General features: G+C 43.6%; 1 protein-coding gene across 1 annotated transcript; it reads right to left on the bottom strand.

The window, feature by feature from the left end:
• Positions 1-25,300: 25,300 nt before the first annotated feature.
• On the bottom strand, positions 25,301-121,722 carry fut8b (fucosyltransferase 8b (alpha (1,6) fucosyltransferase)). Its single transcript, XM_084000937.1, has 10 exons — positions 121,301-121,722; positions 68,499-69,130; positions 59,027-59,145; positions 56,525-56,687; positions 51,842-51,956; positions 45,511-45,748; positions 38,554-38,800; positions 28,847-29,023; positions 28,596-28,746; positions 25,301-27,095 (listed from the first exon to the last, which is right to left on the bottom strand). Exons 2-10 carry the CDS (start codon positions 68,699-68,701, stop codon positions 26,757-26,759), a joined length of 1,752 nt encoding a protein of 583 aa, XP_083857063.1. The 5' UTR covers positions 68,702-69,130; positions 121,301-121,722; the 3' UTR covers positions 25,301-26,756.
• Between the last annotated feature and the right edge of the window lie 22,457 nt (positions 121,723-144,179).

The raw sequence follows: 144,179 nt of genomic DNA, 5'->3' as shown, positions 1-144,179 counted from the left end.
TTATCATCCTAATAACAAGGGAGACAATTTCCTCCTATTTTACCTTTTTGTCCTCTTACCAGTTATTGTAATTCTGTCTGGACGGGCACTCATCTAAATTGCAACCTATCTTCAGGCGGCAGAAACACGCAGTACAATATAATAAATCTGAAGACCACAGATACAGACATTACCTCTGCTCCATAAAAAATGCTTTATTAAATGTGTACCAAGTCGGTCACATGCGTGCGGCTCAATTTGTCCACGGCTCACGCAATAAAAAAATCCTCCTCTCTTCACCCCAGATAATCTCGGTCATCCGTTACGGTTTTCAACAACCACATTCAGGCCCCAGAGATAAAACCACTTCAACCACTTATTACATTTTTTAAAAACCAGTTTTCAGTCAGTAAATCCAAAATTTTTGTTCCGGAGTGAACTATCTCAACTTCCACTGTATTGTATGAGCTGCCATAACATTTGGTACAGATAAGTTAATGCTCCCTCTGTGTATTCAACTGAGGCCGAGAGTGAGATGTCCTGGAACGATCAGGGGACAGACCTTTTTAATTTAAGGCACATCACATGGCCTCGCTTTAATCTTTTAGCACCCTCGGGCTAAAAATGTGTTTTTTTTTTTGTAGCCCAAAATCTATTTAGATCAAGATCTAATTTATGAGCCACCCAACGGTTTAGCCCTGTGGTGTATAATGAGCGTTGCGTCCTTATGGGACCACTAACAAGGCGAGAAGCTGTTGGTCCTGTTGTGTTTTCCGTTTCTTCTCCTGCTACTTTTGTTTTGATTGTTGCATTTTATGGTCCGCTTACTTTTGTTTACCTGCGTCTACGTGCAACGTGCATGTGTGGGTTGGGTTTTGGAACAATTAGGGATTTGGAATTCAAATCCTTTGTTGACTTTTCTCATTGTTTCTCCTGCACAGTTTCAAGAGCATTTTTCTTTTAGTCTGCTTTAGATATGCACATGTTCTTTACACACTTGAATCCAAGCTGGCTTTGATTGTAGCACTTCACTGTACAGTATGATTCTCTTTGTGTTTAAATGACCATTTTTCTTATGTGTACTGGGGAAAAAACTGTTGAAATATGATGATGGACTATTTTATTTTATGCTAAATTGTTGCAACATTGCATAAATACCGACTGTGGAGCCAACATCTGCTTTACTGAAACATTACTTTGGCTCATAAATATTGTCTTGATTTATTTCTGAGCAGAGTTTAAGACTTTATCACTGATGCTGCAGCAGATAGAGAGTACCCAGTTAAGTTCTCATTTCTCTGGGATGTGAAATAAATAATGCCATGAAAAGATGTAGCGCAAATTACAGTGGCATTTATATTATGGTGAAAAATATAATATGTTTAGAAATGTATTTAAAATTACAAGCCATGAAGCTTTGAAAACAACATCACAGACCATTACAGTGAATGAAGGCAGGAAATGTGCATCAGAACCAACCACAGACAGTGTTTCTAATGCTTCCAGTTCATGTCTGATCAGTGTGTGTGATGCTAAATTATGTGGGGAGAAGCTGATTCTGGTGACACAAGAAAAATGGGAAATAAAAAACTTAATGTGAATGTGTGAGTCTTGCCAAGCTGAATCTCATAAATCCTGGGGAAAAAATATGGTTTTACTGCAGACTACAGTCAGGAGGAAGCAGAGGGAAGAGGAAGCCCATTCACTTTAGATTATGTGCAAGAAATGAGGAAGGACGCCACTGGACGCCCCGGCTCTGCAGGTAAAATTTTCCAATAAAAAATAATCCATCAGATTGTCAGGGTATTTCCAGTATGGGCGCATGAAAGAGATATGGAAGGCGACTGCTGCGCTGGCTGTGTCACTTCACAGTTGTTCGGCGCCAGCCCTTTGTGACCGCAGAATTTGGACGGTGACTAAAGGGCACGATGAGAAATCCTGAGGCTGGATGACAGGACATCCATGTTGCCAGGGGGACAATCCTTGGACTTGACGCCGCTCGGCCGATGCTCTTTGCAAGTGTGAAAAACAGACCAGCAATTTTTATTTCAGCCAGCAGCAAGAGCCTGGCTTCCTCCCTTTCTTACCTCTTTGCCCTTTTCACAGAGGTTTTAGCGCAACAGCGGCCGAACGCTGGTAGAGCCAAGAAAAGAAACAACTACAACAACAAAAAAAACACAACGCCAACTGGGATTCCTTCTGTTTTTCCAGTCATTATCCCTCATAAATGACTGTTAGTCTGACACAATGACATGTGCATGCTATGCTTTTCTCCACTGAGTAAATGTGAAATTGATGCAACAGCATCGCCTGTCGTACGATCTGCTAATGATGAAACATTGTGAGGAATGTAAACAGAACATAAGAAGCATAATGGTACAGTTTGGGATGTCAAACAGGATTTACTGGATTTTTTTATTTATTTTTTATGTCTCCACAAGGTCAAACTAAGATTATATTGCAGGACGTGTGGAGACAATCATAGCACTCTGATCTATTTTTTTGTGGGCATGCCCAGAAGGTCAGAACCTATGGATGGAAATTCATGAGCCTATCAAGCTTGTTGTTGGTCAAGGAGACATCCCATTTACACTTAGCTGATATGTGGTGACTGACCTGCACTTGCCTAAGGGCCTCCTTGAGTGCAGTGGATATCTATATTACATGGAGTGAGAAAAAAAAAATCCTTTACGCCAAAGATTGTAAATCTATGGAGTGAAACAGACGTAAAATTGAATTTAAAGTCTAAAAAGATATATTACTCCACTTCGCTAATCCATTTTTAATTTTGCCCAATGCCACATATTGTTTTATTTGATTAAAATGTGTTTGGTTTATGCATCATGTGCATTATTTATTTATTTCTGCTCTGTACTTAAAAAAAAAACAAAAAACAATAAAATTTTGATAAGAGAACATACCTTCCCTTTAAATTAGCCGTTGGCCACTACCTGTGCTGCATTCATCCTGAATATGCACTGAATTATGCAGATATGTATATTTGACTGATATTGCTCAAAAACAGAAATAGTGAGCTTTATCAAGCACAGGTTTTGTTGCCATAGATATTCTGAAGTAATAATCAACTTTATATACAAAGAACTGTGTCTGACATTTAAAGTAATTAGCAGTCCGTGCCTGTTTGTGCGCTGACAGATTAAAGACATACCTTGGTGTCATCCTGCAGGCTCTGTCACAACAAAGCAATGTGGGGCCTTTCCAGGTTGTGTGTAATTTATGCTCGTGCATGATCGCCCCTGTGTTGTTTTATTATTTAAACTCCAAATCCATACCCCTTAGACCAAATGAAGCCAAACAAATTCACTGATGAAATATGAATGCTCATTAACCAGTTATGAATCATATGGAGCTAATGGTGTCTGGATTTTATTTTTTTTTGAAGGTAAGACCTGCACGCTGCAGTGTCCCGGCTCAGTCTCCCACCCTCGCTACTTTGTCTGCACGTCTCCAGGGATCCTCGGGAACTCATCTATCTGTAAGGAGCGAGAACAAGGTTTTTGATTTTATTTTTGGCGTGTATAAATTATTCAGAGTGCATCCCCCTACATTTATCTCCAATGGAGCCTGGCTGTTCAGTCGGTGTCGAACGCTCTCCATCTAACTCTTACTCCATCTGTCTTTCTCTTGCTTGCTCGCTCTGTCTCACACACACACACACATACACACACACACCATCCCTCCCAACAAACAAAAACACACACACACACATACACACAGTAGATAAGATCTGTCTTTACCTCATCTCAGAGGGGCCTTGGCGGACACTCTCAGGAATATTGATCATGACACCAACGTGTGACAGGGCCTTCTCTCTCTGCAGCCGCAGCACACAGCAGATAGAGCGGGCGGCGGCCAGCGAGCGCTCTGCAGGGACGGCTGGAGTGAGATTTTAGCGCCATGTTAGGAGCGCTGAGCCAGATCGGTGGGCCCACGAGGCGCAGCAGGAAGAGCCTGTACATGGAGGTAGGTACCGACACACTGAGGGGCTCTCAGGGGCTTGGATTAGTCGTGGAGACCCTGAATAGTGTCACTGCATTATTAATCCAGGCTGAAGCTTACTCTCTGTCTTGTCCTACCCCACAGGCTAGACAAACCGTTCCCGGCTCCCTCACAGTTGCAGGGAGAAACCTGTCAGTGGGTGGATACGGCTCTACCTCGCTGCACTAACTGCTGCTGAGGTGCTTTTAAGCACCGAATTTGACAGCGGACTGCCCGAGTGAAGCTCCACGGCGTCGGACAGTGGAGCGCTCGCTGTGGTTTGCACCGGGCAACTCCCAGTGTGGGAATCTGGGACTGTGAAGTGGAGCTGAGCTAAAAAAGAACAAGTATGCAAAAGAACATGCCTGCTCAGCAAAAAAAAAATCCCAGGGTGAATAAAGCCTGAACTAAATTCATCCAGTGACAATCTGAAGACACAGTCCTGTACATTAATGCTTTGCATCTCGTTATTCAAGCCAGACTCAGTATGTACCCACCGCCGTCGACAGTGGGGATACAGAATATTTATGTTGATCCGCAAAAGCCAATGTGAGGCCATCCATCCATAGCGTCTTGTTTTGAAGAAGTGTGTAACTAGCAGAAAACTGCACAGACTCATGGGAATTTTAACTCATTAGACCTGCAGGTCGGTCAGTCCTTACCAACTCATGAAATATTTATCGGATCCATAAAAACAGTGAACACCCCAACATTTCCCCGTAACAAATGTAAATGATAAACAAAACATCTAGGGTTGTTTTTTGTTGTTTTTTAAGCTTTTGGCCGTTTCACAGTACACCTCACAGCTCGAGGCAAAATATGGCAGGCAAAAAAAAAAAAAGACTACTACTTTACTTTCCATGCACATCTAAATTGGAGATAGACGTCCAAAAGTTACATTTATTGTCCTGCACTCTGTTGACTTTTTGTGTCTGTAGATTTCTGCAATATCACCAGAAGTTTACATTCAGATCCAAACATGGTCATTTCCTTTGTGCTGTAGAAGATATCGCGTCTTTCCGGCTTTCCAGTAAATATCTTTTAAGACTGTTTCCTCAAAAAAAGTTTTCTTTTTTTTTTTTGGTAACACTACATAATACAGCCCGCGACTTAGAGCGTACCTACCGCTCTCTTTCCGCATAGGTTGCCCCTTATTTCACACAAGTACTGAGTAACTGCGGCTCACTTCCCCCCTTGTTTCCCCCGTGCATTTACAGTGTAACTAGGCTGCGTCTTAGCGCGTAACTCCGGTTAACTTACATCCTGCTTTACACCAACTTCCACACAAGTACAGAGTAACTCTCGCTCACTTCCCTCACGGTTTTACAGTATAACTAGGCTGCGTCTTAGCACGTAACTCCTGTCCTACTTTACACCAAATTACACAGTAACTCTCGCTCACCCCGCCACTATTTCCCTGCATTTTACAGTATAACTAGGCTGTGTCTTAGAGCGTAACTCCCGTACAAGTACGTGCTACTTTGCCCGGACTTACAGTGTAACTCCTGGTCATTTCCCACCAATGATTTTAACCAATATTAGAAATTAAAAAGTCTACTACAATATGAGCACAATTGTTACAATCCATTTTTTTTTATTGTCAGCAGGAAAATGTCACCTCTATTCCAGAGATTTATTATTAATTAATTGTATGGTTTGGAATACTGAGAAATTGGGATAGAGCATGGAAATTGGTCAATAACAGGCTGGCTGGTAGCAAACTTACCTCTCTAAAATGCACATCTATGAAAGTCTAGTTCTGTCATCCAAGGGCAAAACACAAACTATACAGTAGCCTAATACATCCACAATAATGAATCATTCAGAGATAGAAAATGTTTTTATTATTTATTAAACAGAAAACACATGACACATCCACATCCATGATCATTCATAAACTTTAATGCAAGTAGATCTTAATTTCCCTGTAAATGAGCACTGTTATTCCCTCCTTAGTGTGCAAATACACTCTAGTTGTCCTGGAGTTACCCAGTAACTAAAGATAGCGGGCTGTATTATAAAGTATTCTTTGTTATTCCCTCCTTAGTGTGCAAATACACTGTCGTTGTCCTGCAACTACACTCTAGTTGTCCCGTAGTTACCCAGTAACTAAAGATAGCGGGCTGTATTATAAAGTATTCTTTGTTATTCCCTCCTTAGTGTGCAAATACACTCTAGTTGTCCTGCAACTACACTCTAGTTGTCCCGTAGTTACCCAGTAACTAAAGATAGCGGGCTGTATTATAAAGTATTCTTTGTTATTCCCTCCTTAGTGTGCAAATACACTGTAATTTTCATGCAACTACACTCTAGTTGTCCCGTAGTTACCCAGTAACTACAAGATAGCGGGCTGTATTATAAAGTATTCTTTGTTATTCCCTCCTTAGTGTGCAAGTACACTGTAATTGTCCTGCAACTACACTCTAGTTGTCCCGTAGTTACCCAGTAACTACAAGATAGCGGGCTGTATTATAAAGTATTCTTTGTTATTCCCTCCTTAGTGTGCAAGTACACTGTAATTGTCCTGCAACTACACTCTAGTTGTCCCGTAGTTACCCAGTAACTACAAGATAGCGGGCTGTATTATAAAGTATTCTTTGTTATTCCCTCCTTAGTGTGCAAATACACTGTAATTGTCTTGCAACTACACTCTAGTTGTCCTGGAGTTACCCAGTACCTTCTACTACAGCTGTAACTACTGTCTAAGTAGAACCAGTAAGTTAGAACACAGTTTGTTTCACAAGATAACATCATCTGAAAGTACAGTAATACAAAGACAAAACTAACTGAAGTGTCCCCGACCCTGACATCATAAAATAACAGATTTCTACTGGCTTTTGTTATTTACATTAAAGTTAAGTTTTGTTCATTCTGTTATAAACTGTTTAATTTAGTTTTGATCCATCTGTCTGGTCCTTCTAAGTCTAAAATAGTCAGTCAAGTCAGTTTCATCTGACAAAATGTACTTTCTAAGTTAGAAGAGTCAAGTTGAAAAGATCGTTGTGATACTACTATCACACCGGAGTGTGACACTCAGTAATGGAGAATGGATGGGCTCCTCCATAAAAGGTGATCTTGATCTTGATCCAGCTCCTTGGGTCAAGGCAGAGATCAGGGTCATGGGTGGCGTGCCATCTCCCTCGTCAGGCACCATTTTCATGGCATCTCAAAAACCTCACCTGTGTAGAAACATAATTATATATTGTATCATCAACTTCATCACATAAAATGCATCACTGTAAAACAAAGTGAGAAAATTAATAACTTTGAACGGTACAGTTTTTCTCATCATGGAATACTTAATCCCGGTTTTACCTTTCACATCATGAATCATTAGCCTTTTAAACCATAACTTGTGATTTTTAAGCATATTAATCAATTACAAATTATACATATTTTTTTCTTTAACTATTGAGTAATTATTTTAACCATTTAAAAATCTTAAATTTTACAAAATCAATGCTATTACCATACTGTTTCACAACTGTAGGCTGCACCAGTACATTAACTGTTAATGTTACTCTTGACTGTATTCATCATAACATTCATGACCAACAGTAATGTTAGCTAATGGAGCTAATGTGTACAGTACTAACACAAATACAACCTCAAAGCAAAACAACCGCAGCACTTACAGTTCCCGGGGTTAGCCTGGTGCAGGGGAAAACACACACTATTATCTTTAGCACAAGCTAACATTGCTAGCTGCGTTAGCATAGCTACTTATCTCACCAAGAGGTTGATAACGCGGTGAAACTGCCGTCGCACAGGTCCTCGGTTCATCCCTCTCGTCTCCCGGGGAGTTTGCTCTGTGTTTATATCAACATATCACATCGTAGACATTGCATAATTTCCCTCATTTCTCCACTTCGTCTCCTCCTGTCGTCCCTGCTGCTGTGTCAACAAGCTCCGTCCTCGCTGTGAGGTGGGACTTTCTACCTTCTCAACAGGCAACCAATGACAGGTGAGCAGCTTCTGGTCTGACCAATGACAGATGGTCAAAGGTGAGTGACTGTGATTGACACCTTATTTCATCCTATTTGATTATAACCTGTCTAACTACGCTGCTCATCATTGATCACATAAGTTGTCAATCACAGTCACTCACCTTTGACCATCTGTCATTGGTCAGACCAGGAGCTGCTCACTTGTCATTGGTTGCCTGTTGAGAAGGTAGAAAGTCCCACCTCACAGCGAGGACGGAGCTTGTTGACACAGCCGCAGGGACGACAGGAGGAGACGAAGTGGAGAAATGAGGGAAATTATGCAATGTCTACGATGTGATATGTTGATATAAACACAGAGCAAACACCCCGGGAGACGAGAGGGATGAACCCAGGACCTGTGCGACGGCAGTTTCACCGTGTTATCAACCTCTTGGTGAGTTAAGTAGCTATGCTAACGCAGCTAGCAATGTTAGCTTGTGCTAAAGATAATAGTGTGTGTTTTCCCCTGCACCAGGCTAACCCCGGGAAGTTTTGCTTTGAGGTTGTATTTGTGTTAGTACTGTACACATTAGCTCCATTAGCTAACATTACTGTTGGTCATGAATGTTATGATGAATACAGTCAAGAGTAACATTAACAGTTAATGTACTGGTGCAGCCTACAGTTGTGAAACAGTATGGTAATAGCATTGATTTTGTAAAATTTAAGATTTTTAAATGGTTAAAATAATTACTCAATAGTTAAAGAAAAAAATATGTATAATTTGTAATTGATTAATATGCTTAAAAATCACAAGTTATGGTTTAAAAGGCTAATGATTCATGATGTGAAAGGTAAAACCGGGATTAAGTATTCCATGATGAGAAAAACTGTACCGTTCAAAGTTATTAATTTTCTCACTTTGTTTTACAGTGATGCATTTTATGTGATGAAGTTGATGATACAATATATAATTATGTTTCTACACAGGTGAGGTTTTTGAGATGCCATGAAAATGGTGCCTGACGAGGGAGATGGCACGCCACCCATGACCCTGATCTCTGCTTTGGCCCAAGGAGCTGGATCAAGATCAAGATCACCTTTTATGGAGGAGCCCATCCATTCTCCATTACTGAGTGTCACACTCCGGTGTGATAGTAGTATCACAACGATCTTTTCAACTTGACTCTTCTAACTTAGAAAGTACATTTTGTCAGATGAAACTGACTTGACTGACTATTTTAGACTTAGAAGGACCAGACAGATGGATCAAAACTAAATTAAACAGTTTATAACAGAAGGAACAAAACTTAACTTTAATGTAAATAACAAAAGCCAGTAGAAATCTGTTATTTTATGATGTCAGGGTCGGGGACACTTCAGTTAGTTTTGTCTTTGTATTACTGTACTTTCAGATGATGTTATCTTGTGAAACAAACTGTGTTCTAACTTACTGGTTCTACTTAGACAGTAGTTACAGCTGTAGTAGAAGGTACTGGGTAACTCCAGGACAACTAGAGTGTAGTTGCAAGACAATTACAGTGTATTTGCACACTAAGGAGGGAATAACAAAGAATACTTTATAATACAGCCCGCTATCTTGTAGTTACTGGGTAACTACGGGACAACTAGAGTGTAGTTGCAGGACAATTACAGTGTACTTGCACACTAAGGAGGGAATAACAAAGAATACTTTATAATACAGCCCGCTATCTTTAGTTACTGGGTAACTACGGGACAACTAGAGTGTAGTTGCAGGACAACTAGAGTGTATTTGCACACTAAGGAGGGAATAACAAAGAATACTTTATAATACAGCCCGCTATCTTTAGTTACTGGGTAACTACGGGACAACTAGAGTGTAGTTGCAGGACAACTACAGTGTATTTGCACACTAAGGAGGGAATAACAAAGAATACTTTATAATACAGCCCGCTATCTTTAGTTACTGGGTAACTCCAGGACAACTAGAGTGTATTTGCACACTAAGGAGGGAATAACAGTGCTCATTTACAGGGAAATTAAGATCTACTTGCATTAAAGTTTATGAATGATCATGGATGTGGATGTGTCATGTGTTTTCTGTTTAATAAATAATAAAAACATTTTCTATCTCTGAATGATTCATTATTGTGGATGTATTAGGCTACTGTATAGTTTGTGTTTTGCCCTTGGATGACAGAACTAGACTTTCATAGATGTGCATTTTAGAGAGGTAAGTTTGCTACCAGCCAGCCTGTTATTGACCAATTTCCATGCTCTATCCCAATTTCTCAGTATTCCAAACCATACAATTAATTAATAATAAATCTCTGGAATAGAGGTGACATTTTCCTGCTGACAATAAAAAAAAATGGATTGTAACAATTGTGCTCATATTGTAGTAGACTTTTTAATTTCTAATATTGGTTAAAATCATTGGTGGGAAATGACCAGGAGTTACACTGTAAGTCCGGGCAAAGTAGCACGTACTTGTACGGGAGTTACGCTCTAAGACACAGCCTAGTTATACTGTAAAATGCAGGGAAATAGTGGCGGGGTGAGCGAGAGTTACTGTGTAATTTGGTGTAAAGTAGGACAGGAGTTACGTGCTAAGACGCAGCCTAGTACTGTAAAACCGTGAGGGAAGTGAGCGAGAGTTACTCTGTACTTGTGTGGAAGTTGGTGTAAAGCAGGATGTAAGTTAACCGGAGTTACGCGCTAAGACGCAGCCTAGTTACACTGTAAATGCACGGGGGAAACAAGGGGGGAAGTGAGCCGCAGTTACTCAGTACTTGTGTGAAATAAGGGGCAACCTATGCGGAAAGAGAGCGGTAGGTACGCTCTAAGTCGCGGGCTGTATTATGTAGTGTTACCTTTTTTTTTAACACAGTCCAACATTTGAAATCTCCACTGAAAACTTTCCAGTTTGATTCCTGTCTATATTCTGACTTTTCACTCAGCGGTTTCATCATCCATCATTCATAGTATGATTTATGCAAAAAATTTGAATCCTAAAAACATGGCAGTATTTTCTGATGTCATGGAGAGATAAAACTGATCCATCAAAAATCCTTTGGCTGTAAAAACCTTTGACTATATCAACAAAATGAAAGACGAAATTTAAGCCTGGATGTATCCAATGTTCAGATATCGGTGCCAGACATGTCTGCAAATTAATGCATATTTATATAAACATTACATTTCAGAAAACCTATGAGATGTCCGGAATGAATTGAACTGAATATATACACAACATAATAATGTCAGTCACAGTGGAGTAGTTTTTCCAACTTTGACGGCTATTTAAAGAGAAAAGAGAGGAAATAGCATGAAACTTAAGAGGCTTAAATGTCATTTCACTTGGTTAAGTGAGAAGTATGTTCCAAGAAAACTGCTCACAGTGATACATATGTGTGTTTCCATAGTAATGTTGACACTAGGGCTCATAAAAGAAGATTTTTCTCTTCTTATCCGACACCTCTTTCATTCTTTTCTGTGAGTTTTGCTCCTGAACACGTGCTCCAGGCTGAACGCACAAAAAAAACTCTCAACCGCATCAACTTGATGAATGCCGCCTGCTCATGAGTAGATTCGCCCATTAACGTAATTGACATCCGCAAACTGCTACAACCACAACTCTGTGCTACGTTCCTGGACAAGTTTCATTCATAAAAATGTCACCTCAGACTGAAAAGACTGCTGAGTTTTGAAGTGCCCGTGTCTGCAATCAGCAGATGGGTAGAATATAACAAATTTAGTGCTGTCGCTTGAGATTTTTTTAGGGGGTGGGGGGGTAAAATGAGGCAAAATGTGACTGGAGCTGTCGAGGCTGTGTCAGTGCACAGCTTGTACAGTGACAGAAATAAAGAGGTAATGGTTTGACATTAAGTAAGGTGCCCACATCATCTCGCTAAAGCAAAGCGGTTTAACTTGGATAGAAGATGGTCAAGGGGAGGAGGTGACGGAGACTTGTTCTGTCTAACAACTCTGACTCAGCTACTGGAGTGTGAAAATGTTCCTACCTGGTGCTGAATAGCGTCACTTGTCACTCCTAATGTAATTGACAAGAGAAAGAAAAAGAAAGACTCCTAATTGGCCAAGCCACCATGTACAGTACATTGCGTTTATATGGTTTACATATTGATGTAACTTTATTTTGGTAACATTAAATCGAAGTTCAATTTTCTACACGGAAAATGAGTGAAGCCAACGTGTTCTCTTAAACCTAACTTGCTCTCACGAGGCCTATTGTTCCTAGAGAGACACATCAGTATTGGATTTCTCTGTGTTGTAAGAGCCACAGTCAAAATTGCACCCAACCTCCACCGAGTCAGGGTCGATGCTAAAATTAAAAAGACAGACAACTCAGAAAACCAGAGATACCTACATGGCTATTGAGGTAAGGGAGAAAATAGGCTTTTTTTTTTAGGTAATTTGAGCAAAACAACACTTTGAAGAGTCATATGCTTTGTGCTGTTTCTCACACTTAATGCTTATGGCTTGGTCGTGTGCCCCTCCCCCCTCTGGCTGGGTGACATTAGGATTATGTCATATTGCATGGGAGCCGACAGAAATCAGCGTCTCAGTGAGTAACCTGTGATTAACCGGGGCGCTTGTTTGCTTTGGGGTATTGCGGATGCGTTACGGATGTTAAGTAAATTGGTAAACATCTGGGATGATATGAATAACCTGAATTTTCCACTAAACTTGGGAAATGAAATAACCCCTGCTGTGCGGCTGATGAACAGTGTGCTCAGGCATCCTAATAAATACTTGCTCATAATTTCACCCTGCTCTCACGCTGAGAGAGGGCGACACAGGGGCGGCTGGCGAAGGTCTCACTGATTTGAATGGGGGCACGGGAATAAAAGCCACCATGCAAGAGTTGGGTTAATTTACTGCCGGCGCTCTCGATTAAAGCAGAAGTAAGTGATATATTTGTGTTAATATAAGTCTTAAATAGTTATATATTCCGACAGCAATCACTTACATAGAGTGTTTGGTCTGAAACACGGCCGAGGAGAAAACATTTCTCGTATCCTACAGTTTTTATCCAATGAGGAGAGAGAACGGCATGCAGGGCTGTGTGTGCAGCCAAGGGACGCCGTGAATGTGGTGACGTAGGGACGAGGACTGTTATGGTGCGTTCAAGGCAACTCGTAACTCGTGTTTTTCCGACCTGTGAAGTCGTACCAGTTCGATCTGGTACGAGTTCACGGGTCGGAAGTTACGAGTGGCAGTTATAGTGACTTTCACAGGTAAAACAGGTCGGAAAAACACGAGTGGGTTGCCTGAAACGCTACAAAGTCGTAAGTTGTGACTTGAAGCTGTAATTTACGGTTTCAAAAGCCTGCCTGGAACGCAGCATTAGCCAAAACGACCGGATCGCTTACTTCTGCTTTAACAAAAACGCAAAACCGAAGCTGCAGTTAACAATAAAGTGATATCCCCTTAATGTTTAATTAATCGACGGTTTTGAACGCTTTGAACTACGAGGAAACACACGGGCTGAAAATGTGATCTGACCCTCCGTCTGTAATGTGTGTCAGAGGTGAAATTACACCACAGTGAGAGTAAAACCGAACGACGCCATGTCTCCTCTCAATATCATTCAAAAATGGAGCCAAACAGCCATCGATCTTGAAAACAGTCACCAAGGCCACTGTGAAATACGAGCCAATGCACAATCTGCAGGGCGGACGGCTGACAACTGAGAGGGATCAGACGGGCGGGGATGAAAGACAGGGAGATATATGTATATATGGAAAAAAAAAGGCAATCTGACATTATTCCAAGTCATCATAAGAAGAATATGACACTCACAAGAGCTGAACCGTGTGTTAATGTGCACCTGCATGTTCATCCTCACACATGTACACACCAAAACACACACACACACACACACACACGCTGAGAGAGCGACTGCAGCCAGCAGCCTTCTCTGCAGCCGAGATGACAGTGGCCAGGATCACAGTGAAGCAGGTAAAGAGTTGGGTCAAGGGCGAGGCCGTCATCACAGAGAAGCTGGAACTGGTGGCACTCATCTAACAGCATGTGTAATCCAAGCTTCAGACTCCATGACTATTATTATTATTTTTATCATTATTATAAAAAAAAACCTTCACCGGGCCAAGCTTCAAAAGCCAGGACTACATGCTCGTGTCTCACAGGAGAGCGCTCCTCGCAAAACTGACTTGAAGGGCTGGAGAGGCTGGAGACTGAATATTCAGCTTTCAAGCATAACAACAACAACAACAACAACAAAAACTCGCTCCTCAGGTATCAGCTCCTCAGTTATCTGCACGAATCAGAGTTACACTCTGTAAATAGCTAAAAGCAGTCTCCTTTAATCCTGCCCAGAAAGAGTAACAAAACTAAGTGATGGAGAAAACATCCTCTGTAGAATTACTGTGATGACTAACATGGATGGGAACATTAGGGCTTATTCATAATAAGGCTTATAGGTAATACCTTTCATCCAAGGCTCCTTAAACACCTGCTTCCTCTAATATTAACTGGATAATTGTGGGGTGATGTCAGAGACATGTGCCTGAATTAACATATGATTAAACTATGCATAATCAAACTGACACTGAACCTTTTTTCTTGGTATTCGGGCCAGTTAAGATTTTTTGGAGGTCTATTAAAAAAAAAAAAGGCCTGGCAGTGAATTTGTCATAGCAGGAGAAATATATGAATAAGGCCTTTTGCTGGCTGGGTGCCATCTGGCAAAAGTGGCCACTTTTCCATTGAAATGCCACACGCGCAGTCCATCATCTGGCCGGTGTTAATGGAAGACTTCTTTTCTTTCTTTCTTTCTTTTTTTTTTTTAGACCACTTCAATCCTCACACTCCATGCTGAGCAATTACAATTTAGCGTTTCTGCATTTTTCATTTCAGACAGAGACAAATGTATGGTACATACAAAGTTAGGCAGTAAGCACTGTCAGCTGTGCCTGTGATTGGTTGATTAGCCGAACCAGGGGGCGTGGCTTCAGGGACGGCGGTGCCGGCCATCAGTCGCTTAGCCCCCTAGATATTACATACTGAAATATTTCAGCAGCTTTACTGAGTGGATTACAGTGACGCTACAGACAGTTATGGATCCCAGAGGAGGGAACGTTGGTTCCCTCTGGTGCTGCTACGATGTTGACATTTTCCTTTCTGTTCGTGAAATATCTCAGAAACCATGAGATGGTTTGCTGCGACATTTAGCATAAACACTCAGAGATTCCCACAGGATCACAGGTGTAGTGGAGCACACGGAAACAACGCTCCGCCACTTCTTACTCACAAATGAGAGAATACATTTTTTAAAAATCTTTTGCATTAAAGGGATGCTTCACCCAAAATCGATAAGTCACCAATTTTCTACTCACCGTCATGCCAAGGAAGGGTTTGGAGAACTTTCAGAGTCATCAAAACGCTTTAGGAGTTCCAGGGGGGGTCCGGCTGGCAACAGATTTTCATATAATGGCGGCGGATAGAGCTCACTTTTGAATGGTCCAAAACGCACACTATGAAACATCCAAATACCTCCATACTGCTCGTCTGTACTGACCCAAGTGTCCTGAAGCCGCCACATGAAAAAGTTGTTCAGAAAAAAATTATTTGATCTCTGTTTTTAGCCTTGTTGTGCACATGCACGATATTTGCTGCGAGATGTTTGTGCGTAAACCGTTGGATGTATGATGTAAACATGGATGTTTTGGACGATTTGAAAGTGAACTCTATCCGCCGCCATTATATTAAAATCCAGCCAGACCCCCCCTGGAACTCCAAAAGCATTTAGATGACTCAGAAAGTTCTCCAAACCCTTCCTTGGCATGACGGTGAGTAGAAAATTGGTGAATTATGGATTTAAGTGAAGTGTCCCTTTAATCCTGTTGAGATTCACATTAAGCCCCTGAAGATCCAATCATCTCTACAGTGTGTGTCATGGAAGAGAGAGCCACAATGCAGATAATTTAAGTGGTCAAAGTCATATCCATATTTAAGACGTGTAGACACAAAAGAAAGCCTTCCACCTAGAAGCTGCATCTGAGCCAAGGTGCTGCAGCAGTCCTGCCAAGTGCTCAACGATTTCCTTTTAAACAACTGAAACAGAGTGATATCTAACTGCATTCAATAGACCTGTTTTTGAGTCCAATCGCTTAAAGCATGAATTTCTAGTGAGCATTTAATTCACCATATATTCACATTTTCATTTAATGAGAAACATAAATTACTTTCAAATCAAAAGCTGTGAAAAAGAAAGAGCTGCCAAAGGCCACACCCCGCTCCCCAACACTAGCTGTTTCAGTTTTAAGCTTTTCTTTGAGCTTATTAGCAAATGTTAGCATCCTAATTCATTTAAAATGGTGAACGTGGTGAACATTAAATCTGCTAAACATCAGCATTTTAAGAAGTGTAACAACTGAGCCATGTTGGCAGCGGTCCAGCCTGATGGCCGATGGATTCAAGGGTCAAACCGACTTGAACGAGGCCTTTCAACTCCTGTGATTTACTCCTCCCAGAGATGACAGCATCGTAGCTCTGCCAATGACGACATGCACTCAAGACCTGGGCTATAATAAAAGGAGGGAGATATTAACTTGTACAATATGCTTAAAAGCAGTAGGTACTTCTCCCTGGTGCTTGGTCATCAGGTTTTGAGGGGTCAGAGGCTGAAGGTGTGAGATGTAGCAGATAGAGGAGTGGGGGGGATGGGGGGGATGAACAGACAAGGGAGAACAAGCTCACTCTCATTTATTTCTTCTCTCACTTTGAGTCCTTTCGCTGCAGCTCGGGCTTTTCTTCTGTCACACAATGACACCGTAATTACAGAGCAGACACCGGAGGACGACAGCCACTGCCCACTTAGCCGCCACAGAGGGAAAATCAGCAAAACACGGGGGTCAATTATACAACCGCTGCTCCTCCACGTCTGCATCTTTACATCCAGCCTCCTCCGGATCTTTGGTGTGTTTTCCTTAAGATAACCAGATTTTTTTCCTCTTTTTCCTCCTGTGCCCTAAGAGGATGGAGGATATTTCCTCACATATGCACAACCAAGAGGGATGAAGTAATCCCCCTCTTCCTGCTGGAGGCTGCCCAATATGTTAAAGCATTAAGATTTAATCACCAGTCTATAGACATGCCAAAGCCTTCTGAGCAATCAGTGGGAATGATACCCCCGTCATTGTCGCTGCACTGCTCTGAGGTAGAAAGCCCTGAATAACACATAATGCTTTCTTTTTCTGTTGAGAAATGATAACATCTCCAGAGCTTTCATTGGTGCACCTGCTGTGATTAGTGTTTGGCACCGTGCATGAATGGTTGATGTAATGCAGCCGTAGGCGATTATTATCCCCACCACATTCATCTTACCCAGGCCATTGAATTGCAATTAGTCCAGGGGTGATGTTACACACTCGGGTCTCTCTTTGTACAACCAGGTACAGTATCTTTTTGTGTGCTGCTGCGCTCAGCTATTGTTGTCGAGTCCCACTGTGTCGCCCGGGGCTCTAAGTCAGCGTGGATAAAGTATTCAGCCAGTGTGGGTGTTGTCGACTTCCACCATGATCCTCTGAATTGCTGTGTGTATATATAAGTATGCAGGGCGTAGCGGGTGGAGGTGTGTGTGTCTCCTCAGTCTCCCGCTCCTCCTGCTCCGTCGTGAGGTACGCAGGCGGTTTTATCAAACTCTGACTGAGAAGACAGATGGCTTTGAATAGGGGAGCCTAATGTAAAAGTGTGTGGAGTATGGCGGAGGGGGAGATAAGCGGCAGCCGGCCATTTCTCTCTGGCTCTGTTGGGGTACAGGGCCTTAAATCACCTGTTATCTCCCGGAGCCTCAGCCAGACGCTAATGGTCATCACAGCGGGCTGAACCCCGCAGGCAGCAGCAGCAGGAGGGGGGTGGGGGGGTTGGGGGGGATGTGGACTCTCCTCTCCATCCCTGCTGCAGCAGACTTCACATTGGGCACACAGAGTGACAGCAGACGTTTCAACAGGGACATTAGTCTTTGTGCCGTACAGTAGCGCAGCCGGCCTATCGACATACAGCCCATTAGGTCACTGTGAAAATGTGACAACACTATCTAGGCTGCATGAAAAACTGCATTTTTTAAAAAGAAATATATACTGGTGTCTTACATTCTGGATATTTCTATTGGTCATTATGACACAACACTGACTGCAAATCTAAAAAAAAAAAAAAAAACGAATTGCAAACATGACAGCGAAGTCCACTGGGGGAGGGGGGAAAGACACATGAGACATTCAGACAAAAGTTGTGATGGAGCCAAGACTTTAACCAGATTATCCAAACCAGGCACAGCAGCGGCGGTGGCAGCTAATTACTGAGACAAATTGTTCACACGGGAAAATAAAGTTAGACACAGGGTCCCTCATTTGCTTGGTTGTAGGTTCATGTGCATGTTCACAAATCTCCTGAAAGTTTTGGGGGCCAGGTGTGATCTGAACTAAAAGTGATTGCTACAGTATTTGTTCCATCTTGGTTCCTTATTAAAAAAAAACAAAAAAACAAAACACAGACAAACCTTTCAGAAAGAGTTGTGACAGATTTTATGTGCTGTTAAATGCTGACAGGTGTTGACAACAGATTGGTTGCCTCGACGACCTGCTGTGGTTAAAAATAAGTGTTTTGTGATATTAACAATGAAATTTCAAGTTTGTATCTTTACACAAATAAATCTAGTTTTGAATCAATTTGTGTTCGTTAGAGACAAAGGATTAGTTTTTCTCAAGTATAATAAAGTAATGCAAGCCAATCTTCTTATGTTTATAAAAAATCTGCCCAAAAAAACTAAATCTTGTTATCTTCACCCTTTTCCAATCGACACCAAATACCCATCATCTATTTTTAAAAAAAAAAGTTGATCTCATGCAAATTTCAATAATGACATAAACTACCAGCTCTACTTTAAAAAGTTGAGGCAAATTTGTGCATAATTTATTTATGCAGATCAAGATTCAACAAAGTTCTACTTAGTAAGAATTACTTTTCTTCTATGTTATAAATGATTGAGCAATAAGACAAACAGCATGGTCATATTCACGCACCACGGGCAATTTTAGAGTGGCTAACATCCCACACACTGTCAACCTTGCAAGGAAGATATTTAATAGCAACATTTCAGTGTTAGACCTTCATCAGGCAAAATGAAGGTCCAGCAGTGAAACGTTGCTATCAAATATCTTCCTTGCAAGTTTGACAGTGTGCGAATGTTTTGGATTTGCTTGTCACTCTCTGATGCACCTGTCTGAAAAATAGATGTGTGAAATATTTTGTACAGGTGGCATGGTGGTGTGATGGTTAGCACATTGCCTCCCAGCATTAAGGTTCAGGGTTTGATTCTCGGGTCTTATTTCTTATTCTCAGAGTAATTCCTACCAAGTCTAACTTTGTTGAATCTGAACAACAAAATTAAGTTCATATTACTTAGATTGTCTTTTTCATATACAATAACAAATGAGTAGTTGAAACAAAGATTAATCTCACTTGATCTACATAAATGAATTATGCAAAAATTTGCCTCAACAAGTAGTAGGCTACTTGGTTTCCTTATGACCTTGTAACTAATGTTGCATTGTCTATCTACTATTGATCTAAACCACTGTATCCATTATTAAAACAGATAATTTATAGCGATAATAACAAGTAAAGGAGCATCAAACTGTATTATTTCTTTACTCCAGTGGTGAAAAGCATCTGTATCTGTGTCCTTGCTGCTCTGATTGGGGTCAGTTGGAAGTGGTTATGTCGCTTATGTAGAGCAGTCGGGTTTACGCAGAATGTGATGACAGCGGGTTGTTTGGTCGCTGTCAATCAAATCTGATCTGAGCACACCCACGCAAGTCTTTGACTGCTGAATTAATAATAATTAAGGGTGGTCACGTGGCATAATGAGACTATAAAGAAAGAAAAAAAGCTAGCTGGTCTCTCTGGTGTGTGTGACAGGTGATGTTTCATCACAGCGGCGGCTTTGACGGTGTCTCTGTATTCACCCATAGATGAGGCAGGTTCAAATAAAAGTCACACAACTGAGAGCGAAGCTGCAGCTTTCAGATTGACTTGTTGCTGCCAGGCTTTATATGATTTATGCTCTTTTATCCGTATTTATATAGTCAGCCATCTTAACGTCATATAGAGATGTGTGCTTATGCAAACACGTACAGTGGTAAAGGAGGTTTTCAGATCGGCAGCAAACTATGAAAGCTTTGATTTGACTAAAAACTACAGCGTAGAAGCACAAGTGCTGTTTTAAAAAAAATTTAAGTTTAATTATTACAAGTAAAAATTCAAAAAGTGCTTGCATAATACATGGTACAAGTGGTGTTTTATTGGTATATTCCATATTTGCATGATTTTATTGATTCATGTATGTGTTAACAACATTTTGATATTGCAGATTTGCAGACAGCCAAACCTATAGCTACAGTATGAGAACAAGACCTTTGTTCGGTAATAAACCACAATTACTCCTTAAAAAGTAACCATGTGCTATCACAATACTACATTCAGTGCAATCATTACCATGTATTAGTGTGCCTTTATTATGACATCATAGTCACAGTGCTAATAACACACTCGGGCTTCATCTTGACGGTGCCACAAAGCGCTTTGTCTGGTTTACAACAAAGGGAGCTACAGAGAGTCGAGAGACTGCAGCTCCATTATCTGTGCCACATCACTGAGCTTTCAGACCAGCTGTGTTCCTCATGAAACTGCCAACAACTCCACCGCCGGTACAGGCAACTCATGAAATTGTTGTCAGCACGTTCTGATGATATTTCAGGCAAAAATCAGCATGATATTCAATTAGGAACTTGAAGCCAGTTTTACATTTAAACAGTTGCATGTAATGCAAGTTATTCTTTTTTTTGAATAATGTCAACATGTAATAAATGTATCAGCAGTAATAATCTAGACACAATAAAAGCTGGAGAAGTTTAAAAAAAAATAATGTCTCCCTATAATATAATCAGTTTAGAAGTCCAGTAATGCATAAAATTGGCGAAAACATTATGTTCAAATTCATTGCAAAGGTCCAATGATCAAAAATAATCAGTTTGTTTTTGATCTGAGCTGCTGCAGTGCTAAATTTGCTGTGTGAAGCAAATAGGAAAAATACACATCCCTTATTCCATTCATAAAGATAAATGATGTTGTAGCAAAAAAAAAAAAAAGTTTTTGCAGAGCTACCTGTTTTTCAAATAACAATACACCGCTCCTCTGGTGTGTCAGCACTCCATTTGAAAGGCTGATTTTCTGGATTCACTACAGAGATCATATTAAAAGTACAGTACATGTGCCAAACAAAACGCCTTTGTTACTCTGAGTGATTCTGTACTTCCCTCTTTGGCTTAAACCGACTCTGCTCTGTGCCAAGAATCAGGTTTATAAACTCAGGTTTTTACTGAGTGGAGATAACAGGTGGGATTAAAAATACTGAGGTAATATAGGCCAAACTGCTGGCTGGTTTCTGAGTTGATTTAAGGTGAAGAGGAGAAAGATTGACACCCTACAATCTTCTTTGCCCTGTGAAAACCAGACAGCTTCTTGTTCAAGTTCCTCCCCTCAGCTTTGATGTGGGCCAGGTACCGTAGGGCAGGCTTCACTTGTTACCGCTGCGCCAACAGACCCACTGATTGGAGCCGGTCAGGACTACAATAATCATTTCCATTTCCTCTCCCCCTTTTTTTTTTTCATGAGTCAGTCAGAATTAATTCAGCTGCCCTTTACAAGATTAGGATTTCCACAAGGCGATGGCGTACCCACTTATCTCTGCATAATGTGAATTCCATCAGAGCTACACCGCCACATTGAAATGTTGGTGTTGGTGTGTGTTCTCAGAGCATTACAGGATATGGTCACAATTGTTCAAACCTGCCATGATAAAACAATAGTCTGATATGTGCATGGAGAGAGCTATAGCCTACTGGTCACTGTAATTGTCTACTCTCTTTACACAAGCTGAAACAACCACTTCCAAAGACAATTTCACTGAAAGAGATAAGGAACAGAATACAAAAAAGCCTACATCTTTGTAAAAACACTGAAGTCAGATGAAGTCATAAGAGCCTATGGTCTTTTTTAGCCACACAAGCATTGTCACTGAGCCCACCACTTCTATTCACACTGGAATATTTCAATTCAATTATTGAACAAATAAATGCAATTTCTACACAGGCATTCACTATGTGCAGAGGATGGATGCGCTTAATTTGTATAATCCTCTGTCATTTCGCAAAAAATTCACCTCGGGTTGTAAACTAGGCCTGTAAATACTCTGTAAAATGCAGACTCATCATATAATCGGGACGGGAGCTACAAGAACTGCTCAATGTTGACTTGAGTCAGGCCCAGACATTCATGTTATTTTCCACTGTACCCCAACAGTGACTGCGCCTCTCTCCACCAGTAGGCTACCCTTTTTGTTTTACACAGGGAGCCTCAACAGAGGGAGTAAAAAAAACAAACTGTAAGGGCTAAGCTTCTTAAAACCCACCTGTTTGCTGACGACCAGTTCAAAGCTCTTACAAAGCAGCCAAACAACACACTCATATAAAGAAATTAATGTCAAATACTAACACTAAAACTGTTGTCAGTACTGACAGGCTACACCTTGTTAGCTTTGTTAAATTCTCCACATTTCAAAGGTTCAGCTCATTTCACAGTAACCATGCATACACAAAAATAAAACAGATTCCAACAGCAAACAAGCAAGAAAACAAAATGGCAGCAATTTCCTACCTCATTCTAAACAGCTGTGACGTCCAACTGTCTAATCTCCTCGATTATTATTCCCTTGGTTCATGGGTATTCCAAGTTAAATCCATTGCAAGTTGTGCAACTTCTTCGTCTTCACTTCTTCACCATGAAAACTTTTTCTTTCTTTTTTCCCCCCAAAGTCCAGCTGCTAGTATGTTTGTTTTTGATAGTTCAACGCCTCTAAGTTTGAGGAGTCCCTAAAATGTTCTTGTTGTTGAGCTTTCACTGTGGGGGTTTGGGTGCATAGCAAACTAATATTCAAACATTTTGGCGGTGATTCCTGCGGTGGCCTCGAGGCTTCTCAACGTCTTCGCGCGCAAAGATTTTTTGGCCCCTCCCACTATAAATCAAAACATGATTGGTTAAGGGTATGACCTCCTCAGCCAATTGGTGAACCCCATGTTTTTCTCCGCCCAGAGACAAGACTAGATGGGCTCACCTGGCTCACCTGACCTGACACAGCGCCCCCACACGGCCGCCATCTTGGCTCAGTCTGCCCGCTCCCTCAGAGCAGGTGCATGTTCCACTAAAATAACCATTAGTGTTTGTTTGTTTTTTACCGATTTTCAAACGGTTTGGTTTGGTTATAAATGTCAGAAATGCAGTTATGATACTGCATACTGAACATCATATAATTTTCTATTAAAGTAAAACTATAGTAGGCTAACATTATGCAAATAGTTGAAGTTAGACAAAAATTTCACAGAGTTGAATTACTGGATGACTCGATCACCCTTCTACTGCCGCCAGAGTCAGAGCAAGTTGACTGACCCAATATGGCCGCCTGTGAGTCTGCGCGTAGTCCGATCATGGATATAATATAGATCAGACTATGGATCTAAGATTCTATAGGCCTATAATAAATCCATGAGTCTGATCCACCCCCTTGCCCCTGCACACCCTTGAAATTAGAATATGAGAAATCATTCAGTGAAATAGATTAAATGTCATATTTAAAATGGAGACCTGTTTGAGGCATAGAAGGTCTTGATGGTAAGCCATATTTTTTCCCCCTTAATTCCCACTGTAAACAGTTCCGGTAAAACAAGCTCTTAGTATTTACGTAACTGAGTCGCAATCTTGCTATCATGCTAACAAAACATGCTTTATGGGGAATTTTTTTGTTATATGTTAAATGTCAACATGGCAGCAGTGGCACTGTGTATGCTATTAATTCAAACCTCAAAGAAAAGCTGCTGTATTCTTGTTAGGCTACCATAAAGCCTTATTCCTCATGACCAGCACAGTAAAGAGGAACCAACCCTTAACTACTGTATATGTACCTATGGCCATGCTTTAAGATTTAAACCTGTCCTGTTAAACCAAGGTCTGAGAGTATTTAACCTGTTGACAGATGCTCATCTAAATGGGTGTTACCTTCCCCTATCAACACACAACTTAAATGTGGGAAACACGCCTACTAAAAGCCTATGTTCTCGATCAGAAGCGGTGGCCAATTAACAGAATAATTAACTGAACTAACGTCTCTCTTAAACGACTGTTCCAGGCCAGTGTGACAGCAACGAGTGTGTTTTAATTAAAGTGTCCTCCAGTTAGCGTGTGAGCTTATAAAGCCCACCAGGGACTCTTTTCTCAGCGAAAAGAGATGTTCAATGAACTGCTGTATGCTGCATGTGCATTGTGAATGTGATGTCAATGTGGGCTAAATTGGTTGTGGATTGTTGTCGGGCAGGGGCGGGGGGAGAGAAAAAGCAATAAAACTATTATTCTCCCTCGCACAAGCCAAAAAGCTCATCTCTGCTACCACCGCTGCAGCTTTCCATGCCCAATGAAGCATGCAGATCAGCATTGAAATTAAAGAGGTCTGTAATGAAACTCCCCGAGCCCCCTGAGTAAGAAAGTAACAAGACAGCCCTTAAATAAGACACAGAGAACGAGATCAGAAACAATTTAGACGTGCAGGAAGTAGGAAGTAGGACACTAGACAAGAACAGGAAGTCTACTGGTGCTTTAATGACGTACCTGTGATGTGGCTCCATGGGGAAAAATGTTTTGGTATTTGGGGCAGAAATGTCATGTAGCTGTCATGAGGTATATTTAAATGAAGGATGGTGATGTCTCAGTTGAAGGCACTGATCTCAGCTCTCTCAGTTTGAAATGTAAATCAAAGACAGATTTAACAGTTTTCTGCTCTGAAATGACTTGAAAATGGATTCACACTCTTGCTGAATGATTTATAAAACAAATACTGGTGCTTTTTGAAGGCTGAAGGTAGCTCTAATCACGGGATGCCAAAAACGATCAATTTTAGAGGCAGGGTCCTCCTTTTTATGGAGATATCAAAAGATGAACTTGAGGTAATTACTTTTACTCTTCAAAAATAGATGGATACCCTTCAGGAAATGAACTCTTCAAATATATATATATTAAAAAAAAACCCTTGATCCTCAGTTTGCCATGTGTGTAATGTATCTGAAGTATTTTCGGTGTGATTGAACGAGCAGGTGTCACCTGTTAAAGAGACGGAGGAGCAGATGGTGAACAGAATCAGACTGAGGAGGGGAAAAAAATGCCGTGTTTGTTTCTCAAGTTTATTCGATCTGTGGTTATCAAAGACAATGCCCGAGAACATAAGTTATGAAAAAAAGCCTTCATGATGGGGACTCTGAGTTTGATATGACATAGCATTATCATTTCTAAACATAGGCATATTTTTCCTCATTTATTTTTAAAACAGCAATGTTAAAAGTAAAAAAAAAATAAAAAAAATAAAAAAATAAAATAAAAACAAACAAACAGATGGACAGAAGAGACAGCAGAGATGCCGAGAAGGACATACATTATCAGTGGAGTGCTTCTTTTGGTGAGCCTCGGTCGGGACGGCTCCTGTGTCTTGCGTTGTGTGCGTGCACCATGAGTTCACCGTTAACTCCAAATAATCTTACCATTGTTCACTAGAGGTCACCAGCGCAGTGACTGACTGGAGATCATCATTGTTCCAAGTGCTGGAGAAGGGGGAGGAGGGGGGAGGGGGCTGAAGAGAGGGGGAGGGGGCTGAGGACAGTTCCCCACTGTCGCCACCAGTCTCCCGCTGGCCACACAAACACGAGTCAGTTGGGAGGAAAAGCCAGAAATTTCAAAATTATTAAAAGAAAGAAAGAAAAAAAAAAGGTACACACACTGCTCACCAACAACCAGGCACCAGGTCGTGACATGGCCCCTTTAGACTTAAAACAGCACACACAGGCACGCTTGATCACACACACATTCACACATCCTCACACCCACACACTGTACAGTATACAATGCACAAGCCCCATACATACAAAATTAAGACCGTTTAAAAACACTTTGATAAAAGCACAGTATGGTATTATAAAATTAATTGCACATGTAGAGACAAGATGGAGGAAGCACAGTGAGTGGAGAAGGGCAGGGGGAGAAAGAGGAGAAGGGGGGGCAGCGGTGAGCATGGCAAGAAGAGGATACAGTACATTCAGTAAACAAACAAAAAAAAAAAGACAGGAAAAAAAAGAGAAAAAGGCAAGATTAGAATCAAAACCACTGAAAATAATTAAATAAAAATCAAAACACTTTTTTCCAGTTTGTCTTTTTTTTTCTCTTTCTCAGTCATTGATTCGAAGCTCGCTCTGGGGTGTGCCAGTCTTACAGTAGTCCAAGTCTTTGTCTCAGGAGAGTGAGCTCGGTCAGTTATTTGTGTAGATTTTAATTGTTTTCTTGCGTTATTTAAAATCAATGTTCACGTCTACATCTCTACAGGCCCGACGTCAGCGCGTCAGGCGGGGGAGTAGTGGTAGGGTGCAGGTCCTCCATTGGCCTGACAAAATGCACGGGCATTTACACAAGTGCGCACACACACACACACACACGTTCGCACACACACACTTTTTCTCACGCAAAAACACACAGAGTGCATTCTTATTCCTATCACCCCTGGGTACAGGCTTTTTCTTTTCTTCTCAGCTTAGCGCACTAAGTATGTCTCTCTCTCTTCTGTACAAAAGCAGCCTCCTTCCCTGGAATCGGAGTCTGCGCATTTCTCCTCACTCCTTCTCTTCCTTTATATTTTTTTAAAACTTTTTTTTAAAATCACTTCTTTTCTTTTTTTTTTTACTTCTTTTGGGAGTTGAGCAGTTTGTCCGCCTCTGGGTACGTCGGGTACTTCACAGTCTCGATTTTCTCTTTGACCTTGTAGGAGGGGTAGAGGCCAGTGCGGCCCAGTTTGCGGTTGATGCCTTTGGAGTATCCGTCCCAGTGGTTGCCGGCCACGCCAATCACGTCGCCGGGCTCCAGGGGGATGTCCTCGCTGTTGCGCGGCTGGTGGGGGTAGATGGCGATCTGGTTGTGGGCGTTTTGACCTCCAAAGTAGTAAATATCATCGAGGGAGTAGAAGAAGGAGGAGGCGTCCGGATGCAGCGTCTGCATAATCTCGTAGGCCACACGGCAGACCTGAGACAGAGACGGAAGCGGGGGATTATTTTCAGTCTTAGATCTATAAATGTGGAGGAATCTGTCTTGATGACAATGCTGCGGAAGTATGCGAACACTCTGATAGAGGGACAAAAGGACTTCTCACTGTCAGACATATACCTTTCATTTCAGTCCTGGTTAAAGAGGGATAAAATGTGCTAAGCGACTCATTCTAGTCAGATCCTTGAAGTGCACTAATAAGCCCCGAGTGTGAATAGGAATTATGTGGCTAACACATTATTTTTAGGGCTGGCAAGAAGCCCATCCACTCTGCGTTATAACACGCTATAAAACGACACTTCAGAGGCTGCGGTGATCAGAATAATGGGTGACAAATGCCATTGTATCGCTAAAGCTGGAATAAATGGGCTGATTGTTTTCTATGGTTTGGAACATGTGACAGAAAATGGGACAATGCTGTTGTTGACAATCACATGATTGCGATTATCAGTGCGGTTCTGGTTTGTCTTGTGACAAACTGGAAACGTCAACTGATAATTGTCTCTGCTGCAGCTTCAACAGCCCATCTGAACACAAAGGCTTTGACCTGGTTTTGTTTTTCCCTGGCCCCATTGAGAATTTGTTATCAAGTACTTTTGTTTCATTAATTTCTGTTCGTTGCTCTTTTGGCCACTTTTAAAATTTAATTACGGTATGTTTCTGGTACTTTAACCAGCGCTGTGACTCTTTATTAGCATGTGAATTCTTTAGTTATGGCCAACATGACGTCTTCTGACCAACAAATACTAATCAGCCCAAATCAACATTTATGCCTGGGGGGGGATGCCTCCAGGTGTTACTGAGATGTTGCGTTCACAAGCAAACAACACAACACAACAACATGATTCCTCCGGCCACTGCCTTCGTGCTGCAGAGGCATAAAAACATTTTAAGCTTGAAGGTCAAGAAGATAAAGCCAGAAAACAAACAATTCAAGCCTAAAGTCCACTTCTTAAAAAAATTCCCAGAGCTTTTAGTCACATCTGGTGGCCTTCGACTGTTATCACCCAGGCTTTGAAGTTTGGTCATGTGACATCAGGTGGTGTCACACAGGTCGTGTGATAACAACAGAGCCGTCTCTGTGACAACTGGGTTAAATCTGATAAACACCATTACATGTCCTTGAAAGCTCTAATCAAATTGACAGTAAAGGGGCCTTGTGCTGCATTTCTTTTTATCAGTGTAACAATTTAACTCTAATTGGGATATATTTGTATTCAGCAGCAATTATAGAAGTCATATGAGAGTCTTTATGTTCTAATGAAAATCTAGTTAATTAATTTAGGCCCTCAAACAAAAACCTGTTTTTTTTTACAGTTGTTTTCTACATGTTAAAGCGAATTAATTTTTATTCCGCTTTCAGCTTTCTTGTCTCCAAGCGAGTGCATATCATAATTTCAGTCAGCTCCTCTTATTCCTTATTCCGCTTCTCCCTTCCCCTCCCTTCTTCAATCAAGCGTATTCAACACATGGACTGACCTGTGAGGAGAAGGTGCAGACCAGGAAGTCGGTCTGGGACAGGAAGTGGATGTCCAGGATGACTCCTCTCAGCGAGTTCTCGGTGTAGCGGTTGTGAAGGCCCGCGGACCACGAGATGGAGTTATCGCTGATGAACTCGTAATCTGGATACCTGGAGGGGGGGGGGGGACAACGACAGTCAAGAGTCAGCTGGAGTCACACTAGGATGAGATACCGACTCACACCGACACACTCTCCTCCGGGACACTGACTTGGTCTTAGCTTCCTGCAGCAGCGAGGGGTCGTCGGTGGCCAGGTAAACTCGTTTCTTGTCGATGTGGACACGTCGGGCCAGATGCTGGAACTGCTCCTCCACGTGCAGCATGTACTCCTCTATGGGATGGAAGGCCGCCTCCGTCCCCACTTTATCCGTCCTCCTCACATGGACTCTGCAGACACACAGACAGACAGGAGACACAGGGGCAGGGTTACAGCCTGGTATTGTATCGAACAACAACTGTAAATAAAAAGCTTTTCGTCGGGGTTTCTGCTTCTTTTATTCGTTGATGTTGTTTTTGTGCATTTGCAGGCGGATTCGCAGAGCAAGGGCTCAGGTCAGTGTAACATTGGGCTGGTGTGTTTGGATGGTTAGGGAACAACAGGTCAAGTCAAGTAGACAGCGGGTAATCAATAATCAAATAATCATTTAAGCAATTTTAAGGCATACGGAGGAAAATGGGAACATTATTTGATTTTCTTACTTTGCTCTTTCTATGTCAGTAAGTGGGATATCATTGTGCTATTGGTTGGACACAAAAAGCCATTAGACAGCCATTTCTCATAATCTACTGACATTTTATAGACCAACCGAGTCATTGACTGAGAAAATCTGTCAATTCATCCATAATGAATATCAGTCAAGCTGAGGTGCTCAGTTTTTAGAAACTTTATACCCATTAAGGAACGAACATTACACCTCCGTTAGACTAAAAAAAAATCAAAATGATGAGACAATGTCCACCTTGATGGAAAAAGAATTTATACACCAGCTGAGTTGGATTCAATAGAAAACATTGCCCCATGAAACAAAACACCTGTATCCTCAGGTAGAAGCTAAAGCATATATTTTAGGATGCCTCTAGCATTAGGAAGTGGATGAGGGAAATAAAATCTTATGTACTAACAAAACATTGTTGGTCCGCTCCACTGGTAAAAAAAAAAAAAAAAAAACACTTGTCGAACACTTGTCACCAACAGTATTTTTTCCCTTTTTCCTCTTCAGTAAATTCTGTAAAAAATAAACAGCTCTTGAACTTGTAGAGCAGGCTTGAGGAAGCTTTCCACTTATTGAACACACACACACACACACACTAAATAGAGAAAAATGTTGTAGGACAAAAGGCAAAGAGAAAAAAAAAACTGCAGCGGGAGTTTGAGAAATGTCAAACGGGGCAGAGAGATGGACAGAGAGAGAAATCACCAGCACAACTATATTTTTCTTCCGTGTCCTTGTCATCGCTTCCAGTAAGCAAGGACAAAGAGAGAGTGCTGTCAGCGGCTGGACGTATGAGGAAAAAGAGCACAGCCCTGGAAAAGAAAGCGAACAAAGGAGGAGCGAGAACGGACACATTTCCACTCCTGACACGGGCGCATCCCTCAAACTGATGGATGCTGAAACACTTATTTTATTCCACCCAGAACTATTCAATTACAAAACTTACCGAAACCACATCTGCATTGTGACTTCTGGCCTCCGGGAGAAAATGAAATTTCAAAAAGTCGAATGTTTTTTTAGCACGCTCATATACTCGCCCACCCCTCCCCGTTGCATCCAGCCGTCTACTCTTGACCCAGAAGCAGTTTCAGAGGCACTTTGGAGGAGAGTATCGGGCTCTTACTCCCTGCATTTAGGATTTCCCCCGTTGCCTCAGGGAATGAAACAGCTCCTCTAACATCCATGCTGGCTCTAACTCTTATGTGAGAGGTAGAAGAAGAGAAAGAAGGGGGGGGTGGGGGGGTGGGGAGCGGAGTCACTGAATAAACAAGTTTTACCTAATTTCTCCCACTTGGGCAGAGATCAATCAATCAGTGACTATTAAAGAGGCTCAGTAAGAGAAATAGAGCCTTTATCTAAGTGGGAATAAAACCCAAAGAATGAAGCTGAGAGCAGCAGAGTGAGCGGTGGTGGTGGTGTGGTAGTGGGGGTGTTGACGTCTTTTATTCAGCCCGGGCTCTCTGATCGGACAGAGGTCTTGACTCCAAGCTTTTCCATCCTTTGTCAGAGTCCTCCTCTCCTGCTTCTGCGCTTCTTTCATGTCTTTTTTGTTCTCCACTTCCTGTGAACCCTCTTTGTCTTGTCCCTTTCTCTCTCCATCAGAGCAGCAGCAGCAGAGGCCATGCTGAGGCATCGCTCGGCTCTCTTAGCAATTCTCCCCCTCCCCTCAGCCCCCCCTGCACCCACACCCCACTCTACCCCACCCTACCATCATACCCTACCCTAGCCCTGCACTCTCCCACACTATAGCGACACAATAATTCAATTCATTTCTCCCTGGTTCATACAGCGACTGGCAAGGCAGGGCGATCCTCGTGGTGGGCGTAAAAAGCATACATTAAAGACATCAAACACACCCACACCGGACAAAAGCAAGTGCTGATTCTAGCAGATTGTGCCAATAGCATATGCTGTACAGTGGGCTGAATAAATGATGTGCTGGATGGTGACCTCAGTGTTCTGGCTGCCTATCAGGTGCATATGCAGCAGCTCAGCCAGCAGCAACCTCCAGCCCACTGACTGGCACTCACATCTCTAGCAAACAGCTCATTGCATATTGCACCTATACACCCTGTAGAATCACTGCATCCATTTCAACATCAAAACAAGTCAGTGTTATTGTTTGGATTTCCTGATTTATGAAGATCCTTTGTACCTTCAGCCATCAGGCCTTTTTTTTTATTCTTCTGCAAATGAGTTGACAGAAAAAATTAATTTTCCTTTGGGGATTAATAAAGTAATTCCGGATGTGTTCATGGCTACAGATGGGTGACAAATGACGTCAACGCAAAGTGTCTCCATGTGTTGCACAACATCAGCCTCGCTGCTCTGAGAACAGATTGTACAGGTTGTGATGAGCTCCGTTTTTTTTTTTTTTTCCTCTAAAGGATATACAGTAACCTCGTTCTCACTCTTTTCTCAAAAAATCATTTGCTAGGACATTTTCAGCGATGATCTAAATGTTGCTAGGTTACCCCAAGTGCTTATTAGCATACAGTATTCATGACATCATCATAACATGCTTGCACAATGTAAGCCATTATCAGCTCGTCACACACATTTTTGCTGACATTTAGCTGAATTCGTAATACAGCTCTTGTCATTCACATATTTTTTTCTATTTCTGTTGATCAGACAACAGAAATAGCTAAATTTGGCCAATCAAGACGAACCGGTTGCAAGCTGCTGCCCTGCTCTGCTCAGACACTACTACAGGCAGTCGCTAGATTTGTTGCTTGGTGCTTTTTTGAAAAAAAAAGGGGGAAAAAACACAAAAGAGAGGTCTGAAAAGTCACTAAATCTAGAATCTAAACCTCTAAGTTGGCAACACTAGGTAGCAGCCAATCACACTACCGTAATTTGATTGGCTGCATACTGAAGCTGAGGGAGGAGATATTATTTTCAAGGACTTTACTTTTCCCTTTTGTTTTCCACATGTTTTGGTCCAGACATTTAATTATCCAGGTTTTCCAGGATGCGTGGGCACGTTGTTGTCATTTAGTGTTTTCATAATGCAGATGGAGAACGCCGTCACATGACACACAAAATGATCCACATCCCACTCAACAACAGTGAACCCCTCTGCCCTGTAGAGAAGCACCTGCATCTGTTATGTCCTTCCACTCATCGTATATCATGTTCCTTTCATTTGTCACTTGTCTGCACAGATTTAAAACCACGTTCATTACCTTTAAAGCAATCAGACGACAAACTCAAACTTATTCCCTCGTGGTAGTGATATCATGCACTAATCAATACTTCATAGTAACAAATGACAGTGTGTGTGAAAGGGGGGGTCACTTACGATGCTTAACAATTATCACATCTCACATTCATGTCACTGTTTGAAGTCCACAGTGTCCTTCACCAGTTTCAACCCCCTAATAGTATCAGATATAACAGGAATATTGCACTTGCTCTGATCAGGCGGTGAGAAACGCAACCCAAATGAATACTAATAAACTCCTCATCTGCCTAATGTGTAAATAAGTAGGTTTAGCAGTACAGTACAGGGTTTTCCAACTTAAAAGGTTATAAACTCAACTGTGAATGTTTCCAGCTCATTTCTGCTGCCCCAAAAATATCGGCTACTGTAATGTTACAACTAACAACACAACTTCTAACTCACAGCATTCCCAAATAACCCTCATATTTACTGATTCCATGAAACAGTGTCTGGATAGGTTTTTGTTTGTTTGTCTTTCGCGAAAGCAGACACATCTTTTTCTTGTTCACCCAAGTTTTCACCAAAATATTTTTTTTTCAATGAGTAGATATCAGTAAGTCTTAATAATGCCAATAGAAAGTGAAAAAACGTATGAGGAGGTGCTAATTAGCTGCTAATTATTAAGAACAGTGAGTAAAAAGGATTTTTTCTGCAAATTGTCAGAGTTTAATTTTATTAATTCTTTAAAAAGTTATTTTTGTTGCTGCGTTTCATCCTGAGAGCTTCTGTGCTTTTTCAAAACTGCATGCTACTGTATAAACCCTGTTCACTTCTTGGTAACGCTGCTGTATTAGACCTACATCAGCAGCAGACGAGGAAGAAGCCGCCCCACTTTCCTTTTTGTCTCCGACTGCGACTGTCTCTGCTACCATTAGGCAGCATTAACCGGTGGCAGGATGGAGTTGTGCTGATACAGTAGTTGCTTTTAGTCGGTGGCTTCGAGCCTTCCTGCTGCTCGCCGTCCTGAGGGAGCCGCAGCTAAAGAGCGGTGGGGGTCGGCTGGCGGTTGTCGGGCGCTCTGGGGACAAACCGCCTCTCTGTCCCCTTTTGGTGCTCGCTCCATCAACCCTGCATCTCCCACCGCCGCTGCCGCCGCCACTGCCTCCGCCCTCACCTCATTTTTTCTCGCACTGATGCTGTGGATCTCTTTCAATTTCATTTTTCACCCCCCCCCCACCCCACCTTCCTCTCTTTCTCCTACATACGCACACATACGCTGCCTTCCCCCACAGTGCTGATAGATGCACACACAGGCACTTTGTTAGAAAACATCAGTGCAGAGTGGAGTGGATGCATCAAGAGCTGAGGAAAGCAGAGAAAAAGAGGGGATAAAAACTTTGTTCTACCCAGCACTTCATTTCAATAACCGTTTCCCCAGTGATGTGAAGGGAGAAAAGGGTTGGATACATATGTATGTGTGTGAATGTGTTCGGTGAAACAGAAAGAGCGGTGATAGAGATGTGTGGAAAAACTATGAGAGCGAGAGAATCGTGGGTACAGATTTGCGCCTGGGGAACACGAGGGAGAGGTGAGTGTGAAATATAGAAATGTGGAAGAAAAAAATCTGGGAGCGGTACGAACAAATGAAGATAGAGGAACGATCACAAATGAGAGGATGTAAGAGGACTGGGGAGATTGAAAAAGTTGGGTTGAGTCGCACGCACAAAAAAAAAGAGAAAGAGAGAGAGAGAGAATAAAAAGGGGGAGGAGAGTCAAAGAGGGCTTCGAGAAAGAGACGACAGCTGCTTGGGTGATGAAAAGGAAGAGAGGTTTAAAAAAAAAAACCAAAGGGAGAAGAGCATCTGAGAGAAGGGACGGACAGAGAGAGCGTAACAAGAGGGAGAAAGAAGTAGAAGCAGAGAAGAGCAGGGCAAAGAAAGAGAAGAGGAAGAAGCAGAAGAAGGAGGAGGAGGAAGAGTGGTGACGATGGCTCGCAGCGAAATGTAAAGAAGAAGGTGAGAGAAAGTGATGAAGGAAGCCGGCGCGTAGACGCTGAACATGTGGATGTGAGGGCTCTGATGACAGACGCTCTTCACTAACCACCACAACATAAAACTCTCAGCGCTTGTTTTTAAACTGCTCCCAGAAATGTTAAGACGATCTCAGCAAAAGCTCCTGGAAGTCATTTGATACTTTTCCTCCCACTATGGTTGAGTGTGTGTGTGTGTGTGTGTGTGTGTGTGTGTGTGTGTGTGTGTGTGTGTGTGTGTGTGTGTGTGCATCGTGTCCTAACGTCCTCCCAGTCCACCAGACTGTACAGGCTAAAACTACTGCAGAGCCTATTTGCCTATTTGAAGACAGCCTCATTTGATCCAGGTTTGAATGCTGCTGTATGAATGGGGAAGGGGAGGGGGGGTTATTTAGGAGTCAAGAGAGGCTGTCAGACATTGGTTGATGACACAGAGAAAAGCAAACGAGTAAATAAACAGCTAAACGTGTCCAACCTGCGTCTTAGAAGCTATTATCAGAAGTGGCTGATGATATTGTGACTACATACGTTTCCACGTGAAGCGAAACCCCTCGTGGGAGACCGAGCGCCTCACGCTGATGAACACTTTCCAATTATCCTGCGCTGGACGTAAGAAGTCCCGTGTCGGTGTCAAACTGTGAGAACAGAATCTCTGGAGACGGGCGCAACACTGAGCAATCAGAATAAAAAGCTGCAGCAATATCAAAGACTGAAATAAGATCTAATAATGGCATATTTGGAGCGGGTTGGTATCATCTCATCTGCGCCGTTTATGCCAAGTTTCATGAAAAGTAATATCAAGGAGGTGTTCTCAGATATTAGGACGGCGAGGTGCGTTGCATGGAAAGTGGGTTTTTAAAGAAGAACGCTGGCATTGCTCTGTGTTTCTAGACACAGTAGCAGGGTGGCTGCAGGGGTGGAGATGGTTAGTCTCTGTACCGAAACTCACGCTGCCCAGAGGATGAAACCTATCAAGTTTTTCATTAGGAGGTTGACATTTATATCTTTGAATGAACTGACAGACACACGTGTTCTCAGCATGAACCATGAGCTGTGGACTGTTTGTCTTGTTCTTCTAGACAATATCCAAATCCATCCAAATCCATACATCCATACATCCATCCATCCATACATACATGGACACATAGGGCTGTGATCCTGGCTGACATTAGGGCAACAACCAGCAACTACAGCTGGTAAGTAACTCACCAGATAACAATGACTCATTACATTTGCTTTTGTGAACATGTGGTTGGAAAGACAAACGAGCCGAGTTTCTTTCTTTTTAAAAACATTTTTATTGCCCTTTCCATTTGACCTGGGCGGTGGGCAGAAACACTTATGCAGTAATCTGAAAGAAAACCATGAATATGGTTTTGTTCCTCGTGTTCCCACACTAGAGAATTTGTTCTACCTTCCTTGTCGATCAAACGGCGCTGCTCTCCCTCTGCCATCAACACTGTTTTTTAAATAACGACTTTCACCACACATGAGTGGCCTCTTTCGCATTTCACAGTATTAACTGTCTGGGAAAATGACAAAATAATTGTTTTTCTTCTACTATATAAGTTTTGAGATAATTTGAATTCAAAATTGAAATCATGATTGAAATTCGATGAATCGTCCTGCCCTAGCTCACGTAGAGCGAGGGAGGGGAGCACAGGGCCTACATCTAGAGCAGAGGTCTTCAACAGGGGGTCTGTGACCCCTAGAGGGTCCTTGGAAGTAAAAAAAAAAAGAAGTAATTTTTGGTTGATTAGAATTTTTTTTAATATTTTTTCGTTTCCACATTTATGTTTAAAATAAATGAAAATGTCAATTTGAACAGCTTGTGTGCATGATTATCATTCAGCTGACTGACATTGTTGATATTGGCCTTGGTATCAGTTAACAAGGTCTGTTTATAAATGGCAGAGTCACGGTCGCCCTACTCACTGTGCCTGTGCATGTTTAAAATAAAAAACATAAATATATGATCCTGTGTATTTGAATAGCTTAGTATTGAATGCACAACACCAAGGTATGTTTAAGGGTCCCTGATCCTTCTCTCCATCAGTTTGGGGGTCCATGGCCTGAAAAACGTTGAAGACCCCTGATCTAGAGACAAACGGCGCTCATGTGTTCACATTCACATCTATAGACATCTATAGTAATGTACTTGTGTACGTCTGTGGACTGTAGGAGCAACCTGGAGAGAACTGCGCTGGCACAGGCAGAACATGCAAAAAAAAAAAAAAAAAAAATCATGGGAATCGAACCCAGGAAATTCTTGCTGTGATAACCACTGCACCACAATAACAAAACAGAAAACAAACGAACCATAACCAACAACATGTCTGCCTGTCTGTCTGTCTCCATCTAAAGAACTCATCAACTTCCTCCCCTGTCTGCAGCAATCAGCGCCCAAAGCTGTTTGTCGAAAACTGAAGATAAGATAATAAATCTTTAATAAAACACGTTCTCAAATAAATAGTTTCATTAAAAATAGGCTCAGCATTTAGTTAGCTGGTAATGAAGTGAAAATATTTTCACCAATCTCAAATGGATAAAACCTTATTTCGTGGTCGAGCTGTGTGCAGCGTGATGATTCACTCAACCCCTCCTTACCCCACTCTCTCTCTCTCTCTCTCTCTCTCTCTCTCTCTCTCTCTCTCTCTCTCTCTCTCTCTCTCTCTCTCTCTCTCTCTCTCTCTCTCTCTCTCTCTCTCTCTCTCTAACACACTGACAACAGACCTGTCTGTCATAGTCGAACTGGCTTAAAACAACAACGCGCACGTGTTTATTTGCATATTGAGCGGGGGAGTGAGATCCAATCAGGAGTGATCACTCGAGACGCGTGTGGAGATGCATTCTAATGCCAGGTGTGAACCGACGTGCTCAGAGCCGTCCACTTGTGACTGAATCACAGAGGTGCATGTTAATGCCGCGGCTGAACGGGGGCCTATTTTTATTTATCTATTTATTTTTTTGATGTGGATTAATAATAGTATTTATGGCACCCGGATATGGAATTCAAAATAAACTACACTGCCCCTGTTTCCTGTAATGGAGGAATATGTCACCCAGTGTAACAGTGTGGCTCACTGATGTTTTATTTAAGAGTTTTTGAACGACAGCGTTGGTCCACGGCTCAGAGGATGGAGCTGTATCAGGCTGCAGCTACACACACGGTTATTGTTGGTCGGATAAATTCATTGTTGTTTTTGGTCTTTCAGTGGGATTTGATGACAATAAGAAAAATGTTGAGTAAAGCCACCCTTATCCTTTAATTGACAAAGACTATTGAAGATAAAAGAAAAGCTGCCAGGCCATTCATTTTTAATTATCATCATCATAAATGTCTAGTAAGCTTGTCTTTCCCTGTGTGCTTTGGATTTACTGATTTAAAAAAAAATCAGACATTGATGCCTTTAGTATGTCGTTGTGTAAGAAAGACAAATATATCAGATCCCTATTCAGTGTCTTCAGATCCTGAGTATTATAAGACTTGAAGAGGACAACCGGACAACAAACGCCTCAAAAAAAGGGAACATTAATTCAAAGGAGAGAGGTAGAATCAGCCGTGTCGTCCCAGCGCTATTAGAGAAAAAACACAGCGATGGAGTTTCTTTAAACAAGTTGATTTGCATGAATATGAGCTGTAGGAGCGTAAAGCATTTAGGAAATGAAAAGGCGGAACGGCTCCTAAGCATAAACAAAGGTAGAAAATTAACCAAACAAAATGCTCCCATCAAATTAAGTTACTTTTAATACTACTGTATTAACCTCGTATTAACCTCACCCAAAGCGTGTTTGTATTCCTCCACAGCGCTCGCGGCCATGTCTTTGTTTTCTTCTTCCTATGCTTTCTGTTTGCTTTGATTGTGAAGTACTTTAATGTAGCGAATGCTATAGAAACGAACCCATTATTACTCAAGTGTTTATAACCAAGGAAAAGGAGACGACTCAACCACACACACACACACACATTATATACACACACTGAAATGTGATAACTGCGAGTTCTCACCCAATGATGGGATGTTTGAAGCCCAGCTTGGCGGTGGTTTGCTGGATCTCCTTCTCCAGCCAGGCCTGTGGGCGAACCAGGTACTTGACAAACTGGGACACCCACCAGACGGAGGGGTCGCCGTGCAGACGGTGCAGGCGCGGGGCCAGGTCCTCGGGGATGGCCAGAGGCAGGTAGGGGGGCCGAGGGTGCAGACTGTCCACTATGGGCAACTCCACCACTTGGACGTCCTTGTCGTGGGCCTCTCCTATAGACGAGCCAGAGAAGAGCAGGTGCAGAATGAGACACGACCGTCGCTGACAAGATGTTTCAGGCTGGAACTTAATGTGATTTTATGTTCATACTCATCAATGGAGACATTATTTTGTCTCCTAATTAGTTGTTTAATCTATAAAACGGGCTCATCACAGTCTCCCAGAGCCAAAACATTTGTGCCTTCAGATTATTGTTTTGTCCAAAAGCCAAAGATTTTCTATTACAATTATGGCACAGCAGCTAATGTGGGGTTGTTGGGCATTTTCCCTTCATAAATGACCTGCATGATCAATAGGTTACCTAAATGATTGCTTCATTCTCTGTGTATCAACAAACCATTTCAGGAAAACTGGAGACAAAAACAGCAGCCGAGTGACCTGGAGGTTGAAGAAATGTTTTCTTTTACTTTTCTGGCCCCGGTTAAAAGAGACTTACTGTGGATTTAAGGATGACTTGACTTGAGCAGCCAAAGTTCAAACCCCCGTTTCAGTAAAAGCTTTATTGGGCAATTTCAGCAAAGACAACCGGCATCTTTTATTCTTTCTAGAGACATCAACAAACTCTTGGCACAGATTCACCCCCCCCTCCTCCTCCTCCTCCTCCTCCTCCTCCTCCTCCTCCTCCTCCTCCTCCTCAGGTCTTAAAGGAGGCGCAATCAGTCAAAGAACTCACACCTCAGTTTGTTTCCTGAGCAGGTGCCACCATGATGCAACTGTCAAAAATAAAAACATATTTAATGGTGATGCGGGGTGATATTTCAGTATTCCTCCCCAGCTCTGTTATATATATTCATTGCTGTTCTAAATCTAAACCCACTCCCCCTCTTCAACCCCGGAGAGTCCAGCTTTTTGTGACTGACAGCTGCTCTTTGCTTGTCCTTGCTTAAAGGCCAAGGTAAGCTCCTTTCAATCAAGGCCGTGCAGGGCCAGAGGGCGAGGCAGGGACCTCGATTGGAGAGGGGGGGGTGGGTGCTGGTCTGGTGTCGGCCCCTCCAGGCTCAGTCCTGTTTGGCAGGAGCCCCTCGGCAGCGGGTCGAGCAGGGCTGAATAACGAAGGTCACCTCTCTGGGCGGCAGAAAAGCCCCCCCCATGCCCTGCCAGACCTCCGTAACACATCAAGGCCAACCATCTGTACACACACACACACACACACACACACACATGCACGATGCACACCTGCATGTGTGAACAAAGGTGGAAAACATGCGCCTACCAAAATGCACACGGAAACACATTCACACTCTTGAGTGCGAACATACAGGTTCTTGTGAACAGCAGCGGGGGGGGGGGGGGGGGTGTGTGTGGCAGAGTGGTCCAGTAGTGGGGATCCAAAATAACAAAACAATGAAAAGAAATGTGCATTTACACACGCAAAACGCACACACACACACATACACACAAAGAACCCCAGCTAATCTCATTTTACCAGAAGGGATATGCCTGGCAGACACAACCTTCACTCCCTTTTAGTCTTAAAACCCGCAGAGGTTTTTTTTTTTTTATTCCTTTCTTTTTTTTTGTTTTGTTTTGTGTGTTTTGTGTGTTTGCATTTGTGTCTATGTGTGTATGTGTGTGCACGTGTAAACCCCTGATTTATAAAAAAAAAATAAGTTTAAGGTCCATGTTCTGTCAAGCCTAAAGTGACTTCTTTAACCACTGCAGACGGGCTCTAACACAGCTGCAGCAGCGCCCCAGCCTCCACAACACACTTCCAAATAAATGGCATAATGAGTCATTAAAAATGGCCTTTCACAGTAAGGGTACACAAAAACACATGAAAAAAACAACATGAACAGAGGCTTCAGTTTGTGTGAGTGTGCGTGCGCTGAAGCATGAACTGAATATAAATTGGAAGAAGCATTAAATATTGAACTGAAAAAATATTCCCAGGCTTGTCTTTGCTTATATAACTATATTGGCATGATTCACATAAGGGGGAACGGGCATATTCTGAGGCCTGCACTTCTTGGCACAAACGTACAGATATGCAGTATGTCTTCCTCCCACAGCTACTTAATTAGATCACAAAGCTCTTCTAAATTTCATCTCGAGCCTCTGCATACATTTCCTGGATGCATCATGACTTTTAACGCATATGGCTGCACGCTGACACTGACACTGAAAGCCTATACTGTTTTTAAACCCCTCCATGTGTACCGAGCCTAATACATTTTTCACATTAGCATTGCTATGAAACTGGAGAAGCCAAAGAGTGACACCATCCAGTGAAAAAAAGAAAAAAAAAGAAAGAAAAATACGGAGCCTCCTCCCCATTCATAATACATTTGAGACCGAGTTTATGAACTTAGAGAAATTCTGTTCCAGTCTTTAAATGGCGGAGAACATTATGTTTCTCTTGCAGCTCTCAGACTCAGTCATAAGGCAGTAATATCTCTACAGAGAACCTCAAAGGAATACACTCTCTTTGGCAAATTAGCCCTTTGATCAATGAACCATTGTTCCACAAGAAGACTGCCCCCCCCTTCACCTAATGTGTGTGTTCAGAATTCAGTCTTTTACCAGGCCAGTGAGGTGGTGCCGAGTGCTCTCATGTCATCCACTGAACATTAAGGTTGTAGTAAAAGACCAGCATGCACCAGCTGGCTCTAGTGACAGTGAGGCCGTCTTTTTGGTGAGTATCAAAAACTATCATGTGTGGAAGAAAAAAAAAAAAAAACTGGCATTCAGCATCCGCTCAGATTTTATGTGTGGTTCCTAATTAAAATGAAAATGTTGCCAATTTTGAATTAAGTGTTTGATTTTTCAGGCTTTTTTTCAAGCTTCAGTTTTGGTGCAGCCACTTTTGCTTAGAGAATATTTGCTTTTTTCCCATTTGAGAGATTGTTGGCCTTTGGGTTTTGCAGGAAAAAATATGTTTATGTTTCTCAAAGCAAAGCATCAAACAAAGTAATCTCCTGTTGCCTGGCTTATATAATATACATCTATATATGGTACTGGCACTAGTATCAAAAGATTTCATGTGTTTCATGTAGCATCTCCGGTCACAGACAAGAAACAACATTTACATTCTCAATACATAACCATTATCTAATAAGACAGATTCTATACAGATTCAGATTGGTAATCATATCCTGATTGAAAGTGAAGTTTCAGAGCCTTGTAAAGTATGCCTGACTTTGTAGAAAGTCAAGCATAATAAAATAAATATTTTGGTGTCAGAACCAACATTTGCTTATTATATCAGGACTAATATCCATCATGTCTTTCCAGCAGGAGAAAGACAAGGTGAGTAAACGTCAGATAATCATAATGAAATAAAGATTTTTTTTTGTTTTGATGTGAGTGTTTTTTTGTATCGTATCAGCATGAGCATAAAAAAAGGAAACAGTATCTAAACCTAAAAGAGACATGTCATAAGACATGAGTCTGAGACCCAATCTTATCGGTTTTCTGTTTCTATACTCTGATAAATTCATGTGTTGTTTTTTTCCTGGTAACATCCACATCGCCTGTGCCGTCATCTGGAAATTCCCACTTGCAGAGGGAAAATCAGCAGGTCTCCTAATGACTTCATCACTATCTTTGATTTTCCACTAAGGCTACATGTTTCCCTGACAGAAATACCCTGTTGCTGATGTCTATACCATGCATCCTCTTCTCTCTGTCTATAAATGTCTCACATCCTGCGGGGAAAACACTTCACACACGGTCAATTTCCCACATAAACACCTATAGACCCTCCAAAGCACTACAGTACAGTATGTACACTCCCGTGTGAAGGTAAGCACAAAGGATCGGTGGCGTAACAGCATCCTGAAGGCGCAAAGGTCAATGTGCAAAAACCCTTAATCAACTGTAGTCATCAGCATAGGGAAAAAGCACAAATGCAAATCAGTATTAACTGCAGTCAAACTCTGTAATTCTCCCGGCATGGGGAAACACTGCACTTAATTAATGAGATATTCAATGTATATCTACTTCTTAATCCAAGGCCTTAGCATCCCTTAGTGGTCCAGTGCCTTGAGGAGTGCTCTAGTCTGCACTGTTAACAAAACAGGCATGACCACAGGCGTAGCCAAGCATCCAACAGGCTTACATTAGCTCTGCCTAGCTAGTTAGCTGGTTTGGTCAAGAGCAAATAGAGCCTGTATGATTTCCAGGGCTCTATAAGAACAAGATTTGAGGTCGCGAAGAGGCCTGAGGAGGGGAGTGGTGCTCTATAGTGAGGTGGCTGCAGGCTACGAGCAGCCAGATATAGTATAATAATATGGATCTATAGGAGGCTGTTTGTAAGACACCAGAGGAAGACGTTAGATAGTGGAAAAGGACACATGAAAGGCAGGAGAATAAGGAAGGGAAGGCGGTGGGAGAACAGGAGATAAGAGGAGAGACCCCAGGAGAGCACAAGTCAAATGAAGCGATAGGAGAAAAATGAAGTGCTGAAAGGATGCGGCGATGAGAACAAGAAAGCAACGAGAAAGACGGCGATAGAGAGGAGGGGGGAGAGAGGGAGGAGAGAGGAGGGGGGGCGGGGCAGGGACAGACATCACCACTGATCTCCACTGAATTTACAAATGCTATGCTTTTCTCAGATTAACGGAGGCATACTCACTAACGCCACTGGGACCATCCATTAATCATATTAAAATCACATTTTCAATTCATTGCTCTGTGCAATCTCATTCATAAATGATGCTACTACCTTGCGTTGGTAAGGAGATCCATTTCCTCTGAGCAAGCACATCGATCTTTGGTCTGAAGTGCTCTGGTGCCAGGTATACATATGAACCCCCTCATGCTACACCATGGTGTTCATTATAAACAGCCCATGAATGGTGCTGAATTCTAATGACACACGTAAATACCAAGATGGAGAGTCTACAGTCACACTATCGACTCCATCAGGTTTTATTGGGGAGCAGCTAACATGCTAACACGCTGGTAAAAGAACAGCCATGACATTACAGTTCAACCCGAGAGGGGCAGAAAACTGTCTGGGAGCTACGTATAAATGCACCTGTAGAAGTGGAGAAATTTCAGATGAGAGGTGAAAAGTCCGACCTGCACCTCAGTGGGAATCATCCTCAGGGGATCATGAATGAATGTGTGTAAAAAAATAAATAAAAAAACAGTTGTTGAGAGAATTCAGTCGAAAGTGTTCAGCGATGTGACTGAATGATTGACTGTTGAACCCCAATTTCCATCCCTAGAGCCGTGGTACTAGTTTGACAAAAATATGAACACCATTCTAGTCCGGATCAGACTATTCCCTGCAACCAACCGCCTCCAGCGTTTTCCATCATTACACCTTTAAGTATTGAAATCCCTGAGCAGAATAATGAAGTCTCCAGGCAAAACCCTCTCCCGGAGGATACTCCAACCCAGACTCTCCAATATGGCTCTGCTGGTCGGCCAATAGGTGCAAGGCAGCTCTCAGTACGTTCCTTTCCTTGACTTTCCTTTCCTTTCCTCTCAGCTGCACCGAGGTAACCCCATTGTTCTCCTACAACGCTCGGTTCACAGATATTTCTAATAGCTACGGCTCCTCTCCCTCTGGAAAGGTGAAATTTCACATCCCACGAGCCCTGTTTTCCCAGAGGTCCATGCACCCCGGCACATGACCTTGTCAGCAGTGGGCACGCTATACAGCAACCCCAAGTTCTTTTCAAGGTAAGAATGACCAGGTCCCCGTGGGATACAGTACACACTCAGCTCCCTGCAAACTGCTGCAAACTGCATTTCAAAGCCCGGCTCAGAGGGAGGATATTCCTTTGAGGCCAACGCCGATATTTAAAACACTAAATTATATACTGATGTGGAAGTGGATTTTCAGAACGCAGCTTTTAAAGACAAAATATGAAATGTTTTGAGTCTGAGCTGCCACAACCTGGGCCTGAAACTGAGAAAATTATACAGCCCTGCTCAGTTTAGACATTTGCTTACCCAGGAAATGACCAGTCAGGATGATGATGCTCACACACTCTTCATCAACAAACACATTTCCAGCCATTCCTGTCTGCATCAGAGACTGTGAGTAGGAGCTTACTGTATGGTCAGGGGATCGTGTTGCTCAATGAAACCCAGTCACAGGCTTTCTTAGCAATTAAACCTTTGAGCACTAACCTGCTGCCGCTACATTCGCTGCCAGGAACTGCACAGTCCTGCTTAGCCAGAGAATTCACACTTTGTTTTTGCTGGAGCAGCACAAAGGAGAAAGTCTGGCCGCCCCCTATTTTTCAGCTGGGGTGGACTGAGGGGTAATTTGATTATTTAGCAACCAATCACACAGCACCGAGCCTGCACTGCAAAAACTCAAAATCTTTCCAAGAATATTTGTCTTATTTTTTGTCAAAATGTCTCATTTCTAGTCAAAACTAATCTCTTTCCACTTAAAATAAGACTCATCACCTAAAAATTTACTTATTTTTAGATCATTTTCACTTGTTTCAAACAAATTTTCACTTGAAATAAGTAGAAAAATCTGCCAGTGAAAGCAAGTTGTTTGTGCTTGTAATAAGAAAGAAAAACTTGATCCACTATCAGATTTTTCTACTTATTTCAAGTGAAAATCTGCTTGAAAGAAGTAAAAAGTGTCTAAAAACAAGCTACTTTTTATGTGATGAGTCTTATTTTAAGTAGAATGAGATTTATTCCAAATATTCCTGGTAAGAGTTTTTGCAGTGTGTGAGTGTGTAGCGCTGTGTGTAGGAGTGTGTGGAGTGTGTGGAGTGTGTGGACCTACCTGACCAGTGTCCAGTGGTGGCTCCAGAGCGGTCAGTGCAGGTGTTGCTGACGGGCAGGAAGACGGTCTCCCAGCCGCCGGGGGCGTAGCGCCAGTTGTGGGACTCCAGGATGAGCGTGCGCTGGGTGCCATAAGCGATCATGAAGCAGTATACGACATGGTGGAGCTGGCAGCCGTATCCACAGCCCTTATTGATGTTGCACACCAGCTTTCTCGCCTTACTGCAGTCTGGGGGGTTCTGGGAGGGCGAGAGGAAAAAAAAGAAATGTTTCAACTTTTTTTTTTTTTTTTATTGCTTGACCTTCGTCTTGTACCTCTCAAAGCCCTGCTCTCTGACTTGTAATAACACATGGCTGATATTGTTTTCTTTGTTACCTTTGCCTGTCTGTCTCATACTCCGATCCGCTCTAATTTTTTGTTACCCGCTCAATCTTGTTCTCTGCTGCTCTCTTTACCAGCCGGTTCCTCTATATCAGCTTCCATGACGCCCTTACAGATTCCTCTTTTACCATCTTTTAGAGGGATAAAACACGTATATTCTGTGTATATACACACTGCATTGTCTGTGCAGTCACAACCCCATATAGCTCTATCTCACTGTTGTTGTGCAGACAGTATAAAAAACACATGAATGAGCCGCTGCGTGACTCGTTTCTTAAATGCGATGAACATTGGCACTGTAGCTCCAGTCCAACCTCCATACACTATTGTGGTGCTTTCCTCTCAAAAAAACAAACAATTTACTACTGTTTGAGTATCATTTGATAAAAAAATTTAGGTAATTATTTAGGCTTAAAAAAAATAGACAATAAATCTGTTACCATTTTTTAAAGATTGAAGTCTTTAGTAGAAAGCAACGGTCTGAGGCGTTTCCCTGGGATTTGTTGACAATAATATTGCTGGCCTTATCTTTTAATACCTCCTCCTCCTCAACGTTTTTTGTTGCTCTTGCATTCTCTCATTCCTTTGCTTTCCCTTGCCCCCTTTTTTGCTTCCTGTCCATGCGCTCATTCTCATTATTTTTTTTCTTCTTCTCCCCTCACATGGTTTCCTCATCTCATAAATTAACTTCAATATCATACAAAGTCTGAGGGGATGAATACCAAATGGGAGACGCTGATGGAAGAAACAAGGATTTCTTTTTTCTGTGTCAAAAAAAAAGAAGGAAAAAAAAAAAAATAGTGGAAGCCAGCAGAGAGTGACACATGCTGTGTTGTCGATGAGTCGCCGGGCGGGTTGTGATTCGCTCGGCAGCCAGTCTGAGCGACTCCGAAACGCTCGTGCCAACCGGCTTCCTAAACAGCAATTACCGGCTGATGGGAGTGTTTTCCTCATTAGGCTGCTGCAGCTGTGGATGGTTCACAGTAATCAGGCCGCCCGGCACCCACCGGTGAACGCTGCCTATCGCACACTAGCAGGAGAGGGAGAGGGAGGAAGAGAGGGATAAGGATGGAAGTGAAGAGGGACAGAGATGAGAGGATTTTTTTTTAAAACAGAGGAGAGGAAATGAAAAAGAGAACGGGAGGCTGTGATGATGGAGGAAATGAGAGGAAAAAGGGGAGAGGAGAGGAGAGGAGAGGAGAGGAGAGGAGAGGAGAGGAGAGGAGAGGAGGGAGGGCTCCTTAAGGTGCTGAACCTGATTACCACCTATGCTGTTCAATAACATGAAGAGAGCAGAGCAGAGCAGCCGTGGAGCTGACAGAGGAAAACCTCGCAGGTATTTCCTCAGAGTTCCCGGCTGCCCTGTTTGCTCCTCGCCCCACAGGTGCAGGCTAACTTACTGTACTAATAATGCACCGCCGCACTCTGACAAGGCGAACCTGTGTATAGGGCTTGTTTTCTGTCGACAGAGCTCAGCATCTGAGCCGCTACGTCTCCATGAGATCGATGCGTGGTGGCGTGAGGCGCCAGGCGACGGAGGCCACCGCTGGATCCCCCTCCCCGCTTCCCACCCCGGCTGATAATGATGAAGCTGGAATGACTCCGAAGCGCTGAGAGACTCGGTTCAAGGATAATGATGGCAGATGCATGCACAGAGGCAGCCTCCGAGTACCGCTCTCTGTACTGTAGGTTAAGTGCCTGTTTAAATTGTGTCATTTTTTTTTTTTTGGAGTGTGAAACACACAGGTAGTTGCAGAGTGATGGGATTCTGTGGTGAGAGGGACCACATTGGTATTGTTTATTCAGGGAATATGGCTGAAAACAACTGGAATTGAAAAACGGCGCGTCAAGCTCAGGTAATTATCTGCTGTGTCGCCCGCGTTCAAAAATGCATGAGGATGATGAAAGGAAGCTGTGAGCACTCTTGATGATATTTAAAGTACAACTACATTTTGTACTCTGTGTTGCAGCTTTACAGCACATCATTAAGCTCATTTAGGTTTTTTTCTTTCATTTTCCTCATGGACATGTTTTGAGGCGAAGAAAGCCATAACGCACCCGCTGTGACACATTTTAAACTTTTAACAATCAACAGTGTGTCATTTAGAGGAGCTCTGTAGTAAACCTGAGCGCTTACATCCACAGTGACTGAACTGCCGAAGAGAAAAGTCAAATATCATCAGGAATTTCAAACAAGAGCAGGAGGAGTCTGGTTTTTTTTAATCATTTCAAGCCTCTTTTTCTGTATCTATCAGCTGCAGGCGTTTTCTTCTCATCTTCTGCGTTCTGTATCTATGTACAGTACAGTAGCTTTCATTGCTACTGACTGAGGCTTCCTTTCCTGACACAGGATTCAAACTGTGTGCCTATGCATGAGGGAAGTCACAGAGAGGGGTGTATGTATGTGATAGATGAGATGTGGACGACACAAAAGCCTTTCATTTCTATGCCTTTGTCTGTGCTGTGAACAGATACAACTGTCTTTCTCTTTCTGCAGCTAAATATGTGTTTGCTGCTCCGTGTGGTCAATACATGCACCAATTTGAAATGGATCAAATGGATTTTCAGTGTCAGTAACCACAGGTGTTGCCAAATCTACCAGGACTGAATTATCAAAGCACTCACATAGCACCTTTTGAAGCTGATGTGGTAAACCAGTTAGCAAACTGTTGCCTATTTACATATCAAACACAAATGAAGCAACATTAGTATTAATCTGGAGTTACATTTCTGGCCACTCTGTGACTCCGATTCAATTGATGAGTTTGTAAATTTGGAGCATTTTCTCCTTCGTTCGGTTTCTTTTACCTTTTGAGAAATAATCAAGTGAACCAAAACACATTGTTACAAACCACATGAGAAGATTAATTCTGCTTATTGATCAGATTGTTTGTCTTAACCACAGGAAGAAGGCTGTGGAAACTCAATCTGAGGTGAGTTCGCCTGCTTGCGGGGTCAGACCGAGTTCACAACTCACACCTAAAAAAAAAAACTGGGACCAGACTGAGACAACCTCTTCAAAAGTGTTTTTGGTACAATTGTCTTCATCCACACCTGAGTGCAATTACTGTTACACACCTGCTCAAACAGATCGTATCCTTAGTCCAATAACCACACTCTGTTTTGTTGTAAACTCTACCAGCGTCTGAAAGAAATACGTGGCTCTTTAGCCACTAATTGCTCCAGCGCAGGTTTCCAATCATTTCCTAGCCAAGGCCCCTGAACAGCATTAGCTTCTGGCCAGAGGCCCCTTCTGCAAAAAAACAAACCTATATTTTCTTATGCTCATTAACACAATTTAAACTATATAGGGCTGAAACTAACGATGATTTTCATTATCGATTAATCTGTTGATTATTTGTTTGGTCAATAAAATGTTAAAAAATGTTGAAGAATCAGTGTTTCTCAAACCACAAGATGACGTCCTCAAATGTCAAACCAGAAATATTCACATTTAAGAAGCTGAAATCAGAGAATTTGGACTTTTTTTCTTAAAAAATACATAAACTGATTGTTCGATGATCAAAATAGTTGACGATTAATTTAATAATCGATTATTGTTCGATTAATCATTGCAGCTCTAGTGCATTACGTTTAAGACCTTTCCTTGTCAGAGCTTGTTCCTTTTCGTAGCACTAGCTAGCTTCATGCAAACAAGCGAGCTATTTCAGAAGCAGAGCAGCTCGACGGCAGACGCAGATCGACAGGCCAACACTTATTTATGACATGATGAATTATGCTTTGACTGCAGGCAATAGAACGATCAGCATGGGAAATAGGTTTTCAATATGATATTAAATATATGTCATAATGAATAAATGCAAATACAATAGTGATGATTTGATCAAACTGTTGAGGACCCTCTAATGCCCACTGGTTCCCCACCCCACTTTATAAACCATTGTTCTAGCCAACTGCGTTTGTCTGCAATTTGTTTGTGTGTGTCTGTGTATGTGTGTGTGTGTTTTAAAGCTTTTAAAGCTCTTTCATTGAAACCAGCTGCCTGCTATGGCCACAAGCTACACTGAAGGGAGCGATGACAGTGAAGCTGCAGTAAAGTAGCAGCTGGGAAATCATAACAGTGATCTGAAAGTCACAAAAACAAAGCTGAAGCAGAATTGATGATAATAGTCAATTGGAATTTCTACCAGGAATAAAATAGTGATTATTGCTGCTATAAAGTAGTGAATATACTTGTTGAGTGACAAGTGGTTTCTGGGAGATGCAGTGGAAAAAGAAAACAAAACAAAACAAAAAAGTTGAAAAACACAATTTTTCTTATTAATCCCACTATAAAAAGGCTCATAGTGCAAAAATAGATGAAAGCCATGTCCAACAGAAATCCATCTGAAGGAGCAGATCAGTGCTCACGCAGTGTTGTGAGGGGACAGATGGAGCAGATGCAGAGATGGAGTTGGTTAAACCAGGAATGAAGGGAGAAGCTGGTACGGATGGCAGAGACAGCAGGACAGGAGGGAGGAGTCTGTGTGTGTGTGTGTGTGTGTGTGTGTGTGTGTGTGTGTGTGTGTGTGTGTACACATACAGACAGACTTGTGAGTGACTGTGTGTGAGTGAGATAGTGACACCACGGCACTCACACAGACACACAGGGCATTTCTTTGTGTACAAGCATGTGCATCAATCTTGTGGCTTGTGGAGTTTGTGCGTGCATGCGAGTGTGTGTGCTTGTGTAGGTGCGGGTGAATCCATCTGCGCACGACCATCTCCATGCATGTGTGTGTGTGTGTGTGTGTGTGTGATGAATTAGTGATGGCAGCTGGTGGAGCGGTGTGATCCCTCAGCGGTGGTGACAGCAGCTGTTAGTGGTGCTGTCTCCGCCCAGCCAGACTGACTGGGTCCTCTTCATCAAACACACCGGCTCATTAATGCTGCAGGGCCGCGCCGCCCCACCCCAGAGCCCCGCAGCCCTGCAGCCCCGCCAGGGCTGGAGAGGAGGAGGAGAGGCGAGGCGCTGTAGTGGGGTTGAGTGGATGTGTCCTGGGTCTCAGGTTGTGTATGTGCATGTGGTGCAGCGAGCATATGTGCATCTATCTAAAAGCCAGTAGGTGTGTGTATGTGTGTTTGTATCTTACTTTGTAGGGGTGGGAATCTTTTACTATCTCACGATTCGATTCGATTCAAAATCGATTTTCGATTCAAAACGATTTGATTCATAATGACTTCTGCTTCAGTCTATCGGTGTGCAAAGGATCCTCATGATCTACTCAGATCCCAGAATGACTTAAGTGTCTTTTTCACATTTATTGAGTTTTAAACATTTATCTATGCTTAGATGGAATTGTTGAAACTGTTGCATAAAAGCAATATCACATATTACTTAAGTAGCTAAATTAAAAGTCCCTCTTTATTAAAAAATAATGCAGTTAAACATGCTGCCTTTTAAATTCTAAGGAAATGGAGGCTGACAGCCAGCAGTTTCATTTTTTTATTTTTAAAAATTTTGGGACATTTTATATCGATTCTGAATCATATTAAATGAGAATTGCGTCTTTATGTGAATCAATTTTTTGGCACACCCCTATTACTTTGAACTGCATTTCTGCATATGTATGTGTGTCAATCTGTCATTTTGCAAGTCTGCATTTGTGTATGTGTGTTTTGGGCGCAGCATGCATGCATGTGTGTATGTGTCGCTAAAGCGCTGACAAGCAACACGGATCCTGCTTGTCAGATGCGCCTGCTGGAACCGTCTGCTATCACAGCCCTCACCTGCTCCTCAGGGGGAAACGGATACGGACAGTTATGGATGGTGCAAATGAGACTAGCGAGTGTGAAACATGTCCTCAAAAAAACGCATACTCGCATTTGTTTATGTGAGGGAAAACATTTGCATGGGTGCTGACAATGTATCTGTGGTTATGTATATATGTGCGTGAGTCAGAGATAATACAGCGCCAGTTGGCGGAGCAGCAGGTGCGTCTGTAGCTACCTGTAGGTAGGTGATTCTGTTCTGGACCAGGTCTGACAGGTCTTTAGCCTCCTTCACTCTCCACTCGCCCACTCCGTCCGCCTGGCTGAGGTAGTACAAGTCTGTCATGATGGACCTGCACGCACACACACAAACACATGCACACACACAAAAATCTTGAATTATTTATGCTCACATATGTTCACATGCAAATAAACCACCTGATCTTAAGACACTGAGTGATGCACTCTGTTGATCATATGTGTCTTGTCATGTTTGTGTAAGAACTAAACAGAACAGCGTCTTCTCCAGATGTGGCCATTAATAACTGCAGACAACGAGCGGCCGCTCACCAGTACTTTCCCCCTCGTTGCAATGTGAAAAGCGCCACGTCGCCCACACGGCCATTTATAGACACTAGGTTCTTATTCAAACAGCTGTAAAGTAATGCGTGTACATTCTCAAAAAAATGATGAATAGCCTCGCCTTGTAAAGTAAAGCACTTTGTTCCCATAGCAGCCATTCAGACGGATGCAAGTTAATGATCATCATGCAAATCAAAGGGCGACTCGGTGAGAAACCAAGGCCACAGAGACTCCTTCACCAGTGCCTGTGTTTACTGCATTGACCATGGTAGTTAAGAATTGAGTGTGTGTGTGTGTGCAAAAAAACACAAAACTAGTCACAAGACCTTTAGCCTGACATACACACACTTTACACTCACACACACAATGACATTCTAGAAATGAACACAGGCATTTTCAAAACCGTGCGTTTGGATTAAATGAAGTGAAATAAAATTCTTGAACATAAATATTTATACTGTGCGAGAACAGAAATTTGTCAACCGCCTGAGATGTTTTCGTACTGTTTAAGCAGGTTTCCATAGATACACTTGGTTCCTGGGTAACTGAAAACCAACACAACTCTTTTTTATGACATTTATTGCAACGGGTCCCAGGTACTTGTGAGTGAACTATGGACATGTGGTGCAGCGTTAGAGGGAAATTAAGATGGAAAATGTGAATCAAAAGGCGTGCATGGTGGTCCATCATTTTCCTGCAGGTCTCTTATTTTGAAAATCTCTGTATGCAAGTTAGGTTCGGATGGGTTTTCCCAGGGTCTTTTTTTTAGATCACCATTTAGACCTTTAATCTGTGGTTGTACCAGAAACATCAACACCTCAGAAAATCTGTCAACAATCCTGAATTAACAGGATTTTCGCATGAATGTGATAAAACCTGTTTTCTGTAGTTATTGAACCACCTGGATTTTGCAAAAAAAAAACAGACCAGCAGTTTCTACTGTGACAGAAGGTTTTCCCATCATAGCCAACCCATGCTCGGATATACCGACGAACTATGTTGTGACATGATCTTGACTAAGTGATCTTGCATATTTTATACATCTGGCATTACGGATCTGCAGCTCGTGTCTGTGACCCTATTTCTGTCCAGACATGAAGCCTCGTCTTCTGTTGAAACACAGACTGAATGAACTTCAGCCTCTCTGACTTCCTGCACAAACATTACCGTTCCTGCTGCGGTAAACCTATAAAGTGCGATCTGCGTACTCCAGCAGGTAGAGTGTCTTCGAGGCCAACTCCAAAGCCTACAAAAGCTTTTTGATAAGCAGCATATGCTAACAGTGCAGTGGCGTGTTAAACATTACCGAGGCTCAACATGCTCGAAGGATATTTATGGAAAAAGTGTCGTTTCTGTCACGCTGACTGATGACAACAACGTCTCTCTGGTTGTTTATCCCTTTTTTTTTTTTTTTGGATTAAGTCTGCCATCTGCAAGCCTGTGACAGCGAATCTGTGTACATGTCACACACTGCCAAATTTTGTGACCATTCCACTTACAAACATGCCCAAGAGCTCTGATATATGCAGTGAAGGGCAGATGCAAACACATCACACACACTCGCATACACACACACACACTTATGCAAGCTTAATTTATTACTCACTTCTTTGACCCAAATCAGTCACATCCTGTGTGACTTGGAGTTCTTTTGCATATATTCAGTAGTGCGTGCAAAGATACACGCACACACACGGAGCAGACAAATGCACCACGTCCCATTTCAACAGTGCAGCGTGGTGAATAGCGCCTTTCTCTACGACTAAGACAGTATCATTACTCATTGACCCATTTTGAAGCTGGAACCACAGTGAGTGTGTGATGGATGTCAAACTCTCCTCCGGCGGGGACACGAGGGAGTCATCACCGACCGTCTGTGGGAAGTAAAAGCAAACCTGGCCGGCCGCAAGACTTAACAAGAAGGGATCAACAGACAAGCGCTGAGGGATTTGGCAGCGAGACAGGGGAACACCACGCGGCCGTGACGTCCTGCATATGTATCTGGGATGTGCTGCTATGTGTGTGTGTGTGTGTGTGTTTGTGTGTGTATATAAAGTATGTGTGTGGTCCTGTGGGCTTCCCCGGTGCTTCTCATTGTCTCGGGCAGCAGACGTCAGGGCTGCAGCCGCTGGTCTTGGCAGCGGAGCACAAAGGAGGTTCAGGTTTACATTACAGCATGAATATCGCCAGGCAACAAGAGGCATTATTTGATTGGCTCAGAGCCCTGTAGTGAACTGTTCTATGACTATTATGACATAACATGAGCACTGTTTACCCAGCTTCCCTTGCACCACCCATACTACTACTACTACTACTACTACTACTACTACAGTACCTCTGGATACATTCTGTTGCCTGATCATGTACTGTAGATTAACAGTGATTATTTTTCACTATGGCTCCTCTTCTGAACCCTTTTTATTATTTCTCTGTTAGGTTTATTATTCTATTTTCAGTTGTAGGTTGGATTTTATTTTCTCAAAGCTCAGATCACACACACACATTAATCTGCAGTGCTGTGTAATACATCTTACAATACCCACAAAACAACACCCTTTGCCTATATTTATGTTCTGTTCTTGTTTCTTGGAGCAGATCAGAACAGGTGGATTAATGTAGCTGACAAAGCCTTACATCTTCTTTCCCAGTTGTTAGTTATGGTTTTGTAGAAGTTCAAATCTTTCTTTCTTTTCTTTTTTTGAAGCTTTTAATTTTGAAACTTAACCACCTGTCTTGGCATGGAAAGTGTAATTTTTCTACACTTGTTTCATTATTGACGCACTGATGTGTTTCGATACATAGGTGTGTGGGTGCAGAGTTGCAGATTTCCTACACACTTGAACTTTGAACTTTGCTTCTCGGCATATCTCAATAAACTTTCAGACTGTTTCCCGTTTCCCTGTCAATAAAACTTATCTGAAAGCTCTTCATGATGCAGACGTGCTCCATTTATATTTTACTTGGGAACATTTTTGCGGAGACAAGGAACTCACCTTCCTCTTGAGCAGAATCTTAATGAGGGAGTTGTGCATTTACTGGAGTCAAACATTTCATTGCTCTTTCCACCTCTGCCCCTATCTGCTCTGGCTCTCCCAGCCTCTGCCTGCAGCACATACAAAGAAATCTGTGGGACTCGGCATGAAAGTGAATGCATGTAGAAGTCGGAGACTGCGTGTGTGTGTCAGTGTGTATTCATGCATGTCTGTGTGCGCCGGGTGAGGAATCAGTCTTTGGAAAGCTGCTTAGGCAACAACGACTAAGACAATGGGCCATGAAAGCCACTTCACCAGGATTACAAAAACCCACTTGGCTAAGTGACAACAGGACTTTCTTCATTCAGCCATGTGGAAACCTGGCACCGGCCGGATGACACAGAGTGTGTGTCTGTGACCTTTGACCTTTTGCTTCTCAGCAAACACTACAAAGTGCTGCTTTCAAGTCCTCGACCCAGAAACAGCTTGAGTCCTAACGTTTGACATCAGCAGTGGGCAGTGCCAGTAAACAGCCGCCTGTGAATCAACACTGAATGCATTAACAAGTAGTAAAGACTAAAAATAAAAGATCCACTGCATAACTAATGATTATGTTCAATGTCAGTTAAGCTGTATTTAAATATTGTACTTTTTAGTGAAAACAAATATAATTGGATCAGTTATTAGGATAGTAAATTAAGCTAATATATATGCATGGTATAGATGGATGTATTGTATTATCTTAGGGTAATTATCTTTTTAAGTTAGCTTAACCCTATGGTCTTATAATAGATCCATGATGGTATATCAGTAGTTAGCTTAGCTTATCTTAGCATAAAGAGGGGAAACATCTGTTAAATGGCTCAGTTATATACTATGACTGTGAAACCAGGTGCTTTACACTTCACTGTTTCAGTGTTTTACATCAAACATCATTGTGTTAATTAGTCACCATATATCTCAGTTGTTTTGTCCACATCACTTTCACACTAATATCAAATTATTCCATTTATTATTTTCTGGGATGTTTTATTTTGCTGATGGTAAATATCATCAATAATTGACCTACTTCTACTGTGCACAGACCTGACTTTAAGTGTAAGGAAGACAAACACAGTGACAGACAGACACACTTGTATTAACTTTCATGCCTCAGGGGGAAATCAGTTACAAAATGACCTAATGTGCTTGACTGTGGGAGGAAAAGCTTCACAGACAACTAAGCAGGCACCACCACACAGAAAAGGCCCCACAGGCCAGGCTCTGTTTTAACTTCCTGCTGTGAGGTGACACTGGTTTTTCTACAAATACTTGTTGGAACTTAACATTTTCAACTTTTTTTTTTACTTCTTTAAACATTTGCCCACCTCTCCTGGTGTCCCAGGTCCTGCAGGAGTGTGTCGGCGTACTTCTGCCTCTCGCTGGGCTCAACGGTGGCCAATTTCTTCACCTCGCTGCGAACAAAGTACCAGAACTCCTTAACGCCGTTTTCCACCCTTCTCCGCAGCTCCTCCTGAGTGGGCCCGGGGCCTGCAAGCAACATAATGTAAAGATAATAGGGCTGTCAAACCATTAAAAAAAATTAACTTGATTAATTGCAATACTACTTTGTGATTAATTGCGATTAAAATACTAAATATACTAATATTACTTGTATTTTCTTTTAATCTTTCTTATATAATATTGAAGAATGTAATTTATGTTCCTACATTTAATCCATTAGAATCTAAGAATGCAATTAAACAGATATGGTGAAAAATAATAACACATCATGGTTGTTTGTTTTTTCACAACAGCACTTCTTTTTGATTAGTGTATTAAATAAGTGCCCATGTATCCCACTGCACACCCTAACCTTCATTAACAAATCACCATCACAGGCTTTGTTGTGAATGGAAACCACCGTCCGCCACGGGAAACACTCGCAAACATAGTTTACAACTAGTCAGACAGTCTGTTTTCCCACTCCCATCTGTGATCAAACAGTGAGTTTTTATCCAATCACGGCAGTCGGACAGGTCTTTACAGGATGCAGATGGGATGATGCTGCATTAAAGACGGAAAATACGGGACGAACCCCGTTGATTCAGAATGGGATGCGGTATTTATTTAACCTTCAATTACAGAGTGTTCCCTGTTTTTAAATGGACGGGTGGTGACACAGATACGCAGACAGGTTTCACCTCAGCCACGTAATGTGATTACTCATGCCTTAATGTTTGTAACGCGTTATTGTTTCCAGAGTGAACACGTTAACTTGGACCGCCCTAAAAGATACACAGCAAGTACGATCACGATGATGTCACCTAATCTGGAAGAACCAGGTGGGAAAGGAAAGGACACTGGGACCGTTCGAGGATTAGACGATGTGAGAAGAAGTAGGCTGATGGCACAAAGCAAGGTTTCGGTGTCGCCATAAAAACGAGGATTTCCATGCTCCGTACTTTGTCCCTGGGTGTTGCTTTGACCTCGTTAAGGAGCACTTGATCACTGTTTTTTTGTGTCTCATGGCTCTCTCATGTGCGCTCTCTCACACACTCACTAACAACAGGAAGGAACTCTACACCCAACCTGCACCAAACAATGTGGAGTAACCCACTTGGAGAGCACAGCTGCCTGCTCTGGTTTCTGTGGAGAGAAACAACAACACACACACACACACACAAAAAAAACAGAGGGAAAGGAAGGACAGCCTGGAGCAGGAGGAGAAGGAGGTGGTGGTGAAGAGGGAAAATTGCTTTTTTTTTTTTTTTTTTTTACTTTCCTATCTTGCACTCTCTTCTTTCCTCACTCCCTCCCTTTGTGTAAAAAAAAAAAAAAAAAAAGCTGGAGGGTATTTTTAGCTTTTTCTTCCCCTGCGGCAAGATGGAAAGGCTGACCCTGTGCTGCCCTCCACGCTCACATGTCCTTTTTTATTTTCTCTCTGTCTGCCTCTTTTCTCTCCTCTCTCCTCTCTCTGGCTCTTTCCCTCCTTCTCTGCCATTGGAGGCTTTCACTCTGCTTCCACTTCATTCACACGTTCCTCCGCCTCTCACCCAACAGCTTCCCCTGCCCCTCTGACCACCGCTTAAGAGTGGCAAACGCCCACGTGACCCTGCCCATCCGACGGCGCGCCTCCGTCATCATCGTGGCTGGTTTAAAGGGATAGTTCACCCAAAATTCAAATTTCACTCATTATCTACTCACCCTCATGTCGACTAAGGGCTGGGAGAAGTTTCAGAGTCCTCCGTGCCTTCTCGGAGTTACGGGGGGGTCTGCGCAGCAGTATTTGTCCATATAATGGTTGTGAACTAAAAAACATCCAAATACCTCCATACTGTCCCTCTTGTATTGAAGCCCCGACATGAGAAATTGTTCTGCCGGTCAGTGCAAATCTGACACAGGAAGAGCAGTGAACCGAGACACTGGGAGCTTCCGCTACAAACAAGCTTAAAATATAGACATATTTAATTTTTTTCGGAACAATTTCTCATGTCGGGGCTTCAATATAAGAGGGACAGTATGGAGGTATTTGGATGTTTTTTGGTGTGTCTTTTTGAACGAAGAAAAGTGAGCTCCATTCACAACCATTATATGGACAAATACTGCTGCGCGGACCCCCCCCGTAACTCCGAGAAGGCACGGAGGACTCTGAAAATTCTCCCAGCCCTCAGTCAACATGAGTAGATAATGAGTGAAATTTGAATTTTGGGTGAACTATCCCTTTAACGTTGGGCGACACTCAGGACTCCACCTGCAGGCGAAGGCCCACGAGAGCTGTTTCTGACCAAATATATTCAACCCCCGCACCTTCAAAATCAGTCCTTTCATATGTCCAACCTCGGTGCCTACTCCTTCCCCCACAACCTGTGTATTTCTTTTTTTCTTACCGTCTCCAGTGAGCTTCTGGAAGCTGTGGATCTTCTGTTTGGCTCTGGTTAGCTGGTCCTCCAGGGAGCGAAGCCTCCCTGCAGCCAGGGACCCTGCTTCTGCCTGACCCTCTGGTATCCTGAGGGAGAAAGAGACACAAGAAGAGGTTGAGATGGGTGAGCATGGGAGCGTGTCTACACTGGTAGAAGCAAGAGAGCGCGAAAATAGTCCTTCTTCCCATAAGTATTCTGCTTAAAACTGTAAAACCATGTCCCAGTAAAAGAATCATTTGGTGTGGTGCCACAAGAAATAATTACAGTATGTTCATTATCAACAATTATTCAATTAAGTAAAATTAACATCAAATCAAGTCCATTATAACTTTCCAAACCCAAGTTGACATCTTTAAAATGACTATTTTGCCTGAATAACAACAGAAAACGTATCTTTTTTTTTAAACATGTGACCAGCTGTTTGCACGTCTGACAGGCTAAACTGCTTAAGGCCAGCAAACATTCATTAGAATCGCTGCAACCAGCTGGTCCGGCACCAACTGGATCCCCTGTAAACAAAACTTGTTTTTACACACCATCTTTCCAGTCCAAACTAGACACAGGGACAAATCTCAAACTACAGCAACCCCATGATTCAGGCTTTTTTCTTGTTGATGTAGCAAAGCTATGGATGAACAAGCTTGAGAAAGACACCGTTCAAAACAGACTTTATAACTCAGACTACCTGGATGCACACCACTTGCTTGGCTGGAACATAAATAAAAGAAAAACATGGCGACTGTTACTGTGCAAGTGCTGTGAAATTCCTCTTGCACCATCGACTGAAATCAGTCTGTGGAGAAACACGACACGAGGCCCCAACTCTGCTTCACTGTTCATCAGAATGACCTTGTTTTAAAGGGGAACTACGTAAGTCTGGTCACTTTTCCGCTGTTTTGCTAACCCTCCTCCTGGGCATGTGCATTTGTTTTCAATGACGCCGGCAAGAACTCAATCAATAGAGCGGTACATAACGTTTTATATCATATACGATGGTACAACGTGTATATTTGCGTATAGGTTAATCTGTCATTAACAAGACATTACAGTTTACAGGGCGCGTTTGAGACGAGAGACAGAGACGAGAGCTGGGACACCAGGGCGGCAGGCAATGATCTTGCAAAGTTGTTTTTCAGCCAAGAGACTCTATGTGGAAGGCAGAGCGCCTCCATTCTCCCTTAAAACAAGTAAATGTAATTTATTAAACCATCACAATTACTCCAAAGCTGTTTAATTAACATAGTTAAGCAATAAACAATCCTGCATAGTTCCTCTTTACTGTAATAGCTGTTAACAAGGAGGTTGTTCATTATCTAAAACATCAACTGACGAGTCCAGTGAGCATCTTAAAGGAGCTATATGTAAGAAATGTATGGCCAGCCCAGTACTCATAAAACCACCCAATAAGACACCAGTGACTAAAGAAACATGTGAAACATTGAAATACTGATCAAACTAATCGTATTTAAACATTTTTGTGTTTTGGCCTGTTGTGCCACAAAGTCTCAATCTCTCAAAAACTGACAAAAGCAGAAACAAAACCAGCTGCGAGCTGCGTCTGAAAGATGGAGACGGCTGAAAGTGGAGGAGAATTTGAGGACAGATGCCGGGGCGGCTAATTTTCTCCTGGACTCACACCTAGCTTTTTGCACAGTAATCCGTTTTCCCAGTGCATGTTTACAGCTTTATCCGCTTCATTTCGTTGTATTTCTACTTCGTCGCGGTTCTGGAGGCTCAATAAGAGACTGTGTGAGTGAGACTCGGGGTACCATAAAAGCTGGAGCAGGGCAGAGGTGAGGGTGTGGCTATCTGGAAACCTATCTGGAGTCTGGGGGGGTGGGGGGAGACTTGCTGCAGTATTTTGAATTTGACTGCAGCAACAGTTGTAGCCACAGTCTACACTACAGTATACAGTATAGCTCCTGAAAGTCGCGTGTCACGTGACTCTCACTTGGACGTGGTTTCTAGACTTGGAAGTTGCAGAGAAAGCAGAGCACATTAAGACCTGGCATCTTTTAGTGCTCACCACTGAAAATTCTATTTCATTTGCTGAGACACCACAGTGCAGCCTCCCAGAGCCCTGTCCTGGTTTATTTATTTTGAGCTCCAGATCAAAATACTGCATCATTTTCCATGTCTCTAAAGTCCACCCTATCTACTGTACCATGCACCCTGAGCTCTGCATCCTTTTACAGAGAGAGAGACCACTGCATGTCACTGAGATGCGATTATATTGTGACTTTGACTGGAAAAAAAGCACAAAAGCAGAGAAGAAGAAAAAGAAAAGCACATTGCATTGAACTATTCAAGTGCAGCAAATACATTAACTATAATTTGTCGCTGTACTTTGACCATTTATCTGTTGCTACACCGGAAATCCCCTCTGATTATTATTCAGAGTGATCTCTAGCATTAGTGGTGTTAGAGGTGTGAAGAGCAAGCGATGAGACAAAACATATAGATCACAAGACGGCTGATGAGCTGCTCGTCAATGAGCTGCACTACAGTACAAACTCATCTTCGGGGGTTTCTGCAGCATTTTCTCGATTAAATGTGAACATGCGTGACAGATGTGTGCTCAGACGCATTGTACTCTCTTTGGCTTTGTGAATTTACAGCTGAGAAGCTTAATTGTGCATTATAGCTGAAATGATGTTTCGGCTGCTTTTCAGTCCATTTAATCTGCTAATATAAAGTAATCTGTTAAAATTGAGTGTTTTATTTTTTTGTCAATTACCGCTGAAAGATATAAATAAGCGTTTCCACACCCCTGTGTCGAACTACGGACTATGAATAACTACCGCGTGCGTGTAATGAAGATACAAATGAGCAATCTGACATGACCGGAACACAGAGTTCAAACCAGCCAAGGAGAAAGACAAAAAAAAAAGAAAAAGAAGAAGCAGCAGCAGCAGCAGCACTGCCACTGACATTAAACCATATCAGTTCCTCTACATAAAACTATTAAAAATGGAATATGTCTGAATGCACTGGGGCATTGGTGGAGTGCTGCAAAGGCCATGTTAATGAGTCATCAAGGCATGCAAACTCAATTTGCTCCCTGAGTGAGGAACATCAGTCGCTGGCAGGCATAAAGATGAGACTTTTAAAGTTGCAACAGCTCTTCTTGCTACACAGCTCCCACCCCCTCCTCCTCCCCCTCCCCCTCTTTTCACTGTTCAAGCCCCGGCCCCTGAGAAAGCCCCGGCCCCTCACTTCACTGAGCACTAACTGAGCATTGTGCTTCAAAGCTATGGAAATAAACCGAGGAAGAAAAAAAAGGAGGATATTCTAACTGCTACATTATGTAACCGTGTGATGGACAAGGATCAACCTTTCCATATGGATGTTTAGAAGCGCGTCTTAAATTCACACTTCTTTTCTTTCTGAAATGCGGCGTTCCCATTTCAGCTGCCTGACACAGATCTTTTGAAATGAGACCCAGGTGCATTTCCTTTCCTCGTATCAACTCCACTTTCTATTCTCACAGCCTGTGAGTCTGCTCAAACAATATTCGACAAGATCTCCCAGAAGCCACACCCTAACCTGCTTGTTACACCATTGTACAGGAAGTAGGACTATTTCCTCAGTGACATCATTTCCCAGGGGGCTTAAGTGCTGCTAAAACTGTTTTATAAAAGCGACACCATATCTCCTTGAACGAGGGAGAAGAAGAAGAAGAAGAAATAGGCCAGAGCGGCACAGGCTAATGAGAGGAGACGTGGTACAGAGGTTAGCTAACATGCTCCAAAGAGACACGTAAACTGCTGAGACACAGTGCTGGTGCAGGAAAAACACCAGCATCCCCGACCGAGATATGCAGATATAAAATAAATCCAAACACTCAGCGGTATCAAAACACACAGACACACACACACAAACATACACACATACACACATACGGAAGCACAGGAAGGAGGAAAAACACCATACAAATAAATACACAATTGATCCCTGACGGTATCTCTAGAGGACCTGAAGCGGAGACTAGACAAGGCAGCTGGATTCAACAGCGTCTTAATCAAACGATACAGGAGAGGTAACAGATGAGAGAAACTCCTGACTCCGGGGGAGGCGGGGCGGGGCGGGTGAGGCGGTTGGGGTTGGGGGGGGGGGGGGGGGGGGGGGAGAGATACTGCGGAGGGAAAGACAAGCTATGAAAAGCGAGAGGTGATGAGCCCCACCGGCGCCAAAGCACTGAGCTGGAAAGCAGGTGAGGTTCAGCATGCAACCCAGTTTCCTCTGAAATGCTGCCCCAGCTGTCGCTCCGCTTGGCTCCCGCCCCCCCTCCCCCCCCACTGCACCCGGTAACCATGGAGTTCACGGGGTGATCAGAGCCGGGCGGAGCAGATTGAACGGTGGGGGCCTGGGTGGCACTGCGGCGCATACATATTTCCACGGTGAGATTGAATATAACTCTGGTCGACTTCAAAAGGAAAACCTGCGCCGAGCCGAGGGAAACCATACATATGGATGCAGATGTAAAGTGTTCTGTTCTGGGAGGTGTAGATGAAAGGAGACTACATTAACGCAATTTGCCTTTATATTGAGACCCAACTTTGATTTACTGTTCCCGTGCTCTGCATGCGTACGTCGTACATGTGTGTGTGTGTGTTTGCAGTCTGTGATGCATCAAAAACACTTGACTGGCATACATACTAACTCCAGCCTTTCCTGGGAACCCACCGCGTGCTACACCAAACCACTTGACTCCAATAAGTCACGCTAATAAACAAACCACAGGAATGCGGCGGTGGGAAAAGCCAAGCAAACAATATTAACCAGTGGAAAAATCTGGAATGACCATGGAAATCATTCACCACCGGTCAGAGCTGCAAGCAGATTTCAAGTTTGAGGAGGAAATAGTCCCAGGAACAAGGTGGTGCCTGTATTTATTGTGGGAGTGCATCTGTTGTGTTTGTGTAGATATCTCTATCTACATCAAATCGATTGATCTCGTCATCTCCGTCCTCTGACTGTATCCGCTGTTACATGTCTGACACTGTAATTCCAAGTTAAACCGATTGTGAATGCTGCATTCTTTGCCATCGCGTGCTTTCCACGTCTCGGCAAGACGAGAGAGAGCCGGCTCCGCTCTGAGCCCCTGTGCTTGACAGAGATGTCCTGAACACAAGACAGCTCCCACAATGGGGCTCAGTGTGCGTGCGGCAGCAGAACCTTCCCTCGCCGGGGCCTGGGCGCCGGCCAGGTCGATGGGAGTTCAGGTCTTGGAAGCGGTGGCAGCATCTGTTTGGTTGGGATGGGGAGGAGGGGGGGGGGGGGGGGGTGGAGGGCTAACACCATTTACAGGATAAATGAGTCCACTCACTGTTTTACCTTGCACACCAGCGGACAGTGGCCTTGTTGTATCCACATTGCACGTCGGCTTCAAACATTTTGCATTTACATTTGAATGATGGGGACCCAAATGAGGAAGACATATGCAAACGCAGCATGTGTGGACGGGATTTCACGAGCACACGTAGCTGGATGCAAAGTGTAAAACACACATAACACGAAGGAGAGTAACTGACAGTCAGTGGGGCTGCACCGTTAAAAGTCTATTACCCTGGCCTCTACTCTATCTGTCCTGTGATCTGGGTCACATGGTTCTCCACATGAAAATGCTCCTTTGCATCAGGTCGGTGTTCTCTTGCAGGGGCGGCTCTGGGTCAGTTGAGTCTGCTGATTTCACTATCTCACTGATCCATGAACAGTTTGCTGCTCTGGCTTTTATACCACCTAGGTTTTTTTTTTTTAATGGTAGCGCACAAGGCCAAACATTCCCATCATGTTGGAAGTGAACTGGTGTGAAATAACATATAAAATAGATTAGTGCATTGACTCCAGCCAGTACCCCCATTCCTCCTCATCTCACTTTCCATTTCCTCCTTGCTGCTCTTTACTTTCTGCAGTCCTCATGCCATCCATTACACTCCTCCCTCCTCTCCTCTCCTCTCTCTTCTTTCCATCCCTCTGTTGGCATGGCTGGGGGGGGCGAGGGGGGAAGAGGAGGAGATCGATCAGGTCCTCATCGCTCAGCCCAGCTGTCACTCTCGCCCCTCGCTCCCTGCAATGTCACACCATCAGGCTGGCGCGTGTCATTGTCTCCGCGGCAGCCGTGGCTCCCTCGCCTGAGGTGACTGACAGCTGCAGAGAGGGGGCGGAGCCAGACAGACGGGCTGGTTGTGGGCAGCTCGACCCCGCGCTCACCTCTCATTAAAGCTGCTGGGTGAAACCGGTGGGCTGGCACGCCGCCGCCGCCTGTCACTCAAAAAAAAAACCCTCACGGATTGGCCCTGGTGGACCGAACCGCTGGAGCGCATCTGTAGGCCGACCAGGTGATAACTAATTTGAGTCCGAGTCATTGATTGATGGGTGAATTAATTTCACATGGCAATTCCAATCGGACGAATAGCGGCGTGTTCGGCGAAAAAACAGGCAAAACATGATCAGCAGTGTGTGAAGAATCTATTGAGCAGGTTGAATGACTAAATATCTTCATCTTCTCGGCGATGCTACAGAAAATTTGCAATTTGTGATCAAGAAAATCAATATCCTTCACAAACGGCAGCAGCATGACAATCGCTGTCTGTTGTAAAGCGAATGAGACATTGTAAACAAGGTGTCTTCAGGTATCTAATGAATGCAGGGCGATGCCGCACACATCCATCATGCGCTGCTGCGGAGCGATGACACTAACCAAGTTAAATCTTACTCTGAATCATAAATCAGCGTCGATGCTGCAGTTCCCGAGCAACAAGTCCATACAGAAGTCTAATAGTGTCGGTTTTATGGGTTTAAATCTCTGTAAGGCCTCTCATAAAAAATGAAAGCACTAATGCGAAGGTTAGGTGCTTTAGATAAAACCTTTATTATCTTATGTCAGTTGGGTTTTTGCAAAAAATAAAAAAAAAGCTCTTTCTGCTTCCTGTAAAACATTCAGAATCATGCTCTCAGCCCCCAAATCTGCACAACTCGTACTTTAGTGAATAGAGTCAGGCGTGCGTTGAGCTGGTCGATCAGCGAGCTAGTGAGTTGTTACATAGTCGGTCAGTCAGTGACAACCTGCAGGCTGGAGCCTGGCCGGGCGCCATGCCTCTGTCAGCAGTTTGGGAGTGAGGCAGAGGAGGAGGAAGCTGAGGAGGGAGTGGGATGAGCGGCAGGAGGAGGGAGGGGCTGGGAGCAGGAATGATGGGCAGCTCACTAACAGCCTTTTTGCGTCTATTAGGGCTCCAGTGTGAGGATGAGATGCTACAGGATGAAGCGGCGGTGGTGGTGGTGGTAGTGGTGGTGGAGTTCTCTCCTGGGCTTGTATCTGACCAACACACACACACACACACACATGCACAAAGGCAGAGGACTGAGCGGAGGACGGGCCGGCTCCTGTCTGTGTCGATAGCTCATAGAGCTTAACCCCGGCGAGCCAGTCGCCCGCCTTTTGGCTCGCTGTGGCGGATACTTAGCTGAAGCTTAGAGGGACTGGAGAAGACACAGTAGCGCCGCCCCAGTAAACAACTGTGGAGGCCTCGGTCCCAGATCAACAACCCAACTCAATAACAAGCAACAAGCGCGCAGTGTGTCGGGGACCCATCTGGACACTGGTCGACTGAAAGCCGCGCTTGTTTTTTTATGCCATGAATTCCACCTTTGTTTTTGAGCCAATTTTGAATAATTACAAACGCAAGGGGTTTAATCAGGGACCAGCTGTCTGAAGCAACGCGCGCGCGTGTGCATTTTTATGTTTGCGTGCGTGCCGACGAGGGCCCCGCATCAAAGTGAATCGGGATATCACAGGAGGAGCAGCCATGGCAACATCTGAAGCTCCAGTTCCCGGTTAATATGGCGCGCACCAGGACACGGCGCCGCATTCCCCTGCGCACGCACCCGTGTACAGACCCGGCGCTTATGTGTAAAGAGAAACACGGTCGGCGTGCGGAGATAAGAGCACGACCATCTGTCTCTCTGTTACACAGAGCTCCGACGTGTGAAAGACGCTGCGTGCTTAATGGGCTCATGCATTTGTGCTATTGTCTGCCAAAATAACAATAAAATGTGGTGAAGTACTCGACAGTCGATCCATCCATCTATCCGTCCGTCTCCAACGCTACTGAGCTCAGCTTTCCTTTGAAATGTACCTCACACTGGTCTAATCATGTGCTGATTATATTTTCACAGAAGCTAAAGAAACAATCATCTCTCTGCTGCACTTGGCCATTTTGTTCAAAGTTATTCTCTCTCTGGACTTTGCTGATACTTAAGGTAATGATGCGTTGCACCACAGCATTCTAAGTTCTTCAAAAACAAAAAGTATACTGACCAGGCAAGCGAAAGAGGAGAATTAACATTTGTTTGCTCGACTGTGTTTCATGCAGTAATGACGAAAAAAAAAAAATCAAATGCAAAGAGATGAACCTGTGTTTACAGATCCAAACTGAAAACAATATTCTTTTTTCCTTTATCTTGTCGCCGGATTTGGCAAAAAAATTATCTAAGCACCATGAGCAACTCCACAGTTTGTCCTCCAGATCATCATATTCCTACTAAGTGGATTTGTAGTTTGTAGTCTCCAAGTTGTCTCAGTTTTCACAAAGCGAGGTAAGATTTCTTATGTGAAAGCAAAAAAACTAGTATGCATGTTATTTGGATACTTTTTCAATACATTTACAAGTAAAGGGGGAACACAAAAAATGTATCTATGTCTAGTGTTTAGGTACCCTTTGTCTAGGGTACCTTTTTAGTGCCAGTTTACCTAATAAGCTTAGCAGTAACCCATTCATTTACAGGCCGCTAATTATGTGATAATGTCAAGAAATAGCCAATAAATAACAATTAATTGCGGCATAATGTCTAGAAATAGCCTAGAAATAACAGTCAATTTCATGGTGATGTCAAGCAATGACAATTGATTGTGTAGAAATGGCCCAGAAATAACAGTCAGTTGAAAAGGACTTGGTGGAGAAAAATTCTGGCCTTTCCCAAAGAATTCAAAGCATGAATTGAAAAGCATGTCTAATCTTTTGCTGTTATAAAAAAACCATGACATTACTATGAAATTGACCGTTATTTCTTGGCTATTTCTTGACATTATCACGTAATTAATGGCCTGTAAATTAAAGGGTTACCAGCTTAGCATGTACACACACTTGTACATAAGCTGTCGTCTGTGGACTGTGACAAAATATAGTTTTGTAACTAGAATGTTGACTGTTGTGTTGTTATTAGTCACTATATTGTGGGGCAAATGAAGCCTGTTCATAGAGGGTGTGAAGAAATACTGACATTCCCTAAAAACTCACTAAAACTTGAAAAAAACACATCAAAAACACTTTCATGTGTGTATCAAAAGCCTCCTGCAACAACATCTAGAAGGTTTTTAAAAGAAGTGTTTTTTTTCCATGTCTGATGGTTTTACAGAGTTTAGAAGCTCAGCCGTTACCTGAGCGATTCGGCCATGCGCCGCAGGTCTTCATTCTGCTGCTTGAGCCGCTCCAGCTTGGCCAGGATCTTGGAGAGCTCCCGGCTGGACCGCTCCGGGTGCTCGCTGTCCCTCACCAAGTGACCGCCGATGTAGAAGAGGAGCGTGCCCCAGGCCAGCAGCACCAGGGTAATCCAACGCCACGAACCCGCCCAGGGCCGCATGGTTCCACCACGCCCCCCCACACGTAAATGCCTCTCGGTGTGCCTGTCCACCCGCCGACCCGCCGGCACTGCCTGCCGGATGTGCGCGCACACGCTCTGTGCCTCGTCACCACAAGTGCCACAGTGCCGAACTTGGCATCGGCATCTTCGCAGGGATGGTAAGACGGTGAACGACGGATGATGAGGGCGACGTGTGCTCTGTTGTAGATCAGGAGTGTGTAAAGAAGAAAAAAGGCAGCGGGTGTTTCTCCAGAGATCGGCTTTAGCCTCTCCTGTGGGTGCTAAAGCATGGCTGGCGCGCTAAAACGTCTGCTGGAGTCCTGATTGGCGTCTTCTCCCCTCCGCCCAGCTCCGGGTCCACCAGTCTGTCCAACACCGTCCTGCCGTTTCCTTCCAGTCCCACGGGATTCTTTTTATTACAGTCGCATCCTGTTGAAACAAAGAAACACGCAGGGGTTAGTTCTCCTTTGCAAATACTTTCATGTGCTTGTTGGTCGAACAGAAGCGAATTAAACGCATCATCACGGGGCTGGGACGGCCAGACCGCTTGACATATATTACAAAGCACAAGACGTGGGCTCATACGGCACCGTACGGACGGCGGGGACAGACAGACAGACGGACAGACAGGGCCGCGATGCTGCTGCTGACTGGTCCCGACATTACCCTGTCTCAGCAGCAGCCTACAGGATTGATCAGCATGACACTGCAATTTGCATTTACATAGTGATGTGCAGTCCCTGAGCTATGCTGCATTGCTGTCGAGGCAGGACGGGGATGTTCCACTTTCCACGTCCTGCCTGCTTGCACATTACACACAGACACACACTCGTACTCTCTCTCTCACACACACACACACACACACACACACACACACACACACACACACACACACACACACACACACACACACACACACACACACACACACACACACACACACACACACACACACACACACACACACACACACACACACACACACAGTAGTCTCTCAGAAGCTCTTACACTTAACAGAGGCCACCACTGAAAAAAGAATATGTGCTTTCATTTCCTCAGCATCCCACACCGCATCCTTGACCACAGCCTATCATGACTCTCTTTCTCTCTCTTTAGTTAAAGCCCTGGCAGTCAGTGGATTTGTTTGGAGGCGACTAAATCCCACAAAAGTTCTCACAGAGTGTTTCCCGCCTTCCCAAATACCGGCTGCCACCGCCGCCGCCACCGCCACCATCCCCGTCCCCGACCCTCCTGTGACACAGTGCAACATTGTCAAGGTGATAGGGCGAGCAGGCAGCACGACGGAGCAGGGAGAGCGAAAAAATCCCTGGATCATCACTTCCCTTCATCCCGAGGCAGTGGAGGAGACTGATGGACGCGTGCCGGGTTTATGAAGCGACCTTCGCTGTCAACTCCCCCCCCACTTCCACCCCCCAACCCCGCAACAAAGCCCTGCCACGCAAGTGAGACTAGTCGTGTGATGAGATGAAGACTGGCAGGTGTGTGTGTGTCTATGATCTGTGAGTGTGTACCCTAGCTCACTGGAATTATGCCAAGCGTCTTAAGACTTTCTGTGTGAGTGGTGGTGTTGGTGTTGGGGTGGAAGGTGGAGGGTGGATGATGTGTTGGATGGATGGATGGATGGATGGATGGATGGATGGATGGGTAGGGGGTTGATTGACATGTTGCGGTGGCGTCTCCGGTGTTTCTGCCTGCGAGCGTTCAAGACCAGAGGAAAGTCTTCCTGCTGGGGTTCGCCATCGCCTGGCAGCACAGAAGTAGGTTAACAGTAGCTCATCATGTTTACCGTGGCAGGATGGTTGATAAGTGGGACATAAAAAGGTGCTGTGTGCTGTAAAGAAAGAAAGAAAGAAAAAAAAAAACGCAGGAGACTGTGCGTGTCTGTCGGCTGCAGACCGGTCGGCGGAGATCACCGGATACAACAATGAGGCGTAAACTTCTTCTCCCTCATTTCTTATTGAATGATGTGGGATTAGTGGAATCTGTGCAGACGTTCCTTCCCTGTCAGTGCTCCTGTTGTGACTAACCCAGGTTGACACATGGGTTGCTCCTCTTTATGCATGCAGCACGGAGGATGTGCTGAGCTGTGTTTTATTATGGAAAATAAGAGCTGCTGGAGGGTAGCACTCCACCAGCTAATGCGCGGCCGGGACTGTACTAAAAAGGGCCGGCTGCAACAACTCTTGTCACTGTGTTTGAGGAGCCATAATGAGGTTTGTGTTCAGCAGACTAAAACTGATAAATACAAAATAGTAGGATAAGGCGACGAGCGACCGCCGCCAAATCGGATATGGAGAGGGGGAAAAAAAAAAATTCTGGAGATAGCACTTCTGGCTAGTTCTGCTTATACTTCAAAGTCAACCCGGGCTTAAATATTTTACCAGGACGTTAATAGAGCATTGGGGAAATTAACGTGGACAGCTTGAAGTTAATGGTCTACCCAGGACACTGTGATATCACTCAGAGTAATAGAGATAAAAGCGAAATGTTGTTGTACACCTATATACAACGAGGACAATAAAAGCAAAGCGAAGGTCTGTTTATTTCTCAGGAACAGCACTTTAAGCAGCTGCGTAGTGTCCCCCATGGCTCCAGAGGGATTGGTACAAAGTCTGAGAAAATAACCCTCACCATATTGTCAGGTTTATCTCCAGTTAGGCAAATATTTGACAGAAAACCTGGAATTCAAAAAGGCAGAAAAATAGGCTAATAAAATATTCTGTTGAACGACGTTATGGGAATTTTTAGCACCCGGCTTGGCTCAAGAGTCAGGATCTCTCACGCTCTGCTGCTTTGATTCTAACTTTCTCTTGATTTTTTTTTCCAGGGCCACACTAGATACAAATATATAGTGCTCCCTTTAATAGCTTTACAATACAGCGTTAGCATAGCATCCTCCACAAGGTCAGAGGAAAAAAAAGATCAGCACAGTCGGATACAAAAGGCTGAGCACATTGTAAAAACACCTGTCACACTGAAGGTTAGAAATGTTCTGGTTGTTGGAGTAAGAACAGTCCTGCACCAATCAACCAATCAACCAATCAAACTACAGCAAAAGCAAACTCACTGTAACGTTTTAGTCTGGGTTAGGGATGCACATGATTAACCGTTTAAAGGGCATTTCCAGTCGTAATCAATGTTTACCTCGGATATCAGGTCACCTATCATCAGTTCATTTCATACCATTCGTACTCCCAACTGCAGCGTGTGGACGTTTATATTAATTTTTGTTCAAGAATCTACGACTCGAAATGCCCTGTTAACCAATAAAAGGAACTTTGACTGATTAATACTATCGGTTAACTTCTTTGTTTTTATTAGCTCCTTTCACACATTAGCTCCTTATTTCACAGCAAAAAGTTACACAGGAGGACTTAACAGTATGTGTCAGTTATGCAGCGCAGTCCCCATGAGGGAAGGTCAGATAATAAATGTAGCCCACACAGACATAGATGTGCATCATCTGTAACAATGGCGCTACTAAAAAAAAAGAAAAAAGAAAGAAAGAAAGAAAAAAAAGGATCGCCCCCGCAAGTGTTTTAATCTTAGCGGTTAACAGTTAATAATCGCTAACGAGCGTCTGTTATCGGTCATAAAAATAATTCAAAATGTGCATCCAGTCTGGGTTGTAAAACAGTGCAAGCTAATCTGCTCACATGACCGGGAGCACCGGGAGTCGACGGAGGTCAGGTAACACAACCTGGGATCACCCACTTCCAATTGAACAATCATTATCACAGAGACGTCCTCCTCCACCCTCGGAGCGCACAACCCCTGACGGATTATCGGTTAATTCTGTTTGAAAATGAAGGTCGCCTTTACCGACTGCACACAATGGCGATTATGAAACCCAGTCAATGGCTCCGGAAAATGAGTGGAAAAAAAGGTTTCACTGCTCATTTTCTAACATGCCTTTCAGCTCGGCCTTGGATGTGATGGAGTGGCAAAGGAGCGGAGAAACCCTCACGGTCCCTTCATTCAGCGGCTTCACACCGCTTGTGTTTCACAAAGTTAAAGAATGGAGACGCCTGTTTAGCCGCGTGTCAGTAGAAAGTGGTCTGATTAACGAGAAAATGATACTCTGCTATAATTTATTCCACTGATGGAGATCTGACAGTGTAATATTCCAGCAGAGATATGGCCCAGTGTGAGCCCGGCGCTCAGGATGTCTGCATTTCCTCTAACCCCACACATCTGCCCTCCAGTTGTCATGAATAGAGGGCTACATAAATAATGGAAATTATAATAACGTCAGTTAAATAAAAAAATAAAGGTTCCCCACTGTGGCACAATCATTTCTTAGTTGGACTGTGTGACAGATGTGCTGACAGTGGGGTTTTAGAGACGTTAGTCATATAGCGCCTCTTTTTTTAATTTTTAATTCTACTTTCTTCCACGAAGCCCCTCCTCCGTTACCCTGCAAGAATAGTGGTAATATGATTGCGAGGACAAAATTAAATATGTACCTGCTTGGTTTTGAATGTGCAGAGCTCTGGACTGAACAAGTGGACCCGCTCTGTTCACGATGGGAGCACTTGTCTTCACCACCTACACACTCCACTCCCCTAATCTTCCTCTCAACCTTGCGTTTCTAACACCATCATTCATCGTCAGTGCCCTTCACCTTGCTGTCACGGCAACCGAGCAGGCTCGGGCCGGTAAAGGCTGGAGCGGGTTTGTATGTGAAAGAAAAAAAAAAAAAAAAAACCACAGGGGCGAACTGTCGCCGCCGTCACACAATGCCCCGGCGCTGCGGCAGCGACTGAGGAGCCTGAGGGGTCAAGCAGAGATGACCTGTTTTCAGTCCTGCTGGTGAGCCTTCAGCGTGACTCAGGCCGCGGCAGAGGTCATCTATCAACGGGCTCCAGGTCTCCAGGCGGCGAGCGCTGCGATGAGGGCCGCCACTGAATTATGCATGGAGCTTGGCTAAGGACGGCTCCTATTACACCTACACCACCACTTCTGCCCGAGGACAACCGGGAGGAGGCCCCCGGGGGCCGCATGCAGCACAGTGTGGTTCATGTTATGGCATGTAGTGTGGCAGCAGAGAGATGATGCGTGTGTGTGGAAACCAGGTAGGAGGAGATCAGGGCGCTAATGCATAGCTGTGTTGGAAAAAATGCCGATGGGGGAAAAAAAATACATCTCTATTTGTCTTGCAGAAACATCTATTTGACATATAACAAATGTGACCTACAACTGGATGGCAGGTGTGTTTGAATTTTCCACAGACCTATTCCTTTAAGGGATAGTTCAACATTTTGGCAAATTGGCCCCATTGCCATAATTCCAATAGTCAAAGCAGTAGGTTTGTTACCTTTAATTGTCGGTGCAAGCTATTTTTTAGAACAGCGGAGCAGAGCCGCGAGCTGCTCAGAGCTACGCTACGGAGGCTCATGGGATTTCTTGGTTTTCCTCACCTAACTCATCAAATACACAATCCAACGACTCCAAAACGCTCTCGTGGACAAGTTGTGACCTGCACATTCACCACGCTATGAGATAATGACGGAACGTTACGAGACAGAGTTGTTTTAGAGGTAAATTCATGCAAAACCGCCGATGCATGTCACGTCGGGGGCAGTTTTTTTGGCAAGAAGCGTACCGGCCTTCTGAAATAAAACTTTGTGTCACGTAAGATTAAATCATCATCTCACTTCCCTTCACTGATCGACTATCAGTTGCTGTGGCTCTACGCTGCGGCAACAGCGGGTTTCCTCTTTCACACTGGTGGACGACATATAAAATAGTTCTGCTCAGCCATGACTTGTGGAAAACTGTAAAACACATAAAAAAATGATTTAATATTTATTTATTTGGTAAGTGACCATGGTATAAGTGGGAAATGAATTATTAATGGACGATGCAGAGACTTGAATGATGCAAAGGAGGTTATCCCAGACTGGTCTTCCTTTTGCATATTCCATTTGACTCAGTCTGTTTGTGAGCTGTATAAATACGCAACATCTGTTTGGTGACACTTCCTGCTCTGCTCACTCTCATCGGCCATTGCGGTTATTTCCGTCAGCAGCGGCCCGATCGGAGGCAGAGCTCACGGTTCGAGATGCAGAGTGGAGTGCAGGCTCCGACTGGACTGAGAGCAGTAAAATAATCGCACTGACACAACACACTTGAGGATTATTTGGACAAATAATCTTTTGTGACAAGCTTAAAACTGAGCCATGTCTACCCCCCGATCACTGGGGAGGACAAATCAGACCCAAAATCGGGCCTAAAAACCGTGTGGTGTGTTGCCAGCATAAATCAGCTTATGAGAACAATGCAGGAAGCAGCTTGCAGGTGTCTGAACCACAGAAAGGCAACAAGAGAAACATCAACTCCGACTCTGGCAGCAATTTTTAACCATTATTTATCCGAGGGATGTTTTCTGCTGAGCGAGCCGTTCTGCAGAAACAGCCTTCTTTCTTTGTAGCCATAAAGCTGCACTAATTTCACCCCGATGGTTGCATAGTGCAGCCAGAGTTTCCTGTAAATGGTCACTGAGCTGCTCTTCTGGTTATTTTCTCAGCTGGCCTGGAGGTTGCATCCAGCGACCTCTCAGCCCTTTGGCCTCGTTCCCAGGAGAGAGAGAGAGATCACACCACAGTGTCAGGGACACGGGGTTGACGCATTTCAAATAAAAAGTATCACAAACACAAACAAAAGACACTGTTGTGCATCCAAGAAACACAATGACAGGGTGCGACACTTGTAACTTGTACCTGTGGTATCTGACCTTTATTTATTCCAACAAAAAAAGCAGCAGCGATGGACGAGAGAAAGCGACACAAACCTGAAATTTTGCCCACCTCTGTTCCCAGCCATTTGCGATTAAATGAAAAAAAAAGTTAACATTAAATTTTCAGCGTGACTCTGTGATTCTTTTTTTTCTTCGTCTCATCAATATGAATATCAGCAAACATCTGACTCACTCAGCAGCAGCAGAGTGCACCCACCACCAGCGCTCCCTTTTTGCTTCTCGCTTGGCTCAGAGCCGAGATGCAGAGACTCCCTCTGCTTCTTTTTTTTTGGTGGTGGTGGTGAGAGAGGGGGGGGGAGATGCACACCTCCAGCGTTTTCAATGCATGTGTGTTTCCCTGTCTGGGTGTGTGAGGGGTGCACACGGACACACACACATGGAGACAGACAGACAGACAGACAGACAGACAGACAGAAACCTACAGCCTGACACACATACAGGAGAGTGGTGAATATTTCATGAGCTGCTGTTTACTTCACAACAATTCTAAGCTGAATGTGCAGGAATCCATTAACTTAGGCTAAATGGCAGAGAGAAAGCCTGGCGTGGGGACAAGCGTGGGGGAAAGAGAAGAAAACAGATGGCGAGCCGGGAGAGTAAAGGGCATGACGCACAAAGTTAACTGCGATGGGGTTTTAATACGTACACATAGAAAAGGCCCGTGGCTAACACCTAGTGCACCGAGGTCGTGTCGTCAGAATTGTTTATGGGAATTTGGGGCGGTTCACATCCTGAGGGAGAGTTTAGCTTTTACAATTAGGGAGAAATGCAACCGAGGAGCTTTTAAAAACGGATTCTGACATTGTGTTGAGTCTGTACAGGTGTCTGTTTTTGTGTAAAGCAAATAAGCAGAACTGAAATGAAATAAAGAATTATCCATACAGCGAGGGATCCTTTGAAACAGGCGTTTAGTCCTTTATAAAAGCAGATTATACAGCGGAGGTTAAATGGATAAATACTGTGAAATGTGTGGGGAAAAATGACTGGTTTCCTCTTAAATCTAGTCTGATGTTTAATTGGGGTGGTGAGGGTTATACTGGGTGAATTAGGACTCGTGTCTTTTTTTTTTTTTTTTTTTTTTTTTTTTTTTTTTTTTTTTTTTTTTTTTTTGCAGCTGCATCATTTATTTATCATTAACATCATTTATGAGCCTTTTCTTTTTTTTTTTTTATTTCTTTTTTTTTTTTATTGATGTTTATGACAGACAGATACAAACAAATACTTGTTACCTTATTGCAGTTACATGGATAAGATACACATCTTGTATGCATTTATCAGTATCTATCTGCCCAGTCTTTTTTTTTTTCTCTTACAAACAACAACAAAAATAGCAAAAAAAATAAATGCAGTCCAGCAATAATGTACAGAACAGGCCAGACCTACAACACAAAACATAGATCCACAAAACAAAACAAAACACCCTAGGAAGTCTACATATTATACCAATCCTGTACCTGCGGACTCGTGTCTTTTTTAAGGTTCTGGCTGCAGTCCTGCACTGGGAGGAGTTCAGGGGAGTTAGAAAAAACAACCTTAATTTATACTAAAACCATCAATTTGCATAATGAAAATCCAATAAGAGTATTTCAGCGGGTTTTCTGTTCTGTTGCATTAATAAATAATGCGAACAAACATTTTGTCATTAAGATATATTTGACTGGGAGATATTTTACAGCTGAGGAAGAAGTAAACACTAAGAGGGAATATAAATGTTAAATAACAAATTAAGTAATAGCACACATTGTATATTGAGAAAAAGGTCAATCATGCATAATAGAAATGGGTCAAATGGGCTGTTTGCTGCTTTGCAATTTGTTCTTGTGTCTGCAAACATGCACCTCGAGTAGGAAACTACTCCCTGGCCACAGAGCGGGGGGGGAGGGGGGGGGGGGGGGCTCAGATGTCATTGGATTTGTTAAAGTGATTAATTGCGGGAAATTTCACACCACCAAAATACAATATCAACCACGGCAGGTTTTGGCTTATTAGCTTATCTTGTTACCGAATCTCCAGAGAGAGGAGCTCACGTCAAATTGCAGCTTTGTTATCTCAGTTTACATGATCCATATTTTTTACAAACGGTGTTTTTATCTAATCACCACGACAAACACTAAGTTGGCAAACAACCTGGGAACTCTGTGGCCACGGGATACAAATGTACCGCACAAAAGGCAGTAGGCAGGGAGTCAATAGGGCACTGAGCAACTTTCTACCCAGGAGCCACTTAACATGTCGATTCAGCTGTGCAGATAAAGCAAATCAAAGCGGCCGAAGTAACAATCTGACTCTAACAGAGTGCGATTTGGACACAGAGTGTGAGAATCTAATGTTTGTTAGCTCTTTTTAAAGGCACGCTTGGGTAACATTTTATAACAAGCACACACTGTTAAGCATTAAATACTGAATTCATCATTTATAACACATGAATACTCATTAGTATGTAGTTTATAAAGGTAGTTAAAAACATTTTATTCATAGGGTTAGGGTTAAGCACTAACTGTAATTATAAACTATATATTAATGAGTATTCATGGGTTATAAATGGAGAATTCAGTATTTGTTAATGCTTAACTAATGCTTAATAGTGCGTATTTATTATAAAGTGTTACCTGCGCTTGAATCTCATCAAACGTCTGAGCAGGTTCCCCGTCACACATACACATACACACACTTTAGCGGGCCCCACCTCATCGCAACTTTGGGATTAAGTCTCGCAGAAGTGGCTAAAGGTCTCAGAGAAGTTTGCAGCCGCGCAACCGCTGAGCCCGCTGTAGCTTGGCATTCAGTATCAGAGCTAAGCACACAGCCTCTCCTTCAAGGTTATCTCTGTGGAGAATTCGCTGACAGCAGGATACACGCGCAAGCGCATTTCACACGTGCACGCGCACTCACATGGTGACACAAAGATAGGTACCCATACCCACACACACACACACACACACACACACAAACACAACAGCACACAACTCTCTGGCTCTGGGTGCAGTTTGTTTGTGCCGGTGGTTTATGCAAACAAGTTTTTAATTGGGATGGAGGGACATGTGATTAGCAGTAAAAAAAAAAAAAAAAAAAGAAGGACCAATCGTTCTTGTGTTTTATGACTTTTTATGTTCGCATAAAAAACCACGGACCTGGGCGGAGGCCCCCACCTGCCAACCCAATCTGTCTCCTGACGAGTGAAGGTGGATCTCAGTGCTCAGACGCGGTCAAGGACGGGGATGTAAATTTGCCGTGTCAGTGAGGGTGATGAACTGGTTTTGCATCAGTGTGCGTGCTTGTGTGCGTATGTGTGTGTGAAAGAGGGAATAAGGGAAAAGAGCAGTAGTCAATGCCACTCAAGCAGCAGCATGTATCATGCCTGGAGCAGAGGACATTAAGTGTCAGTGTCTGTGTGGGTGTGTGTATGTGTGTGTGTGAGTTTGACTGAGGGTTTGTTTGGGGATGGGAGGGTTGCAGGAACTAAGCATCATTACAAAGTAACTGATCATTTACTTTATGCACAGCAGTGTGGAGCAACACAATCCTCCGAGACAGGCCGACCGTGCACCGCTGCGACGAGCCCTGACCGTCATTATTTGTGAGAAACAGAAAAGGGGAAGCTCAAGGTCTGTGTTATCCATCTACCTTCAGCTCTATTGCTGCTGCTCACATCCGCACACACACAGACACACACATACACATACTTCCTGTCTGCTCCGGTTTCTGTTCCTCGTAATGAGTCCCAATGACGGCTGACCTTTCACGGCCTGGGGTGCCAGGGACAAGCTCGAGAGGTGGAGGTAGGGGCAGCGGAGCAGGAGAAAGAGGGGTAGGTGGGTGGGTGGGTGGGTGAGGGGGGGCTGTCGTGACCCCATACAGAGGGTGCCAACCTCCATTCAGTCACTTTTAAAGAGGCCTAACGAGTGACTGAATACGCGGCAGAAAGGGAAAGGGAATAATAGGAGAGCATCAGCAGTTGGGGAGGGAGGAGGAGGAATAAAGAGGACAGGGAGAGGGAACGGCTACTGTTACACGCCGCTAAATTGTGTGATTTTTATCATCTGAATATGCGGTGACGCATAATGTGATACGCCTGGATCCACTGAATATGGATTTTGTTCAGATTACAATCAGACCTTTGAAACGAGACTTGGAAGTGGTCAGGCTCACATTGTGATTACAGTTCTATGTAATTTGGCTGCAGTCCACAATGAGCACTAGATGAGGCGGGGGGGGAAAAAGGTGGCTGAAAGTGTAACACACACACACATACACACACACACATGCATAAATATATATAAACAAATTATATTTTCAGGTTTCAGGTTGAATGTGGATGCACAGCTGTGTTTCACTTTGTGATACGGTGTCAAAAAATCACACCAAAATGGACTCAAAGTGGAGGTCTGGCAGGAAAGCAAAGGGGAGGGGAGGGTCAGAAATGGCAGCACAGTGAGAGCAGACAGAGAAGGAATGTGTCTGAGGCTGAAGCCAGTGTTTAGGGGACACCAGCCGCAGAGGACGACAGCGAGAAAAATTGTCCTGAGCTCCTATCGCAATCTCCCAATAAAAGCGGAGATTGACGAGAACAGGGGGCTCGGCGGTCTCTTGTGCAATAAGTCCACGTTTCCAACACAATAAGCAGCGCAGCCTCTTCCCCAGAATAAAAAAAAAAAAAAAAAGAAAGAAAAAAAAAAAAATCCACCTCACTCATCTTCTGCGACAGAATTTACCGTCAGTGGTTAACTCCTATTATAACCTGGCTCAGGGCAAGAGTGGCCCTCTCCCCTGGCTGAGGCTTGAATGATAAAGTCATGTCTGTGGAGGGAGAGAAAAGATGGAGAGGAGGAGGAGGAGGATGAGGAGGAGGCGATGGAAGACTGAGAACAAGGACGAGGAAAAAGTAAACAGCGCTAGAAAGCCTGGACAGCAAGAACACCCTGAGAAAAATAGTCATAGAGAACGACAAAGGCGGCGAAGGGGGGGATAATAATAAAAATAAAAAAAGTAGTGTGCTAGGGAAAAGTGGGAGCCAGGGAGGTGGTAATCGGAAGAAAGATGGCGGCTGCAGACACGAAGACAGAGGGGGGAGAACGAAGAGCGTTCCTCCCCCCCAAGGGGCTGGAGTCCTGACTAATACAGAGAAGGAGTTTCTATAAACAGCAGTAACACACACCGCTCCCACCCATCCATCGCTCTCTGCTACATTACCTCCCTCCTCTTGTCTGCAACCCCCGGCTCCTTTTGCTCTGTGACCTTAAATCCCCCACACTGCCAAAAAAAAAGACGTCAGCAGTAACAAGTGACAAATTTATTTATCCTCCGTTCGGCCTGATTTTTTTTTTTTTGGTCCTGCGACGATGCAGAAGAAGAAGCTTCCAGAGGAGGAGGAGGAGGAGGAGGAGGAAGGGGAACGACAGCTGCAGGAGGAGGCTGTTTGCAAGATAACTTCTTCCGTCTTGACGTAAAGCAGCTTTCCATAGATTTAGGAACGTCAGCCGGTTTTGAAGAACGCGCCACACACACAAACCAAACTCCATCGTTGTGTTGATGTGTTGTCAGACTAAACATTCAGTTGACCTGGTTCTCCCTGGTCGGGATCACGCCACCCTCCGAGTCAGAACTCCCCGTCCCCTCAGCTATGATCTTTCCTTTCTTCTCCATGTGTCCACTCTCCACCTCTGACCTTCTACCTTCCTCCAGGTGCTCCAGTCCCCCCCCCCACCAACCCTATACACTCCAGAGACCCGCAGCATGTGAGACGAAATGAAACCTCGAAAAAAAACTGCCCCCACAGCCGCATGCATCGGTCCGTCTGGATTGGCCCTGTGATGGACTGGCGGCTTGCATGAATAAATGTTCGAGCGGACTAGGAAATTAATAATTGACTAGTTGAGATGGGTGTGTGTTTTTTTTTTTTTTTGTGCCACACTCCCGCCTGGCTGCATCCGTGCCACTTGTCCTCTTCTCAACTCTCTCAAAAAGCTCCGCTCCCCCCCACTACACTACCGCTTTCACTCCGGCCCGCTGACTTCCTCTTAACTCCATTTGCTCTTCCACATCTTTGCCGATTTTTTTGTTCGAGCTTTGACATTTAAACCCAAAACCCACCGGGGACCCCGGCTGGATCAGACCTGGGTAAGCTCATGTTGAATTTTCCCCATTTAATTGCTTTGCTTTAGATCATTTTTGGATTGTTTGAAAATGTTAGAATACCCCCCCCCCCGCCCCCCTTCCTCCTCCTCGCTTAAAATGATGAGAAATGACTTAGCGGTGGCGGTGAGATTGGATTTGAGTGAGTTTGTCTGCAGATGTACCGAAGTGGAGTCTGGGACGGCGGCTGGAGTCTTGTCCCTCCGCTGCAGCAGCCTGCACGCGTCACAACACAAGCCATATTGACAGAACTCCTCGTCCCCGTCAGGTTGTGTTTTCTGCTTGGGGTCCACACTTGTTCGTTCGCCTGACTTCTCCTCCTCCGTCTCCTCCGTCTCCTCCGCTCCTGCTCTGTGTGTGTGTGTGTGTGTGTGCTCAGCCAATCAGCTTCCGCTCCACTGCCCCTTCCACTCGATGTGACCTGTTTGTAAGTCTTTTATATTAATGTATAGATCGCGTAGCTGTTCCATGTGCACGCCAACACTCGCAGGAGATTTTTGGTTTGTTTATTCTTTTGTTTTTTGGGGGATTCTTTTTGTTTTGTTTTTTTGTTTTTTGGTGGGGGATGCAGCACCGCAGCGACGGCCTGGTTTTATTTCAGCAGTTCAACAAGAGTTTATTCTGGTGTTGTAGGAAAAACAATCCTGTCATCACAACTGAAGGCTTTCTGCCTTGCTGGAGATACTAACTACGCTACATTCACAACATGCAGCCTTGATCTGCCTGACTTGGATATACTGTCGGTTGTTAGTGTAATGAAACTGACAATTACAGGCTACAGTGCAAACATTCCCTCTGCGGCTTTTCATAACCAGAGGCTTTTTTTTAAAGTGTAGTCATTTGGGTTTGGCCCTTAAATGCCTCAAGTGTGCATTCCTTCCAAAGAACAATAAAAGAGACACAACAATCACTGCATAAAAAACAAAACCCTACCTCCGCTGCAGGGGATGAACTTCCTTAAATGCTATTAAATAGAAATAGCGGCACTGCGTTTTCCCTGACCCCTATTAATGGAGGAAGAGGGGGGAAAAAACCCTCTCCACACACAACCTGCCACTAAACAGGACCTATTGCTCAAATCACATTAAAGAGGAACTATGCAGGATTTGTAGCTTATATGCTACATTTTTACCTTAATTAAACATATTTGGAGTAATATTGATGGTTTAATAAATGGCTTAACTTGTTACGAGGGACAAGGCTCTCTATCTTCCATGTGCGTGTCACTTATTGTGTCTCTTGGCTGAAAACCAACCTTGTGTCCAAGCTCTCATCTCTGTGGCACCGCATCACAAAGGCGCCCAGTAACCCGTAATCTCTTGTTAATGACAGATTAGACTACACAAATATGCACGTTGTAACATTGTATATATAACGTTATCTACCGCTCTATTGATTTGATTTCTCGCCAGCTTTGTTGTAAACAAATGCACATGGCCAGGAGGAGGGTTAGAAAAACAGCGGAAAAGCGACCGGACTTCCATAGTTCCTCTTTCCTCAGCAGATTGAAAAAAAAAAAAAAAAAAAAAAAAAACTCAATACACAGTGTGCCAAGCTAGTGGGAACACCCAGCTGATGCAATCACATGAGCAAACACATTCCTACCTCATACCTCACCTATGAAAGAAGGAGATGTGATTATCAGGTGCGTTTCTTTTCTCTGCCTACACCTCCCTTCTATCCTGTGCAGGGTGCAGGCACTGCCGAGGCCTTGTTAGCGCTCGGTTAAAAGCCAGAGCAGGATTTCTACACAACGTGACTTTTGTAGAAGCTCAAAGTGAAGCGAGAGACTAAACACTTCAACTGCTGGCGGAACATTTCGATCCAACTGGGAGCAGCTGCATCCTTGTTGCAATAACACACCAACACACTTCAGCAAACCCCCACCGCCGCCGCCGCCGCCACCCTCCTCTGTTCGTGAGGATCAGTCGAGTAACAACCTGTTGGGGGTGGGGGTGGGTGACCCCTGTGAATCTGACAGCAACAGCAGCATTACATGTACATAATCGTACACGTGCGTCTTAAACATCAGCACTGACACCGGTCTAGACGACATCAATCTTCCTTCCCTCTTTTTGTTTCCCCTCCTCATTTGTCGTTTTTTTCAGTTCCCTTGTGCAATGACTGGGCTTCCACCCCCCCCCTCGTTTGCTCGCAGCTCCTATTCTCAGAGTGTGTAACCATCCAATGCGCACAGCTGTCATGTGTCTGATGAAAGCGGTGTGACTGACACTCATTGTTCAAGATTGAATATGCATTTCTCCCTCCAGGACTGACGCATGCCAAATGAAGGACATTCCCCTGATTGATGGCATCTATTTATAATAGAGCGCTCTCCCTCTCTCCTCTCACTCTCGTTATAGTCTCTCTTATTTCTCTCAGTCTGCCACGCTGACCTTTGACAGGCCCTGAACAAGAATCCACTACTGGGTAAACAGAGGGAGTGGAGCTTGAATGCTGAATCCGGAGTTATTGGAAATGTCTTACAGTTCTCCAAACTTCCCATTAAGGAGGGGAAGATCAGTCTTTTGTTACAGAAATTATGCATGTGTACAGGGACAGAGGGGAGGATGAGGAGGAGGAGGGGTGCCTCTGTGCAGCAAGGTTAGATCACAAACAGGATCAATAATGCACTGCCCATTGTGTTTCGGCACTGCAGTCAACTCAGCTCAGTTACATTCAAGTGAGCCCACGGCGTCGGACCCGGGCCGGGGTCTGAGTCAACAGCCGGGATGAAAGATGGGTCTTCTTTAAAAAAAAAAGAAGAAAAAAAAAGGCAGCGACAACGATAAAAACAACAACAGAAACAGCGAGTACGGGTGAAGATGGGATGGCGGCCTGGGCAGACGAGAGAGGATGTGGGCGGACTTGGCAGGAGAACGAGGCACAGAGGGAGTGCCTGGTTGCCACTGCTGCAGATGTTGTTTGTGTCTTCACACAACGTTGCACTTCGCAATCCACCAAAAGGGACATGAGATTATGGCCCTGGGCTGAGGCACTAAATAGTAAAAATAATGACAACGATGGAGCCAAAAAAGCACTTCCATCTTCTCCGGCGCACACTCGCACTGCGACAAATACTTCATTTCATACATTGAATTTGATGTAAACTACTAAATCTGTCCTCGCCTGTGCCTGTGTTTTGCACTCCTCTTCCCTTCCTCTGGGTCTTGACGACTTCCCTGACGCAACGCACTGATACTAGCCGGGCTGAGCGACAAAATGCTTCCTCAACGGCTAATCCAGGCCTCGGGCTGCATCGATGCTATCATCACCAACTCTGCAAACCAAAACACTGGCTTGCAAAAAAAAGAAAAAAAAAAGACGTCAAAGCAAATGACTCCTCCAGATTCTGTCTCTCATACTGAACGTTGTTTATGGGTCCTCTGAGTGCATTAAAATGTATATTACCATCCATATTGGTACATTTATTACTACATGACACATAGAGTTATACCCATTGGCTTTCGTGGTGGTCGACGTGGTGACAAACGGGCCGTTTTGTGTTATTGCTGCTATATTGCCTTGTAATGCAGATGGCTCATGTGTCTGCCTCTGAATTATTGATCTGCTCATGTGTAACGTAAACACAATCAACATGATAATACCTCTCCGTCACAGCAAACAGGATATGAGCGCGTGTATAGATCACTTATCACAGATAACCGCGGACCATCTGGAAACCGCTAAGAAACATGAGAGGGGAGAAAATGGCTCGACTGTGAAATGTATTTGCAAATATCTTCTTTCATGTACCCCAAAAAAAAGAAAAAAGGGGGGAGGATTGCTTTTATTTTATTTTGAGATAAAAGTAACTCCTGTTTGTGTTTTTTTTAAAATCCTCAGCTACCGTGTCCTCTATTACAAAAGGTCTCCCGATTCAAACGGCTTCCATATTCTAATCGCATCCTTGCAAACAACAAGATGCTGCGAGAACCACACAAACCTGCGAGGCACATTTTGTACAAAGTACACATTAATCTTAGAGCTGCTCAACTAGCATTGATCTAACGCCAGCCCTGTGAGCAGCAAAGGTGCTCGCTGGCCCCCCCCCATGTGCTCCTGTGTACGTGCACGTGTGTCGGTAATGGTCTGGTTTTAGTCTCGGCCGGTCCGGAGGTACAAATCTCCTGCACCCTCCCTGCCTCTACAATCCCTTCTTGCCTCCTCCAGTCTGTCGAATCTGATCCTCCCAGCGAGTCTTCTGTGGTGTCTGCTTCTGTTCCCCTTCCTGTCGGTGAGCTGAGGGCCAGCAGAGGGGAACGGGCTGCCAGCGCCTTGGCCTGGTTGCCTGGCTCCCCACAGCCTAGTCATTACTGCTGGCTAACAAGCAGAGAGCGAGGGACGTCTGCGGCTGCTCTTCCCCTTAACTAACAAAGAGAAAGACCTCACGGGTAACTGTGGTAGCAGCAGCAGCAGCAGCAGCAGCGGCGGCCACGGACACGGCGACAGCAGCAGCAGCAGCAGCAGCAGCACAGAGACCCATAATGGTGCTTTCTCATTATATGCCGACTAGTGGGGGGGGGGGGGGAAAAAAAGATGTACATGCTGGGCTACAGGTCCTTTCAACTAGGCAATGTGGGACTGCAGGGGTAGAAGGGATCGTTATGTACACAACCTGTCACATGCCACTACTTTAAGTTATCTGTATGTAGAGATACATGCATGTATGTGTATGTGTGTACCCTTGCATGCATGTGTTCTATGTCATCCCCATGTGCGCTCAGCTGGATGTTTACACAGAGCCTTAATGTCATCTTCCATTTTTGTCGTTGCCAGGGACGTCAGAGGAATTCTTCAGAGGGGGGGTTGGGTGGTGGTGGTGGTGGGGGGCATGAAATGAGTTTGATTTGATTTGATTTGATTCCAGCGGCTCCGTCAGAGCTGGGGGCGACAATGGAGTAAAGGGGGTGAGGAGGAGGGGAGGTGGGGGGGGGGGGGGGGGGGGGGGGGGGGGCAGGCATGCGTTCTCAAGCGTACAGGGCTCAAACCAATCTACAGGAACACATGCTCACAGAAATACATTTGTCATCACACACACACACACACACACACACACACACACACACACACGGAGGCACAGTGTGTGTTTTTCTTCGAGGCCTGCAGACCTGCAGCACTTCCCAACTGTTGGCAGTCAGTTTCAGTGACGGAGGGGGGAGGGGGTGGCGGCGGCGGTGGTGGAGGCGGAGGAGTGGGATATGTTTATTAATGACTTGTAAAATACTTATTAAATCCTCGGCCCACAACTTGTTTGACAGTTGTTTTCATCAATTTCCAGTCGTGTGTCCATATTGAAGTGGGCTGTGTTTTGGCAGCATTTTTTGTTGACATTTCCTTTCAGTCAGCTCAATATCTCATCTTTGCTCAGGCCCCGAAAGTCTCTCACTTGATTATAAGCTAATGAGACGAGCGTTACCTAACTTTGCTCAGGCAAATTTACTGGACTATTATACTCCCAACTGCTCGCCCCGCCGGCTTTGTGAGAAACAAACACACACTAACACCGGCGTACACTCAATTATCTCCCGTCGCATCTCGTACCGGCCACGCGCCGCGTGTTGTCACTGCGTTTGAACGTATGGACCCAAGAGGCAGCTGTCTTTTCACGCAGCAGGTATGGAGACAACACCACAGGATGTATAAATTCTAATGCAACACGGTGCAACTGTGCTGCAATAGATAGTACATTTGTGAAGGTTATGATATATTTTTGTGTTGACACTGTGTCAGAGAGGTGTTGACTCAACTCTATGGTAATTTCTGAGGCTGTAGTACTGTATGCGGAGGAGCAGTACTGGATCACATTATGTTGACAGTTTTTTTCTTTTTTTTTTATTATTATTGCTATTATTTGTGCAGCTATCTTGGATTCCTCATTCCAACTGGTCAAAAATGACAACAGAGTTGACACAAATAATCAAATACCATGAGTTTAATAATCTCCTGCGGGGCGATTGCATACTATTGCAATGCATGTGTTGATGTAACTGTCCGCCCGCCACATCTTGCATCATAAGCGCTAGGTATTATGATCACTGTTAGTTCAATGTGTTGATTTCCTTGTAAAAACACATGGGGGTGGCTAACCTGGTAGTGTGTGGTATCTAATGGCGCATTTCCACTAGCACGGCTCGGCTCGGTACGGCTCGGCACGGCACGGCTCGGCTCGGTTTGGTTGTGTTTCCATTACAACTGAGTATCACTAGTACCGCCGTGACGTCATTTACACGTCGCCGAGCAACGCTCTAAACTCTGTAAATATATAACTTTAGCAACATTTGAAACATTTTCAGGCGAGAAAGTAGTCGTTTAGATCCCCAACGTGTTGAAAATCTGACAAAATACCAGCTGCTTACAATTTTGTTTCAACGAAGTCGGCGTTACTAAAGCTAGCCGTAGTGAGCAACGCACTTCCGGTTATTTTCACAAAATAAAATACCCGTTGCCTTTTATCATAAGGAAAGCCATTACGATAGAATTGGTGCTTTTACTTTGAAAACAGGAAGTGAACCTACCCTCGCTGTAGCTAGCTTTAAACCGCCGTTTTGACTGCTCTCGTCCCGTTAACGACATTTAACCGCTCAATATGCCTTACCGGAGAGTCTTGCCAGCTCTGAGATCGACCTGGTTCATTGTAAAACATTTATTTATTGATGTAAATGTGGTGTTTTCTGTGCGTACAGACCCCAAGGCAGTGCTGCTCTTCTGTCTAACCACAAACAAACTGCTGCTACAGCCACAATTGTTAGATTTCATCAATGAGACCAACATTTAAGAGTTTAACCAGCCGGTGGTAAACCTCTAAAAGCCATCGGGGAAGTTAATTAGCGGTCTGTTCTCCTCGGGGTGACGATGGTAGGCTGGCCGGCGGAGCACGTCAGGAGCCGGGCTGCTGCCTCTGTGATGTCGCGGTCGCTGCTCGGACCTGGAGCTTCACACTCGAAAAACATCGGGGCAAACTTCTAAACAGCCGTCGTTTGGATAAACTAACCGCACATGGGGATCTAAACAGTTACTTTCTCGCATGAAAAAATATTAAAACTTAATAAAGTCACGTAATAACAGAGCCAGTCTCAATATTAGAAATTCTCTGGTAATAACAGGCTTCAGGCTTCAGCAGGAACATTTCTGTTGTCGGTCGTCGCTTCCAGTGACGACACTCATCGGCCAATCAGTGGAAGGCAGTCGGCTGACGTCACGTTTTAGTAACGCTTCGGCTCGCTTGGAACCAGGGCTGAGGTGATACCAAAAATGTACCCGGTTGCAGGTACTGCGTGCTAGTGGAAACACGCAATAGCGCGCCGAGCCGTGCCGTACCGAGCCGAACCGTGCTAGTGGAAATGCGCCATAACTGCTCCATGTCTCTCTTCCTCAGGTTTTCTGTCCATCTCTCAATGTTTTATCAAATAAAGCACAGGAGAATAAAAAATAGAAACTGCCTAAAATCACATAAACTATATATTTATAGAAAAAAGAAAAAGCCAGATCAAATTTCCCTTCCCGTCAGTTGATTTTGCTACTTTGTTCAAACAAAATGTCGATGTTTGTTGCTGAACAAGAAGTGATGATTGAGAGAACGTACAAACATTCACACAAGCGCACAACAAGAGAGCGATTTACAACTGCTTTGAGAATACAACTCACAGAAAACCAGCAGCAGAAACCACTTAAACACTTCTATCGACTAACAACCAAAACAAAGGCACTTGGTTAGAAACATTTCACTTGCTCCTGTTTGTTTTTTCCAGAATACACAACATTATGCGTCTTCTCTGCCATCATAAATGCTAAATATTATGCCGCATTCATAAGAGCTTTCGTTAATTATCATCTCATCCACCCATTCGCACACACACACTGCCATCGAGAGCAATTTGGGGGTTGGGTCTCATGCCCGAGGACACTTTGGCACGTGGATGTGGAGTGATTAGTGGACGACCCCGCTCGACCCCCTGAGCTGCATCTGCCCCCCGTCGCTGTGCTAAGTTGCCAAATAAAGCTGCAAATCTTTGTTAGAAAAATAGCAGGTGTAAACACCAGTTAGCAGCATCACGGCAGCCAAATTAAATATAAAACCAAAAATTTACTTGAGGGGCCATTAATTTACCTGGACCAGCTGCCCGGAGCAAATCAATATGTGGAGAAATGCAGAATGTGCAAACAGCTGTTGTTACACTGCTCTTTCCTTCAGCAGCTTTCTCACACACACACACACGCACACATACAGACACAGATGATACAACAGTAGACACCAGTTACCTCCACATAATCCAACCTTCACCCCCCCCTCCCCTCCTTCTGGTTTCCCTTCCTCCCCCCCCCTCAATATGTACTCAGGTCACGCAGCTGATCTTTGACAGGTAGCACACAGAGGCCTGCACAGTGCAGCTGCCCCGAGACCAGAGCTCTGACCCCTGGTAATGGGTCTCTGGAGGTGGGGGTGGGGATTGGGGTGGGGGGAAGGTGTGCACAGGGATGTGTGGGGGGGGTGGGAGGGGTTAATGGTGATGGTGATGGTGGTGGTGCAGCCGAGGCTATCCTGTTAGCTACAGTTGTAAACCGGCTGGCTTCCTCCTCTGGGACTTGGCTATAGCTAAGCTAACCAGCCTTTTGCTGCAAACTCCTATAGCCCCCCCCCCCCCCCCCCAACCCCTCCAGCCTCCACTGCAATGAAGCAAAGTGACGCCGTTGCCAAGGTTACTTAGGTATGGAGGGGAGGGGAGGGGGGGAATGGGGGTTAGATAGTAGCCACAGATGAGGTGGTTTGTTATCTGCATACGTGGCTGATGTGAGAGGAAATACTGTATGATTGTGTTGTGGCCGTATAGGAAGTGATGGGCAGATGGAGGTATAGGATTTTTTTACACCGGTGGAGGGAAACAGGAACAGTCAATATGTATGTTTCTGAGAAATTGCAAAAGTATAAGTGTGTGTGTGTGTATGTGTGTGTGTGTGTGTGTTAGTCTGTGCATGTCTAAGCAGAGCAGAGGTTGGTGAAGCTTAGCCGACTCTGTGGAATGTAAACTAGCCACTGCAGCACTCAGTCAGACGCTGCCCCCACTGGGGCGGACCCCACCCCACCCCACCGAACCCCACCCCACCGCACCCCTCATCATGCACACCCCCACCCCCCCCCCACCCCCACCCCCAGCCTCCATACAGTCCAGCATCCAGCACAAAAGCCACGCACGCCGCCATCCCCCTGTTAAACCGTCTGCCTGGCAGCACCCAACCTTGCGGGTTTTTTTTTCCAGTTGCCACGGTGATTCGCTCGCCCCTCGTCTCTATTTTCGAGCGTGTGTGCAGATAAGTTGGATTTGAACAAAAGCGAGCAGTCACTTACCATGCATTATCATTTCACAGCTATTTGATACTTGTGCCTCACACATCCGCAGCTATCTCCCAAGATGATTGCCCGAGGGAAGGTTCAATGCTTTAATCTAATCTGATGACAAATGATTCGATTAGCTTGGCTACTGATTAACCTCTTCCTCTGTGTTTTGTGCACCTATAGCCGAGCCGGTCCTCGTTTCATCCTCGTACCCCTCCCCCCGCCTCCTCCTCCTCCTCCTCTACTCTCCACTCCACACTGGATGTGGCTTTACAAATGTCAGCGTTGGCTGCATGTGTCACTGACTTGATGCATCGTGTTGTGTTGTGTTGCGCTGCGTGAGCGTGTGTGTGTGTAACGGTGGCTCTGCTGCACCCAATGGCTCAACCAGCCATCTGCAGCCCACTGAGGGACACATGATGATGACGGCTGAGTCACCCATTAGCCCAAATTAGAGCCATCCTTCCACCATTCAAGACAATGCCTCTGGCAATGCCACGCAGTCAAAGCCATTACAGAAAACACGCGCTAAACTGATTTTGCTCTGCAAATACCATTAGCTGGTGCCCCGAGATTATAAATATCCAAACTCCCAATCTGACGAAGAAAATGGGCTTGGATGGGGGAGCGTGTTAAGAAAATCCTGCATCAATGTCATGGACTTCTTCACTGCTTGCCAGAGGGCAGAGAGAGCTGGGTAATGGCTACGACAAGTCAAAGAAGATGAAAGAAAACAAAAGAAAAACAGTTGGAGAGGGTGAACATGCGCGGCTGTGATTGCCGCTGGGGGAGTTTTTGCGAGGACGCGTTAAAGACACGTGGCGGCGAGATAAAAACATGTACAGGTGCGCGTTCAGTCGGAACAAGCGATCAGAGCCGCAGCTTTACGTCACTTTAACGAACAATCACAGTTACCACTATTAGAAGTCTAAAGAAGCAAAGAAGATTTGAAAGTTTAGAGCTCAGAGTAAGTGCTCTCTCAAATGGCAGCAATAATGGCGGGCCACGCTGTTCAAATGGCCCTGGTTTGGTAAACAACTGTCCTGCATGTGGGCCAATTTGTCAAAACAACATCGCCACTTCAGGCCCGAGGAAATTGCCATTTTGTCCATACAACATATTTCGATCCACTCGTGTTTCCGTTTTGCCACAAACACACCCCGACGCGCCCGCCCTCTTTTCACCATCTCCTTTACTTGAGGGTTCCTGTCGAATGCCAACAACTGTTGCCTAGCAACTACATATTCACCCTGCAGAAATCCGCTAGATTATTATTTCTTTCCAAGTTTCACATTTCTGAGAGGGAGGGTGGAAAAAAAAAAAAAAAGAAAGATATCTTTGTGATTTCAAGTTTACAAATCCCAGTAGTGCAGCAGCAGTGGTATGTTCTTCAAAAAGAAACACACAAGCCGCTGTCACATCTATAGAGGGAAACAGTACGAGCACAAACTCCACGGGTATATTTCAGGGCAGATATATAAATTAGTACGGTGGTAATAAGGAGCAAAGCCAAACAAATGCACTGCCTGTAAACAACATATTACAGTTGAGCTGCTGTGCATGTGATTAAGTCAACATAACATAAATTAATAAGAGGTTTTGGCCTTGCAGGGCTCTTTTTTTATTGACTGTGCAATGCACCAGCCAGAAAGTATCCAGGTTTATTTCCCTCAACGTTTTCCATCACTGCTCGGATTTCTCAATGAATTATAAACGTGTGAACTTCCAACCACAGTAAACTTAACTTTGTGTCGTCCTTTTTTTCCCCATTTTTTTAAAGTAAGGGTCCTCTCTGAAATAGAGAAACCCCTCAGTGAGGAAACTCATCATTTCTGCTGCGTTTCACAATAACTTGTTTTTTTATGAATAGAGAGCCAAGATGTGTCTATCCCTTTCAGAGCCATCTGGAATTTTTTGAATGCTGAAACAAATGTTAAAGTCATATTTCAACTGACCCGTCCAACTGCTCAGGCAGAGAGATTCAAGAAAAACATCTTCTGACTATTTTTTTCCAGGGAAGTTACAGAGGAGCAGCTTGTCCAGCTTTTTTTGCCTTATTATGTAAAATATTGAAATATTTTTTCTATTCAGGAGGCAGCCAAGAAAAGGGCGGACAGTGGTACTCTCCATCAGCCCCTTGACGCCTGCTATGAGTTAAATTACGATTTCACCACCACCCCACAACACATGACCATCGCCGCCGTTTTTCTAATGCAGGTACTTTTATGCCATTACTGTCATACCGAGTTCTCTTGTGGTGTACCACAGAAACACCAGGCTGTTTGATTTTTCTGCACCATGAACTAAAAGGCCTGCCAAGCTCATCTCCATTTATTTTTGACAGTTTGATTAATCTCTGATACATTGGAGCTTTCCTTCCATAAAAAAAACGAGGCTGTGCCTGATAACCTGAATCACCTGGTGGTGTGATGACGTGAAGGGAAGGCAGACAGAGACAGACAGGGCCAATAAAACCATGATGGATTTTTCGTTTCTTTTTTTTGACCGATGGGATCCACTGGGATTTATCCCACTATGCTCGATGGCCGTTTCAGCTGTGGCTCCAGCAGTGTTACTCGGGACGGGTTTATTGCCGGCTGCTCTTTGTTGACCTGAGGTTTTTAACAAACGGAAGTCGCTGGTGAGCTTTTCCAGGCATTTTATCAAAGTTTCCAACCGAGTTGCCCCAAATTCCACCATGCTTAGGCGCAGTGGGGGGGCGGGGGTCGATTCAGGCGCGGTGGGCTGTCGGGCTTGGAATACACAGGAAGAAACCCTGCTATTCCCTCTCGTGGTGTTTTGTTTTTCTGTTTTCATGACCAGAAGGATCGCTCTACTTCCATCTCTCATCCAAGTTGTAAACATTGACACCTGCTTTGATATGAGGGGGAATCGGGGCTCTTACATAATTTGCAGGCTCCTGCACAACTTGCACAGTGAGCCTACAGGGCCGCCACATTCTGCATAACACCTCCCCCCCTTCCCCTTGCTTTTCTCCCTCCCCAACCTTCGGATCCACAGTGATCTCATACGCGGCCTCTCTGGAATCCGACTGACGGTAATCCGTCATAACGACTTCACTTCAATCCCTGCAAGCAGTTAACTTATTTTTCCCTCAGACGCTGGGCGTGTGCCTGTGGCTAGCCGGCAGTGTGGTCTGAACTCTGGACCCGCAGTAATATGTCTATTTATTCAAGACAACAAAGGCCCTCTGTGATAAATACCATTGGGTGAGGATTCACTGTGCACACAGTCAGCATTGTGGTAATGTACCATTTCCAGTCCATTTTGTATCTGATCAGTGCAGAATGTGCCTCATACCACAGGCGGCAATATTACCAATTTATTTGTGGAGATGCATCATGATACTGATCGTCAGCTCAGGGCTCTTTGAAGAAAAGTGTGTTTTACTCCCCTGAACAGCGTGTTGTCTTTGCCGCTACATTACGGGTCTGCGTGATAAACAGCTGCAGATGTATTATTTACTTAAATCATGGGCAGAGAATTAATGTGGCCCCACACAAAGTAGAGACAAAACTCTTATACACGTAATGTACTGTTAAACATAATGAAGCGTAATCATAGTTCCCGTGTGCTTTATGGCTTCATACAGTCTGAAATGCATGGGTGATGAATGACTGTCTTCTGAGTTAACACACATCCTTGAACACAGCGTAGGGAGGAAGAAAATAAAAACAATGAATATAAGTAAATCCACAGCGCTATTTGTAAAGATACAAGCTGGAAGACAGGGTGGAAGTGGTGGTTTAGATTTGGTGGTTCAAAACTCAAGAATTTCAAGTTTAAAGCCACAACTTCATGAGGAAAAAGTAAGAAAGATCTTCCACTGTAGGCAAAATGCAAAACAAGCAACATCGGGCCAACCTTGTAAAGTGCGACATGTATCGAAAAAGATATTTTCTTGCAAATTTGCGACTCTAAACTTTGAAAATTCTTCCGGCTTGTTTTTTGGCCCCAATACACTGTCGTACAAATCCCACAGTCAGGGGAATTAATTACTAGGGAATACATGCAAATTATTAATTCAAGGTTTTGAATTGCAAATTTGGGATCTCAAATCTATAAATAATTTTATCTAAATCTGCAGAGGCTGCAAAATCACGTTATTGAAATTTTGCGAGAGTTGTTTTGAGGATCCTTTTTAAGCAGAGAAAGGCCAGGAGGTGCCATTATTAACTGTGAAGCTGCTCCCAACGCTACCAACTCCACAGACATCAGAGAACCGAGTCTGGTCTCGCTACGTGCCGATAGGGATGTTCCTGATGAATCTTCCTGGTGATATTGAACGCTAGGCGATTGACGCTGCTCTGTCAATCGCCTGTGGATACATTTGCGCGTTCGCCATCATGACCGTGCGCTCAGGGAAGTCGGGGGAGTGAGTGTACCAACACAGACACCTAGAGGGGCCTGCTGTTTTTTATAATTAATGACGTTCTTCAGAGACCTAAATGAGCCTGCTTATCTGATGTAGGCTCTATACATGGCTGCTTATTAGGATCATGCCATATTCAATCTCATGCAGGGATATGACAAGAGAAAAAAGGAACGCAGACGAGCATGAATAAAAGGATGTCACAAGTTCACGTCAGGCCTCTCAGGGATGTTCTCCTCATCAGCTCCTCGACAACGAGAGGAGCACACACACATTCCCTTCTGCTATGTGGATATCAGCTAACCACTACCACAACTACGGATGTGGGAACAAAAAAAACAACAAAAAACAACCCAGTATGTCCATGCCAATCTCAGACTCCATCCGAGTCCCACCTTGTGCCGTTCACGCTTATGCAAATATTTATCTGAATTCACACTTGGCTTAATTTGACAAGAGCAACCCAGTCTTGAACGGCTTCGGATGCGAAATGGTAATTACTCCTAAACCAAGCTGGAATAATGAACTCGATAGCACGCTCAGCCTCCTGGAATTCATTACCCTGCTTGACGCCGCACTCCTGATGGAGCAAGACCTGATCTGTTTTCATTCCCAACTGCTCCAAGGGATACACACACACACACACACACACGTATACACACTGAGTGGAGCTTTAAATCAAGTCACACCGGTTGTGACATGTCCAGCGGCCCCTCAACTGCTCATCTGCATACAGTCGACACACATGTACGGGCTCAGCTCATGAGTCTTGATTGGTCCCGTGTCTGCCTCCTACTGTCTCATGTGATCACACTCGAGACTCTTCTGGGGAAAAGCGCCATCCGTGCAAATCAGAGGAAGGCGACCGTCACTGCTGCTTTCACTGAAGTCTTTTGTAACACTGTTGAGTGCATGACAGTTTCAAACCAGAAAACAGGGCCTGATGAAGGGTGCTGAAGGCACCTGAGAATCCTTTCTTTTTCATTAAAGAGAGGGAAGGCATCCACTTTTGAAACAGATAAGTGTTCCCGCGGGAATATTGCACTTTCCTAAAAAAAAAAGGAGGACTCCCGCATGGCTTTAAAACCTTTTTCCATGCATGCACCACGACTTAAGTCGTCCTAAAATCTGCTTTACTGAATCTCTTCATCCCCATTTAATTCTAAATGTCAAATATAACAACACTAGAGACTTTGAATTTCTGTAATCCGTTTTGTAAAATTGCATCAAACTATAAATGCACCCATTTTGAATGGAGCTCCTGCTTCTGTGTCATATTAATGTGCAAATTTGAGAACAATGCAAGAGCTGAAATGAGCCAGGGGGAAGCATCTCTCTTCCTGTTTCTGTGTCTTCGCTTTAAATAAAACATCTTGTGGCTTTTCTGTGGCACCGTCTCCTGCTCAAGCCAACTGACGGACAGCACGCAGTTAAAACTAGATTTTACATGATTGTGACTCAAAAAAAAAAAGACAGAATATGACGCCAGATGTCAGAAGTGAAGTTGCATAAATCATATATAATGCATGTATGACAGAAGTCGACCTGTGTGATTTGAAAAAAAAAACAGCATAGGAATGCATGAAAATGAGTTTCAAACTAGTGAAAATTATCAAAAAACAAGATCCTTTTAGGTGAAGAGTCTTATTTTAAGTGGAAAAAGATTCGTTTTGAGTAGAAAATAGACATTTTGACAAGAAATAAGACAAATATTCTTGGAAAGACTTTGAGTATTTGCAGTGTGCAAGAGTATGAGCAGGAATTATTAACCTGGATCTGCCCTTAAAGAATAGCTCCTATTACCTGCACCCAGCAGACTGCTCACAGAGCACCTCGCACACCCTCCGCCTTACACACTCTCATTTTCTCACTGTCTTCCCCACCAGCTGAGTCAAGGACAGATCAGGGGCGACATTCCTGCAGTCAGCATTTGTCCTTTTTTTTATCTAAGGAAAATACTCGCAGCCACCCGCGGCCTGTTTGTCCAGTATTTGAGTCAAACAGACCACCAAACAGGCTTACAATCAATGCACACATTGCTGATTACATTTCAGATGGGATATTTGGGGGGGGGGTAAACATTTGAATGACAGTACAAACAGGCACTGTACTGTGACAGACACTGCTCCGCTCGCTGCCAAGTCTGTCACACCGCAGCAACTGTAGATTCACGATCGCATTCTGCCACAGACGGAGCCATGCCAGTTCCTTCTGGAGACTGATATTTATGCAATATTGGTTCCCTCTAATGTTGGCAATTTACGGCTATAAACTAATTCTATCGTTGCCCTCCCCGTGACTCAGTCTGAATACAAGCACTGGCTAAACGCCTAATATCCGTAAAATATAACACCGCTTTTTCTTACCAGTGTAATTCAACACCTGGATAGTGAGGACGCTTTATTATTAGGGTTGTAGTGCGTCTGGTGACAGCCGAGAGAGAGGAGGGAGAGGGAGAGAGACACTTTCAGGGTTGAGGCGTTTTGATGGAAACAGCTGGGCAGCATGTGGGTTAATGTAATGGATTTGCATGTTGAGCAGAAAGAAAGTGGCGCTATAAGCTGGGGCTATCAGAGAATCATCGACACACAGCGGACCCCGCCGCCGACTGCCACCGCCACCGCCGCCGCTGCATCTCTCACGCTCAGCCTCGCCGGGCCCATATCTCCAGCTCTCTCCTTTTTCACTCCCCTCTAAGCACCCATCAATTGAAGCGGTGAAGCCATCACTACCCACGCTTAGCCCGCCTGTCTCATTGCTTGGATAGCCCTGTGTGTGTGTGTGTGTGTGCGTGCATGTGTGTGTGTGAGAGAGAGAGCTTTAGTGTTTGAGGGGGCTTGTGTGTGTGTGTGGAGCCCCTTGACTGGACTCGGCAGGGGCTGGAGCGTTAATGAACACTGCCTGTCACAGCCCCGGCCCCTCTTTGCAGATCTCTCACCCGTCACTCTGGGCGATGGATCGGCGTGGCCTGATCTAAATGGGCTCTCTTTCACTTTCCTCTGGCTCTGTTGGCAGGAGGGGGAGGAGGGGGTGGAGGGGGGGTTACAGTGATCAGTGGAGGCATCTAATGGCCTCTCTGCCCACCTATCACAAGTTGCTGAGCTGATTCTCACCTGTGGATCAGTCAGCAAACTAAATACAGGCGGGTGGGGGTGAGGGGGCAGCATATGGAAAAGTCTACCCTGCAAAACGAGTGCAGGATTTAAAAAGAACTGAATTACATCAAAAGGTTGATTTGCAGCCTTGTGTATTTTATGCTCTTTTCTCCGATGACCTCTAGTTTTTTTGAAATGTCGAATAAAATCCTTCACTGAAGCTTTGTGTTTTTGTGTTGATAGCTATTTTTGCGTTACTGTGCAACTGGAAAGCAACTGTTGTGGAGCTTCTGTAAATAGTTGCATGCTGTGCATGTTCATTTTTAGTTGCAAACCAAATGTTGTGTAACTACACACACAACACACACACACAAAAACTCAACATCTTAGTGAAGGAAGGAGTTTTGGCAACAAAGGGTTAAAAAGAGTTAGTCTGCCTCTTCTATTCTCAAATTAGAAATCTGAAAGACAGAAGTAACTCGTACGACACCCTGCACGCAGCCACATAATGTCACCCTGCGTAACACATTAGGAAAGAGCGCTCATTATGAATATGCAAGGTTACAGTAGAAGCAGGCTTTTGTCCTTACTCCCATGTTTTATTTAATGAGCCTGGGGTTGATTTGACTTGATTTGCATGTGCTTGTTACAGAACCACACAGTGCCACTGCTCATGCCCACACACTCACTCCCCCCAATATAGGGACATTTTGATTCCATTTTTCGCTTGGCTTGTCTGTCAGTTTACGAGAGCAGAAGGACCATGACTCAATTTTCCACCAAGGAGGATGCCGGGGCTTTCATTTGTGTGCACTTTTTTTCCCCTTTTTTTTTGCATCAAGGATGGAGGTTCTGCTGTTCCCGGGTGTACGTGCGCATGTGAGCGTTGTGCGCGCGTGTGATCCGAGGTGTGTCGTTTTGAAGTGGGGGAGTAACGCGGGGAAGGCGGGAGGGGTGGCTCCCCTGTGAAGGAAACGCTTCTGAAGAGAATAGTGCTGATGTGGTCCCCTTTTTCCGACAACACCCGGAGAATGCCAAGTGAGGAGACGGCAGGATGCAAACTACATGAAAAAGCGTGGAAATCTGCAGCAAGCTAGAATGTGTCTTTGATAGCACAGAAAAAGGAAAAAGAAAGGAAAAGACAAAGATATAAAACCCCCTTGTCTCCGTTTCCTCTTCTAATCTAGATATGGCGTAGATAAAAACGTGGCTCATATCATACTTGGCCATTAATAGCCCCCTGGGCGGAGATGTGTCTTGATTTGATGATGTCAGTGCTTTGAGGAGTGAGGGACAGGTCATCGCCGGAGTCATGGACATCACAGGCCCTTAGCGCTGCGGCGAGATGTCAGCCCGGCAAGCGCCATCGCCGTGTGATGAGGCCCGGACAGATGCACACGGGGGCCAAACGTGACAAGGCAAGCAGAAATGGGGGATGATTCAACCCTGCAGTAAGGATGGAGGCAGGCAGGGAGAGACACAAATGCAAGGAGGAAGGAGGGTGGTGGGGGGGTGGGTGGGGTTGTACAGAGAGCACATGGCGGAGAGACGCTCGAGAAGGAGGGGAACGGAAAGAAAGAGGAGGAGTGGGGCAGCAGGAGAGATGATTGTGACAACAAATGGGGAGTTTATATATACAGTACAGTACAGAGGAATTCACCAGGGGTAAAGGGGGATGGGAGGAGGGGGGGGGGGGCGAAGGAAGGAATGTATTAATAGAGAACAACATGGAGTGAATGGAGCACGTTAATGAAAAGAGACGCCGAGGAGCACAGGGAGAGTGAATGGGAATACAGCGTCTGAATAGGTGGAAGCACAAAGCAATAATGAGTGAAAAGGTTTGATGACAGGAACAGAATCAAAAGATGAACGAGTGGCCGCGCTGACAGCTAGAACATGGGAAGAAACGGCAACAGGTCAAAAAGGAGATGAAGGAAGGACGGATAAATAAATACCCCTGGTACCCGTCGCCCCCTACACCACCCCAACACCCACTGCCCCCGTTATTCCCTTTACACCCAACGAGCAGAGCACACTCTTGTCCAATCTGCTCCGGAGTAGCACGAAGAAGAAGGAGAAGAAGAGAAAAAACAAACGTGCGGTTCTCCTGCAGAGCTCCCCGAGCGAATCCGAGTTTGCCGTGTGAATGTGAAGCAGGAGAAGAACGCGCGCCCCTCTGCAAACTTTCACTGAATAATTTAATGACCTGTGTTTTAAAAAATAAAACTCTAGATTTTTTTTTGTTTTTTTTTTGTATTTGCTTTCCCTCACTGATCCAAAGCAACAGCGATTCAATCTGCGGACTGTTTTTTGGTGAAAGCTTTTTCATTTGCTGTTGTAAAAACAGTGTGTGGTACTGTTGGTCGTTTCCCATGGCAAATTCCTTTGATTTGAAAAATCAAACACATTTGGAGGATGGTAACACGCTGAAACGACTGCTTGATTAATTGATTAGTCAATCAACAAGATAGTAATCAGTGCCTCTTTTAATAACTGGGATAATATTCATTTAGCTCATTTTGAAAGCAAAAAATGCCAAATCCCTCTGGTTTCAGGTTTTCAATTGTGAGGATTTGCTGCTTTTTTTTTCAAATGTGATAATGAATGGTATATTTTTAGATTCTAGGGTGTTAGTGTGTGAAATGTTATGTCACCGCCATAATCCTTAGTTGCAGTCCTAAACATCAGCACCAACCTCATTCTTTCTTTCAATCGTTCCCTTGACACGAAGCTTATTGAAATAGAGCCACAATTCATAAAAGTGCGACTGAAAGGAAAAGCACCAAAAGCTTGTGATTAAATTACAAAATCGTTGCCGTGTGTTTAATTTATTTGGTCGCCTCATTCAAACAGAATAAACCCACATGAGTATTTTTCATTATACAGTTTTTTTTCTTTTCTGCTGGTAAAAAGTGGGACACACTGGAATGGCCAAAGTTAATGGTGGTCATGTTATATGATACACTGATCAGTTAGTCAGTTACTCAGCTATTTTAATGTTGTGGCTGGTATTATAATTAATGGCATGTAGTATGTTTGGAAAAAAAAAAAAAACCTCCATAAATACATTATATGTACACTTATCAGCAAATATTAGCCTAGCATGAAGTCAACATTAAAACGGGAACTGGCTTTAATGTTGTGCCTGATGAGAGTAGGTTTTTGAGGAACTAAAGTCTGTCACTTCTGTTTATAGCTCAGGCTGGAAAACTGGGTGTCAGACATAGTCTCTAACTCGCCTTGTGCATTTCTTGTCATTGAAGAATATTTTCTTATTTATAGTACTCGACAGAAAGAGTTGTGTGTTTCCTTGAAATGCATTGGTCTCACAATAAGTGCTGTCTGAGATCTGACTTCACCTCCGTGCACCTTGGGATGCACTGTAGGTGAAGTGGTGCCAGAAATCCCCCGAACTATAATCAATGTGAGGTTAATGCTAATTAGGTATTTTGTACAAGACGTTTTTTTTATTTATTTATCACTTTCACATTTTTTAACTGCGTATTTTGTAGCAGGAAACAGGGGGTGTGGGCGAGGGGGCGGGGGGTGGAGGATGTAGGGAGTGTCGTGTGGGCATAAAGGTGTGGCGGCGACACTGTGGCCATCTGGAAGGCTGGTGGGAGACGAGGAGCTAACAGAGAGAGCAGGCTGTCATCTCATACACACACCTGATCTCTGTCTGTCTAGGTGTGTGTGTGTGTGTGTGTGTGTGTGTGTGTGTGTGTGTGTATTTGTGAGTGAACATTCTGGATATCAAGAGGAGGTGTTCATATGGTCATTTGATACAACTCTGTCGATCTGTCAGCCGCCTGTGTTTACATAGATCATATCATAGGGAAATGGGCTGAGACACACACACACAAATGAAGTGTGAGGGACAGTGACAGATGGAGGAAAAAAAAGATATCATAAGTGCGTCAGACCATATTGACACGGGCGTCTCAAAACACAAATACTCCTCCTTTGATATTAATCACATGACCTGAGCCTTTTGGATGAATGGCAAGTGCTACGAGAGAGGCTGACAGATTGATGTTAAAAGGAGAAAGGAAATTACCCAACATTATTTCTTTTACAGTAAACAGATGTGAAAGGAAATGGGATCGATGCGTCAACGTCGAAACGGACAGGACGTAGTACTGTAATTACAGAGAAAACCACCCAGACTCCTCCACCACCACCTTTACTTCTGAGCAGGGCCGTTGCTAAGAATTCTGGGCCCCCTTAAAGAATACTAAAGTGGGCCCCTACCCCCTAACTTTTCCAGTTTTTTTTCTTAGACTACATATGTATTATCATATTTTATTCAGCCTACTTTGTTTTGATGCTAATGCAGCATTACTATGAGTATTAGTCAGGGTCTTATGCAGAATAAATCAGTCATACAAAGATTAGACTACATGGTTTTTTTGTGGGCCCCTAGAATTATCATCACCTTTCTCCCCTATACAACGGCCCTGCTTCTGAGTGAGAGCCTCTTCTCTAACAGAGTTCACGGCTACTAAAGCCAACGGTAAACTTAGTGGAAAAATTAATTTGAGTGGTTTCAGGGGGACAGACGGAGGCATTTGGGCGAGGGGTTAGTGAAGGAAAACAAAGCCTCGAATTGGCTTCAGACTCCACAGCGCAGTCAAATCCTTTGCACACGTGCCCCACACCCCCTCCCATCCCGTCCCCCCTCAAGAGTGCAACTGGACTGAAAACATCGCAGGTGCGCCGCCATTATCTGTGACATCAGAGCTAATGGTGATAAGGTGCCTACGTGCTCACACTCGGCATCAGAAAATTAATTTTTCTGTCTCACGTACCAGAACCAACACCCTTTATCAAACACTGTGTCCTTTGATATGTCCTTCCACCCCCTCTGTTTTTCCATTGTTTGGGAAAATGACAAGTGTGGAGACTCATTATAGTCTATGCAGAGAATGATAAAAAAAATTTAAAAAATTAGAATACATGAACAAGGTTGCTGCTATGAAGGTGTGAGTTACCGTTTGTGAATTAATTTATTGGATGCACGCTGATCAAGTGGCTGATCCGTTTAATTAAATACTCAGATTGTAAGATTTATATGTCCCGCTATGTATCATAAAATAAAGTCGCCTTGCTCTCCAGTTCCCTCTCCCAGGTTCACTTCTTTTTTTCATCTCTTTGCAAACATCCCCTAGTCAGCTATTTCTATATTAATCATTTTGAGGCATTATTTGCTTAGCCTGTTAAAAGGATATCTCCACCTTTATGGCGAACCAGCTCTTCATAGAGTGATTTAATCAGCTACTCATGTTGCTGTTTTCACTCACAGCTGCTCTTTTTTTTTCTTCTGTTTTTTGTGGAACTGTGTGAACGTAACATAGACAAACTTGAGTCGTCTGCTGCAACAAAATAATGATCAATCCAGTTTGGTTAAAGAAACGGAAAATCAACATCTCCGAACTGTTTTGTCTGTCCAACAATCAAAAGGCACAGATATTGAATTCAAGGCTGCATCAAACACTTATTTTTCATCACCAATTTCTTATTCTTATTATCTCCATTGGTCATTTGATGAATAAAATATCAGAAAGCTGTATGCATATTTGAAAAAATGCATAATACATACTCTTTTTAAATACTACAAAGCTGGACTGCTCTCGAGGTTGAATTTTTCAGGCATCTCACAGCGCTGGCCACACCCACTCTCTGATGACACACTGAGTACAAGTGCATGCATGGCAATAAATCAGATAACGGAGAAATGTGGAAAGGAAATGTAAGGAGGGAAAACAACACGCTGCAATAGACAGGGAGTACTAGAAGCAAGAAGGATAAGCTTTAAATCCTGCAGAGCAGAAGCTGGTGTGTATCAGGTTAGGGTTAGGGTTTTTACAAGTTGATAATCGGGTTGTGGCTCCGTGGTTGTTGTAGGCCCCACAAAACTGCCAGTCACAACCACACCCCATCCACTGAACGACTGACCACTGCCCTGTATCCCACTGAGTGAATTGAATGTGGGCACCTAAAAACTTTAAATTACACTGCAATAAGAACATCATTAACCACTTCAATATATTGTACTGTACATAACAGCCAACCAAAGAACTACACAACAACTTTCCCTTAGATCGAGACATCTTTGGCTGCAGTTGCCATGTTACCACACTGAAACAAGTGTTATTGGCAACTGGGGGAGACTTTCTTTGATCAAGTTTGAAAATACGTCTGCTTGAGTGGGCGAGCTGCTGCTGCCACTGGGATCTGCACAGCTTATGTGTGTGTTCGTACAATACTTCATCAAGATGAGTATTTAATTCAGAGGCTAATTGTGGTTAGCACATTAGCGTGGCTCATATTTTGACTTGACTGTACATCTCTTTCTTTCCAGAAAACAACTCGTCAGGTGTAATAATAATAATAATTTATAATGAAAAATGATTAAGCAACAACAAAACCATTCGCACATTCTATATTATTTGGTAGCTTGCATCAATGCTTCACATAGGCATCCATCCTGACAAAGCCGAGTCTGGTACAAAATCACTGTTTGCTATGACTTTTCCATTGTGCTGGCTGGTAGGATTTATATCACTGTGGGGGTGCATTGTAATACAAGTCGGCTGGACATTTCCACAAAACAGGAAGCAAGAAGCAGTTCTACAATCTTATAGAATATTATCTGGACAAGTCATTGTCAAGTCCAGATGTCCAATAGATTTTGCTTCTCACTCAAACCTCTTATGTAAGTGTAGCTTCTTGGTTCATTCAGTGCTGTCTGCCTTCTCTTTACCAACAGTCATCATGAGCAACCATCACTATTAAATAGCATCAACTGTAGTATAAGACAAGATATTAGTCCAAGGTAACCACAGAACAGACCCTTCTTAAAACACACATCATGACCCTCATGACATTCAAACGTCATACTTAAACTTATACTTAAAGCTGTTTTACTGTGACTGTGACTATAGAGACCTATAGGGATTCTGAATTGAAAGACAGTGTGATGTTTGTCCACATATGTTATCAGAGCTATATAAAGCCACCAGGGGTCAGGAGACTATTATGGAAAAAATGAATTGGAAAAACACCACAACCACTTCAGCTCAACAATACACTGTCACTTTCTCCACCTGTGAAAGGTAAAATCGTGACTTCACCATGACAGTAACCCTGGAGAAAAAAACAAGACCCCACATAGAAAAGCTCAAATTGTGTTTGTTCAGTTCCTCAAGAGCGTCTCTGAAGAACTGTTTATGAATAATTGGTTGATACCATAATTTACATCTGAATACGTGAGTGTTTTAGAATCTGTAATGATGTGTACTTTACTTGCAATTAGGTTTCCAGCCCCACTTTAATTGACACATTTACAATATTTTCACTATTTCAGTTTATTTTGCACTTCTTCAGATGGTAATGTTTCGCTGTAATCTTAAAGTTTATTGTTAGTGTGTCCACTTTCATCTGCACAGTAGTTAAAATATTAAGTATTGTGTTTAAGGTTTACTGAAAGAAAGAAACTTGAGGCTTTGTATAATGTATCTAAATTGTACTTCAATAAGGTTTTAACACCACCTCTCTAAATATTTACATATAAATACATACACTATAGGTACAATTACGTACAATATTAACATTATGTTAGAGAACTTTTATTAGTGGAAAAGTTGCAATTTTGAGCCTGTGTTAACATTATTGCGGTTATGACTATAAATGGATTGTGTTTCTCAGTTTTTGCAGTTTGGATTTGGATATTTTACTGTAGTCTTATGATTTCTGTTTGGCAGCAGTTCCCGGCAGTCATTTGACCTTTTTCCCTTTTTTTCCTTTCCTTCTCTTTGCGGTGATAACCACTCTTTTTGCCTCCAATATAATATATGTTGTTTGTTTGCTGGATGTGTGCTAGCCAGCAGCATTACCCTGACGCAGCCAAGCATAACCTGCACTGGACACACACTCTGTCAACGGCAGTAAGCAAGCAAGCAAGCAAGCAGGTAGAGTGCTGCACTGCACTGCCAGAAATATGGAGCAACAAATCTATACCTCTCACACAATGTGAGGGTGAGGGTGCTGAGGGGGCGGGGGGGTTTCTAGCTACAGTATATGATAGAAATTTGATAAACAGCGGGGGTCAGGCGGCAGGTCAGCACTCCATTAAATTATTCTGACAGTTCTGATCCATTGCATACAGAACTGGGAAGAGGCACTGGGCATCACCTAAGAGGAGTAGAGAGGAAAAATGTAAAGTAAAGGGGGGGGGGGGGGGAACTGGCAGGAAGCATAAAACAAACAGAGACTGTCTTTACTGCGGGAGATGAGAGGAGATAAGAGACATCAGAGGGAGAGTCTGCTTTATCAGAGTGCAATGAGAAAACAGGAGGAGAAATGCACTCCCTCCAGGGAGAGGGGAGGAGAAGGGATGGGCAATATGGAGAAGGGGGGGGGGGGGGAGTGAAGAACGGTGTTAGACTGTATGTAAATCATGTAGCCCTGCATTAAAAGATAATTAAACATTAATACCTCTTGACTTAGAGTAAGATTTTCAACAATGTGACAAAAACCTGTGTGGATTCTGTTGGATCTGTGAAAATAGTGGGACAATGGATGGAGAGTTAATATTCTGCTCTTTAGAGTATATAATGGTGTTGAGCTCTGTGTGGGGAGTTGGGGATTCAATAGGGGGAACTAAAGCCTTTGTTTTAATTAACAGTTCAATTATCAGGCAGCTAATAGCTTGGTAAATATAATGGGTTAATAACTCACCAAGCAAGATCAATCATCTGATTGTCATTTTTGTGAAGCTGGAGAAAAAGTTCCACGAAGCACATGGGTGTGTGTGTGTGTCCATAAGGGTACAGTCAGTGTGTACTCTCTGTGATTAAGTAGTTCTATTTTATCATTGATGAGAACAGGGCGACACCCATTCCTGAGATGGCTATTGTGGTGAAGGGATTTTAGGTATGTGTCATGTTGTATTAAATACTTGGACAGGACAAAGTGTCCAAGTGTCCAAGTCAAGTGTCCTGATACATCCTGCTTGTCCAAGTTTACAACTGTTTTTCCATAAATGCACTTGTTCTGCACCATAGTTTGACAGAGAATCACGAAGGCAGCACGGTTGCTTGGCACCCACCACCATGAATGCCTCGTCTATAATGCGATATTTCAGATTTGCGGGTTACTGCGACAGCCGTAATTTCCATTTGATTTTGGTGTGAAATAGACAAACTGACCTCGTCTGAGCTTTTAGCTGCACATACTGGGAGGTCATTTTCTCTAAGCTGTTCATCCTGATGTTGATGATGTGGGGGAAAAAAAGCTGAAAATTATCTCCAGTCGCTGTAAGTTGTGAGAATTTTTGTAGCCTTTATATGTTCGAGGTTTTGCTGGCTGAAGGTTATCATTTCAAGATAAGCTCATATACAGTGAACTCATTCAGATGAAGCATTTCAAACATGTGAGTCTGAGGGCTTGTGTGTGTGTGTGTGAGTGTGTGTGTGTGTGTGTGTGGGCATGAGCCCAACGAGGCAGAAACTGTGCCAGTAGCCTTTGAGGAAGGAGCATGTGTCCAGCATCCACCACTGTTGTGCTGGGTCACAGATGTCACCTGCTCCTGCGTCCTGCCTCACATCGCTCGCCCTCCCTCCCCCCTATACACTGTGCCCACTTGTAAACAGCCCACTACACTAGAGGCGAGCACAAGTAGCCCACAGTGTCATTAGCTATTCAGTCTGAATCCTATTGTCTTCGCGGGATCCGAACATGGGTCAGCAAATGATCGTAGGAGTCCTCAAGAAAAGAAACCTTGGTATTAAATAGGAGAAATGCTATCCAGAGCTACCGGCTATGTTGTGTTGCTGTGGCTTTGCCAAGTACTGACACTGCAAGTTAAGCTGAATTAAACACTGCTGGCTGGTGAGCTGGTTGCCTTAAACACAGTAAATTAGCCTGGAAAAAGCCTGGCAAAGGGAGAGATACCACGATAATGTCAGCGGCAAGGAAAAAGTGTGAAACCACCGTTCCACAGAATAAATCAGCTATGCGACAAAGACGTGTTTGTGTGTGTGTGTGTGTCAAAAGTGTGTAGACTCTGTTAATCTTTCAAAAGGAGCTCCGTTGGTGTGGTCATCTTTTTGAGAGGGCCTGAAATTCCTTTTACACGCCTCAACCACTTGTTTGCTTGGGAAACTGAGAAATGCTTTACCACAGGAATCCTCCATGGAGATTGTTGATGTGTGCATCTTTCACTCTTGCTCACACACACACACACACACACACACACACACACACACACACACACACACACACACACACACACACACACACACACACACACACACACACACACACACACACACACACACACACACACACACACACACACACACACACACACACACACACACACACACACACACACATTAAATTCGCCCACCCACGCATCACTGACATTTCTTTTCGGAGCATCTTTAAATTACCACGCATATTAGTGAAGCACTGCCAAGACCCCTTTTTTATTATTCCTCTTAATCTCGTGTGCTTACAGGGTCAGCGGCTGCCCCCACTCCCCCCCACCGCCACCGCCATCACCATGTCTCTCCTCTCCCCTTCACTCCTCCGTCTCTCTGCTCTTGAGCTCCCCTCTGCCAGCAGAAACAAGACAAGTGGCTACACCCAGTCTCCCATGGGAGCTCTTAGTGCGCTGCGCCAACAGATCAGGATAGGACAGGATGGCACGCTCCCGCCGCACGCCTGCCTTCTCTCCCTGCACTTGCCGCCAACCAAACCCACTTGCTACCAACTGTGACTCACTGCTCATAAAAACCAGCCAGGCACGCCACTTCACTCGTGTTAAAAAAGCAACATGTTCGTAATTTTAATTAAAAATCTGGAGTATTTCTCTAGTGTTTTTTTTTTTAAATATACATTCGGGTGTATAATAGTTTCTGATTTCCAATAAGGATTAAGACATCAGTGCGCTTCAAACAAATTGCTTGTCGGATCATCAGACAGGGCCTGAAATCCCCTCCCCCACACCTTTATTAAGTCAGAGCTGGCGGGACGACATCCAGCGAATTCGGTATAACCTTCTGAAAACGGCTGAAAATGGAAAATCTGAATAGCACGCCCACTTCCTGCGAGAATTGGCCAGGTGTGCGTAGGTGAGGAAGTATACACGATCTAAACTTTTCTCTCCAGCTCTCTTTCTTCTTTTTCACTTCCCACAAGTACTCCTTTCCTTTCACTCCCTTCACCATCATGAATGCCCTTAAGGAGAGACTGTCTTGAGAGTGCGCTCTATACCACCTTGTCGCATCCCTCTCTATGACAACAAGCTTTCCTCTCCATAGTTGGCAGTGGCCGTTTGGAGCCGGTTATAAATACTTTCCATCTTAAGATGCTGCTTAGCGTAGTGACTCCTGAGCTGAAACACATCATTTACTTCATAAGGGTTGGAGGGTTCATGCGCACCTTCGAGGACCGAGAGTAGCCTACTAATAAAAGGAAATTTAAACAACTCGGTGCAGAGCAAGCTGTTTGGAGAAAGTTGGCAGATGTTTCCACCTTTCTTTGGCAACACAAAGATAGCCTTGTTAATGTTAGTCCTTTAAGAAGGCCAGGATGAAAACTGGGGGTAATTCTTCTGTGTGTTGGCTTTCGGCGGACATGAGTAGTTCAAGCCCAACTTCTCTCTTTTCAAGTTAAGTTTTGGAATAGAGTGCTAAAGTTTAACACTCGGGCATGGTTCAGAACACAATGGTGAGGTGGAAATCGTGATTTTCTGGTTTTGCCGTTGAGAGATCCAAGGGCACTAAGAGGTTTCACTGGAGAACAAAAGCAGGGGCATGAGCGCAATGTGGGGGCCTGGTGGGCGCTAGCAGGCCATGCTTCTAATCCCAGTTAAGACAAGCCCGGCAGGCGAGCCGACACAAAGGAGCTTGGTCCAGTGTTAGTGGAATTAAAGCAAAGCCTCTCCTCTGTTGTTATGCTAATCCACAAGACAATGATTATCTGCAGGGCAACGTTGCCACGGTGCTAAACATGGCTCAAGAGTGCCTCAATTAGGGCGCCAATTGCCAGAGGAGAGCAAAGACCGAGTGAGGCGGATGATGCCGCTACGAACGGAAAACGAGACCCAGTGCAGAAGGCGTTTTGTTATTTCAGCCGAGTGGATGGGTCAGCTTTCAAATAGAGGGGTAAGCATACAGATGAAGCTTGACCCTCGCAGCTTGACCTTGGCCACCCTGGCCCTCTCCATGTTGTAAAGACTTCCCTACTCACTGCGACAAGTAGTTGGATGGCAAACATGTAATTAACTCTCAAATTCAGCCGGGGCAGGTTATCCTGCGATGACTACAGGGTACCATTATCACTCTCAATAACACATTCTCAATGGTACGCATGAGCACTAATGATGAATAAGTATGCCATGCATGTTTGCGGCCGGCCTCATTCATCTTCTGATGCGACGGCGCAGCAGCTCAGGTGGCTGCAGCGTCTTGGTTCTTTGTTAAAATATCAAGGGTTGGAGGACAACCATAACACTGGATTCATCTATAATAATCCCTAATTTACTCCAAAAATCAAAGGGAGGTGGCAAAACCCTTGCTGGGTGTTAAAAGCTCTTCGTTGAGTTGATGTGCCAACTTCAATTCTTTGCTGTTGTCACAAGATCAAAGAAAAGTAAGAAAAAAAGAAGGAAAAAAAAACAGGCACAACTGCTTTCTGATTCTGGATCGGCTTGTCACACAGCTATTCCATAGATGCTTTTTTTGAAAACATGGTAGCGTGGCTGCCATCACACGAGTGTCTCCTCGCTACTCATCAAAACTAGCTCTGGGCCACCGACACAGACAGACAGAATGCATCCCACTGGTTCAGGCTACCTCCATCCTGTCCATCCGGCCCTCTGTCGCACTATCCTGCTGTTTCCATGAGGCACGCTTCACCGGTTTCTTTTGGTAGGTGGTCAGTCACTCGCTCTTGCCCTCTCCCTCTTCCTCTCTCCCCATCTGTCCCACAGCTCAAGCAGCATAATAGGCCTCAGACTGCTGTGTCATCTCATTGAGTCCTATTAGAGACTCTTATATCTCACTGGCATGTTGTTACTGCTCTCCCAGACCACGGGTAAAAAAAACTGAGCGATGAAACTGCCAGGCGGGACCTTTAAAGTCCTCTCTGCAGTTATGGCACCGGCAACGAGGAGTAGTGGGGTTACGGTGGAGGATGTGTTACTGCGACAACATGAGAAGACAAGAAGGAAGAGGAGGAAATGACACTGTGAGCTCCACAGCCTTGGGGCTACATGACAGGCATGTCAGATGCAAATGGTCTCATGCTGATTTGCCAAAGGCTTTGCCATAGGTGAATGCCACTGCTGCCAGTCTCACAAACACACACAGAGGACTGAGGGGGGCATCGACAAGCTTGCAGAGGCAGTTGGATGTGTAGTGGAGAGGTGTTGACATTGTAAAGCAGAGGTGGTCTATGAGTCTGACTAAAAGGTTAGTGCAGAGATCAGAAGATCCTGCTGGGTTCAGAGTTTAAACTAGAGATGGGCATTTCAAGTATTTTCAACATTTGATTACCCCATTAATAAGTACTCGATTACTCGCAAATGGTATGTATGTGATGATAATTTGCATATGACAGGCTATCCTATCATATGCAAATTGTATATATTAGCATTAAAAAGGTGAGACTGAAAACACAGTAAACAAGTGAAATTTCAAATGCATTTACTGAACAACTGGAACAGGCACTTCAATAACATTGTTGGACTTCTGTAGTATGTTGCGTATCTCTCAATCAACAGCCTAAATTGTAAATTAGGTAAATAAAGTAAATAGGCTTTATTAACATAACTGGATGCCACGGTGCATATATTACCAATTATGTTAAACTACTGTAGCCAGAAACAACGCAGGTGAAAAGTGAAACGCTACTCAAATAATGAGGTCAACAATGAGTGCTTGAGTTCTCGTTTCCATCCCTAGTTTAAACTAGTGACCTCTATGACACCAGCTCAAAAGAAAACCAGAGATAAAGAAACTGTGCGGTGGAGCGACGAGAGAGACAAAAGGAATAAGGGAAAAAAGAAACCAGCTGAACTCTGTGTTGCAGATGCTTCAGAGACACCAGATGAACACTTAACCCTCCACTGTGTCTGTCACCAGCTCTGTGCTGAGAGAAACCACATGTGCCTCATGTAGATGGGACGGATAAGGTTCCACCACTGGGAGACCACAGGTTTTGCATTGCAGGGCTCCACACTGCTCTCAGCTGGAGGAAACACAGACAGAACTCTGTCTTTTAACACCATTAGAAAAGCGACACGTTCAGCGTTCGCGACATCACAGGAAAGATGTCAGAGGCCATAGGATGACACATGAAGATAATGAGACAGACTGAGATGCAGGTTTCTTGTAAATGCACAGCTCAAATTACCATCAACATCATGATTTTATGTGTACTTGGGAATGCACAGCTTTTTTCACTTCCACAATTATTTATTTCAGAAGCGATGTGAAAGTGAAAAATCAGTGGGCCAAAGGAAAACTCAGCCAGTGAGTCAATCTGTGTGGATGTCATGATAACACATGTTACTTTCACTTCACATGCGCATTACATACAGTAACTGCCCTTGCAGCCTACAAACAAGCTCCCTTCTCCACTGTTCAGTGGCTGAGAATTTCGTATTGATGTTGCAGTGTCAAAGAATGCAATATCCATAATGCAAAGCCTGCAACTTGAGGATTATAAATTCATTTTATAACTCAATCAATAACAGAAATGCTGGGAATGAGACTTTTCTGGCACGCAGAACTTCTTAATGCCCAGAAATACCATTAAGTAACAAGAGACTGGACATCACTGAAAGGTCCGAAGGGCGAAGCTGCTGGAAATGTTTCAAGTCACATTTATTGAGTTAATATAACCTTAAATCTATTCTTCAAATGCACTGCAACAGCAATATATGTCAAAAATGATGCTGATGTATGCTTTATCCCCACTTTGCAGCAGATCTTGGTCTTTGCTGTTTTTCTGTGAAAAAGTAAGAAGTAGTGCACTCTTCAACACCTCAGTGTACAGTAAACACGCAGACATATCACTGCATCTTATGGGCGGGTGCACTCCATGGACAAAATTAGAAAAGTCCAACAAAGGACTGCTGTGTACAATTAATGACCAGATGTGTCCAACTCAAAGCGCCTCAGTTATCTGATGATAATTCCAGCCCTTCTTTGTAAAATACCGCCTTGATCCTTCACTGATATCCTCGATTAAACTCATCTCAGCGCTAGAGGAGAGAAGAACTACAGAGAACAATCCACCCTCAGATACTCTTACACTGTTGAAAACCATCAATATGTGATGAACAATGCACTCCAGGAATTATTCTGCAATTGTTATAATTACTATTTTGTTGTGCCCACTTTCCTTCAGCCTTCCTTGTCTAATTTGACTTCAGTTAGTGATTTCCTATATTTCCCAGAGTGCTTTTCAACAGCCTCCAGAGAAAAAGGCCTGACAAGCTCAATGGAACAAGCTGTTTATTTAGTGGTGTGTTATAGACCTATATGTAACGGAGGGGAGAAGAAAAAAAAGAATCATATCAGAGCTTTAGTTGGGAGCATTGCACAGTGAAGTCACACAACAGAAAATGTATTATAGCTGCATTGCATTCTGGTCTTTTGAGGATATTTATTGGAGAAACGACCACCGCTGCCTGCATTTCCACCAGCATAGCAGTTGATTCTGAGCAGTGGATGTGAAAGAGTCTGGGTTATCAAATATAAAAGAATATGACGTTACACACCCAGCATTTGGTCGTTTTCATAGACAACAGGAAAAACACCATCAAGCACACTATCCACCATTATGAATTCCTAACTGTCGGATGTGGGTTATTTTCCAAAAAGGGAAGATTTTTCAAAAGATGCGAATCAAGGAGTTGGCAGACATTTGGCACTTGGTATTTGGAAGTCTATCCTCCCTACATCCATGCAGAAGATATTTGTATTTGCAGTGTCTGGATGCAGATTTTGCTGGATATTCACCGTGTCACTGCTGTCTGATTGCTACCCTGCCGTCTTCCAGAGCGCCGTGCTGGGCCAGGTGACAGGACTCCTGCAACGGAAATCCAATCAGGCCAATCCTCTACGATCCCTCGCAATCCTCTCAGCCGCCGCCCTACACTACCAGCCGCGAGTAACACACACTGCACATGCCACACACACTTAACAATGAACTCTTTGATAGATATGGAGATGGACACGCGCACATTAACCACCTCACCTCGTGTGAACTTGGCACAGACGTCGGGGGCGTTGAGTGCTAAGTGAAACACTGAATCCCTTCCAGCTAAGAGGACTAGAGGACAGTGACGCTGACCCTCCACTCTGACTTCTCAACGGAGGTCACAGAGATGAATTTACCCCTTAGGGGATCAATAGTGGAACAGCAAAAAAAAAGGAAAAAACACAAACACAGCCCCCTGCCATGACAAACAAACCCTCCAGAAAGCAGGAAAGGCAACAATGACATAAATAGCCCCCCTGCCTGTGAGAAAGATAATGCAGGCCTTTCATCATGGTCCAGGTCCCACTTTCCAGGAGCCCGGGGTGGGACTCTCTCAGGACCTGTGGGGGAGGTCACATGCAGGCCACCCAGTACTGGCCAGGACTGGATCAGATACCACTGGCTAAATGGAGGCCATTCAATAATCCTCATGAGTGTGGGTAGAGGTGGAGTGGCTGTTGGGAATTTGGGCTTCCTGTTGAAAACAGCATAATATCCACAAACCCCTGTGCAGAGGCAGGGCTGTCAAACAACCTTTCTACCCATGAGTGGGAAATGCACCCATTCTGTCAGATGGACTCATGGTCTTGTTCTTTTCTGTCCCTATGTGTGCGTCTTTGTGGGCCTTTGCGTTCTGCGCTCAGGCCGCAGAATGAAGTTGGGCTATTGTCACTGTGATCCTAATGGTCAGCATCTGGCTCTCTGGCTCTCTTGTTTTATTTTTTGGGGTGGGGTTGGAAAGAGGTTGGTGATCTGACTGCTTTATGCCTCCGGCTGCGCAGCTGTCCCAATTACTACCTCTGTCTCCTCTCCTAATTTCCCCTCCATTCCCATCTGCCTCTCCTGCTCTCCAAATTTCTGTCCCATCCATCCGTGCATGCCACTGGTGTGGGTTTGTGCTGTCAGGATGCTTCGGTGCTAGAAAAAAAGCCCCTTTTGGAGACTGAAGAAGGTTTGGATCCTGTTTTAAGTTAGAGGCTGTGGGGTACACAAGATCCAAAGAGTGTATCTTGTCAGGCGGCTGAGCATTTTTAGCAGCATCCCTGAATCCCTCCAGCCCTCCATGCCTGCTCTGATCCTGGCCTGAGCTGTGGACTCAGAGGGGCTGACATGGCTGTTTGATGGGCCATGAGCACTGAACATCAGGGGATTTTGTCGGTAGGTGGGTGGTTGGTAGGTTGGTTGGTTGACAGGGAGCAGGGGGGTTGGGTGGCTGATTGTGTCCCGCAGTCAGTCGCTCAGCAACTTCAGATGAGCTAAAAATTCTCCCTGTGTGTCATACCCATGTGAATTCAGTTCCTTGTGGGAAGGAGGCACCACAAACTTCACTGCATTCTTCTTGCCTTCATGGCAAACATTCAGAGACACAGTGAAAAAACTAGAATAAATACACACAGACAGGTTGAGATATAAGTATATTGAAAGCAGTATAGGTACGAATTAATGCAAAGGCACACAGGAGACGGTGCAACAAGGGGCAGTTAAGTGCTTCCTACTGAAAAGGGGGAAAACGAGGAAGGAGAGAATTTAAGTGCAGCATGTGGATGGGTACATGCCTATTTCTGGATGGCTCCAATGAGCCGAGAAGAAATGTCGTAAGACCCACTTCCCAGCTCAGGCTGCTGCAGCAATAACTCCCCGAGATACAGCAAAAGCAAGCACACATAAGTGAGTGTGCACACACACACATATCCTCTCTGATGTGAGTGCACCGCAGGCTGGGCAGCCTCCCTGCAGGGCCAAACAGAACCAGGGTAACATACTCTTTGAGGGGAAGTCCAGGTCAGGATCTCTGACTGGTCACAACAACAGTAAGAGGGACAGGGCGCACTCAGAGCCATCCCTCAACCCAAACGCAGGCCAGTACACACAAACATCCTCCCAAAACCCACTCTAGACAGCTGTGGCCGAGGCAGTGTGTGATCTAGATCCAGTCGCTACACAAATCCAATCTGATGCCACATGGCTATGGGGCCAAGCTCCTATTGTGCCTGTCTGACTGAATTCCCTTTCAGATCTCCCCTTCTTCCACCCTGTCTTCAGACATTCAGCTGAGTAAGACAGGTAGACAAGCGGCGAGGCATTTAGACAGGCAGAGAGCAGGGCAGGCCTGCTGGGGCCTTTTCATTTTCTGCTGCCGGAGAATGCTATCAGCCTGGATCAGGCTAGCCTGCTCAAGCTGATCTCCAGCAGCCTCACGGCCCGGCCCCGCTTTTCTCCATGGAAACCTGCCCCACACTCGCCCTGTGATTGGCTCGTACGATCACTAGACAGACACTCTGTCTTACAATTCAGATAATAATGGCCCCTCCGGCAGGATGAGAGCAGGATGAGAGTGATGGCACAAAGGCCTTTTTCCTACAGATTTTGCCCTTTAGAAACACTGCATTCTGCAAGCTCACAAGAAGCTATACGAGGCTGCAGGTACGCTGCTGCACATGGCCCGCAGTCGGTTAGCTCTACAGTCTTTACCCTAATGCACAAGACATCATTAACATTCTCCACAAAGTCATTAACATCTTAAGAGGTTAATGAATATTTTCATATCTCTATGTTGGTGTCTTAAAAAGCCTACAGCGGAGAGAGGAGAGAGAAAACAGACACCAAACTCTAGTCTCACATGATAAATGCCAACCAAATGCCAGCACTGGACATACAGTGATTGTTCGCTGAACCATGTGCATGAACCAGCTATTTGTTATCTTCCTTGTCTTGACATCCCAAGTCTTTCATAATAAGGATCAGAAATTGTTGGGTGTCCATGTATCCCTATATGATAATAACAATATTTCCCTTCCTCAAAGCAGGAACAATGGAGGCAGAGGCTCCCTTTCAGTGACTTCTGCTCTATTTGCAGTACATTATCTTGTTTTGGGGAGCTGAAAATCACTGCACAGAGATTAACAATACCAACAAAACAATGCAACCAGATGAGGCTTCCTTTTTTGGTTGCATTGTTTCATGCAGCTTGCTACAAGCGTTGCCGTGTCTTGCATAGCCTCTTCACTTCAAAATGTGTTGTTTGTTTCCTGCGCTGTAGCTCTATTCAGCCTTCTCTTCTCATCCGTCTGACGTTCTCTCAAAAAAAAAAAAAAAAAACGGCTATATCTGGGACAACAGGGTGCAAAAAGGGGATGTATACACAGCACACTGAAGCCAATATCAAGCATTATACACACACTGTACACTGAGCCAAAACACTGTGATGCTTGAAATTAGAATGGCTTTTCATGCAAACAGAGGCTGCTGTGCAGGTGACAGGCTGTTATTGCAGACAGAACTGAAATGAAAAACAAATCCAAGTGCTATTTTAAATAAAACTCCACTTGGCGGTGGATTGCTGCACTAAACCAAACAGAGAAATGGTGCTCGCCACGTGACAAATGTGCACAGTGTTAAACACAGATAAAACTATAAAATAAAGTCACCGCCCATTTCTTCTGCTCGCCGCACTGCATCTAACCTCTTTGGCAGAGCAACACTAATATGTTTAATGAACTCATTAGTCAAGAATGAAGACAGACAGTGGCATGATGCATGGAAAGTGGAAGCACAAAGGACAGAGAGAGAGAGAGAGAGAGGGAGAGAGAGAGAGAAAATAGGAAGGGAAACGAAGAAAGGGGAAAGAGAGAAAATAGATCAGTTGAAGTTGGGGGGGGGGGGGGGGGTGGAGGGCGGGGGGTGCTACTTCTCTAGAAAGCACAGCCTCCTGTATTATAGATGTGATATCGTGTGTCACAGTAGGTGCATGGCAGCAAATGCAACATTTGTCCAATGCAATGAGCTCAGCAACGCGGAAACGACACAATCTGGGCGACACAATCTGCAAAAACCTTCAAACCTGCCAAGTAAATTTCTAGGGTTAGTTGGAGTGTTATCACAACTATTTGATTTAAAAGCATTTTTTTTTTATTTCCATCAACAAATTAGGCAGCCTAAAATGAACTGCTCTGATGTTATTATTTGCACTGGGCTGATATATAAATGGGTCCACCCATGGCTATGCCTATTCATTCCAAAAATGGCAAAGCCCAGATCAAAGCAAATTGTTGCCAAAGCATGAGTCACTTTTCTTTATGTAAAATAATTGGCCCCTGACAGTTTTTAAGCAGTTCAAATTCAAACAGGCGTCTATCTGTAGCAGCACAGTCCCTGGCACTGGGATCCAAGACAACAGCTCGCCTGCTGTGGCATAGACATAGGCTGCTGTCACCGCAGTATATATATACACGCCTGTTTACTTATTCATGAATGGATTAGGGCTACTAACTCAATCAATCTGGTTCCAGTTACCAAGGCTGACTTTATTAGATAACATTAATGATGCATTAGCCGTCCATAGGTGTTGAGTTTCTCCCCTGTCAGCAGCTACAATTCAAATGAGGACACAATGGACAATGGCTGCAAAGGGATCGAATCTTGGGGATAATCGTGTCACTACACAACATGACGGGGTAATAATTTATCGTCGAACCATTATCTGTCAAAGAAAGAAAAATCACTTGTGCACAGAAGAAATACACCTTGTAGCCACAAAATATTGTGCTAATTTTCCATTCAAACTGTCTTATTAAAAAGAAGACTCTTCCTTGACATGCTTTGATTCTGGCTTTTGTTCTGTAATCATGACAATATTACACCCACCTACATTTTTTACATGCCAACTGGTGGCATGTTGAAGGCGTGCATCCTCTAATGGGTGCCCCTGCTGGGGAAGTGAACCTTAACTATTCCCAAGTGCTGGCGCCACCAGTCAGCTGAGCTCCACTGAAACACAAACACAACTGTCTGTGTACGTATGTGGGTGCTGCCATCCACATTATCATCACATCACCATTATCAGGGCTCTGTGTGAGGAGGGTGATGGTGAGGAAAGACTCCTCCCCGGAAAATATGAGCCATTTCATTTCATAATCACCTATCAGAGAGACTTTATTACACAGTCAACAACGCCACTGGATACGGCAAACAAACGCACACCTGGATGGGGTTGATTATTACATAGCAATCCTGATAGTAGCCAGCATCACTAAGGCTGAAACACAGGGAGCTTTGTCTAGTTGCCACACATCAAACACAATGAAGGAAAAGACACTAAATGACTGAGAGAGAAACTTAGTGTTGTAGCCAAGACCATCTAACCCAAGACCGAGGTCAACACCAAAATCAGAGCATTTCAACACCAAAATCAGAGCATACGACCAAGACAAGACCTATCTTAGACTATCTTACGGTAATTACCTTACAGTTATTGAATTACATAAACCAAAGTGACAGAGAGAGACATTTGCTGTTAAAAAGGTGTCACTGCAGCTTTGGTCTTGACTGGTCTTGAGAAAACAAACCTGAGTCCAGCTCGACTGAGACCAAGATCTGGAAAATGTGGTCTCCAGACTGCAGGTCTCCAGACTAACTTATCTTACTAGGAGCACGGTGGCCCCTAACTTAAGATTTTAGGAGCTCAAGCAGAAAATTTAAGGGTGCACACACTGTAAATCGACTTGCAAAGCAAATATTCAACATTTCCTTTTCAGAATACATTGGCCTGCCACCTGTAATGACAGATATCATAGTCTTTGAGTCGCCCCTTCCTGCAAGTAGATTAAAAATGTACTTGCATTGTCTCAAATTTTAGGGGCAAAATGCTTCCCCTTATTTAGGGTGCAGTCTGGAGCCCTGCAATAATAGCTACTATAACACAGGAGAGAATGAAAGAGAAAGAAATACAGAGAGAAAGAGACACACTTGTCATAGCCTACACCTCCCGTCTGTCATGTGTCTTCATTTTCACGTTGTGTGTCTGTGTGTGTATACAAAGGTGGAGGTCAAACGTCATTTGTCTCTCATTTAAAACCGTATCAAGCCGAAGATGCCGACGACACAACAGAAACAGAAAAACAGACGCAGCTAGCTTAGAGGCTACACGCACCCAGCACTGTTGATGCCTTTAGCCGCGTTAATAAAGCCTGATAAAAACCGAAACCCGCTTTGATTTCCTCGTTCATTCATCAACACTGCCTCCAAAGCCCAGGTAACGGTAAAGGGAGAAGAAAAAAAAACAGGTTACTCCCTGGGGCCGACGATGTTAAGCGGATATCACTGTGTAAAAAAAAAAAAAAAAAATGTTGTGAACATGCCCACTTGCCTCAACGTCTCTCCGACAACGCAGCAAAAGGAGGACGCGGGTTAGTTAGTCAGTCAGTTAGTTAGTGGGGATGTAACGTAACGTAACGTAACGTAACGTTGTAGCCTAGGCTACGTTGAGCAGCAGCAGCAGCAGCAGCTCCAACGTCCGTCTGAAACCAAAGCGACCAAAAAAAATAAGAAAGACAGAGGAAGGAAGGAGGAAAAAAAATAGCCGTGTAGCCGCTGCTGTAGGAGGAATAACGGATCCGAGGTATCCCTGCCTACCGTGACCGCTATGTGCGACGCAGAAGCAGAAGCAGCAGCAGCGGCGGCGGCAGCAGCAGTCAACAGGCCGGGGGATGTAGCGGTGTAGCGGGGGGAGATCTCTGTCTGCCGACCGTCGCTGCTCCCTTCTTAACATTTCCGCCATGCAACCAACCAGCGCTATTAACCATCTTACCTTGTCATGATATACGCCGCCCGGCTTCCAGCGGCATCCGACTGGACTGGACGGCTGCTGCGGAGAAGGAGGAGGAGGAGGAGGTGGAGGTGGAGAAAGAAGAAGAAGAGGCAGGGTCTGACTGACGCAGCAGGGGCAGTCGAGATTTGTTGCTCCAGAAAACGGAGAGAGAGATAGAAGAGAAAGGCTGCGGCGGAAACAGGAACTGGCGGAGCTGGGATCTCCGAATACGGCAGTCGAGGCGAGGGTGCTCTGTGGGGATCTGCTGGACGGCCGCTGTCAACCAGACTACAGGGGGAAGACACTCAACATCCTGTCTGCGCTTTTCAAAATAATAGCCTCAATTTTTCCACAGAGTAGTCAGTCGGTTAGTTAGGTTGTTTAGCTTGAAAAACACATGGGCAAATAAACGAACAAATAAATGCATATATAGAGAGAAAATAAAAGCATAAATTAATACATCTGTAAAAACATCAAACAAACAAATACATCCATCCTTACCTAATTAAATGAAGTAGGCTATGTAGGCCTACAAGAAGGAAATAAGTGAGTAAATAAGTAAATTATGATTATGATTTATTTCTGTTTGTCAACTGTTCTTCATCAAGGTATTGTGGGGTATACTTAAGTCTAATGTAAACAGATTATTTTTCTTTATTTGTAGGCTATTTGGTGACATAGTAGTTCATTTATCAGAATATGCATTTGTTATGCTACCAAATGAGTCACATATCTATCTATCTATCTATCTATCTATCTATCTATCTATCTATCTATCTATCTATCTATCTATCTATCTATCTATCTAGTAGCCTACTGAATTAAATATAATTTGTTTGTTTTTTTGTGGAAAACATCATGAACTGCCTCTGTTGTTGTTTTTACTTCTTCTTTTTTTTACTTCCATTTTCTGTGTTTTAATTCTAACATACTGTATTTTCGATGATAATTTTGAAATAAAGATGTATGATCACATTTATGCGACTTTGTCGTTCAGTGTCTTTTATCTTGGAGGCGCAGCGGTGTGACTTCCGGCTCGTACCCGGCTCTGGTTGTCTGACTTGACTCCGGCTGATGCAGACCGTGCTGGGGGAGTCAGATGGAAGTGGAAGCTGCAGTGCGCGAACCAGTGTCGGGTTGTTGTACTGCAGGCGGGCTCATACGGTGGCATGCACCGATGCCACCGAGGCGAGGTCACAACTCCACCCCCACCCCCCCTCCACCTCCACTCCTCCACTCCTCCTCCTAAAGGATGACAGCCTGTCCGACCTTCACACTGGGCTCAGCAGCATCGGTGCAGGGCAGAGCCTCTCCAAGACATAGCCTACCACTAAGCCTAATGTCATAAGCAGACCTCACACATATCGGAACTGACCATACTGACACCCACCGATACTCCACCATTACTCATCTCCAACCACCTGAAAGATTAATGGTCTCACATCCCCCTTTCCCAATGCAATCAGCACAAACTACATCTCAATTATCTGTTAAGAAAAACCAAACACAGTATGCTTAGCTATTTTTGGGTTGGTTGAGATAACAACTGGAGTAAAGGAGTAAAACAACAACAGAAGATGTGCAATAAAACAAGGAAATCAAAAGTGAAAGTGTTGCCATAGTGACTGTGGTTAGTTCAAAATGAAAGCCCCTGGGTGCTGGGGTGAGCCAAGGATTTGATTTCTCAAAAGCTTTACCTTGTCAAATAAATCAATAATCTCTGTGAGGTTGGATACCTGTCATAAGAGCAGTGTGAGAAACTGTGAAATTGTGTAATTGTGTGTGTTTGGGTGTAATGTTGTAGAACCAGTGCTGACAGCCTGCAGGGGTAAATTAAAACAGTGATCAAGAACAGTATGTTCTCAGCATAAGTAAACTAAACCTTTAAGTCCTGTTGACTTTATTGCATTTCACAACTTTAAAGCTTATTGAGAGGTAATTTATTAATTTGCTGTAAACAAAAATAGCATAATTCATCATATTTAGTAGTAAGTATATAAGTAGCTAAGTGGACAGGGCTTTAGACCTACTCATCAGTCACACCACTCCAAACCACTGTACACTGTAAGGCTGCACATAATCGCACTCAGCAGTCTTCCTGTGAAACCTGCTTATTCAGTAATTCACTGTCATGGTTCAGACTACATGACATTCATTTTACAGTAATTTGAGCTGGTCAACTGTACGTATATGCAGCAGAAGTTCATCAACTTGACCGACTCCACAAAGCTTCCCTGTGTGTGCCTCACTATGTCACATGAAGAATATGAGTGCAGCAGCTGTTATTTAATGTGTAAACATCCATTCTGTTCATATAAGTTGTTGGGGTCAAGAAAATCTCAGTGAAGAGTAAAGAGAGGCCAAGGGCTGCCTGTGTGGATGGCTGCTGTGCAACAGTAAACAGGCTTTCAGGTGGCAATTTGTTGCCCTTGAACATGTAATTTACTGTGCAACTCTCTGTGAACTACTGTATATGAATGTTTTTATCCCCCGTCCTCCTCCTTTTTTTTTAGACTCACTTGAGAATTAAGCCACTAAATCAAATTCATAATACCCAAAGGCTTTTCATTTGTTGCTGCTTCAAAATCCATCTTTGAAAAATATCCTGCTTGCCTCAGAGAAGTCTCACTCTCGTGGAGGGGAGCTGAATCACAATAACAACCCCCACCTGCTTTTAGCACACAAATATTTTCCATCTTACTTAGTGGCTCTGAACCCGTAAAAGCTGATGCAGTAGCGCCACCATGTGGTGCAAAGGATGCAATGCATTGTCTCTGAGAGAGGGGAAAAGATGAGTCAGTATGGGGTGGTTTCTCGAGAAGGCTATATGACTCAGGAGACATTTCAGTCATGTGTCATCCGCCAGGAAAATAAACACATCACCGTGGTTAAATGCGTAAACCACCCACCTACACCTCCCTGACCACATACACGGGAGAACTTTGTCTGTCCGCTGTGATAACATCATCACTGTTGGTGTTCTCAGTGGGGAGAAGGCAGCTCGATCACTGCTGACCTTTCCGTCGGCGTTGACCTTTTCAGATTGAGATACTGGGGTAGAGAATCTAAAGGGAGAACACGGGAACTCTACTCAATTTAAGGATGCAGAACCAGCATGGATTACTGTGAGCCAGATGCTGCACTTTGTATGAAAATGCAGGCTGATAATGAGACTGGACCGCTATTACATTCTAAGAAGATGAAGAAGAAAAAAATCCAAGATGTGAGCAGGCTTTTAGAGGCGTGAACAAATGCACATTGGGCAGAGTGTCACTTACCATGCCACGAAATGCATCTCATACTATGAAACTAACAAAATGGAACCGAATAATTAAAATATGATTAGAGCATCATTAGAATATCATTACCAACATTAATTTGTAACACTTGGGAAGGAATGCATCACCGTGGCACTAATAAAGCCTTTCCAAAATATATTTCTCTGTGCTACTAAACATTTTATGAAATGTTTGACACAGAGAACATTTTAATTATGAAATACATTTCATGGGCATTCTGCTTCAGAGCTGTCCAAGATCTTATTATTCACAACATGTAATTGCAACATCCCTACTTCATTTCTGGCTGGGGAGCTTTGTGGGTGAAGAGCATTTCGGGGATGGTAACATCCTGTGCATTCAAAAGACGTGGTTAGGAAAGCAAGATCTTCTGCACCGCAGCCCTCTATTGAGGAGCAATAGACTGGAATCTTAAGTGTGATCCATCTGTTCATATTCAGCAACATAATCATAATCAACACTGATTGTTGTGGGGCACTGAACTCTGATCAACATGGCATTTGTAGCTGACTGGACTCAACCTGTGTTTATCTCAATGGGGGACAATTTGTCACGTATTCAGTGAAGTATTCCCTCCTGTACACTATTTAACATGTGATGAAACAAGAGGTGTATCATGGGTTTTTACCTGCATTATTTTATGAACAACAGCACCAGTGGAGCCCGTGGTGGCCTAAATATGCCAGGCCAAACTGCACTACTCAAGTAAAGTGAAGGTAAAGTGAGGTCTTTTTATGAAGGCAGAATTAGACCAGTGGAATAAAACCTTCAGGTGTTTGAAGCCTCTTTAAAAAAACAGTATTGTACTGCTTGTGCAGAAATTAAACTTTTGAGAAATGAGAACACTAGGAGGGTTGGTTTTTGCTTGCACGGAAATTGCAAATTAAAAGTTATAATGAATTTTGAAATGAGGTCAGAACCAATAAAGCCCCTTTTGACCCCCAACGCTGACGGTGTGAGTGGCACAGATGGAATTGTTCGTTTGTGGCAGGAGCGTTATTATGACTTGTTCAGGCACGGCTTGTGCTGCCGTCTTGACCAGGTCTCTTGAATCTCAGTGGTACCTTCCTGGCTAAATAAAGGATAAGTAAAATGGTGTATGAATAGTAAGAGAGACCAACCTGCTGTTAATGATGTTGGCTTGACTCAGGGTGCGATAGTGAAGCCTGATGAGATGTGTAGACTGTACTGATGAAGTGTCTTCATGGAGACTATCCATCATGTAGAAGCTGGTATTCAGCTGGTGAACGCTTCTTGGTTTTGACAATTGTAAATATAGTAGTAGTGATGGTAGATTATTTTGAACACATAAGAAATTGCACATATATATATATACAGTATAACTTAAAGGGATAGTTAAACATTTGTCCCATTGTCGGTGCAAGCTATTTTTAGAACGGCGGAGCAGAGCCGCGAGCTGCTCAGAGCTGAGCGGAGATTCATGGGATTTCTTGGTTTCCCTCATCAAATTCATCAAATACACAATCCAACAGAAACTCCAAAACGCTGTCGTGGACAAGTTGTGACCTGCACATACACCACGCTATGAGATAATAACAGAACAGAACGAGTCTGAGTTGTTTTCGAGTCAAACGCAAAGACTGATTGCCGAGAAACTGCCCTGACAGGAACACGCATCTGTGGTTTTGCATGAATTTACCTAGAAAACAACTCCGTCTCGTAACGTTCCATTATTATCTCATAGCGTGGTGAATGTGCAGGTCACAACTTGTCCATCAGAGCGTTTTGGAGTTGTTGGGTTGTGTATTGATCAGTTTGATGAGGGAAACCAAGAAATCCCACGAGCCTCCATAGCGTAGCTTTGAGCAGCTCGCCGCTCTGCTCCGCTGTTCTAAAAATAGCTTGCACTGACAATTAAAGGTAACCAAACAACTCCTAAAACTATTACTACTATTACTACTATTATGGCAATGGGCCAATTTGCCAAAATGTTGAACTATCCCTTGAAGAGTTAAGAGTTAGTATAGGCTTGAACTAGAAGTTTACAGCAATGCCTAGACAGCAAATTAATTAGATACAAAACATGTAATCATCATTTTTGATACATGGCAAACCAAATGAATGATAGATTAGAATGATAAGGTACAGACAGAAGACAGATTATACTCTTTGTCACATTATCATGATTTTATTGCAAGCTCCAGTGGGTGGCACTGATGCACAGGGTTTGTTCTACAGTATCTGTAAGGCAAAGAGTGTGGGTTAACCAAGCCATGGTGTTACAATACAGACCAACCCAAACATTGTTACAAACTGAACTACCAACATGCAGCTACAACAGTATCTCTGAGGAAGATGGTGATGGAGTGAAAACTTTTGTCAAAGGTCAAGGGGGTGAAAACACAGAGGCTTATATGGAGGAAGTCCCAGTTTGGCTGTGCCTATATGGAAGTTGAAGCTTTGTTGTTTTTCAGGGTGGTGATATCTGGAGCGAACTAATCCACAAGACAAATCTGCTCAGTCTCCTGGAATTAGATGTTTAATTCTGAACAGAGGAAAGCAAAGAACAAACACCTGCTTCAAGGTAAGACAGCTTGCTCCATTATGGGCTCTTTAATGTTTATTACTGTTTTTAATGAGCACTGCAGCAATTTGTTACACCATCTCATCAATGCTTAGCTAACTAGTTAGCCTCTATTTAATGTCAGTGTCAATTACAGACAGGTAGCTGAATGATTTAAGATTTAGATTGGTGTCCAAATGATGGATTTGGATGGAAAATAGAGTCATTTTGTTTCCACAAAAACAATAACAAGGTCTGATTCAGTGTGTGTACACTGTGTGAAGCTCTGTCTACTTTGATGCTACCCTGCAGCTCATTCAATCTTACAATTTGCCTGTAACACTGTACAATTATAATATAATGTGGGACTGCACAATAATTTAATGCTGCTCGGATTCTATCGTGTTCATACCATGTTTTAAAGTGTCATTTGAAATTGGTAAAACTAGTGATTAAAGTTTTGTCTGATTGCCAGAGCTCATCACTGCATCACGTATATAAATTTGCATACATTTGCATTATTATGTACAGTATGCAGCTGATCAGCTGTGATGGAGATATAATAGGAGACATATGGAGAAACATCCAGTGGCCTCCAGTGATGGCACGAGGAGCTTCCTGTATGTTTGAAGATTTCACAGTGTTCGTCATATACTGGTCAACAGGAATGCACCTATATGTCAGATAGTGATAAGACATTTATGTATGGGAGAGGTAGGATAAGACGACTGTGTCGTGGCTCTATTTGATGTGTTTTGTGTACATTATGTTTGATGAGGATTCAATGCACTGAAACAGCAATTTATGGTTTTCACAATATGATAGACACCATATGTTTTTACCATACCTGTATTTTAGTGATATAAATCAATGAGTATGACTGTGACTATGGTATTAATTTACCAACACCGCGTTATTTAATTACATTTTGTTTATTTGTGTATTCCATGACATCGTGGATGCTGAGTTTTGTCTGAGTCGGGTATTTCATGCCACGTTTCATGCTACATATGCATGCAAATTGAGCATGCTATCTCAAAGGAGGGTCTCTAGTTTATTAAGACAACTTGTTTCCTAAAGTGAAAATTTCACTCAAATTAAAATTTCCTCATAAATTCCAAATCTGATTAAATACAATGTAACAAATTGTTGTTCATTTTATGATTAGCCAACACTTCAATTTAGTTTGATTGAAGTGAATTTCTGCCAGCTGTGTAAATGAATCTCATTGGGGACAGACATGTGGTCTCGTTTTCAGTGTTGCTGCAGCAACACATTTTCCATCTTTATTTAATTAGAAAAGAATGGTGGTTTGTGAATAAACTAATCTTGCAAGATGATGTTTAAAGCTTGGACCAATCTGTTGAAAGTAAATAAATCATTTATAAATAAAAGAAATGGAAGTAGAAAATGTATGAATACAGGAGTAAAGAGAGGAGGAGGTTGAATGAAGATAATAAGCATTTAATATACAGTATTTGACATTAATGCTAAGGTATAAAGGTTCTTTTTTGAAAAGAAGTTCTTTATATGGTCAATTTTATCATCTCAGTCATTTGAGAGTCATATGAATAAAGTTGTGAATTTACTGTGAAGGTCTTTCAAGGCTGTCACTGTGAGGAGCTAAATATTGGTGTCACAGTTTGTCCTTGTGTTCGTCGACGGTTGTTCTAGATTGACACAGATAGCCTCCGTCTCATTCCCTTTGCAAACTGCTCATCTTCTCTCTCTGAAATAAAACACTGCTGCCTGAATCTGAACCAGCGGAGGGAGCCATTAGCAGGTCGCGAGCGTATTCAGCAGAAACTGAATAACACCGTTTGTCTACTTGATGTATGGGTCTGGGCACTGCCTGTTCATTCAATGAATATCAAATAAATGGGTTGACTTTGGAAAAAGGTTTTTAAGCTGTAAGAACACGGATCATGTTACTGTGCTGATGCAACACACGTGAAGGCTTGTCCTGAATCTTAAACACTGTCTACCTCCTCAAACCTGATGAAAATACATCTCTTAATGCAGGTCTTGCGCAATAAAACAAACTTGAACATGAACTTCTGCTGTAATAAATATCTATGATCTATGTCATGTTGCAGGGCCCCTGTTCAGCCTTGTGCATCCTTCAGGTTTTCACTACGGTGCACATACAGCCTCTTCACATACCCCTGCAGATTTTATGAGATCACCACCTGCATTTATTATAATTACAGCTGTTAAACAGCTGCCACATAAAATACTTTATGTACAACAAGCTGCTTTTGGATGTAGAAGCAACCTCTAGAAAAGTAAATAATCACTGACATTTACCTTGAGTTCATTTATTCCATTTTTAAACACTAGATGGCAGTGTTACATCATATCTGCACAGTGTCAGTGTGCAAAATCCTGCACAGCACTGTAAATCCAGCAGGCCACAGCAGCATCCGCACATGTTTGTCGTGATATTTAAATTGCATGTTGTGCTGGACTACACTCTGTGAAATCCCCCCTTTTTATTATGTGTGTATTCTGTAATCCCTGTGTACTTTCTCTATTTCCTGTCATGTTCAGCCTCTCTCTGGGAGAGGCCTCTGGGGATATGTAAATGTAGCCGGTACTTAAACTGGTTGAGTAAAGAAAGTGACGCCTCACTGTTGGTGGAATTCAGATGAACGCTGTGATTACAGGAGGCGTGCTAATGCTTGTCATGCTGCCAGCAGGTGTCACTGAGGTTTCCTCACAGTGGAGCAAGCTGAGCCTCTCACTGCGGTTTCCACCTAACCTGTATCACCATGCCTTGATTTCTGCCCACCCGCAGTGCTCAACATCACCACTATCATCATCATTATCGTCATCATCCAAATCATATATGGATTAGGCATGGTGTCCTATTTGCAGCATATGCATATGGTATATAGATGACAGCAATCAGGACACTGAGGTGCAAATTCATGGTGGTAATATTAATGAGCAGAGAAAGTCACTGTGCTCAACATTTATGTTGTCACACTATAATAAATCTAATAAGATGGGCAGAGTTACAGCTTTCTTCTAATGTTTACTGAGGCAAGTGAGTATTTGCGCAATCAAATAATCTGTTGATTGTATTCTTCATTAATTAATCTGTTATTTTGTCTGTAAAAAATAACTCAAAATGTTCCCCAAAGATTCAAATTCTCATTGTTTGCCTGGTCGAACATCAAAAGATATTTAGTTTCCTCTCATTAGAAAAGTATCAAAGCAGAAAATCCTCACAATTGATTCATAAATGATCAAACAGGTACCAATCAAATAATTTCCTCATTGATTAATCATTAGTATCAAAGCCCCGTTTGCTACTGCTGTGAGACTGAAAAAACCTGACTAAAAACATGAAACTGCAGCAGTTGTTGTGTTAAAACAAGTCTATTAATTAACAGACAAAAATGAATTAGCAACTATTTTGAAACTGATCAACAAAAATACCAAACATAAACAGGATATACAGGAAGTAAGATAACCTATAGTACTAGGTACTAGGTGGAGAAGGGGTAGGAATTAATAAGCTAATGCTTCTTCCTACTCCTTTTCAAACATACAAAGGTTTTTATCGACTAGTGCTTCAAGTGTAATATGTTATTCACATGTTTGAAATAAAGTATTCATTCATTCATTCATTCATTCATTCATTCATTCATTCATTCATTCATTCATTCATTCATTCGTTAGTTGCTGTGAGAGTTTGCTGCTTTTCTCTGTTGTTTATCACATTTCATTGAATTTTGTTGGTTTAGGGGGATTACCCTGAGCATTTTTAAGGATTTTCTGACAATTTGCTGACAAAACACTTAAGATTAATCAATAGAATATATCCAGCCTGGACTGGAAACAATCAAAAATTCTCTTGCCACATGTGCGCTAAGTGAAAAGCTTGTATACACTTGTCTGGCTGTCTGGCCTACTAAACATCTCACCACTGTGTCATAATAGGGCTTCATTAATCCTGACTGACTGTGAGTTCCCAGCATTTGTTCGTTTTCAGAGCACACCCCTCAGCATTTCCAATCTCACCTCTCTTGTGTGATTCACACCTTTATTTCTCATAAAAGCTGCTGAGTCACACGGCAGCCATTGCACTGCAGAGTAAATGTGGTGAATGATTGTGTTGCACGCTGCACTACAATACCTTGAGGTCAACAGCTTTTAGTATAGCTTTGAACCAAGCTGGGAGATTTCAAGGTTTATGATATGTGATTTTAAGAGCTCTTTATTTGCTGCTGACATCTGCTCCCAAATTGTTACGCCTGTAGCTCCTCATGCTTGATGGCGGTACCTGTGTTTACTGTCATGAGCTATGGTAAATGACTCCAGCTCCTCCATCTGTGGCAGTGCCTGACATTTAGGCTTGATGAGGAAGTAAAGCCGTGCAACTATGAAAGTCATCAGTAGCTGGCTGCACTCACTTTGAAAATGCCATTCATTTGACTGCACTGTAAAAGTGAGCGAGCAAGGTCAAGCCCTGTACAGAAGGGCATTTCCAAATCAGGCGCTGCACTCAGCAAATACACTTGCTGGAAAATCCTTGTCACCATCCAAAAAGAAAAAAGATTGTTCTGAAGGGCCACCTCACACTCAGCATGTCAAGTGGAGATTTAAATTGAATCCTGGCGGCTGAGACTGTCACAAATCTGCAGCCGCTAAAGAAATGTGCTGAAGAGGAGCAGCCTGAGTGACTATTCTAATTTTTCAGATAGTGGGTTATCTGGAAGATCTCTTGCTGTAAATGGGGAGGTGTAGCGACAGTGAATGGTTCGAGAGATATGGTTTATGTTGTGCGAACGGCGTGTGTGGCAGGTTTCAGCACTGCAGACTGTGCAGCATACAGAGAGTAGCGAGGGTTTATTTTGGAGAACTTCAAAATGCTCTGTATTTGGTAACGAGGGTGTGGAGGATTTAAGGAGAGAGAGGTACAGAGACTTTTTACTCAAATCCCTCTTTATTCGAAAGACTCTGCAACAACATAAAAAGAAGCGAACGCCCAAAATAAATTGACGGCTCAACATGTAAGAAAACAGAAGCAAAAAAGACAGAGGAAAAACCTCTTCACCACTCTGACAACACAAATGCTAAACATTTGAAAAAAAAACCCCATCTACAAATAAAACACAATAGCTCATTTTTTGAAATATGGTGCTGCAGGAACTCAGCTCTGAATCTAAAGATTCTCGTTCATGTTTGCCTGCAAAGATAGTCAACCCTGCAAACTCCACCCTGATAGTGCTGGAAAATAATACTGAAGGGGGACTTTTTATTGGCAGCAAAAACTTTGGCTGAGAAACAAAATTTAGATCCTATAGTTTCTGTTTGAAACGCAGGTAAGGTGTTTGTTCCTGAAACTTCCTGTGGTGAAAAAAGGGCGGTTATCCAAGCAGCAACCTCCGATTTGTAAGTAACAAAATCAATCCCCATAATCTACCATGTTAAAATGCCCAATTTAAAAGCAGAAACAAACATGTTTACAGCCTGGTGCAGAGGTGGTTTTGGTCTATGGCTATTTTTTTCTGTAACTTGTTCAGTTATGTTTTCTTAAGACTTCAAGTTTTGCATAATTGAACTAATGCCTCCTACAGTACAAACCAACATGCACCAGAAGTCTCACCTCCTCCCCTTTGCTCAATTTTGGATTAGCCAGGAGTTTGGCCGAGTCAGGCGCTGCCAAAGTGCAGCAGCAGCTCACCCTGAGCTTCACAACCGCTCTTTAGAAACCTGTAGTTAACATCATGGAAACTACATCCATCCTTAAGGTTCAGGGTTCAGTTATTGTAATTCTAAAACATGAAGACAATAAAATGTGTGAAAAAGTCTATTATCAAAAGCTGCTATCACAAAATACATAACACCAATGTCATCTTTTGGCAGTACAGTGTCTAAAGAGATTTAGCGATGCAGCATGAACAGGAAAGAATTGAAGACTTCAAGCTCAATGTTAAAGTGTATATCTACAATACAGGTAAATGTGTTATAATGAAAAGAAACATTCACCTTGATCCTCATTAGGCCACAAGGATCCACACACATCACATGTTTTGATGAAAAACATAAAAAAAATGTGTTTGCAAGGTAACTCCACAGGCTACATGCAAAGGTACCATCTGCTCTCACAGTATGAAAACATTATAAATCCCTGTGCTTCAACCAAAGTAACATCATTCTTAAATACAGCTACAAACAAACCGCTACCATGCATTTAAATCTGGCCGCAGCATTCATTGTAGCAACCCCCCCTGACCCAGCCAAATGGCCAGCTGAGCCTCAACAAACAAGAAAATTAACTAAAACTGCAAATGGTTTCCTTCTCGCTGAGAACACAGAGCCAAGGATAAACCTGCTCACAAAGAAATCCTGCCCCCGGCTTATCACGCAGACCACTCAGCCACCTTAAAAAACAAACAGAAAAAAATAAAACCTCCACATAAACACACTGAACTCTGCGGCGCGCTGATGAAAACCACACTGCACAGTTTCAGACGTGGGGAGAGAGGGAGAGGCAGTTGCCAAATTGACGGCCGAGTGGCCACGTGTTTCGTCTCTCCCTGCTATCTGCCTTCCGTTAATGATAACACACCTAGAGTGAAAAGCATGGATGCAACAGTGGCCATGCTGGCTTCAGTCTGCTAACCAGCGGGATTGGAGACAGGGCTCCTCTCCCACTGATAGCTATGTTAAATAGGACGCAAAGCAGATTAATGATAAAACACCCACAGAAAAGCTCAGAAACATGGAGAGAAAGAGGTGTTGTGCTTCTTTTTTTTATGTTTGCACTTTGATTTCTGCACATTTGCAGAAAAAGTCAACAAGAGGACAACATTCAAATGATCACAGTAACTTGGCTGGCTGGTCTTTCATTGTGATTTTGGTGCCAGAAAAACAAAACAAAGGGGTACACAGCATACTGTAAGTTTGCAAGATAAATGGATGTATTGAGCGGACAAGCATATTTACACACACACACACCCACATACCCCCTTGCATCTATTCCCGCCCATAACAAAACAAATTCCTGGTCCCAAATCACTGTGACTCAGCACAATGTGAGAGTATGTGGCGTAAGCATATGCAAAGTCAGTGGAGGATGAAGCTGTAAAGATGTCGATGGCGGCCGTCACCGGGCTAGCCTCGTTTGGCAAGGGCATCTCCTCCCTCTGTCTGAGGGGAGGGAGACCACTCGATAAAGCTGGACGGCAATCTGGAGCCTCAATTGAGCCATGTCCTGGCCCCTGACAAGATGAATTCACTTAATAATGAGTGCATTTGGGATTTATGGGTGGCGGCGAGGTGAGCCCCATCTCTCAATTCGGCACAGGCTCTTAATTCAGGCCAAATCCCCTGACTCACGCCCTCACAGTGGGTGTTCGCAGTCAAACATATACAGCACCTTTTCGCTCTCGCCTGCAACACTCACCACTCACCAGTGATGGCACTTCCTCCATTGGAGCCTATCCTGCTCCAGACTTGCAGATCACAGCGAGAAGGCCCCGCTGCCAAGAAGACAAGACGGTGGAAGAAATATTTAGAGCGCTCTGGCAGAGAAATAACTCTCCTCTGTTTTCACTTGATAACTTTTCCACACTTCATGTTATCAGGAAATTGAGATACAGTAGGTTCACATTTATTATTATTTTTTCCCCCTAAATATATTCAAACATTGATTATACCCTTAGGAGATGCTTTCGGCCTGGATAATGTTGTTCATGCTCCAAAAATAAACAGCTTTTTCTCCCGAGGGAGTGGGTTTCTCATGCCACAGCAATTTAAGAGCAGATACCTGAAGCACTAGCGGCGTAAAGCGCTGGTTCCTAACCAGGTGGTCGGGACCCCCCGAGGAATCACAAGATAAATCTGAGAGGAAAAAGGATGATTAATAGGATTTGAAAGCAGAAAAAAACAAACAGAATTAGATCTATTTTCCAGATGCTAAGCTTTTGTGTTTTCCTTATCTGGTACTAGAAACAGCTCATAACCCACATCCACTTACTTATGGTTTCGTGTCAAGGGTTTAGAGTTTGTCAGCTGAAGCTATACGTTATACCTTACTGTTGTGCACTGCTTCCAAAATGAAGCTACACAAACTACACCACCGCAGAGATTAGCCACACAGTGTGATGCCAGCATGTGCTGCTTAGCTGCTTATCTCCTGTAAGTTTCTAATGCCACAACAGACTGTTTACAGTGAACACAACACAAAGGAAGTTGAAGAATCTCACCTTTATACTCATACATAAGTAACACAATGATAATATACTTGCTGAATAATATCAAAACACAATGTCATGACCTCATCACGTCGTCCATCTATCCACAGGTGGAATATAAATGCCAGATTTGGCCTCAGGTAGTTTTTTCTGATGAGTTTGACATGAGCAGCATCTCTGATGATGTTATGAGTTACCATATGGGTGGTTAGTGCAGGGTTTGCTTTCCATCTCTATATAGAGACGCATTGCTACCAAAACTGGTAATGTTGCTATGGTGACACATTACTTTGGGATGCTACGAACACCCAGTGCAGCTGGATGTTTTGTTCTTTTCTCCTTTTTCTTTTGTCCAAAAAAATCCCTCCGATATGTGACTTCCCTCAAACACAGATGATCATTTTTATATTTCTGTTTGTGCACAGGTTGAACAAACATGTTAATTATTCCGCCTCACAGGTGTTTGCAGGTGCTTTTTTTTTTCCATGTCAGAGTGAGGTTATCTCTCAGAAAAGGAGCAAATAAGCACATTCCTCAAAGCTGCCTTATTTCCTCAAGGAGTCACACACCCAAAAAAGGATAGGAACGACTGGTTTAGAGGATACAGCTCCATCTTTGAGGTTGACAGTGGAAGCACACAAGGTACCTTTTCTGTCTTTGCCTGACTTTGAGAAAAGATGTTAATGCCAAAGGTTCAGGGGAAGAGACGGTGAAACCACAGCAGGATTCTTCATTCATTACTGCAGCCCGGCCAGACAGGATTGGTATATCATTGCCCAGCACACTCATTTCCTTCGCAACTTCACCTCATGCTGCTTTTAAGGCTGTGCATGCCGTATATAAGTCATGCATATAGGCAGTGAAAGAAAAAGGCACATCTGAAGGCATGGCTATATTCATGTTGTAGGAGAATGATGAATAATTCTGCGCTGTGAATACCTAGTGTTTCATTACAAACACATGATGGATTGGAGTCGTGTTGAAGACTGCACAATGAAAGCTGCAGTTCTTTCTTGGCCCGGCTAAGTGCAGCTCACCCCGCCTTAACTATTGTAAATGACTTCTCGCTCACAGTAGACGGCTGCCCCACCGCTCGGCCTCGCCGGGCCCCGCCTCGCTCCACTGGCCCCTGGACTCGCTCGCCACTCAAAGCCTCCTTTTTTCCATTTTCCAATGCAGCCAGGAGCCAGCTGGCTTTATTGGAGTTTTTAAAGGCTATAGCCTCAAACATTCATCCTCCGTCTCAACACGTTCTAGACAGTTTCCCTTTTTCTCTCTGCCTCACTTCATCTTCATTTCCCTTGCCCTCTCTCTCTCTCTCTTTTCGAAACTTCTCCCCCCATACCCCCATCCTCCTTTTTTCCCTTAATCCTTCAACTTATCCCCAGAGCTCACTCCAGTGGTTCAGTTTGGCCTAGCTTCTTCTAAACCCCTCTCATACAGACAATCAACACTGCCAACACAAACGCTAGTTTCAGCCATATTAAATTTCTCCTCCTTCCTCCTTCTGCACTGAAACAAAGTCCTCTGAGTAACGGGGGCCTGCTCTCATCTACTTAGATTTAATTTAGGTTTCACAAAATGATACAAACACATTCTGCTATCTGACTCATGTTGAATAAAGGACCTGAGACTGTGGAGACTGGCCTCAATTTTCTTCCCGTACTTTATTATTATTCTGCTGGCAGCATGTCCCAGGGCAAGGTTGTGGTCAACGGCTCTCTGCAGTGCTCCAACAAAATAATTACAACGGACAATTGAAGGAACCACAATCAATGGCAGATGAGGTGCATTAGACACAGTTATTCTTTCAATTGGACTCAGTTCTGTGCCCCCATGAGCATGTGTGTTCACATTCTGCACATTCATTAACACTTTATCTTACAGATCAAACAACGCAGGGTGTTTTTTTTCCTTTGATTTCAACATAATTACCGCTGAAAATCGAAAGCAACATAAGGCCACTGTCTGAGCCATAGAGCCGCGTACATATAAACAAAAATCTTGCCAAATGAGACAGGATCTGTCCCCAGCAGAATTGCTTACTTGTGTATTTCTATATCATTAGTGGGGGGTGTCCAAGTTCTGCACAGAGGCATGTCATTTCCACCCCTTGCCTAGGGAAATGAGCACATCTGTGGGGGGTTCGAAGCTCTTGACGAGGCAAACAACACAGCATCTGTGTTCTTGGAGTTGCATATCCGCACCAAATAGGGCCCGCTTCAAAACCCCAATGAATCCCCTAAAAAGAGAGACAAATTTGGATCCCATTTGTGAGATAAATTGAGATGATAATTCAGTGGGAAATTAGCTAAATGCAAGTATGAATCGAAGCTTTGTAACTAATTTGGACCCTTATGCTATCGCTGATTTCTCGCTGAGATAAATGCTTTCTATAGTTGCTTTTCAGCTTTTCCATATTATGCATTTCATCATAAGGGAACAGTCTTTTAGTGCTGTTGTGCTGACACTGGGATGAGCTACTGCTTACAAAGATGATTTAGTCCCTCTATGGCCTCTGTTAGATTTAGACTGCCACTAGTTTCCACTCCCTCTGATTCAGACTTGATTAATGTCGGCATCTTTACTCTTTAGTATTTCTTTCAAGTCATTTCCATCATTAGCAATAATCATCATCATATTCCTCATTACAGCTTTTACATCCATTCACCAGCATCACCCTCTTCATTAAAAACAACCAATTTGTTATTATTATCATACAGAAAAAGTATGTATTAGTAATGATGACAGAATCAAGTGTCACAATGTTTTGGACCAAATGCCCCGGTTAATTATGTAATGTTGTTCTGGGCTTTCGGAAGACATTTACACAGGAAAATACTGAGAGAAGTCAGGCATAGGTTTATAGACTAATCCGGGTTAATGGCCAAGGAAAACAAGCCACTGTTACTGCCGAGAAATGTCCCTAGTAAACCTGCACAGTGACTCTACTGCATGTAAGTGCTCAACGGGACATCCTTTAAAAACCCAGTAGGAGTTGAAAGCTGCTGAAATGTTAAAACAAAGGATGGGTTGTACTGTAATTCCTAACTTTCAAAAAAAGGATTTGCTCATGTCACATGTTACATGTCTGTGCTTTTATCCACTACTCAAAAGTTCAAATAGGCAAAATTCATAAACTCTACTAAGTCATTTTCATTTTAAATGATCTTAATGAAACTCTTATGCAGTGGTTTCAATTATTTATCTTCACATTTTTTCTAATTACATGGCAAGAGGTCAGTTGCAATTTTAATTTCTAACCATTAGCGGGCAAATGTTGAAGAGTAAGAGTAAAGTCCTGTCAGACAAAAGTGACACATTAGTGATATTTCTTTTTTCCTGATAAACTGATAAGTGGGTTTCTGTTAAGATGCTGTGTAAATTATGTGAATGAATGAGAACATCTTCAAAAGAAAATGCAAAGTAATGCGTTGGTTTGTCAAAATGAACAGCCGATGGCGCTAATTCTTTACTCAGTGTGATTCTTCACTCAACACACAACGTGGATAAAACAGGTGGATTGAAACCAAACTGTCATAATTGTGTTTTTATGACTAAGCGACATCTATATTCACATGGATTACCTTACCGTTGGCGACTGCCAACTGTGATCAATGCAAACATCAGCGAAATGATGTTGAGCTTGACGCTACCATGGCTGTAATTCTGGTGTCGTCTGAGAGCTCATCACATAAATCAGCCAGGACATTACTCTGCAGCAAAACAGACAGAGGCATTAACTATTTATTCAACTCAGACACAAGAGCCTATTAAGGTTAAAAAACTGTGCGATGTGTCATGAGGCCAGAAAAACACCAACATTTAAGCTATTTCAGGATATGAAAATCTTCTCAGACATTATCTCGTCTCATATGACAATCCAATATTATAGCTCTGAGTAAAAGCCTTAAAAATAGCACAGAAGGAAACACACCTCCTCTTCTCACTTCGCTGCAGTCATGCTCATGTCAAAATCCCCAAAATACCATGCGGGTGACATGTGAGGAAGAAACCTGTGTGAGCAAGACAAACATCGCACTTCTCAAAATAACTCTTATCTGGTCCAGATATTATTAAAAACCTTATTACCACTGGCAACCTCATCACCTTTCTCATCTACGGCGCATTTGTCATGATTATTACAGACAGCGTATTATCATCTTCATCAGCCTCAAAATGGCAATCACATCGTCGCCGCCATCATCATTATAAATGTCGTTACTCTTGCTATAGCATCGGTATTATTATTACATTGTCATTATATTCTTTCTTGCTCATCATCATCAGTCTATTAATATCAGTACTGCCCTCACCACGACCATCGTTTAGCCACGAAACTGACCGTTTATGGCAGACGATTATCATTTGGATTTGAAGTAAAAAGTTCAAATCGCTACAATCAGAGTAGCAACAGCTACATCAACTGGTAACTAAACAATGATGAATTGTGATCCACCGGTTTATCATCATTATTATTTATCATGGCTGCAGACTTTACTTTGATTTACAGTTACTGTAGCTACTAAAGCTTTTGCTACAGTTAGCTACCATAGATTAAAAGTTATTATTATAGTTTTATCTGAGTAGCTTTATCACCATCTGTGGCCTATGCATGGATCTATTAGAAGTTCATGTACAGTAATACATCCATGGACCTATGTTTGCTACCTAGCTAGAGTTAGCCATAGCCTATAGCTTTTATCATAATTAGCTCAGAGTAGTCTACTGTAGTTTATGCCACAGTTAGCTGGCTTAAAGTTAGCTGTCGTTTATCCATACAGTGCCATGCAAAATAAAAAACATTTGATATTTGTAAATGTGAGAATCTGATACCGTCTATGTTTATAGTCATTTGAAAACATTTGGGTTTATGGACTGTTGTTACATTAGATGACATCACCCTCTGCTTGAGGATATTGTAATAGGAAACAATTCAATAACTGACAGCCTATTAAAAATGAAAGTAATCCGAAGCTGCCGGCTTTATTTGGCAATTTTATTGTAATCCAAAACTCTAGCATCATAAAGCCATAAAATTAACCATTACAGATTAAGTTTATCCAAAAAACAACCAGAAGTAATTTTATGTTCTCCATGTAGCCCAGGTAAATAGTTTTGGTAGGTTTTTGTCACAACTTGCTGATATGAGCACAGCCAAGGAGGACACAAACACAGACTCAAAGCCTGGCACATGCAGCAAAATATCTTTAATAATAGAAATCACACTTAGCCTACAAGCGGAACAGGAGACCTCAGGCTGACGGCCTGCGGGCAGGAAACCTTAGGCAGATGACTTGTAGGCAGGCCAGACAGACGGAGCCACTCTGGAGGACGGCCCAGGGGCTGCAGATCCAAAGCAGGACACCACAGGCAGACCAGAGGCCAAACAGACAACTGGAGCAATTCGACTAAGAGGCAGAACAGACTGACAATACTGGTTAGGACCTGTCTGGTGGGCAGATGGCGAAGGTGAGATCTAGAGGTCATCTCTGGCCATGAGCAGGAGGCTGACCTCTAGACAGCCGGAGACGGTGGCCGAGGGGAAGTGGGGAGCAGGTTGTGACAGTTTTTCTGTCCATCTCTAAGGTTTTTTGTTGAGTGACACTGTGACACTGTTTCTTTTCTTGGCTGCTGAATATTTGAAATGTGATTTCTTAAGGCTGTGAGCACCGCAAACACAATTTCGTTCACCTCCAGCGTTCTGAGTTGGGAGCAGAAATATCAGGGAAGAATGTGTCAAACTCTTGACAAATAAAACCAAAAATGTTCTGCACAGCTACCACAGGGGATATAAGTGAGAAGAGAAAATATCCATATTCTTGTAATTGGGGTAACTGACCCTTCATCATTTCAATGGACAATGTTTTCCTACATTAACACTGCCAGCGCCAGTGTTTGTGCTCCTATACACCATTAATTTTTATTATGATCATCATTATGTGCTCATCAAAAGTTTTTCATTCTCTGTACTTTCCTTCCTGACTCTTCGTCATCATCTTCATCATCACCATCAAAGGTATTGCCCCTGGTATAGTCTGCAGAGGTGCGGCAAAAAAATGAAATGATTTTGCTGCACCATGTAACAAGGATAGTGGTGGAAATGTCAGAGTAAATAGCCCGCAGGAGAGAGAAACAAAACAAACAGGGGCGATAGCGAGTTTGATCTGCTATTTATGAGAAAGCGGAAAAACAAAGCAGGACTATGAAATCGATAGCTTCCTAAACCACCTAAGAGAGGGTTAGCAGAGGCTCCTGGGCAGCCCTCCAGCTCAGGGATCGGCATTTTATGGATCCTACGTCACATGCATGCACGCACAAACACACACACACTGTCTCACACACATCCATCAAATCTAAGACGCACATTATCTTCATGTATCTCTCAAGTAAACACACACCCACGTGAAACACAAGAATGCATACCTTTCTTTCTTTCTATCTCTCTTTCTTGGGCGGAAAAACTCACACCCACACATACAGTACATGCAGTAATCCCCCTTTCTGTAACACATGCACACACACTGACAAAAGTGACAGTGACAATCTGGGAAACACATCTCTTGCACACACACACACACACACACACACACATAAACATGCATAAACACGCACCGGCACAAACACATGGACGCACACCGTTTTCACACAGAAAATCCTAAATAAACAACCTTTCTCTTTCTATCATTTTCTCTGTCACACACACACACCCACACACACATATAATAATCGCACGCACGCACGGCTCATCTCGCACACGTTTTTTACTCGCCCACACACAATCATGAACACACCTTTTCTCTCTGTCACGCACACACACATACTGTATATATAAACACCGCCCCAACTCACTCTCAGACACACACCCTGCTGAGATTGACTCAATGCAGTAAAAAACAAAAAATGTATAAAAAAAAAAAAAATCCAGTTACACCTGGGAACTATATTACACTCGTATTTTTAGGTAAAAGCTGTGTTGAAATATGACATGTGGGAGGGGTTGTAAATTCACACAGTAAACTGCAGCATGGAGATATACCGAGCAAATAAAAATGATGTATTCGAGTTTTGATTGTAACTTTGCGCCGTTGTGTACTGTTTACTCACATCTCAGTTATAAATAGCTTAGCTGTAATTTTTGTCTCCTAAATTACCTTTACTGCCATGCTTCAACACTGCTTTAGTGTTTGAGGAAGTGAGTTTCTGGGCAGAAGGAGGACAAAGCTGATGAGTTTCTTTCTTTCTTTTTTTTATTATTAGAGAGATACACACTAATCATGTCGACCTGTTCCTTTGTTGTTTGTGTTTGAAGTCTCTGCTTTTTCATGTTTGTATGTGTTACCAAAGCTACTTCCCCACTGAGGGTTTGTTTGTTTGTTTGCTTATGTCACTGGGTTCACTGGGTTTGCATACTCAGCATTTCGCAGCCGGTGTCACCGAGTGGTTGAGGTGAACGCCTGGTCAGCTAAGTTTAGGCCTTTCCACCGAGTGGGGGGGAAACACTAGATTTATATTTGCAGGCTCATCTGCATACATTATCATGATCAGGGATGACAACGCAACCGGAGCATGCTTCGCTGCTCCCTCAGCGGGTGGTAATTACAGACAGAGAGCTTGTTACGTCCCAGCGAGACCGGACGAAGAGTGACAGGTCAGAGAAGGAGAGAGGGATGAGATGAGGCAGAGTGACACAGAGAAAATGAGGGATGAGAGGAAGTGGAAGAGACGCAGTGTCAGAGGGAGGAGAGAAGGAACAGAGGAGAGTCATACTGCTGGATAAACAAAGGCGGAGGCATGATATTTATTTAGCCGAGGAGATGCCGAGTAAAGAAAGCACAAAGCTGTGTCCGCATCCTGCATAATGCACCGTATGCTGTCATACCCGTGTGAGGGCCCGCTGGTAAAAGTGTAGCAGTGAATAGGGATAGAGAGATGATGAGAAACAGAGAGAGGGAAGAGTATAGAGGCCAGAGCTGATTTCTCCTGAGCAGAAGGCAGGATGTGAATACCTAATCAATAGCCATCAGGACACAGGAGGATTTACTGTCTTGTGCTGCAGGACCCAGACACCCCAAGGCAAGTCGAGCGCTCAGGCCAGAGCAATGGAGCATGAACACACCGGCACAGAGAGCCGCTGTGATACAAACAGGGAGGAGGGTCCACAGAGGACGGAAGGGACAATCGACCATCACCTTTTTTTTTTTCTTTCAATATCTGTCCCCAAAACAGGATAAATCGACCTATGCCACATTTTTGGATTTAATAGGCCTACTGTCTTCCTTGATTTCTTGAATGCAAACCCTAATGAATACAAAGCCATCTCCATCTTTTATGGCGGTCTTTCACAAACAGTCGTGCCAATGAGCAATGTTTTTATGAGTGGATCCCTTTTTTGTTACAGCAGACATGGTTTCTTACCTGGTGCACGTTTTGGTTCCTCAACTAGAGCTTCAGCTATTGGTGCACTGACAAAACTAAGAGGTTAGAGTGATTAAGTTTAATGCTGAACTGATGTTTCTACTAGTCTATTAAGATAAGAGTTTTCAATGTTAAAGGGATAGTTCAACATTTTGACAAATTGGCCCATTGCCATAATCCCTATAGTTTTAGCAGTAGGTTCGTTACCTTTAATTGTCAGTGCAAGCTATTTTTAGAACGGCGGAGCAGAGCCGCGAGCTGCTCAGAGCTACTGTACGTTATGGAGTCTCATCAAACTCATCAAATACACAATCCAACAACTCCAAAACGCTGTCGTGGACAAGTTGTGATCTGCACATTCACCACGCTATGAGATAATAAAGGAACATTACAAGACGGAGTTGTTTTAGCAAGCAGTCTCTGTATTT

This window comes from Trachurus trachurus (assembly GCF_905171665.1).
Source record: "Trachurus trachurus genome assembly, chromosome: 24".
Taxonomy (NCBI): domain Eukaryota; kingdom Metazoa; phylum Chordata; class Actinopteri; order Carangiformes; family Carangidae; genus Trachurus; species Trachurus trachurus.
Note: the sequence above shows the minus strand (reverse complement) of the source record. Positions and strands in the feature narration are given on the sequence as shown.

Coding starts and splice junctions, on each gene's coding strand:
- fut8b (XM_084000937.1), bottom strand. CDS start 68,701: ATGCGGCCCTGGGCGGGTTCGTGGCGTTGGATTACCCTGGTGCTGCTG. Junction 51,957..56,524: donor GACCTGGGACACCAGGAGAG/GTGGGCAAATGT, acceptor GTGTGCGTGCAG/GTCCATCATGACAGACTTGT. Junction 27,096..28,595: donor TCTGCACCTTCTCCTCACAG/GTCAGTCCATGT, acceptor TCTCTGTCTCAG/GTCTGCCGTGTGGCCTACGA.